Consider the following 138,702-nt stretch of genomic DNA (forward strand, 5'->3'; position numbering starts at 1 on the left):
ATTCCAACAAGGATTAACCTTGCAAAACCCATGAATGGCTGATCTCACACAGTCTGTAGCTAAAATATTGCTAATGTTAGATTCTTTTGAACCAGCCAAGAATGTCTGCCTAGTAGTAAACTAGGAGTATATATGAATTATGGCTTCTAAGCATGACCAACTTATTTTTTATAGAGTTACTAAGTAAAGAAAACAAATTTAGTTCAGAAAAATGTCTCTGTGTGATATAGTGTATGGAATTATAATTTACTCAAACATTGGAATATTTTACCCCAAATATGAAAGCGGCTGATCACTCACTACTGTACTGCATTCAGTCAGTCATTTAGTCTAAACTTAAGCAAACATCATTCTAGACCTGGGTTCAAATTCCCTACCTGACCTCAGAACTTGGGAAAGAAGGCAGTCAGGTTCCCTCAGCCCACCATACCAAGTGGTTTCTGCAGGGATAAAATTTGGGGAGACTTACACCGGAGTCCTCAAACTTGACAGCTTTAAGACTGGTGGACTTCAACTCCCAGAAATCTTCCTCCAGTCATGTCAGGAACTCTAGGAGTTGAAGTCTGCAAGTCTTAAACTTGCCAAGTTTGAAGGCTCTTGCTCTTAGAGGTCATATTAAGCACCCAAAGGACAGGTGAACCTGTTATTATTGCTTTGGGCTTTACTTCCAAGAGTTCTTTGAGATGCCCTCTTATCTTGCATGTTCAAGATGTGGTGGACCTGCCTAAAATTCCTCTCCCAGTTTCTTTGTGGAGAGCTTCTATCTTCTCTGCTCAGATCCCTCCTGGGTGTGTTTTTGGAGATTCTCAACCATCCAGGCCAAGGATCTTCAAACTTGGCCAATTTAAGACTTGTGGACTTAAGACTTGTGGACTCCCAGAATTCCTGAGCTAACATGACTGAAGGAGGAATTCTGGGAGTTGAAGTCCACAAGTCTTAAAGTTGTCAAGTTTGAAGGCCTCTGCTCTAAGCCATGGTTGTTCCAAAGGTGCATTTTCCAAAAGGCACCTGGACTTTCTTGGTTTTTCCAAATAGCAATGGAACTTTAAAAGAATAACGCGACTTGAAAGGAGACCTTGAAGATCTTCTAGTCCTACCCCCTGCTCAAACAAAACCCTATGCCACGTCAGACAGATAGTTGTCCCATCTCTTCTTGGCTTTTTTTTTCCCCTTTGAAAATATTTCATTGCTCATCTGAACTGAAGAAGCTTCTTGCATGAGAAGAGAAACATTAAAAAAAAAAACCAAGGAAGTCTGTTTGAGTTTTGGAAAAAGCACCTTTGAGATGCTCCCATGTAGTTTTAGCCAGTTGATCACACCCTCCTTGGCCCTATGTAAATCTAAGTACTTTCAGAAGACAGACTGAAACTCTTAACCTCCATTAACGTTCCTCCTCCCTCTCTCCCTCTGGCCCAGGAGAGCCTGCAGCTGAGGGGTGTAGATCCAAACTCAGGTTTTCTTGGTGCTTTGCAGAATTTGCACTGGCTGAAGCTGATTAGCTGCCTCATTATCTCAGCCAGGTGAGAGAAGGTTGGCCTTCAGGAGCCGCCTAGAATAAAAAGGATCCTGGGTAGATGCTGGTCTTTTCTGCCAGCTTCCTAGAACAGACAAGGATGGGACCCTTACAGAGTCTGGCCATTGTTTTAGCTTGTTGGCTAGTGGGAGAAGTGGCCTCCTTGGACCCCCAAGATTATGTCTGGGGGTTTTCTGGCACACCTGCTCCTATGAGGCAGCTTTATCTACCTTCTGGGGTTGAGACTTACCCTTATGCTTGGGTAGATGCTTCTCAGGCACGAGCTTTGTCCCTCCTGTCACCTGTGCTGGCCCAGTGTGAAGAGGCCTATGTCATGGTGACTGTGAAGAGAGACCTTTTTGGCACAGGAAGGCTCGTCCAGGTGGAGGACCTGAGCTTGGGTCCAGCTGGCTGCCAACCCACGATTCACAATGCTCCTGAGAACACGGTTATTTTTTATGCAGGCCTTCATGAGTGTGGGAGTGTTTTGCAGGTAAGAGGGGAAGGTGTTTTGAGAACCCAATCCTTGTCTCCTTTGGTAGGTCCTAGAATGTAACCATGATAGCCAGTTCTAGTAATTAGAACCAGAATAGAGCTGGAAGGGACCTTGAATGTCTCCTAGTCCAGCCCCCTGCTTCAAGCAACAGACCCTAATTTTCAGGACAATAAAACAACTGGCTTGTTCACAAGAACCACAATGTTTCTCTTCCCTAGATACTGTTTTTTTTTCCCCTTTCTTCCTTTCCTTTCTTCCCCTTTCAGTTCTCTTTCTGTTCTAAAAGTACCCTGTTCTCTCTGGGAGTTGTTAGAAGAATGCATTTAAACCGGCATTCTCTTGCAAGTCACAACTGGGTGGAACTAACTTTCTGAAAGAAAAAAAAAATGCAAACGTGTAGAAAAGGCTTTCGTTACTTTTGTGTCTCACTTGGGGCTTGTTTTACATTTGTTTGGCTGCTAGCTGCCTTAAACTTGAAAAAAAAAACACACACCAAGAATTAAAGAACTCAGAACAGGCTTGGTGTGAGGTTTTCTGCTATTCTATGTTTCTGCTATTCCAAGAGTTTGAAGAACTTGTGTTTTCCCCATACCAAGAATTTCCCCCTGTATTCCAAGCACCAAATTAACTTCTGGTTTATTACTGTATCTTGTATCTCTCTCTCCTTTCTCTAGATGACTCCAGACTTTCTTGTCTACAGCATTAGCCTTCATTACAAGCCAACCCCTTCTTCCCACAGTGTAATTGTAAGAACTAGCCCAGTTGATGTTCCCATTGAGTGCCACTACCCAAGGTAAGTTCAGAGGATGAAATTAATAAAAGGTGAGGTTGGCTTGACTGTTAGAGATGGTTACCTTGGGTGGGAGGTGAGAACATACTGTTGAATAAAAGAACTTATCCACCCGAGGCAGCAGAATTTCTGGAGATAGCCCTGGTGGATAAAAGTAAATGACTTGTTCTTTTGGGGAGACCTTACCTGTCTCTATTTTCAGGAGAAACAACGTAAGCAGTAATGCAATCAAGCCAACATGGATTCCGTTTGCGTCAACGATTTCTGCGGAAGAAAAACTTCGCTTCTCTCTACATTTGATGAATGGTACTTCTTTTTATGTGGTTGCTAGGAGTTGGGAAATGATTGGTGGCCTATAATCACTTCCAGAAGCCCCCTCTTCCTTCATGAGTTTCCTGAAAAAGTCCAATGAGTTTAAATCTAAATTGTGCACAAATTACATTTTTTTTCACATTGGCTTTAGTGAAACCATTTTTTAAAATTGGTTAAAAAAATTGATTCCACTTTTGCGTTGCTTTGCGCATAAGGCCAGACAATGTATGTGCATTTGTACATATGCCTTGCAAACATAGAATTGTGCACAATACACAATTTTGCACAGTTCCTGACTGGCATTTCCAGAGTTCCTAATAATTCAAATTTGGGTGGGTGGGGGAATGCAGATATTGGTGTGTACTGGTTTCTGCATATTTTGGAAGATTGCAGCAGATTCAGGGGGCACGCAAAATTTAAAAATGGTTTGTCACACCGATATAAGAATTAGGACTGGGGTGCATATTCGTTTGCAGACATGATAGATGGAAGAAAAAAAGGACTGTTTGCCCTTATTTGAATTGGGCTCATTAGGTTGAGATTTGCATCCAAGAAGTCGTCCTATGAGAGTATGATGATTTTGGTTTTCAGAGGGCTGGAGCTCAGAGAGAGCTTCCAATGGCTACCAGTTGGGAGAAGTGATGTACATTCAGGCTCAAGTAATTGCAGAAAACCACACCCCTCTCCGACTCTTTGTGGATAGCTGTATAGCCACGTTGAGCCCAGAGGCAGATTCCAGTCCCCGCTATCCCATCATCGATTACAAGGGGTAAGAGTTCCCTGACTATCATCTCTCTTCCCATTTGCACTGAACCTTCTTATGCAAGGGTCCTCAAACTTGGCAACTTTCAGACTTGTGGACTTCAATTCCCAGAATTCTCCCTATTCCTGGCCCACTGCTGGATGCAAACTTTTGGGATGAACAATTCTCCCAGATCCTATATAGGAAGGCTGCTCTATCCTTAAAAGATCAGAAAGCAACCAAGCTCATAGGGGCAGCAAGAATCCCACAAAAACTTGCTAAATTTATATTTAAATTGGGTTTTCTGTTATCTTGGCCTTCTGGTCCTTGCTTGCAAGAAAGTTCTTGTTCTATGTTTGTATCCACAAGGAAAGCCATCAACTCATCCCTGCTATCAAGGTTGGGTTGTTAAATCTCCTTCAGACCTGCTTTCTTTCTGTATTATATAAAAATTCTATTTTAACTTGAAGTGATGGTGCCAATCGCTTTGAATTCCATCTGTGCCCTTGAGTGCTTGTATTGGATGGTAATCCTGCATGTAGTGTGGTTTTTATTAGTTATTTCTGAACCAAACTGGGAACTTTGGGGCTAAAATGCAGACTCACAACTACATTAAACACAACAAGGTTAGGCCTGTTGTGTGGAGATTGCCCAAGAACACTAAAATGCACTAACTTAACCAAGTTTGTCCAAAGTTAGGAAGCATTGTTGACAAGTGTTGTGTCCTCCAGCTGCCTGGTAGATGGACGATTTGATTCCAACTCAACCTTCTCAATGCCAAGGTTCAGGGATGATGTACTCCAATTCACAGTAGATGTCTTCCGTTTTAGTAAGGACCCCCGAGATCTGGTAAGAGTCCTTCTTCTAAAGCCCAGCTCCTAACGGCCATATTTTTGAAGTTTCACCCTTGGTCATGTCATAAACCTAGGTTGAACCACCTTTTACCTTGTTTCTAGATCTACATCACTTGCCATTTGAAGGTGGCTGCAGCTACTCAGGCTCCTGATGCTGAGAACAAAGCTTGTTCCTTCCATCCAGCTACGAACAGGTAAGCAACCTGACATTCTTACAGGGTCAAGTCATCTGGCTGTTAAGCCAAGTATCACTGTAGGAGGACATTAAGTAGGCTTAGTCAACAGAAATTTGAGCTTGCAACTTAGTTCCTTTGATGTAATTTGTCTGTTTCTTTGCAGAAAAATGTTTTAGATTCATTTTATTTTGGAAAACTTGGTGATTATGTTGTTTTGAGCTACACACCAATAGCTTGGAAATCAGTATCTAACCTAACTGGCTATTGCATACTTTTTTTGACTCCAGGACAGATTAATTTATACACTGTAAGGACCTTCTCAGCTTCCTGCAGTGGTTTGAAGAACATACCTTTCCGTATTTGAACAAGTATTCCATGAATGAATGTCCTGATAGGTGAACCTGTTAGAAATCTCAACTTCCTGAATTTTCTCTTATCCCTTACCCTGTTAAACGACTTATTCAAAAATAAAACAATTTTTTATGTAGGGGTTAGCTATACTTAGTACAAATAGTATAAGGTATTTTGTACATGATAAAGAGTTCTACATAAACCACAATTGGCTGAGTTCATTCCGTACCTTAAGCAGAAACCAACCTAACAAACTTGTAAGCCCAATTGATCTTAGGCTAAGTAAATACTTGAACTTAAGACATCAACTATCAGTAACTTAGAATATAGCCAAGTATCCATCCTTTGGTCTATTAAGAGGGGAAAGTATTTGATACTGGAGGCTTTCAAGAAGACACTGGACTGCCATCTGTCAAAAATGATGTAGGGTCTACTGCCTGGGGGGTGGGGTTGGACTAGATGACCTACTCTGTTCCAATTCTGTTAATCTGACTAAATAAATATTGGTGCACCCTTACAGGAAGTGTATCTCTTTGGCTTTTTTCACCACAGTTGGGTTCCAGTTGAAGGCACCACAGATATTTGCTCTTGCTGTGAAACCAAGAATTGTGTTCGAACTACGGGTCAAGGTAGCAGCCACTTGGACCAATGGGGAAGACGACTGGGCAGAGACGTGGCTGCTAAATTGGGTATGTAATCGAGGTTTGGTAGAGGGGAAAAAGCTATTCACTTGAATGATATTCAGAAGCAGCTGTTCTACTTCTGGAAGTATTACATGAGGGACAATTGTGTCCAATTCTCAGAGATTGATTGGACAAGTCCCTGCAGTTTTCTTGGCAAGAGTTTTCAGAAGGGGTTTGCCACTGTCATCTTCCTAGGACTGAAAGAAAGTGACTGGCCCTGTCAGGATTGCCATCCTGCTACGCCATGTTTTGCTGGCTGACAGCCTGCCATACGCAACTGGGAGGAAGGAGGAACTGTAAGGTTGGGATAAGGGGGAGGTTAGCATGAAGGGAAATAAAACTACACACTATGGGAACGCAGCACCGCGAAACCAGGGATCAAGGGAAAAGTTAACCACATGCTTTTGGCATGAAAAACTCATATCAGGCTTTGGTTCTCTGTAACCACTTGGTTTTAGTAAAGAGCACTTTCCTTAACAATGGATTTGAGAGAGTTTCTTTTCTAACTGACCAAGTTTGGACAGGTCCAAGCCTCAAGGTCACATAAACTAGCTTTGTACCTAAGCCAAGTCTAGAACTCAACAGCCTCCAAGTTTCTAGCCTGATGTCTTAAGTCTTAACCACTACACCAAACTGGCGCTCTCTACATTCATGTAAATGTCTTGTGAATCTTGTTCTTGTGCAGATAAATCGAAGGAGGCCAATGTTGACGTGATGCTCGGTCCCATCCTCATTCTTGACTCGTACATGACTTCCAGAACTCCTGACAATCGAAATAAGTTGGTCTTATCAGCAAAACATGGTACAGTATCACGCTGATTATGGAGTTCAGACATTGTGTTAATCCATGATTTGTGGACTAACCATAACCGGATATATTTACATCGCTTGCTAAATCAGAGGCACACAGCTTTTGTGACCTCAGGACCACAGTAATCCCCAGAGCCTTTCCATGTGATTACAGTTCTTTAATCTGACACTCAAACCATTACTTCCATTGGCTTTAGTATTAACTGCATGAAATTCAGTGAAATATTATATAATTGTTTTACTTGGAGCCAGAAAGATGGACTCAGTGGAAGTCACCCTTTATCCTATCAACAGTAATCTTGTCCAATTATAAATCTGCAAAGAACTTTTGTTCAGACTTTTGACAGGGGCAAATTCTCAGAGCAAAAATTTGGGATAACAGTAACTGTCAACTAAAAAGAGACTTTTGCTTTGAATGAGGGGGACTTGTTGGAGCCCTGACAGTAACCTCAATGGCACTTGCTTGTCATTAAGTTCCATTCTTTGTTTGTAGGGAAGGAAAACCAGAATGTTTAGCTCTTCATTTCCTGCTGTGTATGATATTCCTTACTTTTAATTTTCAGTGCAAAAAAAGCTGTTTAAGAGAATCTGTTCTTCTTCTTTTCAGGCTTCTTCCAATTTCCTTGGATGCTGTTGGGGATCATCTTAATAGCCCTTACTACAAGCTTGGCCCTGACCACTCTAGGAATCTTTTGTACTAGGAAAAGACGTTATAATTCTTCCTAAGTTGTTATGCAGTGTGTAAGGATGTTAAAATAAACAAATCAAGCCTTAACAAAAAACTTGTTTCTTTTTATCCCCTACAACTTGTTCAATAAACAAATATATAACTCTGTTTGCATGGAAAAAATATCTGAAGCTTCAAAATAAAGGTTAGAGGATTTGTGTCTTACTAAGACTGCTCACTTCAAAAAATAATTCTGAATTCTTTTGGACTTCACAAAGCTACCACTTCTCTCTGTTGTTGAGGCAGTGCTTGGTCATCATTCCCCCAACTTCAATTGAACCTTATGTACAAGCACTTCAAAAGTTGCATTCACTTTTAAGAACTCTCATTCAGTCCTGTTTGGGTCCTCTTAAGCTTGTGGTCTAATGTTATGTTGGGATACAACTTGCTTCAAAATTGTTTGATAAATAAGGCCTTGTGTTGAGTTAGTGGCTTAAAATGTCATTTGGATTTCAAGTGCTAGGTATACTCAGCTTAAATCTTTAAGATCAACTCCTAGAATTGCCTGTAAATAAAATACTAACCAATTATCTATGCTGGAAGAATTATCCTTCTGGGTTCAGTTCAACTCTACAGACTGTCCCTAGTCCCAGGTTTGGTTGAGTCTTGCTGGATGATGATGTAATGAAAGGGCTTTGGGCAATTCCTATTATAGCTCTACCTGGAGTAGATCTTTGTTATGTAAAATAGACTGGCCTAGGCCAGAGTAATGGTCCATTAGCAAAGGTGGGGGTGAGCTTCGGCTTCTGAGGTGAGTTCCTGCTTCTGAGTTTCTACTCTTCTTAAGGGAAATATTCTGCCTTTTTTCTGCATATTTCCTAGGATGTTTCATTTTTCTAGGAGCGGGGTGGGTTCTAACTTCCTACATCTGGAAGATGGAAACTGGGTTTTTCTCAATAACAATGCATTGCCTCTCAGCTCCTAACCCCTCAAAATATCAGCTCCTCCCTCATGCCAGGATTTTAATTATTTTTTTTAAATATTGGCCAACCAGCTGCAGTGATTTCTGGGCAGCATGCAGAACTAAACATTTTTTAAAAACCAGCTTAAAATATTAAATCGGATTCATTTTGCAGATTGGGGAGGAGGAATAGAGTGAAAAGCAGAGAAGGGCTTAGACTTCAACATTCCTATGATTTCACCAATGAGGCAGGGCTATGGCAAAACGTTGCCCCTCATTTCAAACAAAAATCCAAGATATAAAAACTGAATAACTTTTGTTTTGTACTCTTATGGGCAGCCAGGCAAAGCCTTCCCAAAGTTCCTTTTATATACTGAATTGGGAACCGAGATGGAAAAGCTGAGGTCTTGAAATGAGCTTGCAAAAGAGCTGATACATGCGTTAGCTCTTTCAACACATGCGGTCCCCACGTTCAACAGAACACGTGTTGCCCCAGCAAGCAACAAGAGCCACTAACGGTCAGTTGACTTGTTCTCGGTCAGCTGATGCAAGGGAAGCTCTTCAGGGATTGGCTAGAAGGAAGGAAGCTGGAAAAACAAGGAAGCTCTTCAGGGATTGGGTAGAAAGAAGTGAAAAAACAAGGAAGCTCTTCAGGGATTGGGTAGAAAGAAGTAAAAACAAGGAAGCTCTTCAGGGATTGGGTAGAAAGAAGTAAAAACAAGGAAGCTCTTCAGGGATTGGGCAGAAAGCCGGTAGCTGGAAAAACAGAAACTTTTCAGGGATTGGCTAGAAGGAAGTCAGGTGATGCAAGGGAAGCTCTTCAGAGATTGGGTGGAAAAGAGAAGTCAGGTGACTCGCTTTGCATAGGAAGGAGGGTGTTGCTCAGATCAGGGGAAGATGGTGAGTGGGGGCGTGGCTTTATTGCTAAACCGGGGGGAAAGCGGGGTTTTATTTTTAAGGATTAGAGGAGAAAGCCCAGCTTTTTAAAAGAAAAATTGGCGCAAGTGCAGAAGGGTGCAAAGTAGTGCATTTGTCAGTGCAAAATCTCAGTAATTCTAAAATGGGTGGACTTCAATTCCCAGGATTCCTCCAGCCAGCTTGCATTTTAGGGATTGAAGTCCACCTAATGCTGGCTGGAGGAATTCTGGGAGTTGAAATCCATGCATGCTAGATAGAGAATTCTGGGAATTGGAGTCCATGCATGCTGGTTGGAGGAATTTTGGGAGCTGAAGTCCATGCATGCAAGTAGATGGGGGATTCTGGGTGTTGAAGTCCATGCATGCTGGCTGAAAGAATTCTGGGAGTTGAAGTCCACCTAATGCTGGCTGGAGGAATTCTGGGAGTTGAAATCCATGCATGCTAGATAGAGAATTCTGGGAGTTGAAGTTCATGCATGCTGGCTGGAGGAATTCTGGGAGTTGAAGTCCATGCATGCTAGTAGATGGGGGATTCTGGGAGATGAAATCCACCCATCTTAAAGTTGCTGTGGTTGAAAAGTACTCAAACTTTGTTTCTTCCTGCCAGAGGTTTCGATTCTGTGGAGATTTGGACTGTCCTGACTGGGTCTTGGCAGAAATTAGCACTTTGGCTAAAATAGTAAGTGATTTTTTGGGGGCCCTTTGAGTTCCATGAATATTTTAATTATTTTAAGATATGGCGGTATTAGCATTTTATTGCCTACTTTGTAGCTGGATTTGCCCCATTGTAAGATTTTGCCTGACAAACTATCGTTCTCCAAGGGAAGATTTTTAAAAAATCAAGAGGATGGTTATGACACATTTTGGTATTTTTTTTTCCAGTCTTCGGTGAAACTCAAGCTGATCTGTGCCCAGGTTCTGAAGGATGTGCTTGGAGAGGGCATTGATGTGAGTTCAGCTGCCCCATTCATAATTGTGTTTCCATGGCAATTGAGTGCTTAAATTGGAAACTCCCAAAAGAAAATTCTGTGATGGATTAAAAAATGTTTTGTTGTTGGGACTCCCCAGTGTTAAGTTTGAGCTGACCCAAGCTAGAAATTGTTCTTTTGTCTCTTGCAGTATGACAAAATTCTGAAATTAACATCAGATGCCAAGTTTGGTGAGTATCCTTCCCTTCTATGTCCAAGGGCTAAGTTAAGATACAGCTAAGCCAATTCCTATCCTGCCATCATTTCTCAACTGAAAATTGAGAATCAGGGTTGCATTTATTTCCTTAGTATTGGCGCTGAAAGCAAATTCGCGCATGGGGTATGCGCACAAGGTGCTGTACTTCAACTGGTATCTTTTTGCAAGAGGCTTGCAAAATTGGTCATCTCTGAGCAGCTAGCAAAAAATGACAGATCCCGTAAAGCTATCTCTACCTTACATGTTCATCTTTGAATTCCAAACTACAGAGACCAAGGCTTCTCAACCTTGCCAGCTTTAAGATGTGGTAATGAAACAAACAAAATGTAGTTACTTACCAAGCACATCTAAATTATTATTAAAATAACCAAAACATCTTTACAATCCCCAAGGCATGTCACAACTTTGAGCAGCCCTAATGTTTGGGAATTGAAAGTTGAAAAATGTAACATGCCAGTGGACTTCGACTCCCAGAATTCCCTAGTCAGCCATGACACTGACAAACTATGGTTAATTTCTTTTCCAAATAGGTAAATTTAGAACAAAATGTTTCAGCAAACCTACATACACAGTTCTGGAGCAATTCATGGCCTTGAGCTGATTATAGAGGGGTGTTTTCCCTATTCTAGCAGCAGCTTTAAGATGTGTGGACTTTGACTCCCAGAATTCCCCAGCCAGCATAAGTCATTCGTATCCTTTTCAATAAAACGTGTTGGTCTGAAGACTTGCTTCAGACAACCATTTCCTTTCTTTTTTGCTCTGTAGAATCGGGAGATGTGAAAGCCACTGTCGCTGTCCTTGCCTTCATTCTCTCAAGTGCTGCCAAATACAGCGTGGACTCTGACTCCCTGTCCAGCGAACTTCAACAGCTGGGACTGCCCAAAGGTGATTTTGGAGTTGTTGCTTTTAAAACCATAAAATATTAATGGTTCTTCAGAACTACCTCTAACCGTAAATAAAAACTTAGAGGTTGAAGGAGTACAAATCCGGAGGGAGAAATGAAATTTGGTATATGTTGTATGAAATAGAGGGGGGGAAAAATCTGAATAACTTTGGAAAATTTGCATTTGTGGGTTTTCATTTCTAACTGGTTGGATTTTTAGAGGAGGGCGGGATTAAGTAAGTTTTAAGGAACCAAAGGATTTGGGCTGGTGGCTTAATTTAGCTGATCTCTTGGTTGTAGAGCATGCCGCAGGATTGTGTCGGTCCTACGAGGAGAAGCAGAGTCTTCTGCAGGACAGCCTGAGGAAGTGCAGCCTGAGATGTAAGTTGAACTCCTTTGCTGGTTCCCAAACGAAAGGTCACTTGAGGGAAACTGTCCTCTGCTGCCTTTTCCCAGTCTGGGATGTTTTTGCTTAATTGTGGGAAGATTTCTCATCATCACAAGGGGCTTCACAGATTGATTGGAGAAACATTCTGTAAAATGCCAACAAGGCTGAACCGCCCCGTCGAGGAACACACAAAACTGCTTTTCTTAGACTGGAATATTCAGAGCACTAGGTAGTACAGGTAGTCCTTGATTTATGACTAGGCCCCTAGTGACTGTTTGAGGTTATGACAGACCCTGAAAAGGAGATTTTAACAATTCAGATTCCAAGTTCTGTCACTTAGACCCCCTCTGTGGTCACATGCAACCAGTGATCCTCTGGACAATGACATTAACCCTCTGGAGTGCTTTCCTATTTGCCACTGTGCAATTGGCAAACCATACAGAGGTTCAGTATGTGGTTTCTCCTCCTCCTCCTCCTCTCCTCCTCCTCCTCCTCCTCAGACAAATCACAAATTAAAAAATCATAGTACCAGAATATTTTGAAAGCTGCTGCAGTCTTAAGATTGGGTGAATTCCTTGGCAATGCCCCTGTCGCATTCAAGGGGACCGGTGCCTTGCACAAACCATGGCTGAAAACTTTCGATTCCCTCTGCCTGCAGTGAATTGCCTGGATTCTGTTTCGTGGAGAGTGGATTACACGCTTAGTTCCAGCGAGCTCCGGCAGGTCAACGAGCCAGTCGTTCATCTCAAGCTGAACGTGAAAAATGTCGACCAAAAAGTGACAGAGCCTGTGGCGATGACATTGTCAGCCGAAAAGTTTCGCGTCTTACTTGCTGGTGAGGAGTTAAACATTTCTACAGCTTGGAGAGGGCCAGGGGCTGCTGGTTTCTGTCAGAACCTTATTTATAGCTCTATTTAAAGAGGCAAAACGTTCCCATTCCTCGTGTAAAACCTCCAAAGGCTACAGGCATGTATCCCTCACCTTTCCATCAGCCTCTTTCTAGCCACCGAAATGGGCATCACTTTGTAGAGGAAACAGAAGCCAGAAGTCAAGGCTGCTTGATCACACAGTGTGGGAAAAATATTATACTTTAAAAAAGGGAAACAAACGTGACAGTGTGTTTGTCAACTAAAAAGTACTTCTTTGGTCTTTTTAGTTGCCAGCAGAAAGGCAGTGGGGAAAGTAGGGCATTCCTTAAATGCTTCAGATAATTGCTAGGCAGCCGAAGCTGTTGGTGCGCAAGATTATTACTGGAGGGCATGATTGATGTCTCTTGGCTATGGATGTGTCCCATTGGAGAATATACATCCAGGGGTTGGGGGGAAGACCAAGGTCAAGGGGGAAATGAATGATGTATTTTAGTGTCGGCTGCACCCAGCTAATGCCAACATGGTCACTCCTAATAAATCTTTTTTTTTAATCTGAGAGATGTGGCTAGAGATTTATGATTTGAATGGAGGTGTATTGTCAGAGCCCCGACAGTGTTCTTTAATAGTCTGAACAGGGAGGCAGCAAAATTTTGACAAAAACTGTTCAGATGCTCCATTTTAGTGGCAGAGATATCCCTGTCCCTGGCCTTGGTCTGTTTAACATCATTCCTGACAGGACATAGAACATGGCAGTAAAGGCAAAATTTATTTATCAAATTTCTGTGTTGTATCTGGGTGATTGTGAATGACTTCTGGGGGCTCTTTGGCCACTTTTCATTGGGATCCTTCTTTTTTTAACCCCTTATTTTCCCTCCTCAGAACTAAAACAGGCTCAAGCCATCATGAAAACGCTCGAGTAAGGAGCCCCGGATGCTAACCAGGACTAGTCAGAAGGAAGGAAGATTCATTTTGACTACAGGCCAAAATGTCTCCACTGAATAATGATCTTCCAGCTTATGAGATACAAGCAAAGCAGCCAGATGGGATTAATGTCCATTTCCCAGTAGGCCAGACCAGCAAAACCAGTGGGAAAGGTCTGGGGTGTGGTAATATAGGGACATGTCTCCGTCACAAACGTCCAACCTCTGCCTTAAGAGAAGTCTCTCTGTTTTTATGTTTGTTTGTTTTTTCACTTGAGCATCGGTTTTCAAGTCAAGCGTAACACAGGTTTTGCTCTAACTCCGCTATGTCAAAAATATAAAAATGTTCCCTTGTTCGTTTTTATTTCCCCTTGTATTTTGTTGAATGGCAGAAAATTAAATCCCACCTATGTGGCAAAAGCTATCTTTGTCCAGTCTGTGTATTGGGCAAGGCTGGTGTCCTCATTGCTTTGGGCTGGAAATGAAATTAAAAAACAGTTTGATGTTCGTTTGTTTGTTTCAGGATTTGAGTCCCGAGCTAGGCACATAAGCAAATTTGTCAAAATTGGTTATTTCTCCACCTTAGCAACTTTTAAGGTGTGTCAACTTCAACTCCCAGAATTCTCCAGCCAGGAGTTGAATGCACACATCCTGGCTAGGGAGTTCTGGGGATTGAAGTTCACACATCTTAAAAGATGCTGTGGTTGAGGGGGAAAAAATGCTGGTTTAAATGAAATGCCATCATACTTTTGTTCAAGCCAATCACTTTCTGGCTTAATAGTGTAAAACGTTTGAACAAGGACCAGAGAATTTCAGATTCAATTACTTCCATACCCCCAGAATCTTAACTACACCTGTAAGTTCTAGATAGTTGCTTCACAGCCCAGCCTACCTTACTGGGTTGTTGTTGGGAGGGGGGGGAGGGAAGGCTGAAGGAAGCTTCTTTGATTTCCTGACTGAAAAGATAATTGTATATCAAAAAATGAGTAAGTTTAAATGGACATTTGATTTGCTTAGTCATAAAGGCAGTACACTCACCTCTATCACACGCAGTTTTGACACCAATATCAACCCTGGGAATCTCAGGACGAGCCTGCAAAATGGTTTTATGTGTTTAAATTATGTTTGTTCTATTGTTGGGGTTTTTTTTCCACTTTTTTATATATATATTTTGTTACTGATGTTTGTTTATGATTATTTCTCCTGTCATCTTGAAGTTCTTTCAGAGTTTATTTGGTTTGTTTAGCATTATGATAATAGTTTGAATTGTTACTAGGCTTGCCAGTCACCCAGATTCTAATAAAGGTGAATATTTGCAACTCAGGGTTGAATGTGGGGTCTTTGGTACTCTCTAAGCTTAGTTTCTTGCAGACATTTCATGACCCATCTAGGTAATATCACCAGTGCTACAAGAGAGTAGGGCTTGTTGACAGGAGGAGGAAGACTGTGGGGTCTTTGGTACTCTCTGAGCGTTGTTTTCTTGCAGACATTTCATGACCCAGCTAGGTAATATCATCAGTGATGCTAAACCTGAGTCTCTTGGTTAGAAGAACCGCTCTACAATACTATAAATTAATCTGTCGGAAAGAAATACCATTGCTTTAAACCATCTTTGCCAAATCCACGCAAGAAGGTCGCTGCCCGATGCCTCCCCTCCCCTCGTTGCAAGGATTCACGACTCCCGCCCGTTGCACACACAAAAAAGTCCCAGGTTTGCAATTTGCTGCGCTGGGCTCTTATCCCAGAAGCTTGGATGTGCCTTCCTCGGAAACTACAGCTCCCAAGATGCTCAGAGGCTCCTCTCAGCCAATGGGAGCAGAGGAGAGGCGGTTCCCCTGCGTTAACCCTTCGCTGGCCGGAGCTGAGGACGGCGGACAGTGGTAGGGAGCTCGTGGCTTTTGGGCAACTGCAACAGCAACCAATTGAAGTAGTAAGCAGACCGTGGCTGGCAGCACTGCGTGGTACCCTTTCTCTGCCCTTGGCTTTTGCCAATCCCACGTTTTGGGGTTCAGGTGCGCTCTACCTGCAGAGGTGGATTTGGGAACAATTTCCTCAAATCAGAATATATAGGTAGTATTCATTACTATGTTTATACTTATATCTATTATCTTCTAATCGCTTGACAAAATAAAGTAAATAAAATAAACAAGGAAAAGGCTGACTCTTCAATCAGCCAACGGTAGTATTGTAGCTGTGTTTTAGCCTAGAACTTAAGTTTTAAGGTTTTTTGTTCATAGAATCCCTTCCTGCAGGAAAATTCCCTTCCCCGTTTTCCTACCGAGAATGTCCTCATAATTTTAAATGTTAAATGGATGTTTTATTTGTGCCAACTGAGTTTATTGATACTGAGTAATAAAGAAACAAACAATGAAAGATTGTTTGCATTGATCGACTGCATTGTGTAAAGGGACCCATGCAATACGAACATAAGTGAAAGAAGCGTGGTGAAAAACTAGGTTTTTTTTATTAAAATACCTGTCCTGAAAAAAAACCCTGTACAGGATTTTTGTAACAAATAATAATGATGAGAAGGACATTGTTTTTTATATGTTTGCAAATATCCTCCGTAGCTTGGAAATGGTTTTGATTTTGCAGACTCTTGAAGGCGGTGCGGGGTGGGCTTGGGTGCGGTGAGAGGATTTTCAGGGGTCTTCAGAGCAGGTTGGATGAGAAAGAAGTTGGTGGGTTACACTGCCCCCCTCTTCCCTTTCTCATTTTCAAGAAAGCAACAGGGTAAAAACAAGATTATGTAAACGGTTCAATCATGACTCATTGCAACACACCTGTTGATCTTTTTGTAAGTGGTTTTACCTGCCCTCAGGTCGTCTTCTTTTTCCCCCACCCTTCTTTTTTTTCCTGTTTTTTTTCAAGGATGCCTGAGGGCCCGGAGCTCTTTCAGGCCTCCAGATACATCAACACAGAATGTGCAGGAATTACCTTTACAGGGAAGGTGGAAAAATCCGAAGTCAGCAAGAATCCGGAGGTGCCCTTTGAGAGCGATGCGTACCGGATCTCGGCTGTCTCCCGGGGCAAAGAACTGAAGCTGACTCTGACCCCTCTCCAACGGGAGGACTCGAAAGGGCGACCTATGGACCTGGTGTTCCGTTTTGGCATGACTGGGAATTTCAAACTGGTCCCGGTTTCCGACATGCCCAAACATGCCCACCTGCGTTTTTACACCCAAGAGAAGCCAGCCCGGGTTCTCTGCTACGTGGACATCCGGCGTTTTGGCAAGTGGGAGGTGGACGGCACCTGGCAAGCAGACCGAGGGCCTTGCGTGATGTTGGAGTATGAACAGTTTCGGTGAGGGGCAGTTGGTGGGATTCAAAAAAAAATTTTTTTTTTTTACTACCGGTTTACTACTGGGTGTGGTTTGGTGGGTGTGGCAGGGGAAGGTTACTGCAAAACCCCCATTCTTTCCCCCCACCCCACTAACCTGCTTTCCAGCTCCGTTCTCCTGGGCAGGGCAACAAAAGGAGAGACAGCCAATCAGCTGGGACTCGGGAGGCGGAGAAGAGATGGGGGCGGGGCCAGTCAGGAGGTGGGATTTGCCAGTTCTCCCAACTACTCAAAATTTCCGCTACTGGTTCTCCAGAACCAGTCAGAGCCTGCTGAATACCACCTCTGAGGAGGGGGCTGCCTTCCAACCCACTTGCCTTCTTACCCAAGGCCTGTTTTGTTTTTTTTAATGTATATTTTGACCACTTGATGTCCTTGAGGTTAAAAATGGTTCCCCCACACCCCCACCAAAGAATCGGCATAGCGGGAAGGAAATCTTGTGCTTGGTCCTTAAGGGATGGAACACAACTCCCATCATCCACCAGCTAAGGGCTGGAGGGACAGGGATTGCAACACAAAAGATTTGGAAGCAGGCAGATTGGAGAAGGTTGCGGGTGATGTGGGATTATCTCTTACAATCCCAAGCCTGGGATTTATCGCTATCAAGTCCACTGGCTTTAAACTTGCCAAGTTTGAAAAACACTGGAGATAGAAAACAGGAGGAGGAAGACACTCATAATACAGTAAGCATCTATCACGGATGACGTTACCTAGTTTGGATAATGAAATATCTGCAAGAAAACAAACGAGCTCCGAGAGCACCAAGGATTCCGTAGTCGTCCTCCTCCTCCTCTTCCTCCTCCTCCTCTCTTCTTTCTAGCCCTGATAATGTTACCTAGCTGGGTAATGAAACATCTACAAGACAACGACCGAGCTCAGAGAGCACAAGAACCTCACAGTCCTCTTCCTCCCTCCTCCTCCTCCTCCACACTACAAATCCCACTCCCTTGTCGCACTGATGATATTACCTAGTGGGGTAATGAAACGACTGCAAGAAAACAAACAAGTCCTCCTTCTCCTCCTCTTCCTCCCTCCTCCTCCTCCACACTACAAATCCCACTCCCTCGTAGCACTGATGATATTACCTAGTTGGATAATGAAATATTACCCAAGGACTCCAAGGAGCCATTATGTCAACCCAGAGCTCTAGATATTCTCTTTTATTGGCACGCCAAATAACTCCACTTTTATTTAGTAGAGCGTGGGCAGGAAGAAACTTGGAGATGCTTTCAAGGTTGTGTTGTTATAACCTACGACAATACAGGATCGTTTCTGGAATGTCTGTTCGTTGACCGGCCTACCTCAAAGGATTATCTCATCTTGAAATTTTGTCCAGGTTTCTCTTTCTTACACTAAACGAAATCAAGGTGACATTTTGGGTGTTCTTATCACTCTGCTTTCACTCTGGTTGCTCATTTTCCAACTAACATCTTGTATTAAAAGGTTATACATTTTTCAACTAACGTGTTATATAAAAACTCTTGAAAGCTTCTGCTTTGTAGTCAAATTAGTTGGAAAAGGTACTTACCAGAATCTTTCTTTCTTTTTCTTTTTTTTTGCTAGCCTTGACTAACGCTATCCTAACAGCGCCTTTGGTCTCTGGATGGCATAATCTCTTCTCCAAGTTCCTCCTTCATGGCTCTTTCGTGTCTTTTCCCGCAAGGGCATCTCTCAATTCCTTCACAGAATCCCAAATATTCCCGGCTAACAAATCGTGACTTGTTTTCCAGGGACAATGTCCTGAGGAATCTCTCCGACAAGGCCTTCGATAAGCCCATCTGCGAGGCTCTGCTCAACCAAAAGTTTTTCAATGGCATTGGCAACTACCTCCGGGCTGAGATTCTTCACCGGTGAGTCTGAAAACTAGTTGGTGGTTTGCTGCTAGAAAGCAGAGGGAACTTTGTGGTCCTGTGTTGGAGAATCCAGAAGACCTTTTTGGACTCCATCTGGAGAAAACAACTTGGAAGTTGTGTTAGTGAAGGCTTGCAGATTGATGACAGGGACAACAGCATCTGGATTGCAAGCTGGAAACTGTTCCATGTACTTCTGGAGTAGGATGCTTGTCCGGATCTGGACCTACAGGCAGTATATGCCATGGGGTCCTTGGTGCCCTCTGAGCTTGGTTGTTTTCTTGCAGACGTTTCATTACTCAACTAGGTAACCTTATCAGTGCTAGAAAGGAGCGGAGTTTGTGGAGAGAAGGAGGACTGTGGGGTCCTTGGTGCCCTCTGAGCTTGGTTGTTTTCTTGCAGACATTTCATTACTCAACTAGGTAACCTTATCAGTGCTAGAAAGGAGTGGAGTTTGTGGAGAGAAGAAGGAGGACTGTGGGGTCCTTGGTGCTCTCTGAGCTTGGTTGTTTTCTTGAAGACGTTTCATTACCCAACTAGGTAATGCAATTATCCAGCCTGCAAACTAACATGGTGATTAGAATGCGGTATTTGCAGGCTAACTCTGCTGACTGCCGACTGCCAGCAGTTTGAATCTCACCAGGCTCAAGGTTGACTCAGCCTTCCATCCTTCCAAAGTTGGTCAAATGAGGACTCAGATTGTTGGTGGGGGGGGCAAAAGGCTAGCTCCGTAAACCGCTTAGAGAGGGGCTGGAAAGCCCCGTGAAGCCGTATGTAAGTCTAAGCGCTAATGCTATCCTTAGTTTTCATGAGAGTAAAAGTAAGGAACGGGAGAGGAACTTCCAAACTTGCAAGAAGGACCTTTTGAGGTAGTACAGACAAGAAGCGCCCGCCATGACGGTTAACACCCTCTGAGCATTGAGCCATCTTTTCTCTGACTTCTTCCAGATCAAAAATCCCTCCCTTTGAGAAGGCACGGACCGTTCTGGAAGAACTCCAGCGGGGGCTTCAGGTAAGAGGCCCAAAGGCTAGAGCGGTGCACTTTCAAGATCTTAACCAGTTGAAGGCGCTTAAGCGAATCAGTATGGCCATTCAGCGAATCCAGCTTTCTCGGTTGACTTTGCTGGTTGGACGCTGGCGGAGGAGGTTCCAGATGGTGATCCCGAGATGCAGCACTCAAATGGCAGTCACATGTCTACGGGGATGGTGTGCCGGTCGTAAGCGGGAGGAGCAGTCATAAGTCACTTTTTTCAGCGCCGTCCTAACTTTGAACAATCATTAAACCCATGGTCATCAGTCAAGGGCTATGTGTACACAGTTTTACTCAAAGAAAAAAGGCATTGTGATGACCCAAAGGGGCGTGGCACAAAGGCAACACAGTCAGATAATCAGTGAGTCCCTTTATTATCTCCAACTTTGCCTCCCAATGTCCTGGTTACCTTCTGACTGGAGAAAAACTCTCCCAGGAACAGCCTTTGGCTGCAGAAAAAATTCAGTCCAAAACAAGGTACACACAAACTGTAACTTAAAATCCAAACAAAACCAAGCTGAAGTAATTAGTTTGGCAGGGCAGGAGCAAGAATTTCAGACTTGAAAGTACGGTAAAACTCACATAGTTGGGAAGATGCCAGGAACACAGATAAGCCATGACAATACAAGATAAAGTCACCTTTGCTCCCAACAGCCTGCCTGTCTTATCAATTTTGTTCCCAGCTGCAGCTAATGAAGGGAATCAGGGCCCTTTCCTCCCCGTAAGCCAAGCAACTCATGTTGCTCCCTTCTCTGTTCCTCCCTGCCTGCCCTAGGATGAAGAGGGGGTGGGCCTGGTCTTCCTCCAAATTTCCTCTCCCTTGTTCTACCTCTCCCCTGCTCTGCCCAGCTGGATTTTGCCCTTCCCCAGTTTCCTCCACAGCCAACGGAGCCACACTCCCGCTGCCTGTCAGCTGTTCAGCTTCCTTAGATTCAGACACTGATAGGGGCATGAGAGATATCAGATCAGAATCCCTTGTTTTGCCTGTTTAGAAAGATTTCCATTCATCTGACTTCCTGTCTCCACGTTTCAGGTTTCTGGTGCAACCTTGAGCAAGAAAGTAAAATTGAAACGAGAGAATCCCGACTTCCTGGAGGCCTGTCACCTGGTGCCCATGGAGGCTGTGAATCTAGGTGAGCACTTGGTCAGGCCCACAAAGGATCCCAGAACACTGTAGCCATCATAAATGCAAACCAGTTTATGATATGAATTTTGATCACATGACCAAGGGGATGCTCCAAAGGTCCCACCTGTGAAAAATTGCCCTTTTTTTTCAGTGCTGTAGTAACTTTGAACGGTCACTAAACAAAGTGGTGAGGACTTCTGTTCTGACCAAGGCTTTCTGAGATGGTAACAATCACATGCTGTTCCCAAAAACCTTTTCTGTTTTATTTCAACAGCTGTGAATTATATGCATTCACAGCCCGTAATGAGTCCCACACAGTCTGTGAATAGTCCAACGAAAGTCAGCCACAGTCTTTCAGGGTAAGGCTGATAAGCACCCACCTTTATCTCCCTTGAAATGCTGCCAATGACTACATCACCCATTAGCTGTACAAGGCCAAAAGGAGCACAAAGTCAACACGGAGCTTCAGAGTTTAAACCGGTCAGAATGAACGAAGTTGCTTCCTGCAAAGGCTCATGTCCCTTTGCTCCTCCTTGATGTCTTATGAGAGGGGCCAATCATCTCCAAGCCTTGCTCCCGAGTCGCCCCTTTTGTCTTAACTGTTCTTGCCTTCTGGCAGCTCTGTGCAAGTGCACACTGGGAACAGGCTCCCCCTGTTCCTCTGCCTCGCTGATGTCAAATTCTGGCAGCTCCAGAGTCAGCATATAACTCAGATGGCCCTTGCCCCATTGCAGATCCCTCGTCCGAGCCCTCCTCAGATTCCTGGACTGACCCATGTTCCTCCCCACTGTCCGACTCTACTGCCAGCTCCGCAGGCCACCAGCAGAGCACAACGGACCTGGATTTATGTCTTGGTTTGTCTTCACCTAGGAGGTGGCAAGGCGTATGACCCCACCAACCGAGAGGATGCTGCAATCTTTGTAGAGTGGCTGCACTGTTACTCTGTTCCCGGGATGAAATCCCTGCGTGATGCTAACGGCAGGACCATCTGGTTCCAGGTAAGGGATACTGTCATGACCCTGTTGGAATCTGATTCTGAGTATAGCAAATCTGGCCTAACTCTATGCCAATTATTATTTTTGAATTATTTTTCTTCCATGTAGGGAGACCCAGGACCTCTGGCTCCAAAAGGTGAGTTCCATTTTTACATTTCCAGGAGTTTGAGGAAAATAGAAAATGAGAAAGTGGGTTTTTTCCCTAAATCACTATACAGCCAGCATGTAGGTTGGCATCAAAGATAGGATCTTAGTCTCAAGCAACTTCTACTTGTAGCCAGAAGATCTCAGATTCGACTGCCAGTTTTTCTGGTTAAAGGATCCAGAGATTGAAATTCCCAGCTGGAAAACAGAAAAACTAAAACTAGAAATATGACTCTGACTAAGAAGTCACCTTCTCTGTTCCTATATCATAGAATATAGATTAGTTTAGTTTACTTTATTTATTAGCCCTTTGGCCATATCAAAGTGCAGACACAAATTATTACTAAAATCTGATAAAAAAACAGTTTAAAATGGAATTGGAATGAAATACAGTTTAAAATGAACTTGGAGTAAAATACGATTTAAAATGAAATTGGATTGAAATACAGTTTAAAGTGAAATTGGAATAAAATATGATTTAAAATTAAATTGGAATGAAGTACAGTTTAAAATGAAATTGGAATAAATTACAGTTTAAAATGAAAGTGGAATGAAATACGATTTAAAATGAAATTGGAATGAAATACAGTTTAAAATGAAATTGGAATAAAATATGATTTAAAATGACATTGGAATGAAATACAGTTTAAAATGACATTGGAATGAAATATAGTTTAAAATGTAATTGGAATAAAATAAGACTTAAAATGAAATTAGAATGAAATTCAATAAGTTAATATATAAGTAAAATAAGATTATATTTGGATATCACCCCTACAATCTGTCCCAATCAGTCCCAGATGTCCTGATTCATGGAACATAGAATAACATGGTAGTTAATTAAGAAATTAAGATGGCACTGATCTAATTATATGCGTGTGATGTCTTTAATCCCAGGGGGGAAATCTCAGAAAAAGAAGATACAACCAAAGTCTAAACCAGCCGTGCAGAGTTCAAAGGTAGAAGGATGGTCTCTTTCTTCTGTTTTGGGATATTATTTACCCGAGACCCAAAGGTGCTTTTTTTTCAAGAGGCAATTGGACTTCCTTGTGTTTTCTTTGAAGAGGTTTCGCTTCTCATCCAAGAAGCTTCTTCAGTTCTTGAGAAGAAGCTTCATGGATGAGAAGTAAAATGTGTTTCAAAGGGGGAAAAAAAAACGAGAAGAGATTGGACAACCGTTTTTCTGAAATGGTATAGGATTTTCTGCTTGAAGCAGGGATTGGATTAGAAAACCTCCGAAATCCTTTCCAACGCTGTTATTCTGTTGTTGTTTTTTCTGTTAATTTAATCAGTCTTTAATCAAACCTCCTGAACTAAGTGAATCTGGCTTCCTCCTTGAGTTGGCTGGGCAGAAGGTTGCAAAAAGGGGACACCCAGGGACTCTGCAACTGTCATAAATATGAACCAGTTGCCAAGTACCCGAATTTTGACCGTGCATGTCAACTCAGGCAACATTCCTCTGCCTGTTTTCAAGTTGCCATAAACAAGTGGAGGAGGGGAGGATGGAGACTCTGAAGGCACATTATAGCAGTTTAAAACCAGAAGTACATTCTCTTCAGCCCGAAAATCCTTCATTGGAGAATGTGATTGATGACACCCAGCCCCTGAACGTGCTTCATTGGAGAATCTGATTTATGACACACCCTGGTGGGAAGGGGGAAAACAGGGTCGCAGGGGACTGTAAATTACTTATGCCACACTTGGCTTCAGTTAGGTTAATGCCAGCGTGTTGCTCCTAATAAATCTTTTGGATTTTTTTTTGAAGCTTGGCTCAAGGGTCATGATTTAATTAGGGCGATCGCCGGAACCCTGACAGCGCGACCGTGGGGAAGTGGTAATAGTCCTATCCAGGGGTGGGATTCTTCCTGTTCAGACCAGTTCTGTAGAACCGGTTGTTACCATCCTGCAGAGTTCGGAGAACCGGCAAATCGCGCCACTGACTCAGGCAGCAGATTGCAGAAAGGTAGATCTGTGAGTGACTCTGTGATTCTGGAAGCAACTCAATCTTGCTTGCTTTGCCTGATTTTGGGTAAAAGTTGCTCTTTTTAAAAAATAAAATCAATATTTACATAAATATTTATAATATTTACATATAAGCCACGCCCACTGTCACATGATCATCAAGCCACACCCACAAATTGGGCCACGCTCACAGAACCTGTTATTAAGCAATTTGAATCTCACCCCTGGTCCTATCCCTTTTGGGGTGCCGTTGTTAACTTTAAACGGTCACTAAACAAGCTGTTGGAAGTTGAGGACTGCCTATACTACGTTGGAGTTTCATTTTTGATGTCATTATGGTAATCCGAAACCTCAAAGAATATGAATTTGGGGACTAGTGAATGTCTGGCTGTTGTAACTGAGCCGTATTCAGTTACCTGCAGGTTCCTCTCTTCTGCCCCCAATCAATTCTTGAACCACCTGAGATCCAATGAGAACCCATCTCATTCAAGTGGCAGATTGCCTTTCCCCGAGATCTCATTGGTCCAATGAGAACCCATCTCATTCAAGTGGCAGATTGGCTTTCCCCGAGATCTCATTGGTCCAATGAGAATCCATCTCATTCAAGTGGTAGACTGGCTTTCCCCTGAGCACCTTTCTCCATCTCTGTAGGCTCTCAAGCCAAGGAGCGACTCAACCAGCAGTCCTGCTGAGAAAGAAGCTAAGGGAAGAAGGAAACTTAAGCCAGAGTATGGAGCTACACAAAAAAAGGAGGAGGAGGGTATGGTCAAGAGAGCCAGAGGACCGAAGACCAGATCTCAGAAATCATCTTCTGATTTGCAAGAGTCTTCGCTGCTAAGTTCTCCACCTCCGGCACGGAAGAGGCGAACACCTGCTCAGAAAAACCAAAGTGAGAAAGGGGATCTATCTGGGATTTATGGGGGCTACCAATGGAGGTGGGGGGGGAAAGGGGTTTGAAAGAGCCGTGTGACACTTGGAAATTGAAAGTGCATTCCATGAATATTTTTGCAAAGATAGTAACTAGGTGACTGAAGTTTCTGCCGTGCAAAATTCTAACTGGAGGACATGACCGGTGACTCTGAGCTATGGAGGTGTCCCATTGGAGAATATGAACGATGATACCCCCAGGGGGTGCGGGAAAACCAGGGTTAAGGGTGACAAATGAATTATGTGTCTCAGAGTTGGGTACACCCAGGCAGTGCCGGACAACTTCCAATAAATCCTTATTGTTAACTCCCAATAAATCCTTCTTAAGTTTTGGAAGTTCGCCTCGAGACTCATGATTTAATTGGGGTGACCGCCTAACCCTAACCCTGACAGCCTACCAAGTAGATCATATGACTCTTTATTAATTTTCTCTGTTTAGCTAAGGCGTCAGCCATCTCGAGATCCAAACGGGTGAAGGCTTCCTAACCCTTCTCAACACAGAAATATCTTTGCAAAAGCTTCAGGTAATTCTTCATGCTCTAGCGGAGGAGATAAATGCAGCTTTGGGATCCAAGATTAGCGACTGAAGAACGCTCGTGAGTTTCAGGCAGGAACGTCCTGCTCCAACGGAGGAGATAAAAGTGCAGCTTTGGGATCCAAGATTACCAACTTCACGCTCCAGCAGAGGGAGATAAATGCAGAGATTCTGATCCAAGACGAACAGCTGAGAACAACGTGAAACGATGTTTTCCTGCTTCCTCAATTACCAATGTTTAAACTTAGCGTTGCACAGATTTCTTGGACGTTACTTACGCTGCTTTTTAAAACCTGCACCTGGGAGGGGAAAAAAATGCCTTTGGTTTCACATCGTTCTGAGTGAGTGGAAGAGAAAGGAATCCAGCAGTTTGAATAGTTGCCACCTCTCAAAACTTTTTTATTGTGGGGAAAAAAAAAACCCAGCGGAGCACAGAGAACTTTCTGAATAAAACTTCCAGACAGAGAATGACTAAGATTTAATCTTCAACTTGCTTTGCGTTCCTTTTACAGCAATATATATATATATATCCAAGATTAGCGACTGAAGAACCCTACATATCTTTTTATATACTAATAAAAAAATATCCTGCTTTAAAAGTTGCTTTCCTAGGTCAGAAAATCACTAAGGCAGATCGTTGAAACAATGACCCCCAAACTCGACTCACTCATTCAACAATTGCTTTTAATTATTATTATTTTTTGACATATCTCTTGATCTTCCAAGCTCAGTCAACTGGGGGGAGGGGGGGAGAAGACAGATTCGCCTAATGATTACCTGGTTTGATCCACGACCACACGATTGATTTGCTTAACTATGGAAAAAACATTGTAAAGTTGACTCAATTACAGCATAGCAGTAGCACTTAAGACCTCATAGTGCTTTACAGCAGGGGGTCTCTGACCTTAGCAACTTTTAAGACTTGTGGATTTCAACTCCCACAATTCCTCAGTCAACAAAGCTAGGTGTGGAACTCTGGGAGTTGAAGTCCACAAGTTGCTAAGGTTGGAGACCCCTGCCTTACAGCACTCTCTGCACGGTTTATAGAGTCAGCCTCTTGCCCCCAACTACAATCTGGGTCCTCAATTGACCGGCCTCGGAAGGATGGAAGGCTGAGCCGACCTTGAGATGGTCAGGATCGAACTGCTGACAATGCTGCATTCTAGGCGATGTGCCCCCGCGGCTCTAAAGCTCCAGTCCCAACTGTGATCATAAATTGAGGACTACCTGTTAGCCCATCCCTGTAATCCGTCCCTGGTGCTCTTCACCTGTGTTAGGCAAACAACAGAAGCTCCAGGGGTGGAGTCCTTAGAAGGGCAGTCTGTTGCAAGCCTCAGTCCCTGCTCTGTCCCCTCAAGACCAGCAGGATAGAGAGTATTTGGAAGGGCCAAAAGGAAAGCTTCAATCGATGTTCTTCCAGAACCAAGGAGGTGTTGGGATCAGGTCTTTCAAGGAGGTCACACCTGCAGAAGACAGTCATGGTGTCAGAGAAGGGGCTTCTGGGGGAAAAAGTTCGCCATTAAGACATCCCCTTCCCACTCACATGACCGCCTCTTGAATGGGGAAGCCCATCTGGAGCCAGGTGTCAACGGTGCTGCCGTAGGACTCGTAAAGTCGGACCACCAAGGCGTCTGGCCTATCCTCAGCCTGGGGAAAGAGACCAAGAAAGATCCCCTGGTTAGCTCAGCGTGATTCTTTCCTTCCGCGTAGCTACTCCTGCCCCGCTCTTGTGAGACGCCGCTAGGGACAGAGATGAAGCTCAGAGATGAAGCTCAGAGATGAAACTTCACCTAAGAGCACAGGATTCTCCCAAAGGCTCGCCAAAAGCAGAAGAAAGGACTGTCAAGCTAAGCTGGCTTCCAAGTTGAACATGTAAGCTCATCAAATCCCATTAGTTTTGTGATACATTTGAATGGTACGTGGGAACAACCTTGGGAAACAGGAGGAAGAAACACAGACTAGACCAAGGTTTGCAAACTTGATAGCTTTAAGACTGGTGGATTTCAACTCCCAGAATTCCTCCTCCTGTCATGTTAGCTCAGGAAGTCTGGGAGTTGAAGTCCACCAGTCTTAAACTTGCCAAGTTTGAAGACCCTTGTGATAGATGATAGATAGATAGAGAGAGAGAGTTGATAGGTGATAAGTGATAGATCAGGGGTCTTCCAACTTGGCAGGTTTAAGACTGGTGGACTTCAACTCCCAGAATTCCTCCTCCAGTCATGTTAGCTCAGGAATTCTGGGAGTTTGAAGTCCACAAGTCTTAAACTTGCCAAGTTTGAAGACCCTTGTGATAGATAGATAGAGAGAGAGAGAGAGAGAGAGTTGATAGGTGATAAGTGATAGATCAGGGGTCTTCCAACTTGACAGCTTTAAGACTGGTGGACTTCAACTCCCAGAATTCCTCCTCCAGTCATGTTAGCTCAGGAATTCTGGGAGTTGAAGTCCACCAGTCTTAAACTTGCCAAGTTTGAAGACCCTTGGACTAGACTATGATCAGGACAGTGTCAGGGGTCCAAATGCTAATAGGGCTTCCAAAGCTGATAGACAGCAGCAGCTGAGCCACAGAAGGAACTGGGGGAGAGGGAAGGGCCCACAAATGTCTCAGAAGGGGACCCTCCTGTTCTGACCTAGGCTTCCTCAACAGCACGAAACCGACTCAGCGGCCCGATAAAACCCCTTTTATTTCGTTTACAGTGAATTCCTCTCCAGCAAAGTCCTGGGCAACAGTCTTTCAAGATAGTTCACAGAATTACAGAACTTTATCAGACTTGGAGAGCTGCCAGGCCGATATCTTTCAGATGCCACACTGTAGCAGACGATACTTGGCAAGAATGCAGGAACAGATTTTCACCCCAATGAACGAATTGTCGCCTGCAAAACCCCACCTCCCTTTCGCTCTTCTTTTACCCGCTAGGGGAGGGGGCCATTCACTGTCACCTGTGGCTTTACTCCCAAGTCACTCCTTGTTCCTTAGATGTTCCCTTCTTCTGGCAGTTCTGTGCATGCACACACTGGGAACAGGCTCCAGCTGTTCTTCTGCCTCACTGATCTCTGACTCCGAAGGCAGCTGATAACTGTCGGACGGTCCTGGACCCATCTCTGCCTCCGATGCAGAGCCTTCCCCAGACTCCAGGACTGGCTCATGTTCCTCCCCAACCTCCTCACTGTACAAATCTGCTGCTAGATCTACTGGCGGGCCACATCACGTCCCTCATTTCTTGGATTGAAAAAGCAAGAGGGGAGAGAAGGCTTGCAAGGCAAATATCAACCTTGCGAGGCGGTCCAGACAGGAAGCATGCCCAGATGAATTGAGTTTAATGGTTGCATTTTTCTTTGGCCCCTTACCTGCTTTATTGTTTCAAGGACAACAGCTGGAGACTGGACAGAAAAGGCACTCCAGACTGGACACGGCCCAAGAGGAGCGCCTTCCAGGACATGAAGAGGAAAATTCAAGCTGTAGGCCTGCTGGATTACGCCAGCTTCTTGGAAAGAACCTGTGGATGACAAAGCTGTACAGTCAGGGCTGTTATTTAAAGTAGGCCACCATCACTTGGGAGGTATTGTTTCCCCTCTGGTCTTCCTAATGTCTTCCCATTCCTTCTGCCAATCTTCCCATTGGCCTAACATCTGTGCAAATGGTATGATTTAGGAAAAATAAAATTAGTAACCGATTTGCAGAAACTAATAATCCAGGGATGGGTGGGTGGGAGGGAGGGAGGAGGAAGAATGAATGAAGGAAGGAAGGAAGGAAGGAAGGAAGGAAGGAAGGGGATGGGGAGGGAGAGGAAAGGAAAGGAAGGGAAGGAGAGAGGGGAGGGAGGATAAATAGAGAAGGGAGAAAGAAAAGAGGGAGAAGAAAAAGAGGAGAGACGAAGGAAGGAGATAGGAGAGAGGGAAGAAGGGAGGAAAGGAGGAAGGGAGGAAGGATAAATAGATTGGGGAGGGAAGAGGGAGGAAGAAAAAGAAGCAGATGAGAGAGGAGAAAAAAAGAGATGTGAAGAACAGAAAGGAGGGAAGAGGAGGAGGAGGAGGAGAAGAGCAGTCTGCCAAGATCAGGTTCTCAGGTGTTGCTTACCCAGGTGAGGCATCACAGCATAGGTAAACTGGTGACTTCCAATATCTGCAGTAGCATCAGGGGACTTTGGAGCACGTAACCTTCATGAGAATCAAAATTTGTCTTATCCACTCATTCACACCACATGCTTTTGTTGTTAATGATCCAAATAGCCAACGTTGACGTGAATTATATCCTATCCTTCTAATGCATTAAATGCAACTTGAAGTTGCTAGGCCCCATGAAAACTCTACAAAATATCAACCAGTCGACAGGAACACAAAGACAAAAGTTTTTTAAAAATATATAACCCAAGAAGGCAAGGCCAAAGTCATCCCCCAAATCACTTCTGCCATAACCCAGGAATTCCTGCCATCCGCCAAAACTCACAGGGAGAGGCTCATCACATTGTCGTGGACTGAGCAGCCATATTTGCAGTCGTTCAACAAGGCAACCCCAAAGCCGTGCTCGGATAAGTCTAGCCATTTGTGAGTCCACACCTAAATAAAAAAAAAGCAAAAGGAAAACCCAAGTTGAATTCAAGACAAACATCATCTAGGCCTTGGAGTGGCTATTCGGTTGGCAGGATCCATTCATGTTCATGAAAACTGGTGTGGTGATCAACGAGGCATGCCGCAAACTTATTTCGGGCTTGAGTTGTGTGGGAAAACCCTGAAGAACTGAGGAAATCCGGAAATCCAGGCAGCTCAAATGAATGAATATAAAGGTTTTATCACAAGCTTAAGCTCTCTACAAGAATCTGAACTACTAACAGTCAAGGGAAATTAGTGGGAGATAAGAAGTCAGTTGAATTCAAGGCGGGCTAGATTTAGGTCTCTTGCGGGTGTGAAGGGACTCAAGACTTAATGACACGTTTGACCCCTTCCTCAGACTCAGTCTGGTCTGTGAGATGGAGGTGTGGTCCAAAAATTCAAGATGGTGGCCACCTTGTAGCCACTGAAGAAAGAGAGAGCAAAAACTCAAGATGGCGACCACACTGAAGCCATTGACGAGCCGAATGTAAAAAAACAAACAGAAATTCAAGATGGCGGCCACCATGGAAGCATCGAAGAGCTGTATGTAAAAAAATGACAAGCAGAAATTCAAAATGGTAGCCCCCATGGAGCCACTGAAGAGTTATATGTAAAAAGACAAGCGGAAATTCAAGATGGCGGCCCCCATGGAGCCATTGAAGAGCCGAACATCAAAACCACAAGCAGGATTTTGATCACTCCATCGTAGGAACACCAGTTAGGAGAAGAACCTCACCTCAAACCGGGCCCAATCCCAGGACGTGTTCCAATGCGTCGGTCTCTGCAAGTGGCCAAACTGGATCTCGTAAGTGGCGTTCGGGCTCCGAACCTTGGCTGGAAATTCCACCTTGAGGAACTTGTGAGCTTCGTTCCAGTCAACCTGGAATGCAAGCAAGCAATTAAAAAAAAGAAGAAGAAGAAGCAATTTTTTTTTTTCCCATTGGCAGCTCTAATGAAGAAAGGGAGATCTGCAGATCGGAAGAAGAAAGACAAAGTCGAATTTTACCCGGCTGGTCAACATTTCTACGGGGAAAAGAAAAAAGAAACTCAAACCTGAGTCTGGAAGGAGATGTAAGGACTCCCTGCATCCAGGATGACCTCTTGGGTTAGGATGCTGCTCTTGCTGAGCTGCAGGGAGAAGCTCACACTGCCCCGCAGGCCGCCCGGGGTGGAAATTTCCAGGGGTTTTAGGAGATGAGTGATGGGCTTCCTGGAAGAAAAAAAAAAAGAATGGCTAGAAAATTGCTGCCTCAAAATTAGAGGTTACAGGCAGGGGTGGGATTCAAAAACCCCAACAACCAGTTCTCTACCCGGTTGCTGGGTGGGTGTGGCCATGGTGGGCGTGGCCTAGTGGGACTTCCGGGAGGGGCGTTTTTCATCTCCCCCAGATTCCGGAGGCTTCCCTCGGGCCTCTGGGAGGGCGAAAATGGCCTTCCACGGGCTCCGGAGGCCCTCCGGAAGCCAGAAATAGGCCCATTTCTGGGCTTCTGGAAGTTATAACAGTCCTTAAAAATGGACTTAGGATCCAGATTGGAAGTTCCAAAGGCTGAGCTGTTCCCCCCCCCCCGCCCCCGCGGTCATGTGATTGTATTTTGGGCCACCTAGCAACTGCCCTGCATTTACAGCTGTTTGCAGCATTTGGTAGCCACATGACAGCAACTGACAGATGTTTTTTCCCGCCGGAAACTGCCATTTACTTCGTTTCCAGCAAAAAAACGTCCTTCAGGTTTGCGTCCCAACCAGCAGTGTTTAGTTTGTGACCATTTATGGCTGCCAAAGAAACATCACATCATTGGGCCAGTCAGTCGTGAAGGGAACCTTGACACATTGGGCCAGTCAGTCGCTACTCGGAACCTTGACACATGCGCCTTACCTGGTCTCCAGGTGATAATCCATCACATCCCAGGCATCCCAATACAGAGGGACATCATCAAAGATCACGAACTGGTTGGCCTGGCAACCCTCCGGAACAGCCTCTCTGCAACGAGAAGTCCAACCCCGAGGGGTCAAAGGAGAACCTCCCTGTTTGCAGAGCTTCGTACGGAGATCGTGTAGTTACAGGAAGACGTACCTTTTGGGGTGTAGTAAAGAAAGAGACACCATCCGTCCCAAAGGATCGAGGCAGGCCTGGATGATACCATTTGCCAACATCACAGAACCATCTGCCTGGAGTAAAAACAAGGGACGGTTCTCTATGGGTCAAGTTTCCCAGATCCACCAGACAGGAAATGCGACCAGGTGAGCTATTTCGACTTTATGGCAAAGCTACATTAGCAGAATCTTGCAGGACTGAAATTACCTGCCATCTCCATTACGATCAAGAAATTAGGGAGAGTCCCTTCTGAACCTTTTTCTCCGTGTATTATGTAGCTTTCGGATATGCCTTCTCTTATCCGACCGTTCTCTAAAGCTACTGGTACATTAACTGAACGCTGCAGATCTGATGGTGCAAATCTCCCGCCATCTGTTTTACAGCCTGAGAAGCTAGGGAGGGTGCCTTCTGAGATTCTTTCTCTACCCATTATGCAGTTCTGGGCTGTGCCCTCTTTTATCGGATTGTTCTCTTCATGGGAATCAAAATTTGTCTTATCCACTCATTCACACCACATGCTTTTGTGGTTAATGATACAAATAGCCAACATTGACGTGAATTATATCCTATCCTTCTAATGCATTAAATGCAACTTGAAGTTGCTAGGCCCCCATGAAAACTCTACAAAATATCAACCAGTCGACAAGAACACAAAGACAAAAGTTTTTAAAAAATCTATAACCCAAGAAGGCAAGGCCAAAGTCATCCCTCAAATCATTTCTGCCATAACCCAGGAATTCCTACCGTCCGCCAAAACTCACAGGGAGAGACTCATCACATTGTCGTGGACTGAGCAGCCATATTTGCAGTCGTTCAACAAGGCAACCCCAACTGAACGTTGCAAATCCAACAGTACAATTCTCCCAACGTCTCATTGAAAACCCCACAAAAACTAGGAAGGATCCTTTCTAAGCCTCTTTCTCCACCCATAATGCAGCTGGGGGCTGTGTTGTCCCTTATCTGATCCTTATCTGATCCTTATCTGATCCTTATCTGATCCTTATCTGATCCCTGGGCAGTTTTGTGACCTGTTTCCCAAGGTATTTCTCACATACCCTCACAGCCTATTATCACCATCTTTAAAAACAGTGGTAACGTAGACTGAGATAACTCAAAAGGCAGTCGTTCTCTGGCTTTCGTACAGGTAGTCCTCACCTATCAGCCATTCAAAGTTACAACAGACCCTCAAAAAGGTTCACACAAGCTCACCTCTTTGTTGACGGTCACAGGATGTGGAGGAGAGATTGATTCTTGAACAGCACAGAAGCCCAGGCTGGGAACTGTCACCAAAGCTGGTTTTCAAAGGCACAGAAGGAGACAGAGAAATTAGATATTTTGAGAACTGGTTCCCAATCAATCTAAAGAAAAGTACATTTTTTTAAGGTGCCCGAGACATTGCGGGTAGGGACTCTTGCTGTGAACAAGCCTAACATTGAAGCAGGGTTGGCACCTAAAGTCTCCGATCCTTGTGGTCCAGTTCTGGAAACGACTTCGGTTCTTTCCCATGGCAAAGTGTTGACAACCAGGACGGTATCGCTGCTCTTGTCCTTGCTGGCTAACATTTGTGTGCACAATGAATGGGTGGCCTCTTTTAGAAGCTGGGCTCCAGAACTGCAGATTTCTTGAAGGAAAGAGAGAAAGGACTCCCGTCAAAGGAGTGCCCACATTCAGAATGAGTTTTGGCAATGATGTATATTAGCAAAGGAAACTGGAGCCTTAGCGTATGCTGCAGAAGAGTTTAAATCGGAGTTATAAATCTACGCCTCTTTCGTAGCTCTCGCATAGACCTTATCTGCCCTGTTACCCAGGATCTCACAATCTAGTTATCAAGGTTCTACCAAAAGGAAGAACGCTACCTTCTGCTGAGCAGAACCATGGAGGCAGATAACCACCATGGTTGTCCATCAGGACTGGCACTAAATCCCCAGAACGTCAAAACTGATCCTGGCATTTTGAGTCACAGTGTCAGGGTTCCGAGGGACGCCCTAATTAATTCACGAGCCTCGAGCCAAGTTTCAAAAGAAATCCAATTATTTATTAGGAGCAACATGTCGGCATTTCTCCCAAGTGCAGTCGGCTGTGCCCTATGTAATTTACCGCCCACCTATGACCTTGTTTCCCCACCTCCTCCCAGGGTGCGTCATAAATCACATTCTCCAACTAAGCACTTTTGCCAGTTGTAGAAAACACGCCTCTCTGGCTGGACTTGGTAACTTGAGGCACAATCTGGAGAAAGGTATGCATGGAATGTGCTTCTGGTCATAGCAACGAACTACTCCATCAGATATCCCTCCCGCCTTTCTTATGGCAACTCGAGAGCAAGACAGGAATGCTTTACGAGTTGACGCACAGTCTGCCTCTCCCAAACTAAGCCAAGCAGCACAGCCTTAGGACTGTAATGGCCATTTATGGTCCCTGAGCTTTGGCAGGGAAACAAAACCAATTCTCAAGGCTGGGTTCCTTCTCACCTGAGTAGTACCGCATGGCATCCTCTACTACAAGCTGGATACAACTGCCTGGTAAGACATCGTGGAACTGGTTCAAGAGCAGCAGCCTGCAGCCAAAAAAAGAGAGGAGTGGTCTACTTGGCTATTAGAAGAACCAGTCCTAATTCCACAAGCATTCTATATTCTACAAAAGACCAAAATTTTGCATTTTGAAGTTTATACCTCCAAAGGTGCTGAAGCCGAGCGGAAGGATACTGGAAGGAACGTTTCTGCACCAGAGCCAAACTACTCAGGATCTCGACATCATGGAGTAAACGCTCACATTCCCTGTTTCCCTTTTTAATCTGAATCCAGGGGGAAAATAGGATTTTGTACAAAATGTCCAGCGATTTAGAAATAAAAATGAAAAAAAGAGGCATTAGGGAAGGAAAGTAGGTTAGAAATCCTACTGCACATTGACAAAAGTCACCATCAGTCAATTGCAAAAGGCAGCTCACTTGGGAGGGAATTGACAAAAGTCACCACCAGTCAATTGCAAAAGGCAGCTTCCCTCAGAACAGCTTACATCCTGCAACCATTCCTTTAACGCCATCAAACAGCACCTGTCTATCACAGGTCTTTGAGAAGGACTTGACAGGCGCATAAAAACGCCAAAACCAGTCTAACCCTCTGACTAATTGTGTGATGAACCATAATATTAATAGACACATTCAGGATGTATCATTTTGAATCCTGGAGCCTGCAGTGAAGCATTAACAGGAATTTCTAAAAAAAACTTCCTATGAAGTCTTGTGTTCTCTCACCTGCCCGTGAGTTGTGTAGGTACCATTATGCAGTTCCAAAAACAGCTCTCCAACCCAAGTACAGAACTGAGCCTTTTCCTTCTCCAGGGCAGAGAAAAATTGATCTGGGACAGACATTTGGACCCTGCGTGAAAGAAAATCACCACGGCAGAAAATACCCAACCGTGACAAACTTGGTCTTGCATTCTTGCATTCATTTAAGGAGCTTATAAGCTCTCTAAGGCATATTTTCTCAACTTTAAGATGGACTTCAACTCCCAGAATTCCCCACCCAGCATGGGTTAAGGTTGAGAAGCAGTGCTCTACGGCAGGAACCTCTCCGCGTTTGAAGTCCACAAGCCTTAAAAGTTGCCAAGCTTGGTGATCCCTGTTCTAAGGCATGAGTAACCAAGTGCAGAATTGTATTTTCTTGGCTTTGTTTCTGGTTTGTTTCTAGAGTTTAGCCAAGTGGAACCAACCTGGGTAGGCCATCTGTATCCTTCATTCTCTGTAGCCTGTCCAGCATCTTCTGTGTGGGGCCCCCTCCCCCATCTCCAAACCCAAACAGAGCGACACTGTGATTCACACGGCCCTTGTCCTTATTATTCTTCACCGTTCTCAACATCTAGGAGAGAGGGATCGTAAGGATGAGGGCAGATCTCCCCTTCACCCGATATTTTGACATTTCCTACCTTCAAAGAAAGCGGTAATTCACTGGGCCTGTTTCTTCCGCTGTGAAGACGGAAAATCGATTTTCCTGGGTTTACTCACCTCATCCACATGACCGGACAATCCATAGGAATCTGCAGGAGGGAAGTGAACCAAAACTTGGGATCCATCCACGCCTTCCCAGAAAAAGGTGTTGTGCTGTGAGAGAAGATCATAGCAAAAGGTCAATAAACAGCCTAGCCCTCAAAGAGTTTAATGGGATTTGTCCTGAAATAAATACTGGACTAATATCAAGGCAAGACCTACCACTGATCAGCAGGTCCCGGCATCCAGGTTTATGTGAATTAAAACGTAAATCTTACCGGGAAAGTGTTCACCAGATTCCAACTCAGCTTCTGAGTTAAGAAACGACGTATCCCACAGCCACGCATGATTTGTGGCAGTTGTGCTGAATAGCCAAATGTGTCAGGCAGCCAGAACTGGTTTGGGGAAGGCAAAAAAATTGACATTGTCTGCGAAGCGCTGGCAGTTAATCTATAGAATAAGCTGAGAATAAAATGTGAATCGTAGGAAAAACAGGATTCACTGCAGAATTGACATTCGGCAGTGCAGAATGATGAGGAAATTCAGTTTAGCTTATATAATTATGGAGAGAGATAGTAGGAGTTAAGGCCTTAGGCTAGAAACCCAAAGAGGTGAGTTCCAGTCCTGCCTTAGGCATGAAGCCAGCTGGATGACCTTGGGCCAGTCACTCTCTGTCAGCCCTAGGAATAAGGCAATGGCAAACCACTTTTGAAAAAAAACCTTGCCAAGAAAACTCAGGGACTTATCCAGACAGTCACTAAGAATCTAAACAAAAAATTGTATATAATTATGGAAAAGCGTGATGCTTTGGTCTGTCCTACCAAAGAGCGTAGGGTGAATTTAAATATCCTTCAATCTCCAGCTTGCCAATTTAGTTCACTGGTTGCTACAGGATTTATGCAGAGGGTGAGCTGAATCCCCTGGGACCAGGCATCGTAGTTCTTTACGGTCCCTACTGCTATCCACAACGTTTTAAGTTAATGGACAGCACTGGTTCTGATTTGGGATTTGAGGCTACAGAAATTCCACCAGGAGCGAAGAGAATTAGGGAAACACAAGGAAGTCAGGAAAGAAGGAGTATACATAGATATGCACCTCTAAGCACAGCTTCCCAAATTCCTGCTGGAAGAAACGCTGTCCTTGCAGGAACTGACGAACCATGGATTCTCCACTCAGAAGGTTTCCATCCTGGGAGGGAATAAAACACCAGGAGTGGGGTGGGGTGGGGAACGATGGTCCTTTTACAATCTGGGAAGGCTCAGGAATTCTGGGAGTTGAAGTTCACAGACCATAAAAGGGGCAGAAGTTCCCCATTGCTCTTCTAGACCGAGAACTAAATCCCCACATCAGCAGCAAACCTCAGCTCACCAATGACCTTCCACCCAATGTTGCTACAACTAGCATTAGCCTAAACCTGCCATTTGTGGTTCTTGAGATCTTGAATATCGCAAGGGTTTGGCAATATCACTCTTCTATGTTTTATAGAACCCGCTTTCTTTCCATATCTGACCTCACATGCTGCATCCGGGCTAAAGAACAGACAAGGCCGAAGAACAGCTGGGGGAGGCAAGGAGGGATGGCCATAAAAGCAGGCCGGTCCAAATTGTGTCCAGGTTATTCTGACTGTGCTGTGACGGCAGGATTTCATGTGTCCCTTTCTTCAGCATAGTCATAATTTCAAGCCGTCGCTGAATGAGAAGTCAGTAAGGAAGGACCATCCGTAATGCGGCCTTACATAATGCAGCCATGGTGGCGCAGTGGTTAGAGTGCAGTACTGCAGGCTACTTCTGCTGACTGCTGGCTGCCTGCAATTTGGCAGTTCGATCCTCACCAGGCTCAAGGTTGGGTCAGTCTTCCATCCTTCCAAGGTGGGTAAAATGAGGAGCCAGATTGTTGGGGGCAAGAGGATGACTCTCTAAACCATTTAGAGAAGGCTGGAAAGGACTATAAAGCGGTATATAAGTCTAAGGGCTATTGCTATTCCTTCCTTCCTTCTTTCCTTTCCTTTCCTTTCCTTTCCTTTCCTTCCTTCTTTCCTTCCTTCCATAACTCTGCCCACTGCCAGGAGTTCAACCCTGACTGGTTCAGGGCTGACTCAGCTTTCCATCCTTCCGAGGTCGGTAAAATGAGGAGCCAGATTGTTGGGGGTGAGAGGATGACTCTGTAAACCACTTAGAGAGGGCTGTAAAAGCCCTGTGAAGTGGTATATAAGCCTAAGTGCCATTGCTGTAGCCCTTCCTTCCTTCCTTCCTTCCTTCCTTCCTTCCTTCCTTCCTTCCTTCCTTCCTTCCTTCCCTCCCTCCCTCCCTCTGGTTAGAATGCATTATTGTAGGCTAGGCTAATTATGCCCACAGTCAGGAGTTCAATTCTGACCGACTCAAGGTTGACTCAGCCTTCCATCCTTCTGAGGTCGGTAAAATGAGGACCCATATTATTGTTGGGGGCAACATGCTGACTCTGTAAACCGCTTAGAGAGGGCTGTGAAGCCATGTAAAGCGGTAGATAAGTCTAAGTGCTATTGCTTACCATTTCCACCCAGGTTCCCCCGACCGGTATGAAGCGTCCTCTTCTTGCGAATTCTTGAATTGTAGCATACAAACCAGGGTAATAGGTCTTCACCCATTCAAACTGCTGGGCCTGCAGATGAAAAAAGCAATAGAAACGTCATATACATGATGTCTTTTCACCCTAGCTGCAGTTTACACACCAAAAAGTGGCTAGTTCGTATAGTTTTTCGTTGATCTATACCTGGGATCTTTAAACTTGGCAACTTGAAGACTTATGGACTTCAATTCCTAGAATTCCTCAGCTGTTTTAAAGTTGCCACAACTTTTAAAGTTGCCAAGTTTAGAGTCCCCTGATCTAAGAAAGCAAATTAGAAGATTATAGGGGATTTAAAACATGGTTACGTGTTTCACTGAATAAACCACACGCATATTCTCAGCCAAAACCCAAGCCCACAATAATAGGATTCATACCCAATCCAAACCCAAAAGAAACCACATTACGGTTCACATGCATGAACACATTTAAAAATGGGCACATATATATACATCAATTACCTGCGAACAGACAAATTTGAAGTCTGGATTCTTCTCCATCAGGCGTATGACAGTTACCCAACTGCGGGCACATTTACGGACCGTCTCTTCGTAAGGCCACAACCAAGCTAAGATGACAATTGCAGGCAAAACGGTTCACAAGGACATTTGCTTCACTTTTATAGAAGATTGCTCTGGGCTGATCTATGACCATAATAAAGTTTTTTATTGATTGACAAGAAGATGGCTTTTAATTTAATTTAATTTAATTTTTAGTTCATAGTTGCTTTAGCCATGTGTAGGATTGCGCAATGCCTGGAAATCATTCTTAGGAATCAAGTTAAGTGCTTTGCAATGCATACACACACACACACACACACACATCCATAGTCCTCAACTTACAATAGTTCATTTAGCGACCGTTCAAAGTTACAACAGCACTGAAGAAAGTGACCTATGGTCGTTTTTCATACTGACCTTTGTGGAAAATGGTTGTAAGTCACTTTTTTCAGTGCCATATAAGATTGAACAGTCACTAAGCAAACTGTTCTAAGTTGAGGACTACCTGTATTAGAAGACCTGGTAGAAGCGCTCCCATCCTTCTGGGAGATCTTTCCTAGACTGGAATATATATACCCCGCGCACGGTTCCTACCAGTATCAATGTGGCAGTGGCCCATTGCATGGATGATGTGCTGGCTGTCTCCGTTTTTCTGGCAGAAAACAGAGCGGGCCATTTCCCGCACCGCAGGGAAGGTTGCCGGGTTGTTGATGTCACACAGGTTCACCATCTGGTTCGCTGCGTAAAGCGCTTGGAAGCTCCGCTGGTTTTCCTCTCCGAGGAGCTAAGCAGGAAAGGAAATATACATTTTACGCTGGCTCAAATCAACCTCAAGGAATAAGAGTGTACCTGGAACTCAAATTCCAAAATCTAAACAGTGGCGGGGCTTTAACAAATCCTGTTTGGAGCACTCTGCAAATGAATTCTTCACTGAGTCAACAATGCATTGTTATGAATTAGAATCAAAGAGATTTGCATCCAGGGTGGCGCAGTGGTTAGAGTGCAGTATTGAAGGCTACTTCTGCCGACTGCTGGCTGCCTGAAATTTGGCAGTTTGAATCCCACCAGGCTCAAGGTTGACTCAGCCTTCCATCCTTCTGAGGTGGGTAAAATGAGGACCCAGATTGTTGGGGGCAAGAGGCTGGCTCTGTAAACCACTTAGAGAAGGCTGTGAAGCACTGTAAAGCGGTATATAAGTTTACGTCAAGGGTCTTCAAACCTGACAAGTTTAAGACTGGTGGATTGTAGGCCAGACAAGGAACAATGGATGGAAACTGAACAAGGAGAGATTTAACCTGGAAATAAGGAGAAACTTTCTGACAGTGAGAACAGTCCACTCATGGAACAGAAGTTGCCCTTGGAAGTTGTGGGAGAGCCATCACTTGAGACTTTCAAGGAGAGATTGGACTGCCATTTGTCAGAAATGGTGTAGGGTCTCCTGCTTGGGCTGGGGGTTGGACTAGATGACCTACAAGGTCCCTTCCAACTCTGATTATCTGTTATCTGTTATCTGAATTCCTCCTCCAGTCATGTAAGCTCAGGAATTCTGGGAGTTGAAGTCCACCAGTCTTACAGCTATCAAGTTGGAAGACCCCTGGGTTAAGTGCTATTGCTATCCATGCAGACCTACAAGGATAGCCATATCGTAACTGCAGGCAGTCCTTGACTTATGACTGTTTGTTTGGTGACTGTTCAAAATTACGATGGCACTGAACAAAGGGAACGAGAAGACAGCTGAGACAGGACCTTACACATACATTAAAATGGCAAAAAATGAGACATCCCACCTTGGCCATGTCCAAGAGGATTTCAAAGTCCACCAGAAGCTCATGGACATCCCGGTTGTAAACCACCAACTCTGCTCTATTCAAGGAGAACGTTTTGTCCGGATCCGGGGGTGCGATCATGCTGCCCTTCCCTGCTCCGAAGAGACCATTGCAGGCAACTTCCAGATAGAGGGTCAAGCTGCAGAAGGGAAATAGGTGCGTGATACTTTTCTGTTTTATAATCCACGGGCCTGGATTAGGTTCCCAGTGACTACCCTGACACTGCAAAATTTTCCACCCCAAATCATCTGTCCATCACCCTGGCAAATAATTTTCCTTTCCATTAGAATTTTGACAACTTGCATTGTTTTATGTTAGCTGATTTATGAATTGCAGGCTATATGCATTTTTCAACACCTGGCATTTCCAGGAAAGGATGGTTATCCCAAGTCAAAATACTGACAGGTTCATCTCAACTGAATTGCTAGAGCAGTACAGTATTATTTCCGTAATGCAGCCCAAAAGACTGGCTCACCCATGAGGTTCGGTCTCCTTTAGACTGTCTGTCAGCATGTAACTGGTCTTCTCACCTTCTCGCGTCAAACTCTGATAATGCAAAAAATATATAGTTGGACGGGGGGTGGGATAGGAAGACTGCATTGCCAATAAAGGTGGTGCTCAAATTATTACGTCCATCACATACTTTTATAAAGTAAATTATTTCTCTCCAGCATTTTCCCCAAAGACTAACATTCTATTTATCATGTACTTGCCTTTTTAGTATGGGGTGATTTTTTTTTGTTTACGTGAAAAGCAAACGAATCTGAAAGATGATCCAGTGATGGTGACAATTTTATGACCGTCACTTACCTGAATGGGCTGAGCATCCCTCCAAATCATTCCTTCTCCATCGCTTTCCCAAAGAAGATGCACTTCCTTTCCGGTCCATTTCTTGGGAATGCTGAGTTCTACTTTAAACCAGCAGGTGTGCCACCTTAGAAAAGTGACACTGAAACTGTCAGGAGGCCACAAATTCCATTAACTAAAAAGTACAGGAGTACCCTTTAAACATTGGCAACCTGAAGCCTTATTTTTACAAATAACTTCCATCTATTTTCCCAGCAACATGGATTGAGCTGAGAGAGATCCAAAATTCACTCAGCTGGCTTCCATAGCTAAAGTGGGACTTGAACTCATGATCTCCTTTCTATCCTGGAGCCTTAACCACTAGGCAAAAGTGGTTCTAAACCAGGGGTGTCAAACTCATGGCCCGAGGGCTGGTTGCATCACGTGCTGGCCACGCCCATCGCTGTTTTAGCGAAGGGGAAAAAAGTTGCAATACATCACGTAACGACAATGTGTCATTGCACGTTTGACACCTCTGTTCTAAACTAAAGCACAAACCCTTCATTTTGTTCCCTTAGGAAATGAGATGGGAAATTCAACTCTGAATAAGGAAATACTTACGTCTGTCCAAAACTATCTCCAACTTTAATAGGGCTGAATTCTTCTCTGATAGCTTCACTGTATGGAATTCGTTTAGAAGTTTCAAAGTAAGACAGAGAGGCCAATGCGCATGTGTCACCAAACAGTCTGGTAAAAGACACACAATGTTTTATGTCTTTGAAACAGCACGCCAAAGGATAATACATTCTCAGAGACAACCACTATATATTCTCAGAGACAACATACTCCTCCTTGATAAACTTGTCATGCTCTTCCAGGGTAGCACCCCAGTTTTTCAACCTGGCATGACTTAAATCTGCACATGCCTTTTTAAGACTAGATTCATGAAGTGAAGATATTGATCCACAACTGCAACTTTTCCCAAACAAGTGTTAAAATGGGTTGAATTCCAACCTTTATAATCCACTAGTGACAGGGGAAACTTCTATAAATTAATTAAAATGGGATTGAATAGTTTCTGGGTAAGTTGGGCAAAGGTTAGTGTTGTGTTGTGAATTTCAACAATTCAGTTAGTCATCAATGGTTAAAATTAACCACTGATTAGCAGACAATGCAAATTCCTTGGTCTTTATAATGCTTGATCAGTTGCTTTTAAAAGTATTTAAGGATTTTTCTCTCCTTCCTTCCATCTTTTTCGGCTTTTTGTCCTTTGAGAATAAGCAATAGATTAAAATTAGTGTTTTCAAACTTGGAAACTTTAAGATAAGTGGATTTCAACTACCAGAATTCCTCAGCCAACATGGGGAATTTTGGCAGGATGTCTACACAGCTCAGTGTTAGTAAGGTTGAAAAACACCACTGTAGAGCATGAAAGGCGCTACTACGGCACACATTAAAATTGCCAAATTTGAAAAACGCTGCTTTATATGTCGCCTGAACAACAAAAATCTTCGAGTGTTGCTTTCCATAGGCAGCAACTAATTAAAATTTTCAACTAAATTGCTGCAGTTAAAACTCTTTGCAAAGGGAGACAAGCAAATAAAGGTTGCTCCCAGCCAACATCTTCCTTCTAATTCAATGCAGATGATTCAATGCAGATGATTCAATGCAGATGATTCAAGTGGTTCAAAGCCAGCACCTTTGTGGCCCAAGATCTAAAATCACCTTTAATTAAAAATAAACAAAAGTCAGCCACAGAGGACAACTCAACCTTTTGCAACCACACTGGGGCTTCTGTGCTTCTTCTTAATTGTAAAACACAGAGAGTTCAATTAAATCCTGGATTTGCCCTTCTGCTTAAACCTTTAAATTTGACTCATTTTCCTCCTTTTTTCTTTGAAACAAAACAATCGCAGCGTTTTGGTAACAGTAGAGGCAGACCTCGAGGTACATCCACAATTGCGCCCCAAATTTATGCTGCTAAGTGAAACATTTGTTCAGTGAATTTTGCCCCAATTTACAACTTTTCTTGCCACAGTTAAGCGAATCATTGCATTTGTTAAGTTAGTCACACAGTTGTTAAGTGAATCTGGCTCCCCCATTGATTTTGCTTGGCAAAAGGTCGCAAAAGCGGATCACGTAACCCTGGGATACTGCAACCGTCATACAGATAACAGCTAATCAGAGTTGGAAGGGACCTTGTAGGTCATCTAGTCTAACCAAATGTGAACCAGTTGCCAAGGCCGTGTGAAAAACGATCATAAGTCCCTTTGTTCAGTGCCAACTTCAAACGGTCACTAAAGGAACCGTTGTAAATCGAGGACTACCTGTACTTGGGGAAAAGATGGGGAAGGATTTAGCAGACGGACCAGCCCCAACCCACCTTCCCCGGAGGTTGCAATCCACAAAATAATCCTGCGAAATAAACTTCTCCACCCGTTCGAGGGTCGTGCGCCGGTGCTTCAGCACCGGGGACTTTAAATCGGGTCCCGCTCCTGCCATGCCTTCTTCAGCACCAAAGTTGGTCCTTGTGGTCCTGCTTCCAAATCCTTCCGTCCGACCCTCAGAGGGAGTTACAAAGATTCCGCCCCTTGCAGCAGTGCAAGAGGCCGGAAAGACGACGCATGCTCAGAGGAAAGACAGGGTCCCAGCCTCTTAGTCGGCGAAGTTGCCCCTAGCGGCCAAGGAAAGGGCGCAACTCTCGCGAGATCCGAACCCTGACGTCTCGCTCCCTTGAGCCGCTATCCCTGACCGGAGGACAGAGGAGGAGGAGGAGAAGGAGGAGAGAAGGAGGAGGAGGAGGGGGCGGGCACTGACGCACGCGCACCGCCCCTCGCGCCGAGGCCGAAAGCCTTCTCGCGAGAGTTCGCGCCGCTTTCCTTTCTTGCGGGCGGCGGAGCTCTCGCGAGAACCGGGGGGAATCCCAATGAGGGAGCGGGGAGGGCCGGGCGGAGCCGCTGAGGGGGCCCGCCGGTTGTCTCCCTCCCTCGCTTCTCTCGCGGACTTTGAGGGAGGGCTCTGCCCCTCCCCCCGCAAGGCTCTTCTTTCCTCCCCCTCACAACTCCCGTGGCATCCTTCTCCGAGAGAGGAACATGGAGGCGGCCCGGGCAGGTCAGTGGCGATGAGGGGAAGGGGGCGGGGAGGGTGGCAAAATGGCCCCTTTCCCTTTGTGGCAGCCCCGACCGGCCTCTCCGCCCACTCTTCCCTCCCCCCCCGATAAAAGGGAGGGGAGGGCTGTCAGCCATCTTTCTCGCTGGCTTCCCTTCCCCTCCCCTCCTCAATTTGGGCTTTCCAACCTGGTGAGACACCCCCCCGCTTTCAAGATACAACGTGTGTGGGGACTACAGTTCCCATTATCCCCTTTCTGGGCTTTGGGCTCCAGTTCCTGCTTCCCTTGGGGTGCAGTTCCCATCATCCCCCTTCCATTGCAGGGCTGGGTACAACCACTCCCATCATCCCTGTCCATTCGCCTCGGGGTATAGCACCCTCCTGTCAGGACTAGGAAACCATCATCCTCTTCTGTGCATCTCGGCATCCCCCTGCCACCTCTGAAACAACCGTCACCCTCTTCTATGGGCCTTGGATTACAGTTCCCATCGCCCCCATCCCAGGTTTATCGAGCAGTAGTTCCCATCATCCCTGACCCATTTCTCTTGGGGTACTGTTCCTGTCAGGACTGCTAAAGCACAGTTCCCATCATCCCCTTCCATACATTTCAGCATCCCTGTTACAGCTCTGAAACAACCGTTTCCATCCTCCCCTTCATTGGATTGGATTACAATTCCCATCACCCCCATCCCAGGGTTATCAAATAGGAGTTCCCATCATCTCTGTCCATTTCTCTCAATTCTTGTCATTGCTGTTCCAGGACTGTAGGCAACAGTTCCCATCATCCTCTTCCATAGGCCTTGGGCTGTTCTCATCATCCCCATTTGAGGTCTGTTAAAACAGTTCCCATCATCCCCTTCCATGAACCTTTGACTACAGTTCCCATCGCCCCCATCTAAGATCTGTTCAACAGTGGTTCCCGTCATCCTTCTCCTTTTGGCTATAATTCATTCCATTTCCAGAACTGTTAAACAACAGTTCCCATCGTCCCCTTCCATGTCTCTTGGCTACATGTCCCATCATCTGCAGGCCTTCTGCATTCTTCCCACTTTCATGCTTCCTCTCCATGTTGGCTTGGTTCAGTTCTGCGTTTTCGGTGCTCCAACAAATGAGAATATTGGAGACTGGACAAAAAAACCCTTATTGATTGAGAGATTAGCAGAAATAAGAGACTGGCTTCTTTCTCCTGTTAATCTTTGGCTGCAATACATTCCTCCATCCCTTCATCCCGTAGCAAAGATCCCAGCTCTGTCTCCTGTCAGAAGAGGTGTGTGTGAGTGTTCTTGCATAGCAGAAAAAGTGAAGATGGGGTGGGTGTGTGCTTTTTTCTGTGTCAATTTAAAAGCAAAATAGTCTCCAGCAGGTCACAATCTTTATCTATCTAGGATTTAGGGATATATTCACATATTAAAGGCAAGACTTCCTTCTGAAGGTTTTAACATTAAACCTTGGGTACCATTGGAGCATTTGTGAATAATGGCATTGCTGATAGACACAAACACAATTGTATGATCCTTCCCAAAACCACGTTTATTAAGTAAAGTTCTCTCCGTGTTGTGGAGATAACGACAACTTTATAATTCCTCAAGTACTAGTTATGCATAAAGAATATATGTTTTGCTCTTTAACATTTTATTTTTAAAAAGTTGAGATTTTGTCTCTAGAATATTAAATATAATTTATCATGAAGGCAATGAGTGGAATCTTAAGTTTAATTGTACTGAGAGTGGCTCAACATCAGTGGGATTTGTTACTTAAGATTTAAGCTCTATTGTTTTCAGCCTCCAAGTATGACTAAACCTGGATGTGGCCCAATTTACCAAAATGGAATTAGACCTGTATAAAAAAAATTAATGTTATATATAGAATCTATTATGAGGCATCTCAGTTCTATTTAAATTAGAATAAAAGTATTTAATACATATAAAGTAACATTCTACTGCAAATTATTGATAGGAAAAATACAGGAAACATTTAGTCTTGCAATCTATTACTGTTTTTTTATATATAGCAAATTCCAGTGGATTTAATGGGTATTATTCAAAGTAAAAATGGATAGAATTGCAGCCTTCCTACCCAACTACATATACAAACATATATCAAATAACTAATAATTTGACTTGTTTTTCAGGACACCTGTTCCAGCACTTAATTGAAACACTGAGTGACAATGCAGACAAAAAGTTCTACAACATTGCTAAACTAGGAGGCACCAAATATGGTAAACTACTTTTCAGTTGTGTTGTTCTAATATAAACCTAATCTAACCTCCTTAAGATTTCTTAAGTAGTCTTAAAATGAATTTGGGGATTGGTGGCCTTGTTACTGAACCACTCTTGGGATTATGCTGCTGAGTTGTAATCCTAAATGCTTTCTCTGTTAAAACTGCTTGAGTAAATGTGCCTAAAGTTGTTATTAATTTTCTTCTTCCTGGATATTCAAATTCCAGTTAGAAGTAGACACAGCCTCCTTTAAAGTAACTGCAGTGAGCCATTAATGTGTTTTTTATGCTAACTTCTGGTGGTTCTTTGTTGGTTCTGTGAGGAAGCCCTTCTATAACATGGTGTGGCAAAATAAAATTAACCCCTCTGGTGACTAGACATTCAGAAATTATCTTCCTTAGTCCAAGTATATCCCTTTCTTTCTGCTTAAAAGTGGTGCATTTTCAAATTAATGGAACTTATTTAACGAATTTCAGAGAGGACTGTGGAAAAAGCTTACTCAGAATTATAAAACCTTTGTTTTATCAGTTGCTTCAGCTGGGTGTTGTCATGCTGCTGTCGTCCTTATCTTTTAGAAAAAGAAATTCTGCTTGCTATACGTACTTTTCAAGATGCAGATAGTTGACCATGCAAAACTATCTCTAAAAAGTATGACGGGTCTGTTAATTGCTCACCTTACACTAAACAAATTTGTAAGGAGTCTTCTGGAAGAGGAGCCGAATTGTTCATCTGGTCTTTTAAATTGTGCCTATTTCATTTCTATCCTGCTTTCCTTCCCTAATGAAAGTGCATTGAACCATGAATTCGATTCCTTGATACATGTGAAATCTCCCCATACAAATATTGAAAGTGGAGATCAAAGCCTTTTAAGTTATTGATGAACTGTTTGTGGTTCTCTGTCACACTGAAAACTTTGAAGGTAGTTGTAAAATTATTTGTTAGTCACCTGAGTATGCTTTGTATCGTTCCAATTTTAGTATATGTGCTGCGGAAGCGAGCCCAACCTGAGTGTATGTTTTGGAATAAGAAACCACATTGGGGAATGTCTCTTTCTTACTCAACAGCCTGAACTGCAAATATTCTTGTCAGTTCCTTCTTCTATATGGTTAGCCTTTGAAGAATCGCTTAATGAGGGAGAAATTATCTTGTCTGCCTTAGAAAACTCAGTTAATTTAAATGAAGCTAGCGAAGCCTGCAGCAATAGTTTGCAACCTTCAGAGCTGAAAAATTATTATGTGGCTGTACTAACACAGGCTTGCTTTATGCTTATTAAAAAGAATAATTGCTTTTTCTTTCTGAGGTGGTGGTTGCAAGCTTTTTTACGTGTCACAGACTTGCAGAAATTTCCAGTGCCCTTAGACAAATGTTCTCATAATTCATTGCTGCAGAGTGATTGCTTTACCTCTTTGGCAATTGCTCTCACCTGGACCGCAATCCTTAATAAAGTTAGCAATCTAATTTTGAAGGATTCTCTAATTAACAGCTGTCCCTACTGTTGGCAATAAGTCATGTGTTTTCAGTAAGCAACATTAAATAGATTTATTGGAATATGTGGTTGCCAGATTCAAATATCCGAGAGCAGGACACGTGGACTCTTAACTCCTGGCCCATACTTAGCGGTAAGAAAACTAATGCCAAGTATACCAGCAAATGCTTATTAATGTTTTGCATATTTCCAAATAATGCTTAAAGGAAACGCAATTCAATTACCGGTTGTTTACAATGCAGTGCCATTTTAACTTTGAACAGTCACTAAACAAACTGTACAGATTGTGTTGCACCACTGCTCTTTATCTCCTCAGACAGAAATCCCTGTACTCCAGGGGTCTCCAAACTTGAAAACTTTGGGACTTGTGGAGTTGAACTCTCTAAATTCCACACTCTTCAAGTTGCCATGTTTGGGGATCCCTGCTCTGTTCGATGCCTTCCCCACATTTTCTGCTTACAAAAGTTTCCTGATTTAGAAGAAAGCCTAGAGCAGGAATGACCAGCACCAGGGTTTACCCTCGAGCCATGTAGCTACTCTGTCCATTTGCAGATCTCCTGCCTTACACCATACGGGTAATGTTGGAAACGGCTGTCCGCAACTGGGATGGTTTCCTAGTGAAAGAAGGAGATGTGATGAATATCCTGGACTGGCAAGCCAAACAGAACAATGTTGAAGTGCCCTTTTGTCCTGCCAGAGTCCTGCTCCAAGATTTCACGTAAGACCCACTTTCCCCCTTGAGTTCGTCTATTTTAGTTAGAACCTGATGAGTTTTTCTAAATGTCCTGGGTGGGTCTTTCTGAGTATTTAGATGAGCAGAAATCCAGATTGCATGAGTTTATCCTGGCAGTGACTCCAGCAAAAGTCTGTTAGGATTGAAATAGTGGGAGATCATAGCAGAAGGTTGGATGTTTCAGGATAGCTTCATGCAGGCATTCAGACAGGACTTTTTCCCAGTGTGTCAAACTGATAGATTTGTAATCCGCTATACCACTGAGCTTGTTGTCTTCTTGGTCAACGTATGATGGGACTCGCTTGTTAAATACAGTCATAATGTAGCTGCGTAGTTTAAGCTTTGCATGATGCTTAAACTACACAGATCCCATCCATTATTGTTTGTATGGCTTAAAGCAGAGGTCCCCAAACTTGGCAATTTTAAAACTTGTGGACTTCAACTCCCAGAATTGAAGTCTGGTTGAGGAATTCTGGAAGTTGAAGTCCACCAGTCTTAAATTTGCCAAGTTTGGAGACCTCTGGCTTAAACCATAGTTAAGATCACTGTTAATCCTCTTGATGAGATGGATTGAATCTACAGTGCTGACTTTGTGGATGTACTAAGTAGAAAACATTGTTCCTGTTATGTCAGAGGAATTCCTGCAATGGTTGATTTTGCTGCCATGAGGGAAGCGGTGAAGAACCTCGGAGGAGATCCTACGCGAGTCCATCCTGTCTGCCCAACAGATCTGACTGTGGACCATTCTTTGCAGATTGACTTCAGCAAATGGTATCCGTCAAATTATCAGCTTCCCTTATATTTTATTGGGGACGGGTGGATGAGGCCCTGTCTTGATAGTGGAGCGTTTGTCCTTAAGCGGGCAGAATCGAAAATGGGGTTATATTTTAGATGCTAAGTTGATCTAATTTAGGTACATTGAATCCCCTTTTATTTGAAGCAGGAATAGGGAATGTGTCTGTCTGTCTGTCTGTCTCTCTCTCTCTCTCTCTCTCTCTCTCTCCCTCTCTCTCTTTACCTCCCTCCCTCTCTTGAATTGTTCCTATCAAATATGTATATATTCTACCTTAGCCATGATGAGGATTTGAAAGATTGCAACGAACAAAGCATTCTTTCCATTTCATTTTTGCCTAGTGCAATACAAAACACTCCGAATCCCGGAGGCGGCGACCCCCCACGGCCCACTTCCTCCAAGCTCTCCCCGCTTAAAGCCCCTCGGAAGCTCCCGTGCCGAGACCAGTCCAGCTGCAAAGGACCGTGCGATGGAGAATCCAAGCGGAACCCTGGGCAGTTTTCTGTGCAGATTGAGAATACGCCCCTCTTGTGTCCTTTCCATCTTCAGCCAGTGCCTGAGTAAGCTTCCCTTTTTAAATTCCCCTCCTGGCTTTGGAGGGCCAATCCCATTCTGGGGTCAAAATCTGACAGCAAGATTGGCTCCTACCCAGATCCAAACCACAAACGTGTATTAAGTTTGCTTTAGAGCCAATATCAAGCCACCTTTGGGGCAAAGGATTTTCACTGATGGGAAGTTTTATATATCTGTTGGTAAAATTTATTGGCCGCTCATCTTACCATAGGCTAACTCTGTGTAGTATCTAGTCATCAAAATACGTCTATATGTATACAGTTAAATAAGTAAAATCAAACAAGGACGCGTGGGAAATATCCCTTTAACCCCATAATGTTCTATTTTTGTCTTTGTGCAATGTTTTCTGAAACGTTAGCAAGAAAAAATGTTTCTTGGGGTTTTTCTAAGCACTGCAAATAACGGTTTTAATATGGTTTTTTTCCCCCCCTCTTTCATCTCCTTAGGCCTGAAACAGTATTGAAGAATCAAGAGATAGAATTTGGGAGAAATAAAGAGAGACTCCAATTTTTTAAGGTATGTCGCTTCGAAGGTAGCATGGCCCAGGAGAAGTTGAAAGAAAGGCAGTAAGGAAGTGATTTGCAAAGATCAGAACTGATCTCCCCTCTCCTTTCTTACTATAAAGAGGGGGAATTTCAGTATTAGCAGGCATGGCAAATTCTGATATTGATCCCCACTTGCTACAAGAAGCCTGAGGGAAGTAGCCAGCCTCTCTTGGCACTGCAGTGCTCAGAATTTGCAGGGCCATTTATTGGGGGAGTGTCAGAGAGGGAATGGCTGATTTAGAAAGTGTGAAACTAACCCTCTTTGTCTATCTGTCTCTCTTTTTATGAATTAAACTAGTGGGGTTCCAAAGTGTTCAGAAATGTCTCGGTAATTCCTCCTGGGACAGGAATGGCCCATCAGATGAATCTGGAACACCTGTCAAGAGTAGTTTTTGATGTCAAAAACTTCCTCTATCCCGACAGTGTTATTGGCACAGATTCTCATACAACCATGGTGAATGGCTTAGGAATCCTGGGTTGGGGTAAGTAGCTCGGAGAGGCTTTTGAATGTCTTCTGGCTCAAATACTTGTTCAGCGTCTTTCTAAAGAGGTTCATTGAGATGATATTGGTGCAAAGATTATTTGTTATTTTAAAGAGTGGGCTGGATGGCCACCAAGTTATTTTTAAATGTCCATACCATGATGGTCTCTGTTATTTAAATTGTAACACTTTTAGATTACAGTTCAAAAGACAGGATATGCAGTGTTCAGGCAGGATTGTAGGCAAACATATTTCGTTACACTGCACAGAGTTGCTCCCTTTGTCTTCAAGGGAAGTGGGGGTTGTTTTTTTTTTTTTCTTTTGGCATAAACAGGTTTGCAGTTGTGCCCTCTTCTTTGGATCCGTTTCATTAGGACGTTCTTATAAGTATTGCGGCCCTATATTTACAATTAAATAACTGCCTGCAAAACGTAACTTAAGAAGAAATGGATATAAAGAAGGTATCAAGGGTTGTCATTTCAGTGTTCCTTCAATACCATACCAGATGCAGGGCAATTTTCTACTGAAATATGCGAAGAAGTGGTGGGAAGATATACCTGTTTATGTCATGAGGGGGAAGAACTGTAAAAATGTATCTTTGATATAAGTGCAACCTCAACTCATACAATCCTTGGGATGATGTATACAGTATAGCTAAAAGCCACATGCAGACAGAAAATAATGTTCAGATGCAATTTCTTTTCCTGAAGATAAAAAATGTTACGTTTACCCACCTAAAGCTCCACTCTGTTTCTGCTTCATCTAAGGCAAATGTCTCCCAGACATGAATTTAGAACAAACACTGAATTTTCAGCTCAGCCTATTTTAAACATCAGACAAAAGAGGGCTTAGATAAAGATTTCAACACAGTTGTAAGACCTCCGTCTTTCAATAAGCTGTTCAATGCTCTTTTTGCCCCATCTAGGTATGGGTGGAATTGAAACAGAAGCGGTCATGCTGGGCCTCCCCATCACCCTCACTTTGCCCGAGGTGGTTGGGTGTGAACTGACCGGGTTGGCCAGCTCACTTGCTACATCCATCGACATAGTCCTGAGCATTACCAAGGTATGTCAGAACCCTCTTTGGAGCCAAACGGGCAGGGTAGAATTAAAATAGAACAGAACAGAATTGGCCAAGTGTGGTTGGACACACAAGGAATTTGTCTTTGGTGCAAATGCTCTCAGTGTACATAAAAGATACATTTGTCAAGAATCAAGAATCATCCAATGTGTGTACGAAAGCAGCCATTCTTGCCAAATGTTCAGCATTCTTCCCACACTTATTACTGCTTAGCTGGATAAAGGAGCAGTTGGCTCTGGGAAGTTGTAGAACAGCAACTTTTGGTAAGCAGAAATTGTCACTGGAGTAAGATTTAATCTTAATCTGTTAGGGAGGAAATAAGAGGTTTCTGCCTCCAGGTGCCCTTGTATTGACTATGGTTATCAGATGAGTGTTAACTCTGTAATTACAATTGGGTTATGTAATGGTCAGTCTGTTGTTTGTATCTTGAGTAAGGACATTTTTTTGCCAGAAATTGTCAAAAAAGATTGCAAATCCCAATTGTGTGACTGTAACACACAAATGTGTGGTGTAACTACTGTGTCTCTTGCTGGTTAGAAGGGGGATAAGTCTGATGGATTCTCCTTTTTGTTAAAAAAAAATAAGGCTGTAACATTTTCCTTTGGCCTACATATGATACTGGAGCTTTTTTTTTTTCCTGTCTCCATAGCAACTAAGACAAGCAGGGGTATCTGGAAAATTTGTGGAATTCTTTGGCCCCGGCGTTTCTCAACTCTCCATTGGAGACCGAAGCACCATCGCAAACATGTGTCCTGAATATGGTGCAATTCTGAGCTTTTTCCCTGTAGATGATGTAACATTAAAGCACCTAAAGCATACAGGTAAGATTGACAGCGTAGGAGGAGATTTGGTTGGCTAAAGGAGCCTAATGAGTTTCTCCGTCTTTGGAGATAGGATCAAGCTTTCGAATTTTTCTCATAGGCTTTGATGACGCCAAACTCAAGTCCATGGAGACGTATCTTAAAACAGTGAAACTGTTTAGAAATCACCAGTATTCTGCTAAGGAACCTGAATATTCTCAAGTAAGTACAAAACGGGCCAGTCTTTTTTAAAGTTGTTGTGTTTGCTGTGCTTTTTCCTTAAAAAATGCCTTTTTATTCAAAGGAATTTAAAAAAAAAAATCCTCTCCCCCAAGGGATTTTACTTTCTTTTTTTTCAAACTAGTGTGCTCTTTGTTGGAAAATTGTTGGAAAGGGAATATATGTTGATCCTGCAAAGACTTGAGCTGTCTTAGTATAGAATACCACTTGGAATTTTAAATAAATGCCAGTATTTAAGTAATTGATCTAAAGCATGTGTTTTCCAATAATATACAAACCATCATTCTATGGAATTCAAGATGCTTCCTTTTTTTATGCCAGTTCCTGTCCTCAGAACTGTTTGTCGGTATATACTAATTATCCTTGCTTTTGGCTTGCTTGTTTTAAAAGCCCAACATCAGTGCACAAAATCAGTTGTGAAGTTACAACTAACTAAACGGTTTTTCCCTCCATCAGATAATATCTATAAGCCTGGATTCTATAACACCGTATGTAAGCGGTCCCAAAAGGGCCCAAGATAGAGTGGCTGTAACCAATATGAAGACCGATTTTCAAGCATGCTTACGTGAAAAGGTAGGTACAGTTTGAAAGTCCATCTGGCTGTTTTTAAATCTTGGCAGGAGAATCCCCTTCTACTTATTGAAAGCTGTTTCCTATCAGTTGGGAAGTTTTGAAGATTATAAGGACTGAGTAGAGAACTATTTCTCAACCTTGGACTCTTGAAGATAGGTGGATTTCAAGTCCCAGAATTCTGGAAGTAGAAGTCTGCCTATCTTAAAGTGGCCAAGGATTCTGGGAGTTGAAGTCCACCTATCTTAAAGTGGCCCAAGGTTGAGAAACACTGCTCCAAATGCAGCTTTTCAGATTTGAGTACAATAGATGTAGGGAGTGTGTTCTTCTTAATGTAGCCCTTCTATTTATGACCGAATGTTGAGAATCGTCCATTATTAACTGCTTCTCCAAAACCCATCGTAACCGAAGTAGGTGGTGCAGATTTTCCAATCCAAATTAAACCATTTGTGGCCTTTTCAATTTTTGCTTAAGGGTTTGACTGTGCAACATCAACACCCGTACGTGTCCCAAGCGTTCTGGTGTCTCCCTTCTAAACTTCCCAACAGTTAGGAACATGTGGTTGACTCTGCAACCACTATTTGATCCCGTAGGTTGGCTTCAGAGGCTTTCAGATTCCCACCGAGAAGCAGGGCCGCATCGTTCCTGTCGAATATGAAGGCAACGAGTACCAGCTGGCTCACGGGTCAGTCGTCATTGCTGCTGTCATCAGCTGCACCAACAACTGCAATCCCTCCGCGATGCTAGGAGCAGGTACGGGATCTTGAACATTCTACATCCGCCATGGCGAACCTAGGGCACACATGCCACAGGCAGAATTACCTCACTGCGCATGCGCGCGCCTCCCAGCTGATTTTCGACTTCCCAGAGGCTTGAGGAAAGCCTTTGCAGGCCAAAAAAAATAGGCCCGTTTCGTCACTTCCTGTATTTCCGGAAATACCGGAAGTGATGAAATGGGCCCATTTTTCAGCCTGCAAAGGCTGCAGAAGCTTTCCTCAAGCCTCTGGAAGGCTGAAAAAGGCCTCAAATGGGCTGAAAATCAGCTGGGAGGCGCAGTGCAGGTAAGGGGGCGGCGGGGGGATTGCGCACGCAGAGGGCAGGGGGGGCACGTGCATTGCCTTCTGGGTGCTGGCATGTGCAAATGCGCACATAATTTTTGGAACAGGAGCCCAAAAAGGTTAGCCACCACTGTTCTACATCATATTGTGGGGCAGATAGTCCTCAACATACGACTGCAATCGGGAGCAGAATTTCCATTGCTAAGCACTGCGGTGGTTGAAGGAAGTTCCGCCTGAATTTATGACCTTCATGGCCACAGCGGTTGAGCGAATCAGTGCCCGTTGCGAAGCAAATTGTGTCCGCTGTTAAGCAAATCTTGGCTACCTCCGTGGCTGACTGGGGACGGTCACAAATGGCGATTCCGTGACCCTGGGACAAACACGTGCCAATTGTCCAGCGTTAAACGTGATCGTGGGGATGCCATGATGGTTGTAAATGCGAGGGTTGGCCACAAGTGCGAGGACCCATCATTTGGGAAAAGCAAAAAAAAAAAAAAAAAGACAGTCAATGACCTTATTGTAACAGTGTCTTCCTTTTTCCCATTAGGTTTATTGGCTAAAAAAGCCACTGAAGCCGGCCTGGCTGTGAAACCGTACATAAGAACCAGCCTGTCGCCAGGAAGTGGAATGGTCACCCATTATCTCAGTTCCAGCGGTGTATTACCATACCTCAATAAGCTTGGGTACTACTTTCTTTGCTCTTCATATTTTCCCAAAACAAAGAATAGCTTTCTTCAGAGCCAGAATTAATATTCTCCCCTCAGCATTCCTTCAGGGCAGGTATAAGAAAACACCAATAGCAGAACGGGTATATATATATGTGGTAAAGGGCAAATTGAAGATACCTCACATGTTTTATTGTACTGCAAGTTATACACAGAGTTTATTGGTCGTTGTATATTCTCCCCTTCCTAGAGAGATTGCCAGGGAGGGTAGGCAATTTTTATGTAGACTTTCTCCTCCAGGACTCAAACCCGGCTATTACGCATGCCGTGGCAAAATTCTGTGTTGCTGCCATGTCTACAAGAAAAAAAATGGTTACAGAATTATAGCCGTCTATTTGTGCCAATTTTGGGAGATAGAAGAATCTTTGAAAAATGATATTTACACATATACTTATTAGCTCTCCACTCATATAAACCAGGGAGTGACCCTAGCTGTTTGAGAACATGTATTTTCTTAAAAGGGATGTTTTTATCCACTATTAATGTATTATAATGTGTCAGTACCGTTTTTTTATATATTGTAAATAGTGATGTCTGTTGCTGGTCTAAGACCATAATAAAGTTCTATTCTATTCTTGCTCTTAATATTTATGTTGCTTTTTCACATGCTTTGCCTCACCCTTTGTTAGCCTTAGCAGAGAAGATTCCACCTGCTCCTTTTTTGTTTAATTTAAAATGAAGAAGAGGGGTTGTCTTACCACTGAGCAGAATCTCTTTCCTTCGGAGTAGTTTTTTCCCAATTCCATGTAAGTGGACTTTGACTCCCAGAATTCTTGGGAGTGGCCACGCTAGCTGGGCCATTCTGGGAGTTGAAGTCCACCCATCTTAAAAGTGGCCAGGGCTGAAAATCACTGCCTTAGTGATTCCCACCTGGAAGCCCCAGATGTGCAGAGCAGCCCTTCCCTAGATTTGACCAATGCTTTGTTTATTGAAAATGTGAATGATCCCAGAACTACAATTTCCTGCTTTTCCCTCTAGGTTTGAGGTCATCGGCTACGGCTGTTCCACCTGTGTGGGGAACACTGCCCCTTTGCCGGAAGCCATTCAGAACGCAATTGTACAGGTGAGCTTTACTTCATGATATACCCAAATAGACTTTCGCATTTTGGAAACGCCGTCCTTTGATAGGTGGGTGTTTATTGTAAAGAAGGAGTGCAGATGTTGTCCTTGCTCATTAACCTGGTAGGGGTGGCGTGGGGAGAGCAGATCTTGTTTAACTGGGACACCAATGACCTTAAAACTAGAAAGGATTGTTTTAGCAATCCCCTGGTTAACCCACCAGGCTAGAAACCATGTGACGGTGAGTTCTAATCCTGCCATAGTCAACCAACCAATAAATACATAAAACTAAAATTTGCCAGCATTTAATAGTTTTGGGCTTAGTAACGAGTTCTGTGGCTTGAATAATAAGGAAGTTTAGAAGAGATTTGAGAATATCGAGAGAGAAAATCCCATTTTGTTCTCTTTCCATTTGTCATGTTCAGGGTGAGTTGGTTGCGTGTGGTGTCGTGTCCGGAAGCAAAAACTTTGAAGGCCGCCTCTGCAGCTGTATCCGTGCCAATTACCTGGCTTCTCCATCTCTGGTTGTTGCTTATGCAATTGCAGGAACTGTGAATATTGATTTCCAGACCGAACCACTAGGTAATCGTTTGCATTCATCTAGCAATAGAACTTAGACTTATATACCACTTCCCAGTGCATTACAGCCCTCTCCAAGCGGTTTACAGGGTCAGGATGTTGCCCCCAATAATCTGGGTCTAGCTTGTATTTGTTATCAAAGTGATGTCGTTATAGGGCTCTCTTATATAAGAGAGAAAGCCCTGTTCTTTAGGGCTCTTTGGGCGATTAAATACAGGAATCTGGTTTGTTAGCAGTTGCTGTGCCATCAAATCTGTATCCCAACATCATCTGATACAAAAGCTCTCCGTGGAAGAGAATATCTGTAGTTCAGGGTGGAACTATGGAGTCTTTAATGCTGTCTGGTGGTTTTCTTGCAGACATTTCATTACCCAACTAGGTAATATGATCAGTGCTTGATGATCACCATTAAGGGACCATCAACACCACCAGAGCACTGATAATGTTATCTAGTCGGGTAAAGAAATGTCTTCATGCAAACAGCCCCACTCAGAGAGCACCAAGGACTTCACAAAAACTCTCAAAAGGGCCATCTATGACAGCGGCCCCCAACTTTGTGGGCACCAAGGACTGGATCCATTGAGAGGTTTTTCCACAGACTGGAAGGGGCATGGTTTCATGTGCTGCCTGCATCCCACAGGTGGGGCTTTGCTCATTTGCACGGCCCGATTTCTGGCATGCCACGGACCAATGCTGGTGTGATGACCCAGAGTGTAACACAAACATAACAAAATAAATGTCCTTTAATGCCTCCAACTTGTCCCCACTGTTCAATAATACTCAGTTGGAGATAAAACGTACTCAAAAATAGTCTTCAAAAGAAAGCAATACAGTCCGAACTTAATGAGCAGATAGCGGTGAAATAAAAAAACCAAACAAACTACAATGAAGAAATTTCCACAACGGACCAGGATAAGTAATTACCAAATTCCAGGAGGCACAATCTGTTGGAAGGACGCCAACCAAGTTAACTTCAGACCAAAATAAAACACACTTTGCTTCTGGCAAAGCTGTGTTTTAACCGTCTCTCTTATATACTATTCTCCCCAGCTGCAACCAATGAGAGGGATCATGGCCGCTTCCTCTCTCATAAGCCAAGTTGTTTCCTTCTCTGTTCCTCCCTGCGTGCCCTAGGATGAAGAGGGCTTGGGCCTGGTTCTCCCTCTGACTGCCCAGCCGGACTTGTGCCCTTCCCCAGCCTCCTCCACAACCTCCAGAGCCACACCTCCACTCAGAGTCCGCCTCTACCAAGGGCATGACAGCTGGTCCACAGCCAGAGAGTTGGGGACCCCTGATTCCCTGTGTTCCCTGACCATTATCTCCCCCGTTATCCAATTTCTTACAGGGCTTAATCCGGATGGCAGAAATATCTTCCTGCACGATATTTGGCCTTCTCGGGAAGAACTTCAGCAGATCGAAGAGGAGTTTGTGATAGCGTCCATGTTTAAAGAACTGAAAATAAAAATGGAGGTAGCCTTATCACTTCCTTTAATTAGAGACAGGCGTTATACCGTTTGGGGAAACACTGACGAAAACGGTTCCTTCTCGTTTCCCCAGAAAGGAAATAAGCGCTGGAACTCCCTGGAAGCCCCCGAGTCTACTCTGTTCACCTGGGATTTGAAGTCGACCTACATCCGATGCCCTTCCTTTTTTGATAAGCTTGTAAGTGGGCTGGCCCTAGGCGGGAACGTCCATTCGGAGCACGCCAGGTGCTCAGTCTTGTCTCTTTTCAGGCCAGAAACCCGCCTCCCCTCCAGTGCATCGAAAACGCCCACGTCTTGTTGAATTTGGGAGACTCGGTCACCACCGATCACGTCTCACCCGCCGGAAGCATTGCCAGGGGAAGTGCTGCGGCGAGATATTTGATGAATAAGGGGTAAGGCCCTCCGGGAGTGGGGGAGGGGGGAGTCTTAAAAGGAGGAGGAAGAAGAGCAGGATTTTTAGTTCATGGTCAGCAATTTCTTTTTTCTGACAGCAGTGAAGACAGAGTAGGCCTCCTTAATTGCTAAATAGGATTAGCCAAATGCGCTTCAGCTTTACAGGCCAGAATTCGCCATAAATTTTCCCTTTATGAGGTTCTTCTACGACTAGGTCCGAATTCTGTAACAGCTAGTCCTTGACTTATGACCAGAATTGTAGTTCTGAGCGGCGGTCATTAAACAGGTCACTGTGTGCCTGGGCCTGATTTTATGGCCTTTTTTTGAGGTGGCTTTTAAGTGAACGCCACAGTTGTTAAGTGAGTCCAGAGGTGGGGGGAGGACATCAGAACTTAGAAATTGAGTTGGAAGTTGTCTTTCGGAACTTCTAATGGTGGTTAAACAACCGGTCAATAAGCAAGGACAGCCTGTATTGTATAATTAATACAGAGCAACAGACGAAAACTTAATTAGGGAGAAAGGCTGGGGACAGATATTTATGCACAGAACTGAGATGGCGTCTTCACTTTCTACTCATAACTAGCATTCATGAGTATGCAAGAAACCCTCTTTTAAACAACGCGAATGCAGAAACTCTTTTCCACATTCCACACTGAATATCCTCAGTGGTCTCTCTCTCTCTCTCTCTTTTAGCCTCACGCCCCGCGAGTTCAATTCCTATGGGGCCCGTCGGGGCAACGACGCTGTGATGACACGAGGCACCTTTGCCAACGTCAAGCTTTTGAATAAATTCATCGGCAAGCCGGCTCCTAAAACAATCCACTTCCCAACAGGACAGACGGTGAGGATGTAGCTTGAAAGGAAGTCCTTATCGGTTACCTAACCACCATGAGTATCTCTTGACCTGGCTCTTTTGTCTTCATTGCAGCTGGACGTGTTTGATGCTGCTGAGTTATATCGGAAAGAAAACATCCCTCTGATTATCTTAGCCGGCAAGAAGTATGGATTGGGCAGCTCAAGGGACTGGGCTGCCAAAGGGCCCTTTCTGATGGTATTCCATTTTTATTTAAAATCCTCATCATCATGTCCCGGAAGTCTTCATTACTTCGCCCTGCTAGATTTCTTCGGGGAAACTGCCGCCTTTCATTTTGCAGAACACAAATTGTTCCTCTGTTTCTCTTTCTCTCTCTCTCTTTCTCTCTCTCTCTCTCTCTCTCTCTCTCTTGAAAATGTACAAACTCGTCTTGAGCAACAGTCTATGACTGATCACTGTAAAATGGACAGATCTATTTATATATCAAATTTAGAGACTGATAACTGTAAAATGGGCAAATCTGTGTATAACAGATTTAGAGACGGCCCATTTTATAAAGCGACTCTAAGCAAGCTCCACTTAAGAAAATATAGTCTGAATTCATGGTTTAAATGTAAATATTGTAAATAATGGTTTATGGGACAGATAATCCCAGTGGGTTAGGCTGTAATAATTGCTGCATTTATAATTTATTGCAATAGGAGGAGTATATGTAATTATAAGTATATGTTTCCTCTGTTTCTTTTAAACATGGTTGCTTATATTTTGGAGTCTAGTACAGTGCCAGGAGGCACCGCTATTCCTGGAGACGGGTTCTCTTAATCCTTAATATTGCAAATAGGCTCAAACTAGATAAAAGTCCCAACGTTTCTATTTTTCCTCCTCTCTATTAGCTCTTCCAGAAAACTCAGATTCTTCATCTTAAAACTTAGACTCCCGGATTTAGAGAAATAACTGCTGAATGAACAGAGAGCATCTGAATTTTTTTTCCCCCACAGGGAGTGAAAGCAGTGATTGCCGAAAGCTATGAAAAGATCCACAAAGGTCACTTGATTGGCATGGGCATCGCCCCTCTTCAGTTCCTTCCTGGGGAGAGCGCGCAGTCTTTGGGCCTGACTGGCAAAGAACAGTTTTCAATCTTCTTCCCTCAAGAGTTATCGCCTGGAATCACCCTGCGTGTAAAGGTATCCGCTTTTTACTTCACTGTGTGGTTCCATGCAATATTTGATATTTGGGGATGTTTGCTTTCATTATATTTCATTATATTAAGACTTTTTGATAAGAAAGTGGGGGAAAGAGTGAGAAAAGGAAAAATAAAATGAGACACAAAGTAAATAAGCAGGTTGTTGACAAGCTTTATTTTATATTTATTAAGTTTAGAGACTGCCCATCTCACTTTCAGAGCAAGTGAGTGTATAGTTAATCGATCGATAGAAGATAGATAGATAGATAGATAGATAGATAGATAGATAGACAGACAGACAGACAGACAGACAGACAGACAGACATTCTTCATCAGCCAAGTGTGATTAGACACACAAGGAATTTGTCTTCGGTGCATAAGCTCTCAGTGTACATACAACAATAGTGATAGAGCGTTATCATAGCCATTGTAAAATTTATGAAATTAGATGAGAATTTTCAACATTTCCTTCATTGAATGTATTATTATTGTTTTGGAAGCAACAGGTTATTCGCAGAATCCATGTAGTCTAGTCAGCAGCAACTGGTGGGAATCCAGTTCCAAATTTTAGAATCCCTGGAAAAGACAAAAGTCTTGCACTGACCTGTGAGTTTATCTTTCTGTTTCTTTGTTCCTTCTTCCGAAGACGAGTACCGGCAAAGCATTCCACGTGGCTGCCTCGTTTGACAGTGATGTGGAAATCACCTTGTACAAACACGGTGGCATGCTGAACTACATGGTCCGAAGGCTGTTGTAAAGCTATTGTAAAGCCCTTTTCCCCACCACGGAGGACTGCCGGCCCCGCCAGCCTCTGGAGACCTCGGCGCGAGCCTTCCTCTCCCGTTGGAACTGCTGACAAGCCCCATTGTGCTCAGATAACTGTCCATGGATGTAAAAGATTGTGAAATTGTTGTAGTGGCCGCAGCGAGGTCCTCCTGGATTTTAAAATACTCCGAATGGTGCTATTGACATTGTTAGACGTTGACGTGTCTGTGTGTTGTGAAAAGAGACCTGTAAGTATGAGGGAAGGGTTGGGAGGGTTTCATCTTAGACCATTTTTGTATATAAATTATGTGAAATCCGAAAATGAATTGTGAAGATTTGAAGCCAGATTCCCTGCAGTTCTTTCCTCCCTTCATTACTTTTTCTTTCCCCCTTTTCACTTCCTACCGCTGTTTCTTGATTTGAGCATAGCACATGGCTTAATGATATATGATTACTTATTTTAAAATTCGGAGGATCCCCGATTCTGAAAATGAAGGGAAAAAAACCCCCACCACCCTTAGATCTAGTTCATGGTATTGGCCACCCGCTAGAAAGTTTAAGGAAGGCTTAATAGCCAGTATGAGTTTTTTTAACCCGCATCCCCCTATTTCAGGACTGAGCAACTATGGGAGCTTTATGGCCTGTGGACTTCAACTCCCAGAATTCCTGGCTCAGGAATTCTGGGAGTTGAAGTCCGCCACTCGTAATAGTTGCCCATCCCTGTCCTATTTGGTGCCTTCCAGAAAAGTGGAACGGTGCAGTGGCCTCAGCAGGTAGAAATTTCTGGGAGTCTGGATACTCTCCCAGGCAAAAATCTTGGTTTGAAAAATTCCAAAACTGAAATGCAATTGGGGGAAATTGATGTTTTCCAAACAGAAGCTGGCAGTGATCTCTCCAGCTCTCTAGCTGTCCTGACAAATAGCTATCATGGAATTTAATTGGATTTATTTTGTCCAAACATCACCCTGTTATCCTCAATTGGGCTTTGGCTGTTAAAAGAAGTTGAGCAGTTTTCTCTGCTCCTTATGAGAACAGAGAAGAATTCCTGCTTCTTCTCTTCGGTTTGTGCAGTGAACAAAACCTGTTGGGTTTATAAAATGAGTCTTCTTCAGTTTTCTTCTAATCATTCTGTTCTTTCCAAAATGATTTTATTTGGGATAGCGGTAATGACTTTATTCTGAGGAGCAAGAATTTCTTAAGTTCCCCAGATGTTTACAGTAATTTTTGGTTTATTATTCACAAGAAATTCTGTAGTGGAAATATCCCAAGCTCATTTAAAAAAATCTTTTCTACTTAAGTTGTTTATAGACCTGGGTTTTTGATTAAACCAAACAGACCCCATGTAATAGAATAAGTACTTCTAGTAAATTCTATCTGGCTAAAAGTATCCTGAAGTTCTGAAAAACAAATTCATTTTCACACTTACTAGATTTTCTTTTGAGGCCAAATGATTAGAAATATGGAGTACAGAGGCAGCAATAAAAGTCTGTGGAACCTTCTTTCTGTTCAGTCCTTTTGAACCTTTGGTGTTTTTCCAACAAGCTCTCTTTAATCTATAATCATAGACATTTTTTTTTGGAGCCCATATTTTTTCTACCATATCAGCTGTGCTTATGTTTGCCACTTTATAGTTTTACTACTGGTATCTTTCCTTTATTATTGAATGATTTTTCTCCGATTTCAATGAAATGCTGGAAGTTCTGTCTTGACTATCACAAATGGCAAAAAAATAATATCTCACTTTTGGTATCTAAATTATTTTTTTTCAGCTTCCAGGCATCTTCTGTATTTAGGTTCAAGGCACTGTTCTCCTCTCCTCTCAAGTAAAATGCATGTCCTCAAAGCCAGGGTGCCTTATAGATACACCCCACGGTCCTCTAACCCAAACTTGGCAACTTTAAGACTTGTGGACTTCAAATCCCAGAATTCCTCAGCCAGTCCTGCTGGGAGTTGAAGTCCACAAGTCTTAAAGGTGCCAAGTTTGGAATCCCCCAAACGGCACTTCCAATTTCACTTTTCTTTCAAAGCTTCTAACTGGGGAGACACTGTTGACCTTTTTAGTAATCTGACAGTAATGTGAAGCCAAGCATCATCTACGAATGACCTCCATCCGTTATCTAGGTGCTGATATCTGACATTCTTTCAAATTGGTGGGTTCAGATAACCAACTTCCCCTCCCTCCAACCCAGGTGACTGTTCTTGTTACATGATACGTGTGACCCCACCTGTCTAATGATTCTGGTCTATAGATGTTAGAAAATCTGTCCGATTGCAGGACTCCAGATGTCAAGTCCAGATTATGATCTATATTTTAGGTCAAACCTGGATAGGTGCAATTCTGGGAACTGTATGAACTTCCAACTCCCAGAATTCCTCAGCCATGTTGGCTCAGGAATTCTGGGAGATGAAGTCCACAGGTCATAAAGTAGCCATAGTTGTCCACCTTTGGTCAAACTCACTGACATGGCTTCGCTTTTTCCTCTTACATTCAAAAGATAATATTTTGGAGGTTGCAATGCTATCCTTAGAAGAAAAAAGCTTTAATCTCCTAGGAACACCTGGGGAGAACTGACTATAAATAGATTGAATGGGAGATGGACATAACGTGTGAACCACCATAGAGCTTGGCAGCGAGTCTTTATAACCCTCCTGACTCACGTTGGTAAATTTTCATTTATTTAAAAAGCAGAAAGCCTTGAGCTGACCAAATCTCAAAGAAGATTTCAGACAGCTTTGGACGAGAATGGGGTGGCTTCTAAAACTTGAAAATCCAGGCTTACATGGATTAAATCCCTTTCTAAACCTAGAAAAGCATAATGATTTAGATACTGACAGTAGATCTGTGTATATTGGAAGCAAAACCAGCTATCCAAATTATTTTTCATATTGGCAGTGCACAAAAAACTTGGAAACATGTTTGGTTCTTCTCATCCTTTCTTCGGTTCGACTTCTGAAAAAGAACCATAACTTGAGCCGTTGATTAGATTGTTACCAAGGAGAGGGAGGTTTTTTAATCTATTACACACAGCAAAATAATACCTGCATTCTATTATTCTCACACGAGCCACTGCACCTTCTAATTCAAGCCAATGTCAAAAGGTCTACGATGGTTTTCAATTCACTCAAGTATTGTATAGACCTCTGAAAAGACAAAAGTTGACTTTGCTGACAATTGTGCATAAAATGTTAAACTGATGTAAATTATTTTTAATAAAGAAAAGTTGTACCATGTCTCAGGTGGCAGCCTTTTTTAAAAAAAGAAAACACCTACTTTTTGGCAAATATTCAAGGGGACTCTAGGTCAGCGAAAGCGATCGCCATGGTTATGGAAAGATGACCTAACGACATTCGTCGCCTCCTAAAAAGTTTGTGATGTTGAAAAGGTGTCATGAACCAGGACTGGCAAACATCACTTTGTATGAATTGACAAATTTTAAACTGCCTCCATGCAAAGAGATACAAACAATCGTGTCTGTTCAGATTCATTGAAAGAGAAGGGACTACCTAGGGATCAAGCCGCTGGAAATTTCCAATCTTTCACTCACTCCAAATAAGGAAGACAAGATTCTTCCTTGAAATTCTTCAAAATTAGATTTGGTCTTGGCGTTCAAATAACCCAGTTAATCATTTCTGAACAGAGAACGTACATGCATCATTACAATGGTCTGGAGCCTCCCTATAATGTTCAGTTGAATCTTGACAGCAAATCTCTCGCCTGAAATCTCAATTGGCTTTTCTTTACATTCATTTCATCTGCTGATTATAGAAGTTTAAATCTCTTGTAATATTCAGAATATTATCTTGATAATCTCTCCTCTTGAGAGTTTGAAAAGGAAGTGTAAAGTTGGGATCCTCCCTCATGACTTTGCTTAACCGCGATTTACTGAATTTCTTAATTGGCTCTGGATTTGCCCAGCAACCAAAGTCACACATCTTAATTTAGTGAATCAGTTGGCTTTACGCAATACTTCAAAATCAAATCGTGTTAATAGCCTGTGCAAACCCATCTACTGTCCTGGATTACAAGGTTGTGAAAAGGTCAGCTTTTCACAAAGCATCCGTGCAGCATTTGAGCACCCACTAAAATCATAACCATCTAGAAAAAGTTGGGTTTATTTGTTGCCCTTAACCTTGGGAACTCTTAAGAAGTGTGGACTCCCAACTCCCAGAATTCCACACTTTCTTGAAGTTCCTAAAAGCACTGCCGTAAAACTTTAAACAGACTTTGCAATTCTGCAGAAATTGCAGACCGATGAAAAAAGGAGAAAAAAGAGCAGAACTGCTAAAAAATAGGAAGAGCAATGCAAGCTTCAGACTTAACTCTTCAGGTGTAAAGTTCCCTTTTAAAAGTCGTGGATGGGAAAAAGATATTTACGCTCCAGATGAAAGCCTGTTCAATTTGGGCTTTTTAATGTGATTTGAATAAAAATCATAACTGGCATCAATAAATACACGGAGAGAGGAATATAATCATCAGCCTCGGGATCAGAAAACAAAAGAAGGCGGGGGGGAATTTCCTTACAGCCAATTGGAAGCCTCCTTACAAACGGTCCCAGGCGACGCGAAACCAACTTCTAAGCCTTCCTTTGATTGGACGGCAGCGGATGTCCACGCGGACTGTGGCTTGGAAGGACGGATTTCTCGTAACTCGTGAATGCAGTTGAATTTTTTTAGGATTATTTTACTCCTGGCACTGTACGTCCGGCTGCCGTACTGCTCCACCTGGGAAGAAAATATTGCATGCTGCTTTGATTTAGATTGCACGCACGCCTGAAAAACATTTCAGCAGCTCCCTGCGGACTTTGACAAAGGGACGACCCTCCTTTCCTTGCACAACTGGCTTAAGGTGGAGAAGTTTAAACACCTATATTGCCCAGGTAAGGGACCAGATTTGAGCTTCAAACAGAAATTCTGGCCTTCCAGGAGCGAACTATTTGCTTCCAACAGACCTTTAAAAGGCTACATTCGAGATAGATAGATAGATGGACGGATGGATGGATGGATGTTAGATTTATTAGAGAGAGGAGATAGATTAGAGAGAGATAGAAGAAAAAGAGATGAGATAGATTAGAGAAGAAAGATGTGATAGATTGATAGATTAGAGAGAGAGAAGAAAGATGTGATAGATTAGATTGATAGATTAGAGAGAGAGAGAGAAAAGAGATGTGATAGATTAGAGAGAGAGAAGATAGATAGATAGATAGATAGATAGATAGATAGATAGATAGATAGATAGATAGATAGATAGATGATAGATAATATGACTTTTTAAAGAAGAGAATATACCTTTATTGTCATTGCATTCTACAAATACAATGAAATTTGAAAGCTACTCCAGCACAGTGTCCCAAACACCACATCACAATCACACTACAGAGTATTTAAAAAATTAAAATAATTAAAATAATAATTAAAAACCTAGTCTAAAACCTATAGTAAGTTAGATAGTTTAAAAATGCCACTCTATACATAAGGCTAAATCACATATGACTTGCCTCTCTTAATAAAGGACTAATCAAGGAGCCTATTTGCATAGCTTGTGTTTTTGGAACAACAAATAGCAACCGTGATTCTCATCAGTGTATTTGTCAATTTAGCACCTTTCTGATGGGTAGACTTCAACTCCCAGAATTCTGCAGACCCCAACTTTGGACTTTGGCTTTGCAATTTTGCAGTTGCAGCTCCTGACAAGTACGGGGAAAGAAACTCAGCTGTTCTCTTGCTCCTCTTTAGATGCGCCATGTCTTCTGGAGAACAGCAGCCACTGCCGCCACAGCCTCGCCCCCTGATTAAGCCAACGTTCACCGAAAAGCAAGCCACCGAACTGGTCCGAAGGATATTTGGACTGGAAGTCTCCCGGCTCAGACCGCTGCCAAGCTACGATGATCAGAACTTCCACGTGGCCGCCGCTTCGTTCCCAGGGACAGGAGAAAGCTCTGGGGACTTTGTCCTCAAAATTATAAATGCTGAAGACAGCCAGAATTCAGATCTTGTTGAGGTTCAGACCCAGATCATGATGTTTCTGAGTGGTGAGGGTTTTCCTCTGCCCACGCCCCATCTCACCCAAGACGGCAAGGTGATGTCTCTGGAAACAGTAGGTGAGGAACTGGGTGTATTGTTGGCCTTCAAATGTTGCCTTTTGTCTGTGGAAATTCTCCCTCATACAAGTCAGGTTTGTCCCAAACATGACTTATTACTTATTACTATTTCCAAAAGGAACTTGAACTTTCTTAGTTTTTTTCCTTGAGAAATTGAAGAAAGCGAAACATTTTGAAGGGAAAAAAAAACTAAGAAAGTCCAGTAGTTTTTTGAAAAGGAATGAAAGTGCCCTTTGCTGCTTCTTATCTTGTTGTATTTTTCAAAACAACAGCTGTTTGCATCAAGAATGCATAACTACACATTACATAACTATTATGTAATCCTAACTAACTTCTCTCTGGAAGTTATTTTCCTTCCTTAATATAATTTGTCCCATGAGTTCCTTGGTGTTCTCTGAGTTTGGTTGTTTCCCTCTAGACGTTTTATTACCCAACTAGGGAATACCATCCGTGCTTAATTGGGGATAGGGTTTGCTCTGTGTTTATATACAGTGCCTTTGTCTCTCAGTGTGGCTTGGGGTGGTCTTGGTGCTTCCTTGATTAGGCTGTTGTGTTCTGTGGGACTCTTGGTACTCTCTGAGCTTGGTTGGGGCTTTTTTTTTTTGCAAACATTTCATTACCCAACTAGGGAACATCATCAGCGCTAGGGTTTGTTCTTATAGATTGGTTGGTACGTCTTTTAATCTTTCAGCTTTTCACAAACCTGATAAATCCTCCTTTGATTCTGTTTTGGCTGCTTCAGGGTCCAATTAGAGAAAGAAGATAACTAGCAAACAGCCAAAGGGCACTTCTAGTTTTGGGCAAAACTGTGCCTATAGTAAACCATTGGTTTGCTTAATGACGACCGCATAGATGTCATAAAATAAATCGGTCATGTGACTAACCCATTTTACAAGCATTATGATTTACAACCATAATAGACTGATTCCCTTATGATCATCACTCAAGGAATTGCCTGGATAGGATCGTGTAATATTCCATGTGTGCTTTTTAATGGTAAATATTTACCAAGAAGTTTTTCCCCCCATAGAGAATGCATCTCAGTTGGGCAATAGCTGTGAAGTGACTAGTAATCTAAAGTCTCTTTTTGCCTCTTAAGATACTGGATTCTGCACCCAGACGTTTGTGGTGAGGTTGTTGAGCTATTTGCCAGGCAAAACTGTAGCCACTCTCCCCGTGACTCCTCCAGTTCTCTACGACATTGGACAGATGGCAGCCAAGCTTGATAAAACGCTGGCAGAGGTGAGGATGTACGAGGGGGCTTTAAAGAAGAAAAGAAATGGGAATTTATTTCCATGTTAGACCATTGGTAGAATTTGATTTGGGAGACTTTGCGGCTTTTTATAGAGAAGGTGTATGGGAAATTTAATACAAGAAGCTTGCTGTTGTAACCCATACTTTTATATTAGGGGTGTCTAACGTTGGCCACTTTAAGCCCTGTGGACTTCAACTCCCAGAATTTTCCAGTCAACATAGCTGTATGAGGAATTCTGGGAGCTGAAGTCCACAGTTCTTAAAATGGCAACACTGGATACTCCTGCAATATATATATTTCAGTTAGTTATTCAATAATTACAACAGTCTGACTCTAGCCAGACAAATAAGGAATAGAGAACCCAAGATATTAGGGCTTCGTTGATGTTTTAATACTGTCTTGATAAAATATGTATAACTTGGGATTTATCAGTGGGATTCAGGAACAAGAGTATCCATACTAACTGCTGCATTAGGACAATAAAACTCTGCAGTTAATCCCTCTGAAATGATGTTATCAGTCCAAAGATATGTCCATTATCCTAGCAAAAAATGATTTATTTATTGCGTTTTCTTTTCACTTCAAAGAAATTCCAGCATCCGTTGATAAAAAGCTTACACAGGGGTGAATTTATCTGGAATCTGTCAAATGTTCCTCTTCTGAAAAAATACCTGTATGCTCTTGGCAAGAGCGAATATCTGGATGCAGTGAAACAGGTGATTGAGCAGTTCCAAGTTAACGTCATTCCAAAACTGAGCTTATTTCGATCCTGTAAGTATTTTTATTTAGTTATGATGAGATCACTCTTGATTTTCCTTTAGCCATGGCAAGCTGGAGAAACAACCTGCTTCTGTTTTAATTATTGTGAGGCTCTTTATTTCTTCTTTCTTTCTTTCTTTCTTTCTTTCTTTCTTTCTTTCTTTCTTTCTTTCTTTCTTTCTTTCTTCCTTCCTTCCTTCCTTCCTTCCTTCCTTCCTTCCTTCTTTCTTTCTTTCTCTCTCTCTCTCTTTCTCTCTCTCTCTTTCTCTCCTTTCATTTTCTTTCTGTCCTTTCCTTCTTTATTTTATTTATTTATTTATTAACCACAAGGTGACTCTGTGTGGCTTACAGTTTAAAAACAATACAATATGTGTACAAGAAGAGCAAAACATTCTAAAATACAAATTATCAGCTATAAATAAAACTAAAAGATGGGGGGAAGGAATAGGCTGAACAGAAGAGGAGGTGGTGAGATCTGTTATTAATCTACCAACCACCTCCAGCGTGATGTTTCCCTACTGTGCGATGGGCAGCTATGCAAATTAGATGGGAGGATAGTTAGATATAGAAACAGAGACATAGGTAGGTAGGTAGGTAGATATAGATAGTTGCAGTAGATAGATACAGTAGACAGACAGACAGATCACTTCTCAAGCAAGGGCCACTGCCAAGTGACCCTTCCTTTCCAGAAGATGCTTCCAAGGCTGAATTAAATTAATTTAAATCTCTTTGAGGAAGATGGGCAGTTAAGAAATACAAACTATAAATCAATCAATCTCCTTCTCTGCTGTTTTTTCCCCACAACTGATTGTAGCCTTAATCACCAGAATAGGTGAGAAAAGGTCCATGCCTCACTAAGCCCTCCCTAAACTGCCTTGTGACATGAGAGAAGCACAGACATCCCTCAACTTCACAATCCAAGGTAGCCTCGAGTGACCTTCTCTTTCCACCGTTTAGGTATCAATCACGGGGACTTCAATGACCACAACATTCTAGTTGACGTGGTTTCCGCCTCCCCTCCCAATCCGCAGTACAGAATCTCTGGGATTTTGGACTTCAGCGACATGAGTTACGGCTACTACGTGTTTGAGGTCGCCATCGCCATCATGTACATGATGATCGAAAGCAAAGACCCTCTTTCGGTGGGCGGCCACATCCTGGCAGGGTTTGAAAGCGTGGTTCCTTTGATCCCGGAAGAGCGAGCCAGCCTGTTTCTTCTGGTGTGTGGGAGATACGCCCAGTCGCTCGTGGTTGCCGCTCACACCACCCTCCTGTACCCCGAGAATGAGGAGTATTTAATGATCACAGCCAAAACCGGGTGGAAGCATTTGATGATGCTGGTTGAGATGGGCCAAGAGACGGTGGAACACATCTGGTTCCAGACGGCAGAATCCTATCGGAAATGATCCGCCACCGTCTGTCAGATGGTGCTGTATTCAAAATCCAAGAAGAAATACTTGGACTCCATTAATTAGAGAAAAGGTATCTTTTACTGGAAGTCAAGTGGTAGCAACAAAAGAATTCTGGATCTGAGAAAATGAGTGCATAAATCACATATACGAAGTGATGGCAACGTTCCCACCCCCAATAATTCAATTGGCTCATCCAATTAAAAGTTGTGTATAGCATCATGTGGGCATCTCCAGGTGGTGATAAGGCCTCTGTCCATTGACCTTGACATATTTTGATAAAGAATTGCGGCTGTGCATAGCATAGGATAGAAGCCTAAGCAAGAACCTTCCCCTCAACAACTTATACAGTTCTGTTTTGTAACACCTCCAGCCCGCATCCCATAACCATGTCCCCGCTCCTCCCCCCCGTACTTATGACAGCTGAAAGATGCAAAGCAAAGGAAGAAAATCTTGAGGACTGACACCATGTCTGAGAACACCATTACCGATATTATCAAGGTGGAAGTCGGCAAAAAAAAAAATGTATAAAACCACAACTGGGAAAGTTTATGTTGCTACTGAAGAATTCTTTTCAGGCTCAGTCCGGTTATACGTGTAAAATATGATTTGGTTTTATTTTGGCGCTTATGCCAGAAGAAAGAAAGAAAATGTCAAACTGTCTGTTTTTGAGTTCCGATGTTCAGCTGGGGATTGGCAGCAATAATTAATCTTCCGACAGAATGGAAACTTGTTTATAATCTTCATTAGCACATTCTGCATTTTGGGGGGTGATGTTTCTTTGTAGTTTTTGTCAGAGGGTTGGTGCAAAGTCCTCTCAGCTTTTGCCCATCTGGTGTGTACAGAATCCACACAAAAATGGTTGTAAATCTTACTCTGAACATTCAGTAAAGTGGTTTTATTAAAATACTAGCTTGGATACCCGTGCTTCGCTATGAAGCTATGTGATCAGGCTTAGCTTTTGGGGAGGAAAATAAGAAGGAAAAAATTCTGCCTCTGCCTACCAGCACCCATCAGTATTCATCTGGCTAGTGTCCCGTTGATGTGTGATAAGAGTTAAAGGCTGTTGGGAAACTGAAACAGTATTTGCTGTGTGAGCAAGAAGTAGACAGCAAGGAGCCTGGGCGTGGCTTAGCTCAACTGTTCAATACTAAAGCTGTTTGGTGCTCTGAAACTGAAACTCCTCTGCTTGTGTTTTGCATCTGGAACAGATTTCTTTTCAATTGGGGAGGGGGAGTAGAACTCCTTAGCATCAGAGCGTGTTAATAATAATAATATAGGAAATGCTAATGCTCTGATGGTCGTTTCGAAAAACTCTTTGTTAGTGAGCCCCTAGAAGCCCAAGAGGAACATAATGTGCCCAATTTCAAGTTTGTAGGCTTTACGGTTCTAGAGATTTTGTGACGATGTGTGAGTGGGATTTCGCTTTTATATAGATAGAAGAAGGAGATATACATCTCTGCATAGCACAAAAGCCTCATGTGCCTTATAGAACTTGACATCGATTTTAAAAATGGGAAATCCAAGGCTAATAGGCTATGTTGTGAAACTTTATTTCCACTTTAACCTAGCTCCTCCTTTGGACTACAACAGACTACAATGCCCCACGTATTAGAAACCCCATTGAGGCTCAGTTCCTCTGTCAGTCCTGCAATAAAGACCAGATTGCTCTTGGATTTCAGTAAAATATACAGATGAGACCTGTTTCAAAGTACAGTGTAATGTGTTTACATATTTACTTTTAAAAGACAAAACACAATACCAGTTTTTCCTCTCTACGCACCGTTTGGAGCCCTGAGTGTGAAAGAGTATGATTATTTATTATTAGATATTACTATTATTTGAGCTCCTTTAATCTCCATGCAAGTTTCCTTGGCCATACAGAACATGGCTTGCTACCTCTTAAAATGCTCGTTCCTGTCTAACCTATGAGGTGCATTACCTGGTGGCCTCCCATCCAAGTCCAACCCTATTTATCCTTTCAAGACTTATTATCCTTATGTTTATATAAATTATAAATTTTATTTCTATGCCTACCTAGCTAAGACCTGCCCTCTGCTGAAATAGGAGGCATCCTCTATTTACGTACCCCGACCCGTTTAAATTCCCTGCCTGCCCACAACAAACATGGCGCTCGAGGCCACGCTCCGGAATTCCGGCTCGAAAAGGGACCCGTCTAGGAAGCGAATTTTACACCTCGCGCCCGGCAGGCTCTCTGAGCGGGTCGCGACTGCGCAGGCGCGAGGCGACCATTTTGGAAGGCGGCGGAGAGCGGCCGGAGGTGAGGGGCCGAGCGGGGTTTCTCCGTTCGGGGAGCCGCCGGGTCGGAGCCTCTTGCAGGGCAGGGTGGTGGGACGGGGGCGGCCCCGGTCGCCGGTGGGGTGTTCCTCTGCCGGCTGTCTCCCCGGGACTGTCGCCTTTCTCCTGGCCCCGGCTGGGTAGGATGACTGTGCAGGGAATAGGGAAAAATGGCTCTCATCATATGGATTGATTGATTGTCAGGCAGGTGTATTGATAGGTAGACAAGGGAGGGAGGGAGGGGACGTAAGTAGGGGAGAAGATCAATAGGCACCACAATAGGTAGGTGGGTCGGTGGACAGGTGAGTGGTAGGTAATTGGACAGGTGGACGGGCTGGCCAGTGAAGCTATTCCACAAAAAGTGTAAAAATTACAGGGGCTGGATGGGTGAGTAGGTGGGTAGACGAATATTTATTTATTCATTCAGGTAGGAAGGTGGCTGGAGGGGTGGCCCAAAAGAAGAAGAGGGTGGATGGGGGATTAGGGTAGATAGGGGGATGGAGGGTGGGTGGGTGAGTATGTAGGTAGATAGGTAGGGGGATAGTTAGGGAGACGGAGGATGGATGGATGATAGGTAAATACTGTAGGTAGGTAGGGGGATAGGAAGATGGAAGGGTGTGTGGGTAGGTATATAAGTTCAAGGTTGACTCATCCTTCCATCCTTCGGAGGTTGGGTAAAAGGAGGACCCAGATTGTTGGGGGCAAATTGGCCGACTCTGTAGAGAGGGCTGGAAAAGCACTGTGAAGCCGTATATAAGTCTAAGTGCTATTGCTAAGTACATGGATGGTTAGGGTGATGGATGCTGAGTAGGTAGATAGGTAAGTAGTAGGTGGATAGGGAAATGGGAGATAGGGGGATGTGGGAGGGACTGTGGGTGAGGGGTTAGGTAGGTACCTTAAGTAGGTGGACAGGGAGACGGAAGGTGGCTAGGTAGATAGGTAAATAGATGGACAGGGAGATGGAGGGAGGGTAGGGAGGTGGGGTAAGGAGATGGATAGGTGGATTGTAGGTAAGTAGGTAGGTAGGGAGGTGGCTAGTTAGGTGGATGGATGGATGCAATAGTGTAATAGATGGGTGGTAGGTGGGTAGATGGACAGATAAGTAGAAAGGAAAGTAGACAGGTAAAACGTCTAGTATGTATTGGAATCCTTGGTTCGCTAATGTGGATTTAAATTTCAGTTAAGCTCTGCTTTTTTGTCTGCCCCTTAGAGTAAAATCTCAGTTTCTGATAACTGCTTGGAGAAGTCCGTGCAATTTTCTTGAGCACCTTTTCAAAAGCGGTTTGCCCTGGCCTCCTCCTTAGGGCTGAGAGAGAAGGGACAGCTCATGGATATCCAGTGAGCTACTAGAACTCATGGTCTCCTGGTTTCTAGCCTGGTGTTACTTTGGACCAAGAATATTCTGTCTTCTTCTGAATGCAAGACCCGATTGCTTTCTATCCTGATTTGTGGGATATCCTGGAGTTGAATGCATGGGAAATTGGACGAGGTCACCCAACTGGTTTTGTGTCTAAGACGGGACTTGAATTCATGGTCACCCAGTTTCTAGTTCCAGTCACTTTTTATCAAGGGCCTAGTCTCATCCTGTATTTCTAGCCATTTGCTGATGATTGCAACACTCCCCAAAACATTGAGAAACTGCTTTTAGTTTCGCTTTCACAATTCACAACTTCAGCTAGTTAGAGGCGACAGCAGAAGCTTTTAAGCAAAATGAAGTTATCTTTTATAGAACTAGTTCAGTAGCATTTGCAGGCAAAGGATAAATCTTTGCTCTTCTTTTAACATCCTTTCTTCCAGAGGCCAGCTTTTCTTATTATCTCAGCAGTTATGTTGGAAATTTGGAATGTTTTGATTTTGACACATGTGCATAATTGGATTTTTCTTCTCTTTTTCCCTCTTTTACAGCTAAGTCCAACCCAGAAGCACCATGGTGAGTTTTTGTGTCCCAGTTTCAGAAAGATTTGTGTTGTGTAGATCATAAATGTTAGGCTGTATGTATCAGAGCAGCTATGCAGTCTTGCCCATTCATTTTCAGAAATCCAGTTTATAATGAAATTATTAAACATGATTTCCCCCTTTTATAACAATTCCACCTGCCTAGAGCAGTGTTCCCCAACCTTGGCAACTTGAAGATGTATGGACTTCAACTCCCAGAATTCCCCTGCCTTGCGAATAGGATTCCATACATCATATTACCAAGGATAATTGTCGTTCCCTTTTTCAGGGAAAAAGTAAACACTTCGGTGCTTCTTAATCACTTCTTTGGGGGGTCCCAATGAATATTTATTTATTCATTAAATTTATATGCTGCCTATCTTCCTGAGAAGGCAACTCTGAGCAGCCTATTCAAATTTGGGCTAATTTCATATGGAACAGAGTGGTGCAGAGCCATCCCTGACAGGGAGCTTGATGGCTGCCTTGAATCACTATTCCAAAGATGCTCCTTACTGTACTAGTGATTGGGAGCATTAAGATCGCCCTTTTGTCATTGAGTGCTTTATTCATTAACAAAACAAACTTTTTCCTTGCAGTCTCGAAGATATGATTCTCGAACGACCATCTTTTCCCCTGAAGGTAACTACCTCGCAAAGAGAGAGAGAAGCCGTGAGAACCAGAAAGCCACGTAATCTAAATTGAATTCCAACTCTGCGATCCCATATCTAGGGTTATATTATAAGCAGCGAACATTTGGTTCTTCATTACCAAAGCAATAAGTATTGCATTGTTACCGCAATATTATTTTGCATTAACGTTGCTTTTAAAAAGGAGAGTTGTAAATGTATAATTTCATTCCCTTTTTTTCAGTTGAGAGAGCTAGGTATTGAAGAATTAGGGGACATGATAACTGTTTTTCATTACTTGAAAAGCTGTCACAGAGAAGGAGGGGTATCAACCTATTCTCCAAGGAAGCTGAAAGCAGAAGTAGTGGTGGGTGGAAGCTTGTTAAAGAGATTTAAAGAGAAATTTTCTGACATTGAGAGGAATCAATAAATGGAACTACTTACCTCCCAGAGTTATGGGTTGCTACATCGCTGGAGCTTGTCAAAAGTACACTGGACAATTATTTGACCAAAATGGGACGTGTCCTGTCATGAGCAGGGAGGGGATTGGATTAAAAAACCTTCAAGTTCCTATCCAGCCCTATGATTCTATGTTATTTGGAGGGTATGTTTTGTTCTTCTAGCGTAACCATTGTACAGAAGATTGGCTTCAGTGTCCTGATACTTCAACGCGAGGTGGTGGCCTCAGATTTGACCCCGTAGTAACACCGCTCTTCATGGTCTTCTCCTAGGTCGTCTGTATCAAGTGGAATATGCAATGGAAGCCATAGGCCATGCTGGGACCTGCTTGGGAATTCTTGCCAACAATGGAGTGCTGTTAGCAGCAGAAAGACGGAACATCCACAAGCTTCTGGATGAAGTCTTTTTTTCAGAGAAAATATATAAACTCAACGAGTGAGTGAGGTTCTGGAGGATTTTTTTTTTTTAATCTGCATGCTTCACAGGTGATCTCCTTGAAGTCAGGTTCTTGGATTTCTGCTTGAATTTGAGATAGTTAAAAATGTTCTGGGAATGGTTTCTTCAGATAGAAGGGAATATTTGTAGCTTGGGTGTGAAGTGTGAGGTCCTTGGTGGTCTCTGAGCTTGGTGCTTTTCTTGCAGACATTTCATGACCCAACTAGGTAATACCAGTGCTAAAAGAGAGTGGGGCTTGTGAAGGAGAAGAGGAGGAAGAGGATAAGGATGGTGGGGTCCTTACTGCTCTGTGAACTTGGTTGTCGTCTTGTAGATAGTTCATTACACAAACTAAGTCACATCAGCATGGATGATGTTAACTAGCTTGGTAGTGAAACATCTGCAAGGAAACCACCGATCACCAGGGACCCCACAATATTTTTCGGGCCAAGACCCACATTGAGGCTGAAGATCGAATGCCTAGGGAATGAAGTGGGGTGTCATGTCAAAGTACGGAACCCTCGACTTAAAATAAAACCAACTCCAGTTTTAACTTTGCGTAAATGTTTACAGTGTTTATAGGATATTTACAGTTGCATAGAGTTAATAAGATTCCATTTCTTTAATGTAGCGTTTCTAACCTTGGCAATTTAAAAAAAATGTGTGGATTTCAACTCCCAGAATTCTCCAGCCAACCTTTTCCCCAGTGTAACGCCTGCCAGATGTGTTGGCTTGCAAGTCCAACCATTCCACCAGCCTCACCACTGGCATGTGTAGTTTATTGCTATTACTACGAGGACCCAGATTGCTGGAGGCAACAGGCTGACTTTGTAAACCGCTTAGAGAGGGCTGTAAAGCACCATGAGGCAGTATATATGTCTAAGGGCGATTGCTATTACTGTAACGCCTTTTATAGTTGGCATGGCTGGCAAGAACCGATGGTTGAAGAACAGACCACAGAGCTCCTGGTCTCATTCAGATCATTTTGTATGTTTCAGAGATATGGCCTGCAGCGTGGCCGGCATTACTTCAGATGCCAACGTGCTCACCAACGAACTGCGGTTGATTGCACAAAGGTACTGATTTTCTCAGTTCGTTAACAAGTCATCACAAATGTACTTGGAAACTAAGGTTTATCAGGTTGGCAAAACAGCTAGAATTATTACTGTGTTATTAATGTGTTTCAACATGCAAAGTGTGGGAATATATTCACAATTGTGCAGGCTCTCCAGCACCTTCCACGTTTAGGGTCCACCAAAACATTATTCAGAAATCCAGAGTACTGCCTCCCCCAGCCCCCAAAAAAGAAACACCCAGATGATTATTTGAAGGGGAGTTGGGTGACTTCTCTGAATTTCATCTGGCCTTTAAAAGGCAACTTTTTGGATTTTGTGTCACTCCTTTGCCAAGGCTTGATCCTTGTATGCTGTGTAACTGTCCAAATTTAGCTCATATAATATCCTGATTGCAGCCGAACTGTCCATATTGCTAGAGAAAAAAAGCAGAGATTGCAGTGGGAAAATGAAACAGAGTAGAGACTATCCTTATTTTGAAGAAAAAGCTTTAAAGCTTTATTTTATTTGCTATAAAGCTTAATGGCAGGGCTGTTTCTATCCCCATTAAAAATAAGATTCTCTTTTGTTCCACGGCCTTATATTCAATCTAAGAGTTCTCCAAGAAGGGTTTCTTTCTTAGTTACAGCTTCTTCATCCTCGGCATATGTTTGTATTTTCGTGTTTCAGATATCTGTTGCAGTATCAAGAGCCAATTCCTTGCGAGCAATTAGTAACAGCCCTGTGTGATATCAAACAAGCCTATACACAATTTGGAGGTAACTTTTATAATTTGTCAGATGAAGTTAAGTGTGGAAGAAATGTCTGGCTCATGTAAGGAACACCTGTCATATTCTTAGGGTGTGTTGATGGATGCTTTATTTGAATCTAGAAAGCTAACAAAGAATGACAGCTCCATTTCAGTCTGATGAAATTAAATCGCTCCAGGGAACAGATTTAATTTCCTTTAGGTCTGCCTCAAAAGTCCGCTTGGAAGTTTAAAAAAACACAGCTTATTTTTAAATTTTGGCTCTCTTTTTTTATGAAGAAGTTGATTCACAGATTTGGGTATCGTCGGTTTGTAAATAAATAAACCACCTTCCTCCTCATCTGTACAGGTAGTTCTTGACTTATGGCCACTTAGGGCCAATTGAGCCCAAATTTTCTGTAAGACAGCTGTTAAGTGAGCTTTGCCCCATTTTACAACCTTTTTTGCCACATTTAAGTGAATCACTGCAGCAGTTAAGTAATACGGTTATTAAGTGAATCTGGCTACCCCTTGGACCACACAATCCCAGGACTCTGCAACCGTCATAAGTACATGCCAGTTGCCAAGCACCGAATTTTGATCACATGACCAAGGTTCATTGTAATTTGGACCAGTCACTAAATGAACTGTCGTAAGTCAAGGACTATCTGTAGTATAATTTTACACTTGGAAGGAATGTGTTACAATTTATCTCACAGAGCGGTAAATGCAAAGCAATTTGTTAAGTCTTCCTTCTTGGCAAGCACAATGTTTTTTCCCTTGGTATAAATCTCAGCGCTTAATTTAAATTATTCGTGTCCTTAACAGGAAAACGTCCTTTTGGTGTTTCGCTGCTTTACATTGGCTGGGATAAACACTATGGTTTCCAGTTATATCAAAGTGATCCTAGTGGGAATTACGGTGGGTGGAAAGCCACCTGCATTGGAAACAACAACGCGGTAAGTTTATTTATTTACCTGTGTATCTACCTATCAAATTTTGAAACTGCCCATTACCCCCCAAACAGATTTTTTTTTTAGCGCTTTGGGTGTTTATGTTTTCTTCTCCATGTTTGAAAGCTTGGAGAATTCTTGCAAAAGACATGTTGCAAGAATTAACACTGATCTTAGCAGCTAGGAAAATAATCCTGCGGAAGGGGAAAAACACTTATGTGTGCAAAAGGAGCCTTGGAAAGTATTCAGAGACTTTTGACTGGTGAAAAACACAGCAGCCAAGACTACCAGAGATTTGGGGATCTGTAGATCCGGATTGTTGGATTTGGGCAGGATTCGGGCATTTTCCAGTTAGGAATTTTTTTCCAAAGAGAAGTCCATTAACTTTGGGTATGAAGCAAAGTCAATACTCTTTCATTGAACCTTCGGTAATTTCTAATGGAGTTTAATATTGCTGTGACTTGCTCTATAGAATTCCTCGTTCTTTCTATATTCTTGTGTTGGTTTTATTTTTAACTGATCCTTTGGGGGATCCTGGTGGATAATTAGGAGATTTATGTTCATTTTGATGAATGGAAGTATTGTAGTTTTGACTACCAGGCTTTGCTATTTTAATGTAATTTTAGGGTTGTAAGTTGCCCCAAATCCCTTGGCTGAAATAGACAGTTTTAAAAATTGAATTAATGGACGAATGAGTGAATGAATGAATGAGCAAGAATCAACTGCAGTGCTTTTCTGTTGTTTTAACAGGCAGCTGTATCAATGCTAAAACAAGATTACAAAGAGGGAGAAATGACTTTGCAATCTGCACTTGCTTTAGCTGTCAAAGTCCTGAACAAAACTATGGACGTTAGTAAACTGTCAGCAGAGAAAGGTAAGCCTTGGATATGATTTGAGATCTTGGGGGTATGAGTTTTGCTTTCCTTAAAGAGGTGCTATTCCAATTGTCAGAGTGCTGCTAGTTCCTGATTTATTGTACTTACTTTTTTAAAAGCTGTTGAATTTTAGGATGCTGTAGTTAAAACAGTCATGTCACCCCAGTCTTTGGTAATTAGGAGTTTTGAATTACCTTGAGTTAGATTTTGAGATATTGATTGTACCTTTATAACTTCTTTTAATCAGCACTGCTGACTTTAGTAGGCAATTAAATTGTTTTATAAGAATAATAATAGTTTTAAGTAATATATTGCACTGCTGACTTTAGTAGGCAATTAAATTGTTTTATAAGAATAATAATAGTTTTAAGTAATATATTGCTCTGTAAAGCTCTTGAAATCTTCATGGTAGAAAAGTTTGCAATAAATCTGTTGGGCTATATCACCTCTCATAATGCCAAAAATAGTTCTCTGCAATATTCTGGGTGCTGTGAAAAATTGCTTTTAAAATGTTGATTAGAAAACTAGCACAAGAAATAAGCTTAATAAGTTCTCTGAGGCCCATTTGGTTGTTATATATTTTGATGCAGTCAGACCTAATTCAGACATTAAACTTCCTTCCTTCCTAATTTTCTTTTTCATCCCTTACGTTTCAGTTGAAATTGCAACCCTGACGCGAGAGAATGGAAAGACGATAATAAGAGTTTTGAAGCAAAAAGAGGTGGAAGTATTGATAAAGAAGCACGAAGAAGAAGAAGCCAAAGCAGAGCGTGAAAAGAAAGAAAAAGAGCAGAAAGAAAAAGATAAATAGACCAAGTACCTCGAAGAAGGGACTGTTTCCATAAACTGGCCCAATTTTTGAAGGGCTGTTTGTTGAATCCGTTCCTTTATATCACTGAAACACATCATCTCTTTCTTCAGTGAACAGAAATCTCTTTGTCATTGTATTTTTCTTTTATATTACACAATAAAGTGAACAGTATTGTCACAGTACTAAGTATATCCAAGTATAGTTATTTCTTCCTCTGCATTTCCTTTGGGATTGTCTTGCTGAAAAGACAGGTCGCTGCCACATACCAGACCTTGCTGATAGAAACATTTTCACGTTTTGTTTTATCTTGCTACTTGGGGTACTGAGTGTAAATGAGGATGTATACTTAGAAATGTGCACGATGGCTTAAGGAGTTTTCTGTCATTGCTGGAATGTTTTTAATTACAGCGTTCAGGAAAGCTTGCTTACATGCAAAAAGAGGGAAAAAAGCCTTCGCGAAATAATACAATTTAGCACTTTGCCAACAGTTTTTCAAGGCCAGCTGCTACACAATTGCAGCCGTGTCTGGATTGATAGCAAGACAGCGTCCTGGGAAAACAGTGCTTCACTGTTTATTAATTTTTCAACTGCTTTTGGCAGAGCATAGCTCAACACTATGCTGGTTAAAACTTTGGATTTTACCAGGGTGAAAAGTAGAAAAAAGGAAGCAAGGTACAGGGAATCCTGGACTTAAACGACCATTTGCAACCACAATTGTATTGCTAAGCGAAGTGACTTTTAAGTGAGTAACATCCAGTTTCACAACTTTTTTTTTGCCGTGGTCAGTAAACAGATTGCTACAGTTGCTAAGCACATGGTCATTAAGTGAATCTGTCCCCATTGACTGCTTATCCAGAGTTGGCTGGGAAGATTTCAAATGGCAATCACACAACTCTGGAATGTTGCAACCATGATGTGATTGTAGGGATGCTGTAAGGTCGTAAGTCCAAGGATGGAACCAGTCGTAAACTGCTTTTTTCAGTGCCACTGTTACTAAATGGGAAACATTTCTTGCATTCTACAAAAGGCAACCCACCTAAAAGCCATCAGTAATCCGGGAAGACGGTTTTATTTCTTTATTTAAAATACAGTTTTATTTATTTCATTTATTTGTGTCCCGCCTTTATCATTTTTGTGGATAACTGAGCTATTGTGTCCTAGCTTTCTTTGACACCCTTCACAACAACCCCGTGAGGTAGGCCAATGGGTTTTTTTTGACAGCATGGAGCAAAGTTTTCAGTTCCCTCAAACTCGGCCCTTCCTACTTCAGGGCCAGCACCTTCGCCCCTCCGAGGGAGGGGAGCCTACAACTCCCATGAGCCCCTCAGCTGAGAACGGAGCTGAGAGGCTGCCGGGAGTCGTAGGCCAATCCCAGCTGTGGGGGGGGAGTGGCCTCGCGGCTTTCCCGCCCTTTCTTAGCCATGGGGAGGGCGGAGCTTCGGCAGCTAAGCGGCAACCCGGCGGGCTTTCCCGGCTGAGGCGCGTCTGAGGAGAAGCTCCGTTCCTTCCTCCTCCTCCTCCTCCTCCTCCAGCGGCCGCTTTCCCCGCGCGGGGGCCATGGCCAGGGCTCCCCTCCTGCTGCTCCTGCTGCTCCTCCTCTCCGCCGGCCACGGAGCCTCCGGCGCCCGTTTTCTGGGTAACCGCGGAAACACGCGTCAAGCCCGCGCTCGTGGGAATGCCCCGGGACCCGCGTCACGCGCCTGGCCCGCTGAGTCCAAGAAGAGCGCGCGAGGAAGGCGGTTATCGGGGAGCGGGGGGGGGGTGGAAATCCACCCAGCCAACCTGAGAAACCCGGGGTCCCCCCCAGTCCTAATAAATAGGAATTAACTGTCACGGAGGCTGAGGGGGGGCGAATACGGTCCAACTTTTGCTGAGTTTTGCTGCATGAAATAGAAACTCTAAAAGGGAGTCTGTCTGTTGGCTGTTGGGGGCGGGTGTTGTACCTGGGGGAGCGATGTTGGATTTATTTATTAAAAGTATTTATAAACTGCTTCCCCTCACAAAGTAGCCCTGAGGTTGATTTGGGGGGGGGGGTGTTGAGGAGGCAGGTGTGCATGAGCATGCAAATGCATCCCTGCAGGGAGGGGTTGGAGGGGAGAGTGCATGAGTGTGCAAATCCATAGGTTTGTATGTGCACAGGGGGGAGAGACTTATATTCGTTATGAATCGTTTGCAGGTGTATGTATATCTATCTATATATCTATATATCTATATCTATATATATCTATATATATATATATATATATATATATATATATATATATATATATATATATATCTACACACACACACACACACACACCTGCAAACGATTCATAACGAATAACCTATGGATATATCATATGTACTTGCTTTATACATAGCATAACTGTTACAGATGGAATATTACTAATGAATTCAGTTATGTATGTCATGCCTCCCAAAATAACAATAGCAGAGTTATAAAGTAGTTAATAATCTATGTATCATCTAAATATCATATATGTACAACTATTATTATATCATTTATCTCCATTATCTATCTGTCTCATCTCCCTCCCTCCCTCTCTCTTTCTCTCTTTCTCTCTATATATCTGTCCATTTATCTATCATCTATCTATGTATCTATATCTATCTATATATATATATCGATTGCTGTCTTTGTCCATGTGTCCATCCATACTTACATACACACTATATCCATAGCTGTTGACTATGAGAGGGGTGGCAAATAAACTTCATCATAAATCAATAAAATAAAAATATGTGTGTCTAGTATTATATACAGGCTGCTTTTTCCTACTTCCATTCTGGACTTCTCTATTCGGAAAGCAACTTCCATTGTATTTCTCTGGGATTGCTGCCTCTGTTAAGTGGGTTAGGATGGGGGTGGGGGGGTGTATTATTACAGCCTTATTGTGCTGTCATATTGCAGGATTACTGTCCTTATCCTGATGACAAAAAAATTGCAACCTGATCTGTCCAGCCTCTTCCCTAAGAGACACTGTAATCTGTTTTTGTAAGACTTTGCGTCTGCATCTGGAAGACTTTGTCTAGAAGTGCAGGTTCAAACATTAATAACTGCAGTGGTTAACTGAAGGGCAGGGAGGGGACTTGCTACACTCCATTGTGCTGCATTGGTGAGAAGGAATGGGGGGAAAAAACCCACATACGGAAGGCAGGATGTAGCAAAGTATGTATTCATTCGTGCAGTAATCTGGTTTGCACAGGATAAACAAAAAAAAAATTAACCAAAAAAGGTTCTGATTCTCCCAACCTATCTTTAAATAGATATCTGCCAGCTGCTGCTCTTTACAGTTGTTCAAGAGCCCTCAAAAGAGTTCATCTCAACTTCATCTTTTCTAGCTTATTTTGCTCTGGCCGAAATAGACAAGCAGCAAAGGACGGTTTCTGTTTTTAACCAAGAGTCGTCACTGGATAAATAGTTTTTGTAGTGGAGATTTGAATGGTTAAGACTGCAGGGACATATTTTTGTCTTGGGGAGACATATTTTCAGCCTGACTTGAAGGAGAACTAAAGGTTTAGACATTATTTTTGTAACTCTGGGTGTGTAAAAGAGAAGCACAAGTTAGCAGAATGTCTTTAAGAGCTTTCCTCTTTATGTAATGAAAAGGGTTTTTGATAGATCCAGGTTGAACACATTTGCAGTTTGTTCTTTTTGTTTTTCAGAAGAAACTGAAAACGTTAAGGCAGTGCTTTTTTCCTGAATGTATATTATTCATACACACTTGGTTATTAGCTATCCAGTTCTGGATAGCTGCAATTTCATTGCCCTCTTCTAGTATCCTATGGCTATTGTTTTTCTCTCTAAAATTGGTTGTTCCTTCATATTTTGATATGCGAAAATATTGATTTAGTTATTCTAGGGGAAAACAGCTCTGGAAACACAACTTGGCATAAGATACCTAGTATGGATTATGTGACAAATTAGCATAAGATACCTGGTATGTATTATGTGGCAGTGTACAAAGGTGGTAGGATCACAGTTGAAGGTAATGAACAATTTTCTTCAGATAAGAACGTTTCCGGATGTATTGTTTGTGTTTGAACTGCCTGTTGTATCTGGTTAGTGGATAGACGTTTAATAAAAATAGAAAGTGGCATAGGTTTTTTTTAGTCCTAATGGCTGCAAAGGGGATTTTTCAGTCATCTTCCTTCTATGACAGATGGCATAGAAAAAAACTGCCTTGAACCATTTCTTTTAGATTTAGCTATTGTGAAGTGAAATGAAAAAACAATATGTGATACAGCTGGAGAACATCCAAGTTTATTGGCATAAAGTTAAACTAATGACTCAATTACTGCCATAATAGGTACACCATTGGAAGACCTGAAGGACCAAGTTGGGGACAGATTCTCCCAGAGAAAATCCATCTCTTGTCCTCGCTAAGAGCCAATCCCGACCCAATGGCACATAATCAGTTTTTAAAAATACAACCTAAGCAAAGGGCGAATTGTAATAGAATTGTTTCTAAATGCAATAATCAAGAAACATATTTGTGAACAGGACAGCCATCTTCTGTAATCAGAACAAGTTTTATTCTTTTAAACAGTTTGAATCACTATTTCAACGTTGAGATTAAAAAATAGTTTTATATTACTACAATTGAACCTTTCATCAGCTGAAAGCATAGTCTTAAGTGACAGGGCCCAAGTCCCTGTTTAGCCATAGGAAAGGTATGGCAGGATTTTCTCTGCTTCAGTAGCTGGAAAATAGGGCTGTGCATATAGAGTTCTCCACTCCTCTACTCATTGCAGAATACCTTATGCCACCAGACTCGACATTTTAAACCTAGAAAACCTACAACTACACCGCCTTCGGTCCAGTCTAAGTATAGTATATAAAATCATACATTGCAATGTCCTACCTGTCAATGAATACTTCAGCTTCAACCATAACAACACAAGAGCACACAATAGATACAAACTCAAGATAAACCGCACCAAACTCGATTGCAGGAAATACGACTTCAGCAACAGAGGGGTCAATGTCTGGAATACTCTACCTGACTCTGTGGTTTCTTCCCCAAACCCCAAAAACTTTAACCTTAGACTGTCTACTGTTGACCTCACCCCTTTCCTAAGAGGTCTGTAGGGAGCGTGCATAAGCGCACCAATGTGCCTACCTATTGTTTCTTTTCTTTTATTTTCTGATATGTATCCATGTATTCATAACTATGTTTTTACTTATACCTATTATCTTGTAAGCAATTGACAAAAATAAATAAATATAAATAAAAAAATAAAATATCTCCCAAAAGAAGTGCTCTGCAATGCATGAACCATCTCTTTTCACAGAGTTGCGGCTTCAGAATTGCTGCTAGCTATCTTCTGCAAGTGTATAGGCATTTTATTTCTTTTTTTTTTTCTTTGCAGCAAAAAAAGTTGACTGGGCAGTTGCAAATGATTTGCATAGCCCTATAAGTTAATTATCAATGCACATCATCTAATGAGTCTGAGAATAGCGTTTTACATTAAAGTGCCAGAATAAGTATTTAAGTAAAATATAGGCGATTCAGCATGCTAGTAAATCCGAAATGGTTTCTTTGTTCTTCATTAAACAATTTTAAAATGACTTTGAATTGTTCTATTTTAAAATATGAGTTCACAGGCTGTTTCATGATATTTAAGGTACAAAAATACAGTACTCTGTAATGAAAGTAACAATATTTTATATTCCTCTCACAAAATGTTAAACAATACAGTTTATTAACTTTGGGAGCACTTGTATACATAAATATCTCTTTTCCATTCCTTGTAATATTTTCAATAGGATAGAGAGAGCAATGAATATGTCACTTTTAGTTCTCCAGAAATGAACTTCAGTACAATACGTGAAATATGTTGGCAATTGCTGTGAAAGCAAATATTGAGTTTTTTAAATGGAAGAAGGGTAATGCAGTGTTACCGATACTGAAAATTATTCTTGCATAAGTTCAATACCATCACAAATGAAATCTAATAGCCTACGATACTTACAGCATGGAGCCTGGAGGCTTGATTTACATATCTATTTACATAAATTGTCAATTTGTATTCATGCCAATAAATCTATAGACTAATCAAACTATAAATAAGTAGAAATGCATGGTTCCATATTTTCTACTTTTTTCGTCCTCAATTCTTCATCTTCAATTTACCACTAGATTCTGGGATTGGTTACTTAAATATAACATTCATTCCCCCACTGTGAAACTTAACTTTGAGATACCTCTCCCAATTATGTTTTACATTTTCAGTGGTCATTACCATCCAATTTAACTTGGTTGACAATGTCAGAAGCTAAATCTGCAGAGTAAGAGGGTTACTTGACCTGTTCTTTTATTCCCTCTGGGTTTAAACAGAAGGAAACTGTAGCTTTCCGTGATGCTTAACTTTATGGCAAACTTCCTCTGTTGTGACATGGGCAATTACACAAGTTAAATATTAAATATTTTTCTAGATTTTTTGAAAAAGTAAAATGTCATTGTCATCTTTTGTGCAGGTACATCTGAACCTTCTTTCCTTGCTAAAAGTGAAGACCATTTATTTAAATATTTATTTGAAGACTATGAACGATGGGTTCGTCCAGTCGAGCACTTCAATGATACCATCAAAGTGAAATTTGGTCTTGCAATTTCCCAGTTGGTGGATGTGGTATGTTAGGAAACTGATACATTTTAAAATTCAAATGACCTGAAGTCATACAGCATGTTGCCTGGTTTGTAGAATTTCTGCCATATTTCTGAAATATAATTTGGCCTTAATAATTATAAGTATACTTTGTACTCAAGATATAGGAGAAATTACTTGCAAGTAATAATAGTAGTATGATTCCAGGGTAGGTGGAGACTGGAATTCCTCTCTGACCCTAAATAACCGCTTTGTTTAATCAGAGGACACGTTAAGTGAAAGTGTGATAGACTACCAATATGTTTTACAACATCAGGTGAATTTTTTTTTAAAAAAACCTTGTACCTCTGAGTCTGCAAGACACAAAAAAGAGTCTGTCTTTTCTTTTAACTAACATAAAAAGTTTCTCTGCTATTCCTACTAGCAATAGCAATGATAACATTTTTGGTGCTCTTGAGTATTTGGTGCCTTACAGCCATCGGATTGTTCCACTATTGTTGGGCAGCAGTCGTCCTAGTGGGGAGGAGATCTCAAGTGGGAAATTAGGCGGGACCCTAAATAAGCACAATAGGGCAAGGTATGACACCTCCTCCCTCCCAACGCCTTTGAGCCTTATCTAGTCTTTCACGGGCAAACGCTGTTAGTTTGGGGAGATTCTGTGAAATAGGCATAGAACAATAAAGTAGCCTGTTTGAACCCTAAAGTAACCTGTTTGAACCCTGGGTCTGGTTGTTCATGTCTGACAGTTATTAGGTAAATGAAATTCAAGTGTCAGCTGTTTCGTTACGTCTTCAAGGGGCACATTGGAAAGCATCTATTTAGGAGGGGGAAGTTACCAGAAGTCTTGCCAAAGTCCAGTTCAGATGCTGAAGCACTGCCTGGCTCTCACTTTCTAAAACCTTTGATTATATCTAATATACTTTTCCTCCAATAGGATGAAAAAAATCAGTTGATGACCACAAATGTTTGGCTGAAGCAGGTGAGTCCTGGTTGAAAAATCTTTTGAGTGGCACTCTTCATAATATTGGGGGATTGATGATTCATGCCCTTGGGTTGCATCTCCAGGGAAGACACAGAGAAAAGAGAGAGATCAGGATTCTCTATCGATCCTAAATGATTTACAGTAAATTGGCAAGGGATTCGAAGTAGCGAGATAGTTTTCCAGAAATATTAGAATCAGAAAACATTCCTGTGCAAGTGAACATGAGTCCAGTCAGTTTATCAAAAGTAAGAAGCAAAAAATACAAAACAAATATGTTTTGAAGCAAGGTAGCAACTTTAATAGTAACATACTAAACATTTCAGTTGTTGCTTTCTGGCTGTTTCAAGTTCAAGATAAAATTGAAGAAAAGTCTGTATTCCTTTGCAGGAATGGGTTGATGCAAAGCTGAAGTGGGATCCCAAGGACTATGCAGGAATAACATCTATCCGTGTCCCTTCAGCTTCACTATGGATTCCAGACATTGTCCTATATGACAAGTAAGCGTTTCAGTTTTTAACTTATATTAAACGGCCATATAGACTTGAAGAGAATGTGAAAAAAAAACAGGCTGAAAAGGCCTGGAGAGGTAGTGAAATAAAAGGGTTTGGTGCCCCCTTCAATCTCCCAATTTCCCAAGCAAGAAGACCCACATGATTGCAGAGAGTTCTTACCCAGAAGGAATTAAGAACCAGGAGCATTCATGCCCCTTAATATCATATCTTCACTCGTAGACTCTAGAAAAAAATGAACAAGAAGGAGCAGAAAAGATGCTCTGCACATTCCTCAGAGATTGCATTCAGAGCAGTGGTAGAAGATAATTGGGTCCTCATTTGAGGATCTCATCTTGTTAAGAAGTGCAGTGCCTCATTAAGTTATACTCTGTTTTATTTTTTTACTTGTCGGAGAAGAAAGTTTTTATAGAAGGGTGGGCATGTCTGCAAAAAAAAATTCCAGCTATTTTCTAAGAGCATCGTGTAGCCATCATTCAAAATCCTGATTTTACTCATTCATTAGCTCCTTATCCCTTTGTTCAAAATTGAATTCATAATTTGAATTGCGGATGGACCACGCCCTTCAGGGGACATCTAACTCTTTCTTCTTCTTTTTTTTGTCTGTAAAGGATTACACAATTTCAAAATAATTTTACGCTGGAAAAAGTTCATAACACTTAGCTTTTTGTGGAAAAACCATACCTTGCACCTTTCGTAACCCTTTGCTGATATTCTTTCAGTGCAGATGGTCATTTTGAAGGAACCTCCACAAAGGCCATAGTGAAGCACGATGGCACTGTTGTTTGGACCCCACCTGCGAACTATAAAAGCTCTTGCACCATTGACGTCACTTATTTTCCATTTGACCTCCAGAACTGCTCCATGAAGTTTGGCTCGTGGACATACGATGGTTCTCAGGTGGATATAATCCTTGTGGATGAAGAAGTAGACAAAAGAGATTTCTTTGATAATGGAGAATGGGAAATAGTAACGGCAACAGGTATCAGAAGGAACAGAACGGATGGAAGCTGCTGGTACCCCTTTATTACCTACTCATTTATCATTAGGCGCTTGCCTCTCTTTTATACACTCTTCCTCATTATTCCATGCATCGGGCTGTCTTTCTTAACCATCCTTGTCTTCTATCTTCCCGCCTACGAAGGTGAGAAAATCTGTCTCTGCACTTCCGTTCTGGTCTCGCTCACCGTCTTCCTTCTAGTCATAGAAGAAATTATTCCCTCTTCTTCTAAAGTCATACCTCTGATTGGCGAGTACTTGGTCTTCACCATGATTTTTGTGACGTTATCTATAGTAATCACGGTCTTTGCTATTAACGTTCATCATCGATCCTTGTCGACGCACAACGTGATGGCGCCCTGGGTCCGCAAAATATTTCTTCACAAGCTTCCCAAACTGCTTTGTATGAGAAGTCACATCGATAGGTACTCGGTACCAAAGGAAGAAGAGACCACGGGCACGCAGGGATCCAAGGAATCTAGGAATACTTTGGAAGCAGCCTTAAATTCTGTCCGGTACATTATAAGACACATTGTCAAAGAGAATGAAGTTCATGAGGTGTGTGTTCTGGTCGTGTTGCACTCAATGGCTGAGTTGAACATAATAGACAAGGTTATGCAGTAGAACCTCCGTCTGGAGCCTTTGGTGCTTTATGAGCTTGGTTGTTTGTTTGCGGACATTTCATTACCCAACTAGATAGCATCATCAGTGCTCTGACGATGTTAACAGTGATGATCTCATAGTGATGGTATAACCTAGTTGGCTCATGAAATGTCTACAAGAAAACAACCAAACTCTCAGAGCATCAAAGACTCCATAGTTCAACCCCAAGCTACAGGAAGAAAGAGCCTTAATTATTTGGTTGATTTCAGATGCTGTACTGTTTTTTTAATGTCTCTGAGAGAAAGGGAAGTCTTAGTTGTGTTGATGGAAACAATCCCTTCAGTAGCAACCTAGCAATATCTAAACCACTGAATAGTTTTTGTCATATCTTACTATCGTTTGAGTGATGGGTATTATATGAAGAACTTGATCTCTTGTTTTGGATCAAGATAGTGAAAATTTTGGATCAATAGCATGCTAAAAAATAGAGAATCGTTTTCTATCTCCTACAGTGACTCATGTTTGTCTGTGACCCACTTTTTCCCTAGTTTGTATAAAAAGTATGATTCAAGCCTTAACAAGCACACATATTTTTAAATAGACTGGGAATTTTTAATTCCGTGATAAAATTCCGTTTCAGTAATTATTACTATTCAGTTTAATAAGTAAAATCTACAGTAGGGAATACCTATAATAACAATGGTTTATTTAGTTCCAGTTTGTATCCTTTCTATTTATTATGCTGTGGCTTTTGTGTATATTCGTTGTTGCCTCTGACTGCTTTGTTGTTTTCTAGGGACTAAACTTAGAACCAAATGCTTAAGGAAAGTTACTGACTTTTTTTTTCCCCTTCTTTTTTTTTAGGTTGTGGATGACTGGAAATTTATAGCTCAGGTGCTTGACCGTGTGTTCCTGTGGCTGTTCTTTCTGGTTGCAGTTACTGGATCCCTGACCCTATTTCTTCCTGTAATTCATAAATGGGCAAGCAAAATAGTACCAGTCCATGCTGGGATTGTTAATAAATAAGTTAATACATCATAAATAAGATTGTTAATAACTAAGTGTGTGAGCAGGGGCAGAGTTCTAACAGTGTTTCTAAGGAATACTGATTCCTATATATATATATTAGTACTTTCAAAACTAAATGAAATGTCTGAGAATGCAATTGGGAGGGGAAAAAATTAACCAGGAAAATTGTAAGATAGATTTTCCTCCCCCTTAATTATAGCCTACTTGGATGCCATCAGCATTCTAAGATTATTTGCAGATTATTATAGCAAAAAGCATTAACATTACTTTAACATTTAAGGTGTCTAGGATGCCCATCACAAAAACGGCTGCAGCCGTGGATGAGAAGTTTTGTCAAGGGTCAGATGCCCAGGCAGTTGGTTCTTCTGGATCCAGAGACAATGAGCACACCAACAAATAAAGAGATTTTTTTAAAGTTTTTATTATTAAGCAAACAAATTTTAAAACCTAACGTAAAAAGCATACCTACCAAGCAAGGTGATACCGAAATCTCTTGCAAGCTGTCAGGACCTCCTTAATAACGATAGCACAGATGCCCCACAGAGCCCATGCCAGGGTCTCCGTAGAAGCTCTCAACTTAAAAGACAGTACTAGGGTTTTTATTAAAAGTTGGCACCATGACTTCATGGCTCCGTTTCTGTAGTCACAAGGCTGCAAGAGCTGACTCTGGCTAGGTGGCACATCACTCAAAACTCTTGAGATTTTCACAGATTAAAAAAAAGAAAAAAACCTTTGTACTATGAAGATTCAACAGCCCCCTTTTGCCTTCATGCAATAAACAAAAGGGTTTGTTTTTTTAAGCACATTAGCTCAGAATGAGCTCTGAACTTTTAGACCAGGGATGTCCAACTTTGGCAACTTTAAGACTGAACTTCAATTTCTGGCATTCCCCATCCAGCTGGCTGGACTTCTGGGAGTTGCATTCCATGGGGTCTTAAATTTGCCAAGCTTGGACACCCCTTAGACTTTTCTTAATGTGACGGAATCTCTTATTGAATCTCTTACACCTTACAAAATTGTCCACAAATCTCCATCTTATGCGTAAAATATTATTATGTGTTCTTTCCATACATCTTTACGGCTGGTGTCCATGTATTTATGCCATACGCTAAACAGATGTGAAGGAGAAATCAAAATATGCCGCTAAACTCCTCAAAGTACAACGGTCTTGTGCAAGGCCACTACCAAGGAATACAGAACGTTTTAGATTTTTTTAGTCTGTTCATGTGACATGTAAGTAATCCTTGTAGCAGGTGAGGGCTCTGTCTCTCACTCTTATGATTCCCAGACTGTCACTCAGAATTAAGCTCCATTTGCCAAGGAACCAGATAGAGTGCGAAGGGTGAAAAGTATAAGGCAGCACAGAAAGTAATAAAATATGCAAGTACACCATGGAGTGTTCTGGACTTCCTAATGCAATTTCCCTTCTAAATAATCCCAATTTTTATTGTGCTGTGATAACACAATAACAGCGAGGACAATTAACCAGTGGAACAACTTGCCACCAGAAGTTGTGGGTGCTTCATCACTGGAGGTTTTTAAGAAGAGACTGGACAATCTCTTGTCTGAAATGTATAGGGCCTCCTGCTTGAGCAGAGGGCTGGACTAGAAGACCTCCAAGGCACCTCCCAGTTGATTCTAACCAAAGAATCTGAAGTCTGCTAGGAATTTCTGAGATTGTAAGAAAGTAAAGGCACCTTCCAATCCGTCTCAACTCTCACGCAGTTTTCTTCTGAGCCTTAGCGGAGCAATTCATTATTCTTTTCTTAGAAGATTTTGTTTGACTTCACAGTCTAATCCACTTGTTGAAAAAGATGGGCTGATTATAGAAGTTGCATATGAAGTATCTGGGGCATGCTCCTTCATACATTTTTCATTAGGCACAAATGCCTTCCATGTTCTGTGAAGAAAATCTGTGCTATATATATGTGTAGCCCTCAAATTAGAATCCACAGTCGAATCATGGAATGAAAAATATGCTACAGCAAAGGTAGAATCAGTAGAGATGATTTTAATATTATCTAAACACACTTTTAGAGAGATGGTAGACAGTTGGAAACCTTTTGGGTCAATTACACAATAGTGCAGAAACGGATGTTTACGATGATATGAGCTGGAGTACTTCATCGTTCTAGTTGTATTTTGCGTATAGCTGGGAATTTTTTTAAAAAAAAAATTTAAATCAGATTTTTAGATTTTAGAAGTGTACGCTGAATGCGCTTTAAGGTTGATAATTATAGACAAATTAAACTTTGCATTTGATACTTGCTGTTTGTTATTTAGTTTGTAAATCTGAGGGAAATTTTTAAATTATATAATGTATTTCATTAGAAAGCCATCATTTGGAAAGTGGGTTAATTAAAGATTTCTTAATATTTATCTGCATTGCTTAGGGGGTTTTGTGTCTTCCTCTCAGCCTTTTCAATATAAGTAGTCGAGATTTGTTGGCTTTAGTGGAAAAATCATTCCTGGTCTTTTCATTTGATTTAGCTTCCTTGAGACTGGAAGCTGAAAACCAATGCTTACTATCATTTTATTTTCATTTGTCTGCTGCAATATCCCACGTTAATAAACAATTCTCCAAATCCTTATAAATATTCCCTTTTCCTTCTAATTTCCTTCTCAAAGATTTATTTGAAGCCCTTGGCCAAATCCCTCAGTTTGACTTGGTACTGTTAAAATGGACAGGCATATTGATGAAAGAGAATATTTATAGTTCAGGATTGAAATGTGGGGTCAGGGCTGGCATATAGTAATCCAATATATTTTATATACTAGTGGCAACTTGCCCTGTCAGTGTTGGTGGGAGCAGTCTTGATGATTCCTTAATTAGGCTGTCATTTTTTTCTGAGTTAACTACCCAACTAAAATGAGAGCAAACTCCGTAAGGATGATGTTACCTTGTTTGGTAATGAAACGTCTGCAAGAAAACAACCCAGCTCAGGAAGCCCCAAGAACCCTATGGATGTACATATGCTTCCTCTGGTTTCTTCTGTTTCTCTCCCACACAAAGAGAGACTTTTTTCTGCTTTATCTCCATTTTAAAAAATAAACTCGTGGATTTCTGGGTGAGCAGGGAATCCGTGGTGGGTTGCAGCTAACCCTTCATTGTTAAGAAATGGCCTTTTCAAACGCAGCTTCTTAGAATCTGCATAAGTTCCTTTTAATTGTTCTCCTTGGCATAGCTGCGGCAGTTTGGTTTGCAAGTCTTGAAAGGCCACTTCAAGAGAACATTTTAAATTTGTGCAAATGCTTTTGTATAACAAAGATGATCTGTGGTGAGCAACCTCGGAGTTCGGCTTGTTCTAATCCATTATGCCTCAGATTCCAGTCATGCTAAATATTTCCAGCTTAGGCACTCAAGAAACTGATAGGTCTGTAGTTAGCTGGATCTGCTTGGTTTTCTCCCTTACATATTGGTACTGCTGCTGTCATCCTCTAGTAGTCCTTATAATATATTTGTTATCTGATTTTCATATTTGCCTCATTAAAATTGCAGGGAACTGCATTTCTGTATTAATGAGATGGTCTTGACTCTCCTTGTCCAAACTTCTGCAGAATAAATTAATGCTATTTTAAGGCTTAATCTGACAACCATAAAAATTCTCTCCCACTCTCAAAAAAAGGAAAAACCTAGACATAAAAATCCTTCAGTCTTATACAGTACCTCAAAATAATACATCAGTTGTTTTCTTTATCTTCTTCGGTATCTTTATTTTGGTACTCAGAGAAGTAGAAATAAGTAGTTCAACATCAGCGTAATGTGTTTAGACACCAAGAAGGGAAAAAAAGTCATTTTTTTGCGGTGTCACCTTGTTTAAACTTCATCTCTGATCAGCAGCGTTTGCAGGAACAATCCTGCTGTCCCCAAAATACACACGAGAGTAAATACCCACAGGAAAATACGATCAATTACCATGGCAACGTATTTCCAGTCATCTTGAGTCTGGAAGAAATAAGCAGAAAATTACATCAATTTTTGAATAATCTATTTTGTGGGCCTACTTTGTATATTTCAAAGCCATTGGTATAGTTGTCTTTGCAGAGAGTACAATAAATAGTTTCAAAACTAATACTTGTGGGGGTAGGGAGGAAAACTTAAGTGAAAAATAAACAAGTTTTTGTCTCCTGACTTTCTTCCTTGCTTAATTTTGGTTATCTTTGTAAGCCTGAAGGTGCACTTGATAAATATGGGAAGGTGAACTATTCCATGGAAATTGAACAGCGTTGAAATTACAGATGAGCTTGTAATTGTGGAAGATAGTTTGCAAAAATATTCTTCTTTGGTTCCAAATAAATATTCAGATCACTGTAAACTAACTTGATCTCTTTTTCACAAGGTTTGGTGAATAGATTACTCCCCTATTTCCCCTTGTAAAAAAAATAATCTGCCTTTCCTATTGTTTAAAAAAATGTGTATTTTTTATATTGGTTTCTGTGTCTTAAGCACTGTGACCTTTCCATCTTGCAAATCACAAATGCTCATCTTTATTGCCTTCAGAAGATCTAACAAGCTGTTCTGTTCTTGGATGCTTCCACAGGCACCTGGTAGAAAGTAGACATAGCACAAGACCTTGGTCAATCTGAGCAGATGTTACTTCGGTCTGGTCAGAAAATGACCAAAATGTGGATGTTGCAGAGCTATTAATTAACACCAAAGTTGTCCAATCTTGGCCACTTTAAGACTTGTGGACTTCAACTCCCAGAATTGGCTGAGGAATTCTGAGAGAAGTCCATAGGTCTTAAAGTGGCCATGGTTGGACACCCCTGGTTTACAGTACCAGGCACGTACCAGGCATGCTGGCAAGGCACCCCTGCCTTGCCAGCATGAGGCCACATCAAGTATGTTGTGTAACGTGGAAATTAAAATATATCCATACCTCCTTGGCTTTATTCTGCAGTTTCATGTTTTCGGCGATGTATTTGATGCTGTCCATCACATCTCTCATTTCTGGTGATATAAACGAAGATGGAAACAACGCTTCCATGGACTCAGAACTGGAGCTCTGCGTCAAGTTGCCAGGGGCAGCCTTCGAGTATGTTTTGTGTTCGTGCAGGCAACACGCGTGTGTAAACCCTTGGCATGAGAAGCAGTCTTGACAGTACCTGCTGTCAGGCATATGGATGAAGTTCAAAGGCGTCAGCTCTGCATGGGAAGAAGGCTTCGCTTTCTCGGGTCTGCCCTCCTCTTTGTTGCTGGGAGGCTGTGTCATGAACATGATGCGGGGGAGAAATTTGAGGAAAACCACCCTCACCCACTCCGGCATGGTGTGCGTCCTGGGAGTTCTGTAGTGGACGTTGAGCACAAAGACGGTGATGACGATGGAAAGAGTGACAAACAACATGGTGAAGAGGAGGTACTCTCCAATCAACGGAATCACCAGTGACGTGGACGGAATGGTCTCCGTTATGACCAGGAGGAAAACGGTCAAGGATAAGAGGACTGATATGCATAGAGTTATTTTCTCGCCGCAGTCCGACGGAAGGTAGAACACCAGCACAGTCAAGAAGGAAATCAGAAGGCACGGGATGATCATGTTGATGGTATAAAACAAGGGCAGACGCCTCATGTACAAAGAGTAGGTGATAGATGGATAGATGGCATCGCAGCAGTTGTAGCTGATGTCTTGCTTAAGGCCGGGGGCTTTGATAATGGCCCACTCTCCACTTTCCCAGTAATCCCTGAGGTTCATGGTGGAACTAACGAGCACTAAGTCGATATGAGTTTTATCGTGGGTCCAAGAGCCAAACTTCAAGGTGCAGTTCTGGTAGTCAAAGGGGAAGTAGGTCACGTCTATTTTACACGAGCTCTTAAATATGGCCGGAGGCATCCATGTGACGTTTCCAGTGTAATTGAGCACGGCTTTCGTTTTGTCGTCCACCTGGAAGTCTCCAATCGCACTGTCAAAAGACATTTTGAGATAACGGGTTGAGTATAGAATAGGTTCTGGCAGTTGGAATCGGTTATCAAAGTGACTGAGCAACTTATCCTGGGAAACTGTAGATGGAGAAGAAGAATCCTCAACAATAGCTCAGGCCTCAACTCAATGATGGGCACGTCTCCAGAGGGTCTCAGTCACCCAGGTCATGGTGACCCTCCCATACTACCACCTCTTAAAATACTAGACAACACAGTATCAACAGTAGAGACCTTCAAATTTCTAGGTTCTACTGTATCACATGACCTAAAATGGACACCTAATATCAAAAAAGCACAACAAAGAATGTTCTTTCAGCACCAACTCAGGAAGCTCAAACTGCCCAAGAAGCTGCTGATCCAGTTCTACAGATGAATGATTGAGTCTGTCATCTGCACCTCTAGAACGGTCTGGTTTGGTTCTGCCACCCAACAGGACAGACACAGGCTCCAGAGGATAATTAGGACTGTAGAAAAAATAATTACTATCCACCTGCCTTCAGTTGAGGACCTGTATACTGCACGAGTCAGAAAGAGGGCTGTGAAAATATCTACAGACCCGCTCACATCCCAGACATAAACTGTTTCAACTCCCACCCTCAAAACGACGCTATAGAGCCCTGCGCACCAGAACAACTAGACACAAGAACAGTTTTTTCCCGAAAGCCATCACTCTGCTAAACAAATAATTCCCTCAACACTCTTCAACTATTTACAAAGTGTACACTACTATTACTGTTAATCTTCTCATCACTCCTTATCACCCATCTCCTCCCACTTGTGACTGTAGGACTGTAATTTTGTCACTTGTATCCTTACAATTTATATTGACTGTTTCCTAATATGATTTGATTGTTGATTGTACCCTATGACTATCATTAAGTGTCGTACGTTATGATTCTTGATTCTTAACGAATGTACCTTTTCTTTTATGTATACTGAGAGTATTTACACCGACAAATTCCTTGTGTGTCCAATCCCACTTGGCCAATAAAGTATTCTACATTATACATTCTACACGGGTGTCCCAAAGGTGCAATTCGACTTTGTTTTTCCTTGAAGACGTTTCGCTTCTCATCCAAGAAGCTTCTTCGGTTCTGGCAGCACTTTTGGGTCAATACTGGGCAGCACAGAACAGGGCTCTCAAAAGTTGGTTGGCTGCAGCAGTCATATTTATCACTCCCTATTTGGTGATCGGGAACATGCTACTCATATAATTAAGTCATGCCTCCCCCACCCCCCCACACACAAAACACTCATGAAATAGCAGTTATTTCTTGGAAAATAATTCACGAAGACTTCCCCAAATAGTGAGATTTGATCAAGTACTGGGGCGTATTTTCCTTGGGAATTTTTGCAATAATCTCTCTGGGATAGTAACTAATTAGGGCTAGGTACGTTACAGGAAGAAAATTTAAGAAGAGGTCTAATTCCATAATCTTACTTGTTATATAACATGATATCGGGCTTCCAGATCCTATTTGATGGCACTCGGACATATTGCACGCCACCATACTTCTCTGGATCCCACCTGAGTTTGTAATCATTCCAAATCTGGTCAAAGAAAAAAAATTGAGATATTTCAGGTGGACCTGTTTCATTCAAAGGCTAACCCTTAAGCGAGAAGAGTCTTTTACAGCACCTTAAAAACAAGCAAGCATTCTACAGGTAGTTTTTGGACTTACGACCATTCATTTAACAATGGTTTGAAGTCACAACTTGACCTGGAAAAACTGCCTTACAACCTATCCTCCAAGTTAACAATGGTTCACTAATCCCAACACTCACATGATTATAATTCGGGTACTTGATAACCAAAGACATGGCTGGCTGGGGAATTCTGGGAGTTGAAATCCACATGTCTGCAAAGGGTCGAGAAACGTTGAGCTAGCTAGACACATTTCAAGAAGTGTGGACTTCAACTCCCAGAATTCCCCAGCCCCAGTTTATGACTCTAAAAGCTGAGCTGGCAAAAAGCCAGGCAGTAGACTTTTTTTAAAAAAAAAAACCATAATTTTCCCCAGGCTAATGGCAGATAGCGTGTTTGTTGCTTTTTACAGGCAGTAGCATTTCTGCAAGTTGCTGCAGAGAAAAAGTGGGCCAACCACACTGGGATTTGCTCCTTGCAAACGATATCCACCCCCTGTCCTGGATACCTCTTCAGACTGCAGCGTTCATCTGTTTCCGAAAAAAAGAAAAGAAGGGAAAAAAAAGCTTGCAGCAATGCATTAAGCAGTTCAGGAAGAGAATCGGTACAACTACAGTAGGGACCAGGTGGGCCTTTGAAAGAAGTGCATCCAATTATGAACACCTCTCTTTTTCTCTCTCTCTCCCTTTTAGTCTTTCTGAGAGGCCAGAAGACGCATGTTTGATAGAGAGAGGGGGGCTGTCTCTTGAACCCCAAACAGCTCTTCTGCAACCTTCCTTTCCTACTGCCTGCTGAAAAACCAAGACCGTCTCAACCTCCCAAGCAAAGGTGAGTGTGTTGTGATTTCTCTCTCCAAAAAATGTAACGCAAGCAGCCTCTTGTCTTACTTATCGCTTTAGAGCAGGGATGTCCAAACTTGGCCACTTTAAGACTTCAAACCCCAGAATTCTCCAGCCTGCTAGGGAATTCTGGAAATTGAAGTCCACAATTCTTAAAAGTTTCTAGCGGGTGTGTGTAAACTTGGCAAATTTAAGACCTGCAGATTTCAACTCCCCAAATTCCCCAGCCAGCCAGGTCATAAAAGCGGGTGTGTGACATGTCTCACTTAATGACTTATGACTGCTTAATGACAAATTTTCTGCCCCCTATTGTAGTCCTAAAACTAAGTGGAGGACTACTCTGTAGTTGTTAAATACAAAAAAAAAAAATCAATCTTGACCACTAGATGTCAGCAGTGTATTAAAAGCATGTTTTCTGAACTCTTGAATTTTCATTCCGAAACCATCAATTTCAGGTAAATAACTCTTATTTTTTTTATTTTAAAAATAAAAATACGTGTATCTGAATAAGTGATTGTGTGTTGTCAAAAAAACCCAGTTAAGAATCCTAAGTCTTGAAAAGTTGAAATGTCTTTCTAACACCACATTTCACTTTCTTCTTCTCCCCCAAATTCTTTTTAAACAAAATCTTTTGTTGTTGTTGTTGTTGTTGTTGTTGACTTACATGCTTCAGCCATAAATTAGTCTCCATAATCTGATTCACTTCATCCTGAGCAGGGGGGGAAAAAAAACAGGAACTGTATTTAAAACCTGAATTTAATAAAGCTCAGCTGAGCATCTGATCTGTTATCTGTTAAACTGTCATCTGTCATCTGTTATCGATTAAACTGGGGGTGGGGAAATGAAACAAAATACTGAGGATGCTCACCCAGATAAGAGATTTGAGATAAAGAAAAAGAGAAGGTTCTCCAGTTACTCACCACTTTGATCAGCTGAGATAAAGACACTTCAAACCAAACCATGACAGGGTCAGACACATTTTCAACAGGCCGGATGATTTTGTTATAACTGGCAAACAATTCCTTATAAAGCCGGTGTTCGTCATCGAAACAAAACATACCTGGAAAAAATATACTATAATTTTCCCTTGTATGGATCTGAGTACTAAGCCTGCTGAGAACTGGAACTGACCACTAAGGCCGGCTAGTGAATTCTGCTGTTAAAGCCTTAGTAAGGCCACGCCTAGAGTCCTGCATCCAGTTTTGGTCACCACACTATAAAAAAGGATGTTGAGACTCTAGAAAGAGTGCAGAGAAGAGCAACCAGGATGATGAGGGGACTGAAGACTCAAACATATGAAGAATGGTTGCAGAAACTGGGCATGAAGGATCAGGGGAGACAAGATAGCAGTCTCCCAATATTTGAGGGGCTGCCACAGAGAGGAGGAAGGGGGTCAAGCTATTTTCCAAGGCACACGAAGGCCAGACAAGGAATAATGGATGGAAACTGACCAAGGAGAGATTCAACCTGGAAATAAAGAGAATTTTTCTGACAGGGAGAACAATCAACCAGTGGAACAGAAGTTGCTTTCCGAAGTTGTGGGAGCTTCATCCCTGGAGGCTTTCAAGAAGAGACTGGACCAGAAATGGGGTAGGGTCTCCTGCTTGGGCGGGGGGTTGGACTAGATGACCTAAAAGGTCCCTTCCATCTCTGTTAATCTGTTTAATCTTTGTTGCTGTCTGAAAAGCAATTCTGTAGATTTTGGTCTTGTTTCTACACCACCTATGAACCATACCTGGTGTGCATGATGAGGGGTTTGAAAATACAGTACGGTACTTACAACAGTTCATTTAGTGACCGTTTCAAGTTACAATGGCACTGGAAGAAGTGATTTATGACCATTTTTCACACTTTATGACCATTGCATCATCCCCATGGTCACGTGATCAAAATTCGGCCATTTGGCCACTGACTCATAATTACGACGATTGCAGTGTCCTGGGGTCATGTGATCCCCTTTTGCGACCTTCCCACAAGCAAAGGTCACTAGGGGAACCCAGAGCCACTTAACGACCGCATGGCTAACTTCACCACCACGGCGATTCCCTTAACAACCGTGGCAAGAAAGGTCGTAAAATGGGGCAAAACTCACTTAACCAATATTTCACTTAGCAACAGAAATTTGGGGCTGGGTTATGGTCATAAGTCAAGGACTCGCCTTTTAAAGCCAGTGGCCCAGATTTTGGGTCATCCCTGGACTGTCCTGTGCATACAAGCAATTATTTTTGTCTTCTGCTATGCAGAAAAATCTGAATCAATTTGCCACCCCAGCTTTTCTTGGGGTTCCCTAAAACCATCCCTATCCCCATTACCAAAATATATCAGAGAGCAGATTGAGATCTAAAACAATAGTTGAGAGGTTTGTTTGAATTTTTTTAGTTATAAAAACCTAAAAGTAAAAGGGCCAATGTTAGCTTGGGCCAAAAATTTTGGACACAATATTGAGTTAGAAGATTGGGAAAAAAATGTGGAACAAAAATTATACTTTAACAAAATCCGCCCCACATAAAGAAAACCAATACTAGATGTTTTACCGCTGGCATTTAGCCCCAACAAGGCTTGCAGAGATGCATCCCAATCTAAACCCTAACTGTTGGAAAAGCAAACAAGCACAAGGTACTTTTTTCCATGTCTGGGTGGCTGGGCCCAGAAATTTTAAAATATTGGATTAAAATACAAAAATGCCTAAACGTAATCACCCACTGTCGAATAGAATTGAAGCCTGAATTATTTCTCCTGGGAATCATTAAGGGTAAATACCCCCAAAAGATTAAATATTTAACTATACATATTATTACGGCAGCAAGAATTGCACTAGGACAAGCTTGGAAAATGTCTAACATACCATCAGATTGTTTAATAATCCGAAAAAGTTTTTGAATATGCAGAAGCGGATAGACTCACCATAGATCTGAATAACAAGGAAGACCCGGAGTATTATGCAACTTGGAACAATTGGTATCAATGGATAGACAGTAGAAAAATGAAAGGTATAGGTTAAAAATAAGTTTACAAATGTTGTACTGTCAGAGAACGACGGAAAATTGTACCAACTTATTTTCTTTTTATAGATATATTCGTATTTTAGTATTTTAATTTCAATTGTTGAGAGATTATTATCTTGAAGGAATCTGGTAGCCTCTTTTAAAGACTAATAGATTTTATCCAACTTCGGGGACCTACATCGCCATCAGATGTACGGAATGACTGAAGTGAGGCGTGATTCCCCCAAAGTTGCTGCCTTTTAATAAATTGTGTGTGCCTGAAAAAGTGCTATGGATCGTCTCCTGATTTGGGGCTATTGTAGACTAACACAGCTGGCTTCCTCCCATTATCCAGAAGGAGGGAGTGATCCAATTTAATTTCCTTAATGTCGATGTGGCAGGCACAGAAATTTGCAATGTGTGTTTGAGAGATGGAATTAATGTGGACCTGCTGTCGTGGGCTGAGAAGTGTGGCGTTTGTGGGTTTTATTTTTGCTCTCCCTGGTAAATTGTAACCTTGGGGAAAAAAGCAATCTAATTAAAAAACAAACAAACCTTGGCAAAAACAGGCTAATTCGGCAAAATGGCATTTGTTTTGTGTTAGGTAAATGGCCTCGGTTTGGAATGGTACAACTCTATATTTGATCAATTTTATATCTAGCATTAGATTTTTTTTCTCTCGCATGAATGGGGCTCGCTTTATTGTTTCAAAAAATAAATTCATAATAATAAATAATACAACATTTTGCACTGTGCATCCTTGTATCAGTAGAAGGCCCTTATCATATGTGGAGCATAAACAGAAATGAAATGGTAGCTTGCCAATAGATAAAACGCCTTATGTAGATTTTCTCAAGCGGATGATAATCCATGAAACGATTCAAAGACCTCAATACTACAGACAGATATAGAGAAGTGATAAAGATGAGAGAGAAAGATGATATAATAAAGAGAGAGAGAGCGATCTGATAAAATGTGCATTAATACATACAGTATTAAAATATTTAACAGTTGTCCCTATACCACACCCAAACGGAAGTCCGAATCAAAATCCTCTTGCAAGCTGAGTTTGGAGTTATAACTGGAAGAAATTCGCTGAGGGGCGGGGAATGAGAAATCTAGGGCAGAAAGAAGGAAAAAAACGCACCAAAGAAGCAGGAAATATTCTTCATTTATACCACTGTCAAGATGGGAAGCTGTGGCATCGTTTTGATTATATACACCAAGCCCTGTATGTTGAATAAGGTGCCATTCTGGAAGGGAGAGAAAGAAGCTGCTTTTGGAAAGCAGGAAATGAAAAGGTCTTATACATGACCTCAGCTCTTTCGTGCTTCAAAAGATTCTGGAGAAAACTGGCCCAGACCAATCTGAAATTCCAAAGAATTTGAGTTGGTGGACTGATGGGAATTTATCTTCATCTCAAGATAATCATCTTCCTCTGTTCCTCGGAGGACGTTGGCACGAGCAAATAAGTCATTCAGGTTCAGGATAGAGCCTGGAAAGGGACCTTGGAGGTCTTCTAGTCCAGCCCCCTGCTCAATCAAGCAACCTTGTTCTTTTCCAGACAAGGGATTGTCCAGTCTTTGAAAAGAAAAAACTTCCAGCGAAGGAAGAATGCACAACTTCTGTTCCACCAGTTAATTGTTCTCACTTGTTTGGAAGTTTCTCCTTAATTCCAGGTTGCTTCTCTCCTCGGTTAGTTTCAAGGAGAGACTAATTATAATTACAATAATTGAAGACTTGGAAGTTATGACTGAAGATTTGACGGCTGGCATTTCTGAAACTTGGCTTTTGTTGAGGTTTTGCCATTTTTTGTTAAATGGCAGGACGCTGCACAGTCTTAGAAGCATTCGGTTGTTTCCAGGAGTTGAAACAAACTTAACAGCTATTATTAAGTCCTTTCATCAGGTGCTAAGAAATATTTGCATCCCAGTTTGGGCGAAGGAAAGAGGATTCTCATATCTCAAGGATCAAATGGAAGTATTAATCTTTGGATTAATATCATCCTAAATATTACATTGTTTTAGCCTTTAAGATTATTATTTTTATTCCACCCTTCTGATGCTGGTCTATGACCATAATAGATTTGATTTTTTTTGAATTTGAGCCTGCATTCGGCTATGCTTATTGGGCTTCTAATAGCACATTCTGTCTGGTCCACAATAATTTAAGAAGCAAAAGACAGTTTTATTAGACACTTCTATGCATTCTGTGTATAGCAGTGTTGAGCTTTCTCAGCTAAGCCAGACTACAAAAGAATTGTTTCGGGCGAATGGAATTTTCAGAGACTTTAAGGAGCTCAGTTTTTAATTCAAAAAGCTGTGTTAGGAAAATTTGAAGCAGCTCTTTCTCAGTAACTAATGCTTAAATTATAAACATAAAAATAGCCACATATTCATTTGGATAAAGTTGAACACCTAATACTGGCTAAGATGGAAGGGGGGAAAAGAAATAACCATTATTTAAAACTGCTTTAAAAATAAATGTATTTAACTTATCCTTAATGTTATATGCTACTGATAACTGACCCATATATTCTTCAAAGACAACCCTTTTAAGGGACTAAATAATCTATTTTCTTAAATAGAATTTTAACTTAAAAGTATCTTTACTAATAATCTTCAGGGACTCGTGAATATTAAACATTGTCTTTGACATAAAATGCTTTTTCATATTTGTCTTGTTTTTTCATACCTTTATTACTTTACCCATTGGATGGAGCTGAGCATTTACCGGCCAGATGTAAACTCTCAGCTCCATCAAGTGGGTAGAGAAATTCAAATATGATATTTCAAAAAAAATACAAACTACCGGATTACAGTGTTATAAAAAGGCAGAATTTCTATACCCAGCCAGTTTACCTGTGGAGTTTATTTGAAAGCTCTCCGTTCACTGCAATTACTTTATTGACTGGACTTCCTAACCAACATATTGTTGCTGAAATTTAAAGGTTAGCCATTTCAACGTCCAAAGCCAGTCCCTAAACATTTGCAAGAACTGTAAACTCTGATTTTTTCTTCAAGACAATAGGCAAAAGGGAAGAGAGAAACCCTGAACCACACACTACACCGATGCAAACCCTGTGCTTATTTCAATTAAAAGCTACCTCTAAGCTCTTGCGAACATCGTCCCCATCACCCAAACCACACAAAGAAGGCAAAGCCAGAAACCCTCCTCACCTTTCAAGAAGAAGAAGCAAAGCAATGCCATCAGCATGCCCGCCCGCCTCGCCATGGCGTTCTGAATTTGCCACTCAGCCGTAAACCTTCTGGAAACGAAGTCGGTGGGTGGCATTTTACCCGCCGGGGGGACTTTAAAGAGGGAAGGAAGGCTGAACTCGGCGGGAGGCACTCATTAGAAACGGGCAAAGCATCAGCAGTGGGAACAAGGTTAGCCGGCTCCTTCTTTCCTGTTTCTCTCTAACAGCCCTGCCCCTTTGCTCACAGCCCCAGCGATGGGTGGGCGCTGGTTATCCACATGGCTGCATGGTCAGAAAAGGAGAGGCAGACCCTGGGTGGCAGGGCAGGATTAAACCCATCCTCAGAATTCCATGCCAAAGTTTCCCCTCTTCTTCTTCCAATCCTCTCCACATCCCTCCCCTCAAAAAAAAAAAAAAAAAACGGTCTGATGAAATGAAAACAGCGCAATGGGATTGTGGTTGCCGAGCTGGCTGGCCTTCAAATAAGATTTTTGGAGCAGATGTGGCTGGCAAAAGCCTGTTAATGAATTAGCTTGGACCCTTGATGATGATGATGATGAGTTATGGCTGGAACTTGGCGCTTGGACCAGCCTGTCCTGCCCAGGAGCCAAACAGCCCCCATGGGAGTCAGCCATTCCCATACATTCCCTTTGTGGGAATCATTAATGGCTGGGGACTTGTGTGGGCAGGTGTGCGGAAAACAGAGAAGTCAATCCCCAAATTTTCTCTTGGGTGAGATTGGACAGCCCTTTGTCTGAAACGGTGCAAGGGGTTGGACTAGAAGACCTCCAAGGTCCCTTACAACTCTGTTATGCTGTTAATTGCAATCCCCACCCCACCCTCGAATGTCCGGGAATAGGTGATTCTATGGATCAGGTCTCTCCACATCTTTCTATGCTCGCTCTGTCCGGTGTCCGTTTTGATGGTATCTGGCCGCCGTGTTCGTTGGCTTCCGGGTTTCCTTTTACTGCTTATTCTTCCAAATAGAATTGCTTTCTCCAGTGAATTTACACACACACACACACACACACACACACACCACCACCACCACCACCACCAAAATTAAATGAAACACAGTTTGGTGATTTTGACCACAGTAATACGTGTGCCCTGTTGTCCTGTCCAATGAATCGATCAAATACATAGGATAAGAAACGTGGACTTAGTTTACCTTTACGCGTTCCTTGTTCCATTTATTTTATTTTATTTTTGGAAGCGTGGCTCCTTCTAGGTCAGCAAAATTGTAGCGTGGTCTTTGGCCTTTAAAAAAATGCTGACCCTCTTTTCTGAATGACCATCTCCGGTATTCTTAGTAACCTGGCTTAAAAGGCCGATCAATCTCTTTGTGTTTCTGACATTTACAGACAAATCCAACCATTAACGAGGAATTTGACGGACTGTAGTTCTAGATGTAGGAAAGGTGCTGTGCTCCTTTGTGCGTTGTGGGATGGACCGAAAAGAGTTGGGCTGATTTTGGAGAATGAGAGTTGGGGATTTGCAGAATGTGCTTTACTTCCAACCTCATCTCTTTTCTTTTTTAGCAAATGAGTATTTTTGTCTAACTGTGCCAACCGGGCAGGTGAAATCTTCCATCGCCACCCATGTTTTTCAAAAACAGCATGTCTCCCATTATTGTAGTTATTGATTTTCTCTTCTTGCTTTTGCAGATGTTGGTAATTGATTTACCTGGAGGAAAGTTCATGAACTCATGGTGCTTTTTATGTATTTGTTTCTGGAGGGCCTCATATCCCATGGCTTTTGCTCCTACAAATCAGAGCTCAGCACCTGCTTTTAGGAAAAGGTACGGAGAGAACTTACCACAGATTTAAGTCACCTCGTGGTAGACCTTGAGCTAGAAGGGAATGTAAAGTTTGTGATTTGATTCTCCTGCTACGCTAAGCCACAAGATAGCTTACTAGTGCCTTAGAACCTACCTATTGTGGTTTATAAGTCATGGTGCTTAGATGATGGACGTGACACAGCTTTGTCAAGCCACGAGTAAAAAATGCTTTTGGTTTAAGACAATATATAAGTCAAGCCTGAACGTGGAGGGAACTGATTTACAGATAGTCCTCAACTTATGGCTATGGTTGGGATCAGAACTTCAGTCACTGAAGCTAGCTGGGAAGGTTGCAAATGCTGGACACATGATCCTGGGACACGCAGCAATCGTCATAAGTATATATTGTTTGCCAATCACCCATATTTCGATCGCTCAGGGGACATTGTGTTGGTTGTAAGTACGAAGATCAGTCATGTCACTTTTTTCCAGTGCTGTCCTTATGTTGAACAGTCACTAAACGAGTGGTCTTAAGTCAAGGACTTCTCACTGAGTTCATATACTGTATTGCAAAGTGGTTGATACATTGGCCAACAAAGTAAATATTAGAAATGCCCCTGAGATAGTGCTAATTTCCGGGCCTTCCTTATTCTGGAGCAATTAATTTTGCACCCTTTAATTTGCTTTTACACTTGCCAGCCTGTAGCCCGATTCGTTTAACGGCCCCATAATCCCTTGCAGGGTGGAGTCAGAGCAACTGTTTACTGGCTGGATGCCCTTCCTGTTGCCAGTGCGGAGTTTTGTTTCAGTAGATAATATTCTCATTGTGCCCAGAGAGAGAAATATCTGCTTCCGCTTAGGGTCAAACTCACAACCTCCTGATTGTAAGGTGAGAGTTCTACCTCTAGGCCATGGCACCACTCCCAAATCTTGAATACGTGGTACTACTTAAACCTTGGGGAAGGAGGAAGTATGTATCTGTAGCACGAAGGACGTGCCAGTTTTCAAAAGGGAAAGGGGGGAAAAAATGGAATGTCAGAAAGCGACGTGACCACAACAAAACCTCTCCCACGCAAAGTACTTAAATAAAATACTCTTTTAATACATGATCTTGGGCATTTAATGCCATACCATGACATGTTACCTCCTTCCATGGCTACAACTGACCCCAGCGAAACCTGTTAACGTGGTTTCAAACATTTCAGAAGTAGATTCATCCTCACAGTCACGTTGTTCCCCGCTGGGCTTCATTTCCCTGCGTGAATGCTTTAGCCCAAACTCTTCGGTCATTATTCTGAACATGCATAGAATAAGAGTGTGTGAACACGTCTGCAGCTCTCTCCCATAATGCTCGATCATGGTTTAGTGTTACTAGGATGAGCTACTGTAGGTTTAATCTTTCGGACCTTCATCTTTGCAATATCTGCAGACAACAAAGCCCCGGCTGCCGATCATCTCTTTTAGGGAAGAACCTCATAAAACTTTTTATATCTCCTTAATCTAAAGAGACAGCCTTTATATAACCCTCCGAAATCTCAGGGGATGGATTCCCATCATTTGCCCAGACTCTCAATTTTTCAGGAGGACTTAAAACGGTCTTCAAAACCAGAGAAACAAGTGGAATTGCCAAAACATCAGTTTGGTTGTCTGCAAACGTTTGCGGGGAGCAGCAGTGAAAGAGGGGGAAAAAAAATCTATTTTAGATGGTTACTTCAGGTCTTTGATGAGCAAGATTCTTGGTTCTGCAAAAAAAAGGATTTTCCTTCATGTTTTTCAGGGTCTTCTGGAATGAGTGGAGGTTGGGAGGCTGACCCTCTTTAGATGTCTGGATCAGATCATACCAGGATCCTACAGTAAGGAAAATCATCTTGCCTGAAAATAATTCTTTTCCTTGTCTTTCCCACTTTGAAGTTGTCCACAAAACTAAATTAAAACCAGGGTTGTGTCCCTTGCAACAACCTACATTTCGGCCAGCCCATCACAACTCCCTAGCAGAACCCTGCAGAACCAGCTGAAGAAGAGTGCTTTCATAAAATAAAAATTTAACAGCGATACAATTTTTTTTCCCCTGGAAAAGCCAAACCAAAACAGTTAATTTAAGAGTTCCGGCTAAACAGGAATCCTAGAAGTCCTTTCAAACTACTCTTGTGTAGAAGGTCTTCTCATGTTGCACGGATTATTCACTTTTTTTTAACTGGGAAGGGGCAGTAAACAAACAAACCAACCAAGATCTGGATAAAGAATCTTGAAATTGAAATTGTGGAACTCGGGACTTCCAACCCTGCGAACAAGCAGTCTTTGGCCTTAGATTCAGCTCAGCTTACGGGCTCATGGCAGGCTGGTGGTTTTGAAAAAGGGGCTGCAGGAATAATCCAGTGGTTCCCAGCACACACATGAAGACAAATATCCAGAGGAAGAGCCTGTCCACCACCATGGCCACGTATTTCCAGTCTTCAATGACCTGGAAAAACAAACCAATTGAATATCTTTAATAAACCGTCCATTGCGACACAATCCCTCCCTCCCAGGCCAGCTTGCGTTTTTTTCAACAGTCTTCCGTGTCTTTCTCTTTGCAATTCAAGAATCCCGCGCACACAGTAATGAACTGGGAAGATGAAGGCTTAAAAAAATGGGCAGAAACAAATGCTTCAAATACACACACACACAGACACACACACACACACGGTGGAGGATGGGGCAGAGAGAATAGGGAAAAAAAGAAGAAAAACCCACCGTCGCTCCCGCAACCCCTCAAAATAATAATAATAAGGACTGAGCTTGGTAATTGTGGAATTTTGTGTTTTAGTTTTAAAAAATGCTAAAACCCTGAATTCTTGGCAATTTCTTCCTGCAGGAATGTTTGTCAACCTTTTACAGTGAGAAGCTACCTTAAAAAAAAATTAAGTTGACAAGATAATAATGCGTCTGTTCTTACTAGAGATCTGGGCTGGTTGGGGTTTTTTTTTTCCCCAACGGGTGTTAATTAGGAGTAATTAAAAACTAAGGAGAAATTTCCTAACAGTTGAGGACAATTAACCAGTGGGAGAGCTTGCCTCCAGAAATTGCGGGTGCTCCGTCACTGGAGGCCTTGAAGAAGAAACTGGATGGCCACTTGCCTGAAATGGTATATATATAGGGTCTCCTGCTAAATTTAGCAGGGGGTTGGGCTAGAGGACCTCCAAGGTCCCTTCCAAACCTGTTATTCTACATTCCAAGAGTAAGCCACCCCTGCCTCCCAAGTGGGCATGTTTGACAAGTATTCAGAAGAGTTGATTTACAGCCACATTTTGTCAGAGATGCCCCTTGAATTCATCTCCGTGGTAGCTGATCGGTCCAACAAGCAACCCAATACTCATCTCTCAAGACGAGCGAACATGTCCTTACTTTCGGTCTGTGCGAGAGAACAAACATCTCAAGCTCCAGGGAAAAGAAATTCTAGGACTTCTGGAGGTGGAGGAATGCTTTGTGTCACTTACACTCTCGTTGTTGTCCTCGTTCCTCATGTGGTCCGCTATGAAGCTGACTCCCTCAATTGCTTCTTGGACATCGGGAGAAAACTTCACGGAGGACCGTAACCTCAGGTCTTGATGGCTGTGGACATGGTCGGGGTTGTCTGTGAGTTTCACGTTGTATCTTTGGCCTGCCGCTGTGTTCACAAAGTAAGTACAATCCTTGTATGTGCTGGAGAGATCTGAAGGCGAGGACTCCACTTTGTTCTTCTTGCGGTTGGTCAACCGTTGGCTCGCCGACTGGTTCTGTGGCCTCCTCATGAAGAGGAAGCTTGGCAGCCTCTGAAGGAAGACCACCTTAACCCAGGGAGGCATTGCATGAGTGCTGGGAGACCTGTGGTGGACATTCAGCACACAGACACTGGTCACAATCGAGAAGGTCACCAACACCATGGTGAACATCAGGTACTTCCCAATCAGTGGGACATCCAGAGAAGTTGGAGGGACGATTTTGGAAATCAGAAGCAGGAAAACGGTCAAAGCCAGCAGGACGGAGATGCACAAGGTTATCTTCTCTCCACAATCCGAGGGCAGGTAGAATACCAAGATGGCCAAGGACGTGATCAAGACACAAGGTATGATGAGGTTGATGGTATAAAACAGGGGCTTCCTTTTGATGATGAAGTCGTATGTCACGTCCACGTAGTTTGGATCTAAAGGGTTTTCAGTTCTTCGTCCCGGGAGGGCCACAATGTCCCACTCTCCGCTGGGAGTGAAGTCATCCGTGCTGGCCGAGTCTGTTTTCAAAATCATATCGATTTCAGAGTGGTCATAAGTCCAAGAGCGGAATTTGAGGGTGCAGTTCTGTTGGTCGAAGGGAAAATGCTTCACTTCAATCTTGCAGGCGCTTTTGTAAATGGCTGGCGGCATCCACAACATGCTTCCATTGTGCTGAACAATCACATTTGTGTAGACAGAGACTTCGTAGGTACCGTCGGCACTAACGAAACCCCAAAAGCAAAAGCATCAAAAAGAAAAATAACTAGTTTTAGTTATTTGTTTAACAAGAAGATGGGCTGCCACAATCCATATTGACTCGACGCCACGGAATATCTATCTATCTATCTATCTATCTATCTATCTATCTATCTATCTATCTATCTATCTATCTATCAAGGCTCTCCAAACTTGGCAACTGTTAAGACTTGTGGACTTCAACTCCCAGAATTCCCTAAGCCAGCCATCCTCAGCCAGGCTGGGGACTTCTGGGAATTGAAATCCACAAGTCTTAACAGTTGCCAAATTTGGAGAGCCCTAGACTATATCATGGATGTTAATGCGAGTTTACAGCTAGTATCAACCTTTTAATGCTATGAATGCCCTCCTGCGGGGAACATCCATTTATAATTAAATAACTAAAGCAATTTAGGGCTGAACACTTTCTCCCAGACCAACAATTCTTCAATCGACAAAATGTATTCCATTAGGAAGCAAAAAAAATACCTAGTTTGGTCCTAAAAATGGTTGTCTTGGATATTGATTGCAAACAGCATCCTTTTTTAATTTTAACCTCTCGTAGCATCAAGCAGGAAGAGGCCACCCCATGCACAATCTTATGTAGCGATTCTGACTTACTTATTGTACAGCACAATGTCTGGGAGCCACACTTTCTTAGCCGGTATCCTTAGTTTGTTGATGCCTTCATATTCCGATGGTTCCCAGGCCAAGCGATAGTCGGTCCATTCCTTAAAAGCAGCGCATAACAACATTTTCAAGGACTGCCCCTGCTTTGCACAAAATTCAGAAAGGATCTGGTTGCACCTGCTGACAAGTTCAGGAAAGACATCAGCTGTCAGGAAGCGCAGCCCCCTTCTCTCAAACACCGCATGCAGCATGACTGATGTGGGGTTTAAGACAGGGTTAAATGCCTCGCCCTCCTGTTGTTAAATTCCATATCAACTCGAGGAATTTCATGGATGGATTGAGTCACAGCACTTCATGAAAGCTGAAGCCTTCCATTAAATCGTCAGGTTTAAAAGGTGCTATCAAAGGCCTTCTTTCTATAATATTGCAGCTTTTCCTAGCGGAGGCACAAATTGCCAACCATTTGAGGATGAGTTTTTGGGGTTTTTTTGGTTTTTTGCGGTTGATGCTGCTGGTTTGTTTTAATCATACCTACAGTACAAAACATAAAAGTTATGTTTGGCAAAAGCTGACTCTTGATTAAAACCATGAATTCGATACACGGCCGCAGAACTTCCCAGCTTACATCTAGTATTCTCACGTGGGATTGTCCGCTCCCAGAGAAGTGGCAAAAAAAAGGTCTACCACCACTTCCAGTTTGGAAGGTCTGTGGCATCCATTGAAACCTCTGAGAGCAAACGTTTCAGGTCTGCTGTAGAAGTTCAAGTGAACAGCAGCCAGAAGGTACACAGTTCAAATTTCTAATAAGCAATCTTGGAGATACTCGTAGACATTTACCTGGTTGAGCCAGACATTGGTGGTCATGATTTGTTCCCGTTCATTCTGAAGGAGAAAAGAGACAGAGATCACAACGTCAATCCTGGGTCCTGAAGGCTGAAGCTTAATTCTAGGGGATTTGGTTGAGCAGAGCAGGAAAGGAAACATCCATTTAAAAAGATTTATCCGATGCTGGAAGAGGGAGTTATCACAGAGTCAGGATTTCTCCACTTTGGCAATGTTAAGATGTGTGAACATCAACTCCCAGAATTCCCCAGCTAGGGAATTCTGGGAGTTGACAGCCACACATTTCAAAGCTGCTAAGGTTAGAAACACTATTCTAGACTTACGGTTTGGGAGACGTGCACTAGCGTCTCATTTTACCCCACAAGGCATGTGTAGTAGGCACACCACACTAAAGCTCTTTTACAGCTATATTTAAGTATGCAGAACTAAAAGTTGTGATGTGTATTCTCTGGAATTTAAAAGCAATACAGCAAATTGACAAACGGAGGAAAGTGGGGGGCTTAAGTGACCATTTTATTGACGCATCCATCCTTTTGTTTGCATCCCTTCAGTTCCTTGAAATTGAACCTTTTTGTTGTTGTTTTATGATAGAAAAAAATGTGTGTATACACACACACACACACACACACACACACTGCTCTATGACTGTAATAAACTCCTGCTACTACGACTTTATAGTTTGAAAGCAGAGAGGGTTCTTCACACCCACCACATTGATAAGCTGGGACAGAATAACCCGCAATTCTATCACAACTAACTGTGAAGAGTTGAAGGCTGGGCGAATTAAGTTGTTGTAGCGTGAAGCGTTGAGGAGATGGTTCATTAACTTCTCTTCAGCGTCAGCCGTCTCACTTCCTGTAAAGGAGGAAAGAAAGAACTGGGTCACAGAAGGGAGGCAGAATCCTGTCCTTGATAAACCCACCGTGGCGAGAGATGATGACCTTCAACCCATGAGAGTCCTACGGAAAGTTGGCCAACTCTTCGTTGGCCAAAGACGATAACCAACAAACAATGCAATGACTATTTCCGGAAGTAACTCATAAATCTTCTTTCTTGCTTCTCCTTAGCATTAGAAATGTATTCCAGAACTCCAGGAGGCTATTATTTCCTTTCCAGGTTGGCGTCTAAACTCTGCAACTTAGTTATAGAATATCAGAGTTGGAAGGGACCTTGGAGGTCTTCTAGTCTAACCCCCTGCTCAGGCAGGAGACCTTATACCATTCTGGATGGCTGTCCAATCTCTTTTTGAGGTAGGTATTTTTTTTCTGGTTTGGCCTTGATCTGTGGGCTAATGGTTCCATTCATTGTATGAGCTCTTTTCATTGGGGTTAACAGACTGAGGGCAAATGATGGCTTGTGTCAGAAATACACCTGAAAAGACCTGGTGGGCCTAAGAAAGTTTAATTGAAAAGTTGGTTTGGAAATCTCTTTGAACACTTTCTTTAGCCTCCTCTTCTCTTCCCCGCTCTGTCCACTTAAAAGCGCTTCAAATTAATGAGCTCAGATCCTAAATGAGCAATGACCCATCCTATTCTAGTGTGTGGGTGCGGTAGCTTTGCCCTTATTTGCGATCCACTAGGTGTCAGCAGATGGTCTGCACAAATCCATTTGTGAGGCTCAACGTGTTTGTGAGCAGAAAACCAATCCTTCTGTGTTTTCAAAAACTCACCCTTTCCCATCAATGTTAAGAATCATTGTTCCTAACCGAACTAAATACGGAACACACGATGCATTCAACAGTCAGGTTCACAACTCTGTCATCCTTTTTACGTGTTATTCCTAAAGGTCAGTGTGCACACAGTAAAAAAATACGGTGATAAAATTATCTTATTGCTTTTCCCTCCCTCTTGTCTCCGTGAAGAGATGTGACCAGTACAGTTTTTCATCTTGCCCATTAAATTATTTTACATTGGATCAAGAGTACATGCTGTCTGTGAAACCCCTGGAGAATGGAAGTGGTAGCTGGCTTAAAAGAGACAGAGAGGGAGGGAGGGAGAGAGGGAGAGAGAGAGAGAGAGAAAAGAGAAGAAAGAGGGAGAGAGAGCAGGGGGAGGAAGAGAAAGAGAGGGAGGGGAGAGAGGAAAGGAGAGAGAGGGGATGGGAGGAGAAGAATCCAAGTGGCTGATTTAAAAAGAGAAAGAGAGAGAGAGAGAGAGAGAGAGGAGGGAGGAAGAAAAAGAGAGGGAGTGGGAGAGAGAGGAAAAGAGAGAGGGGGGGATGGAAGGAGAAGAATCCAAGTGGCTGATTTAAAAAAGAGAGAGAGAGAGGGAGAGAGAGAGGGAGGGAGGAAGAGAAAGAGGGAGGGGGAGAAAGAGGAAAGGAGAGAGAGGGGAATGGAAGGAGAGGACTCAAATTCTGAGTGAACGATATGGGCAACTTATGTGCTGTGACTCCAACAGCTGGCTTATTTTCTGCAGCAGTCCCACAGCCAGCATGCTCCTCTAATAATTCAAGCGGGGTGTCATGCGTCGCGCGTCGGGGAGAGCACTTTAAAGCGAGCACCACTTTGGAAATGGGATTGATTTCTTTGCAGGGAAGCTGGCAAACGAACTTGCAGAGCTTTGCAATCCTCGCTCAGCTCGGAGGGAGCCCATTCTTCTCTGTCGTCCAGGACTGGTGAATGCCAGGTTCCTGCAGATAATCAGATGGATTGCATCACTCTTCCTCAAGCCGGAAGCCATCGGGATGGTCTGGGAGCACAAACCCCATCATCCCCAGGCAGCAGGGCACCACGTCAGCTGGAAGGGATGGGAGCTGTAGTCCAAACGTATCTGGAAGCCTCCCAGGGCGAGCAGGCACGGCCTCTCCCTCTCTGCCTAGTAGCTCCCCGGGTTGTCCAAACGCTTTGCGTCGATTCTGCATTCTGTCCCACAAAAATCTATCTTGAAATTTCCATAGAGTTGCACAATTGGGGGACTGAAACGTTTGGTTTAATTCTGGACATTTTTGGATTCTTTCCAGTCCCCGACTTTCTTTCCCCTTCTGGGTAGCTTCTCTCTGAAACACCGTTTCGGAGACACCCTGCACACCCATTGGGATTATTTTTTTCCCCAGCTACTCCTAATAAAAACATTTGCCTACTTGCAGATTTCGGGATTTTGCCTTGAAGAACTGACATAGGAACGGCCGTCTCTTCTGTTCCCACCCCATCTCAGAAGCCTGTGTATCATTTCAGTTTTTCTAACCCCAGTAATTAAAAGGAAGAAAGGCTGAAAATATTGCGGGCGCAGCTTTCTCCTCTGTGATTGAATGTGAACAGTCCCGACTTCTCGAAATCCTCCGGAATATGTGACCTGCTCCTGACACCAAAGCAAATTCTACACTTTAGGGCGCTCTAGACCTACAGCAAAAATGCAGCATTGGAAAGGAGTGAGTTCTAAAGGGGAAACCATCCTGAGAATCCTGCCTTAACGTAACCCGAGAGAGAGAGAAAGGGGAAAAACAAACCAACTTTAAACTCAAAGGTCCCATTTTTAAATCTGGCCTCTGACCTTGTTCCTTCCACTCATTCCTCTTGAAATGCTCCTTGTGCATCTCCAAAAATGGCCAGCGGTGTTAGAAACCTTGGAAAATGGGATTAACCCCAGTAGAAAGAGTTCTTGTGAAACAGACGCGGCGGACTTAAAACTGAGCACCCTTCCGTTTCAAGCCCATCTGGAATGATTTCAGATAACGGTTATGAAATCTCATTCCCCAACTAATCAGTCTTTATTTGCCGGATGGGCTGCCAATTAGTGCCAGGCTAAGCAATGTCTACGATGGTACCAGCAGGAGATAGAGAGAGAAGGAAGGGCGTTTTTATGCCTCGGTCTCTCTTCCCGTGCCCGCCGGCCTTTCTAAACCACTTTTTAAAGCATCCGTGGAAAGTCCAAAGAAAGGACAAGCCAGAATTTCCTCCCAGTAAACCTTCCAAGCAGACAAAACCCAAAGAGTTACCTTGCAAAGAGTTACCTTGCAACATAAACATCCCATCCTGGATCTGTTCTCTGCTCTCCTTGATCAAAGGAAGCATCTGCATCAAGAACCAGTTATGCCTGCTCAAGGATTGACAGCAAATCGATCTTGCTTGAAACCCCCAAAGATGCCCCCACAACACAGACTTCCTTCAACTTTCACACCTTGCTAAAGCACTGTGGTCCCCGTCCCCCCACCCAACTTTCCTCAAGGAATAATTTTCCTAGCAAGGCTTTTCGTTTCTTTGCTTTTTGAACGAGGCTGAGGGGGATATGCTTTTTTTCTGGCTAAAAGTCTGCTTCCCAGCTGCAAACCGAAGGAGAAAGGCTACTCACCGTTCATAGAAAAGAAAAGCACAGCCAAGACAAAAAATTGGTTGGTATTCCTCATGGCAGTGAGAAAAAAAAACCCCCACCCCCACCCCCAGAGTTAAAACACTGTTGATTCCAAAACACCACAATTGTGTGCAGAAGAAGAAGGAGGAGAAGAAGAAGAAGAAGAGAACAGGAGTTGTGAGGGCAGGACAGGCGTGGAGGAATCAAAGCGAAACAGAGCTGGGAAGCAGCTGGGAGCTTCAAAACGTTTCTGTGTAGGACCCAGCAGGTCTTCCAAGAAGGGGGCGGTGCTTCCTCTGGAGGCCCCTCCCCCTTTGCAGCTGTTTAAAGACGAGGCAATGGGGAAGGAGTAACAGAGGAACAGAGTTGGAACCTTACACACACCCCTCTGGATCAGTTCAGGATCAAAGGACCTCTCTTTAGAGGGGCACCCAGCAAAATTTCCCAGGGACTCACAGGCTGTCTTCTAAAAGTGGCTGCAACAACACAGATTTTTAGCAATGCTGACAGAGCGGGGCGGGGGATGCAATACACCTTTTGCAATTCAGATGGAGGAGGGAAGGACGGCAGGGCAGCTGAGAGAGAACTTCACTGGAAAAGCATCGGCTAAAAGCGTCAGCCAATCAAGCGTTTACGGTCAACGCACAACGTGTGTACAATGAATCGGAGTTCTGCTGGTTATCTCTCCTTGAATCCACAAATAGAACAGTGGCCAGGAGGACAGAAAAGGTCCATCTTACGTTGGCCATGAAGGAAGAGGAGTCAAGAATTTGCCGTTCAGGAGGAGATCCCAGGTTTATCTCTACTTTTCCTTGAAGACTTCCCCAAAACCACCCAAGGGAACTCCTGATGGTTCCCCCTCTGATGTTCCTTGGTGTGCACCTTCCACAGTTCTTCTGAAAATTTCTCAGACTTGTAGTCCCTGTGGGAGAGGCCGTGTTGAGTAAGGAAGATCTTTTCCCACCGCTTTGTTTCCTGAGTAAACCCAACAAAGGTGGAAAAAGTGCCCCTATTGTGACTGAGAACGGGAAATAGTGGGCCCAACCAGGCCTTCATAGTAACACTGGAGTTGTTCAGTTGGGTCAAAGGAAAAGAAATTCAAATCTAGGGTTGGTTTCTCTCTTCAGAGGCCACCGCTGAGAAGCTCCTGAGAAACTCATTGTCCAGATTCAAAAGACTCCATTGATTTTGGCTCTCAGGAACAAGATGAGTCAAATGTCCAACTTTTAAGCTTTGGTTGGTGATTGACTCTCTTCTTGCAATTCCAAATATACTTCCCTGGGAATAAAGTCCCTTGGATCACACAACCTTAGCAACGTGAAGGTGGGTGGACTTCAACTCCCAGAGTTCCCCAGCCCCAAAAGAGAGAGAGAAAAGGTTGGGCCAAAACAGCAACCTCCTGCCCCTTAACCAGGTAAACTGGTTAAACTCATTTAGCTCAAACTGAAAAAGCCAACTCAGAAAGCTCAAACTGCCCAGGCAGCGGCCTATCCAGTTCTACAGAGGAATGATGGAGTCTGTCATCTGCAACTCTATAACTGTCTGGTTTGATTCTGCAACCCAACAGGACAGACAAGACTCCAGAGAGTAATTAGGACTGCAGAAAAAAACATGGCTACCAACCTGCCTTCAATCGAGGAAGTGTATCCTGCACGAGTCAAAAAGAGGGCTGTGAAAATATCTGCAGACCCCTCACAACCCAGATATAAACTGTTTCAACTCTCTCCCTCAAAACAACACTACAGAGCATTGCACACCAGAACAACTAGACGCAAGGACAATTTTTTCCCAAATGCCATCACTCTGCTAAACAAATAATTCCCTCAACACTATCCAACAATTTACTCAGTCTGCACTACTCTTACTATTAATCTTCTCATCACTCCTTATTGCCCATCCCTTCCCACTTGTGACTGCATGATTGTAACTTTGTCTCTTGTATCCTTAGGATTTACATTGACTGTTTCCTTGTATGATTTGATTGCTTATTGTACCCTATAACTATCATTAAGTGTTGGACCTGATGATTCTTGACTCTTGATGAATGTATCTTTTCTTTGATGTACACTGTGAGCATTTGCACCAAGACAAATTCCTTGTGTGTCCAATCACACTTGGCCAATAAAGAATTCTATTCTATTCTATTCTATTCTATTCTATTCTATTCTATCCTATCCTAACCTATCCTATTCCATTCCATTCCATTCCATTCCATTCCATTCCATTCTCTCATTGGATGTCGGGGTGGTGGTGGGGAAAATAGCGATAATATTAATCCAAAATTGGTTCTGGGAATCTCAGCCAAATTTAGCGGAGTGTTTCCTGCCCCGTCTCCTTTAAGATTAGACTTCTCGCTGCAGATCCAGCCATGGCAGCCTACTTCCTTGGTCTGGATCTGGATCGGATCCTTCCTTGGACTTTTGCCTATAACTAGTTCAGCAGAAGATTTTTATTTTATTTTTTGCTTAGAGCGCTTTGGATCCCAGCCCATTTCCGATGCACCGGTTTTGGCACTGCAGACAAATCCAGTGGGGAGGGGACAGGACACCTTCCGTGGTCTGGAAAGCAGGGGACACGGCACTCTGCAGGATCCTGCCCTTCCCATAAGGGCAGAGAGGATGGGAAATAGCCTGGGGCAGTGGGAATTGTCGTCTTCCGGCCGGATCCACAGCCCCAAGGTAATGCTACCTTATCGGATGGAGGCCTTGATGCAGCTTCCCTATCAAAACGTATTTCATACACTGCCTGTCTCTGTATTTTCAGGATACACGTTGTATAAGAAACATAAGGGAGAAAAAAAGTCTTTTAGCTATACAATTTGGGACGAACAGCCTCTAAATGCTGTGGGAGTAGGAATGGATTTCCAGAGGGGGAAAAAATCACAGTCTACAGGAGCCGTCAGCATCGCTCAGGTGACCCCGAGGACACAGATAAACCTCCAAGTGCTTCAGTGACCTGCTAAAAGGATGCAAATGACCAGCTGGGTCTGCAAGGAGTATAAATCCTCCCATTCCCCACCATCCAGTCCGAGATGAAGAAGCGAAACATCTTCAAAGATAAAAACAAGAAAGTCCAGTTGCCTCTTGGGGCGACCAAAGGTGGATGTGACTGAGAATCTCTACAGACTATAAGGGGAAAAAAAGTTGTTTTCTACACACAACAGCTGGGGTGCCACTTTTCATTCCCACAGAGCTACAGGAAACCTTCTGTCGCTCCACTAGACAACTGACTGATTCAGTAGAGCAAGAAACATAGATATGAAAACTTCAGTGACCAGAGCTGAGATGGGGGTTTCCACCTTCTCCCCCACCCCACCCCCCAAAGATGAAGTCGAGATAAGGAAGCTGAGCTGTCTCTGCCATTAGCTCTTTCTGTAACTTTGGAAAGATGTCAGTTCCACACAACTGGAGCCCTTCTTTTTTTTCCCCTTTACTTAGCAAACCATACAAACAACCATTGTGCTTAAATTACTTGGTCATGATAGCTTGATCAAGCCACCACGATTGGCGAAGGAGAACTCAGGCAAGTGGATAGTTACTGTCGAAAACCAGCTCCTATAAATAGAAGGAGAAAGAGAAGTAACCACTCCAAGTAATGCCAACATAATATAGCATTTCGAGAGGAAGAGTTGGTCAGTTGGCTTAAGTGTCTCCTAAGAAGACTATTGATTAAAAGTGGGAAGCAAACATTGCCAAAAAAAATATATGTGCACCTCGCTTTTATGCAACCTCGCTATTGATTAGATTTTAAAACCAAAATAGCACAAAGTAGAGGTATGGCCATTAAGCAGTCAACGTGACTTTTAGAACCAAGATAATTTTCCTTTGTTTCGTAAATAGATCCATCATGAGTCTGTAGTCTCGGGGCAAAGTTATAGCAACAACCTCATCTGTAAAGCAACTGCCCCCTAATTCTAGATGGGTGGGACCTCAACTGCCCTAATGTCCTAGCTGGCTGAGAGGGATTATGAAAAGGCCAGCTCTATGCAGGTATTTGCAAAATTTCTTCACGCTTTGATACCACGGGAGAAACCTGTGATGGCAAAGGTACTGGAAACCAATTTCCTGCTCAACTGAAGTTGAAAGGGCTGTGAAATTGATATTGCTTCATGCAGATGCTTTAAGATGTTGAAGCGCCCTAGCATGGGTGGATATGGCCCATTTCCCACTGGTGAGAACTTGATTGGTGGAGGAGAAACAGCTTGAAACAGTGGTTAAGGTGCTGGTCTAGAAATCAGGAGACAATGAGTTCTAGTTCAGCCTTAGGCATGAAATCTGGCCGGGTGGCTTAAGAGTCGATCACCAGGAGATGGTGAGTTCTAGTCCCACCTTAGGCATGAAAGACAGCTAGGTGACTTTGGGACAATCACCAGGAGATGGTGAGTTCTAGTTCTGCCTTAGGCATGAAAGACAGCTGGGTGACGTTGGGACAATCACCAGCAGACGATGAGTTCTAGTTCTGCCTTAGGCATGAAAGACAGCTGGGTGACGTTGGGACAATCACCAGAAGACAGTGAGTTCTAGTTCTGCCTTAGGCATGAAAGACAGCTGGGTGACGTTGGGACGATCACCAGAAGACGGTGAGTTCTAGTTCTGCCTTAGGCATGAAAGACAGCTGGGTGACGTTGGGACAATCACCAGCAGACGATGAGTTCTAGTTCTGCCTTAGGCATGAAAGACAGCTGGGTGACGTTGGGACGATCACCAGCAGATGGTGAGTTCTACTCCCACCTTAAGCAGGAAAGCCGACTCGGTGAATTTGGCCAAGTCCCTCTCCCTCAGCCCAACCCAACTCATGAGGTTGTTGATGTAGGGAAAATAGGAAGGGAGGATTAAGTATGCCTGCTGCCTTGAATTACCTATAAAACAATAAAGGCAGGATAATAATCTAGTACATTTCTCAGCTTTTGGCCTCACTAAGCGATCCTTTTCTGCTAAAAGTAATAAAAGAGCTAGCAGCTTCACTAATCTTTTTTTTTTTTTCCCAGGCAATGCACCAACACATAAAACCTGAGGCCATGGCATAATTGAGACTGGAAGTCTGACTGTAGCTTAATTCGTGAATATGAGATGCATTTTTAACAAAAAGTATTTTTTACAGCTGCCACGGTTGGTGGCAATTTTTTTTTTTTAAAGTTTTTAATGACCCTTCCTTGAAATGCCTCTGTCCAAGGTTCTGGAAGCCCAGACTCAGTTGCCCACCTAGCAAAATAAGCTACAAAGCATCGCAGGATTTACACGGTGGGTTAAGTTCCCATTTGCTGAACCATCATTTACGGCTTCCATCAACTGGGCTGACCCCACCTGCCAACTCATAGGCTGTGGTTTCCAACTCCATAATCAGGGTTCACACCTCTTGCCAAGGAAGAGGCAAGGAAAAATCTGGCAGCTGGCAGCTGAACATTTGGGAAAGAAAAAATGAAGCGTATCAGAGGATGGTGGGCATCGTTAGTTGCAAAATACCCATTTCTTTGAGAGAGAGAAAAGACTGGTCAATGTAAAAAAAATTTTACAGCTCTGGGAGTTTAAGGTAAGTTACAAATATGGGGTGACCTGACTTGTCAGGCCCACTTTTTTCTGCCTGAATACCCACTTCTTATGGGGCCCAGGGGATTCCTTGAAAGAAAGGTAGAGCTTTGTTAGCCTTTGTGTGTGTGTGTGTGTGTGTGTGTGTGTGTGTGTGTGCTTTTATTGCTCCTTTTTGAGAGAGACAGAGACAGACAGAGACACAGACAGAGTGAGAGAGAGAGAGACAGACAGGGACACAGAGAGACAGAGAGACAGAGACACAGAGAGAGACACAGAGACAGACAGAGACAGAGAGAGAGAGACAGAGAGACAGAGAGAGAGACAGAGACAGACAGAGAGAGACAGAGAGAGAGAGAGAGACAGAGAGAGAGAGAGAGACAGACAGACAAAGACAGACAGGGACACAGAGACAGAGACACAGAGAGAGGCAGAGAGGCACAGAGAGAGAGAGAGAGAGAGAAAGAGACAGAGAGAGAGAGAGACAGAGAGAGACACACACAGAGAGACAGAGAGAGAGAGAGACAGAGAGAGAGAGAAACAGACACACAGAGAAAGAAACAGAGAGAGGCACAGAGAGAGAGAGAGACAGAAAGAGTCAGAGAGAGACAGAGAGACAGAGAGAGACACACACAGAGAGACAGAGACAGACAGAGAGAGACAGAGAGACAGAGACAGACAGAGAGAGACAGAGAGACAGAGACAGACAGAGAGAGACAGAGAGAGACAGAGAGAGAGACAGACAGACAAAGACAGACAGGGACACAGAGAGAGGCAGAGAGGCACAGAGAGAGAGAGAGAGAGAGAAAGAGACAGAGAGAGACAGAGAGAGAGACAGAGAGAGACACACACAGAGAGACAGAGAGAGAGAGAGACAGACACACAGAGAAAGAAACAGAGAGAGGCACAGAGAGAGAGAGAGACAGAAAGAGTCAGAGAGAGACAGAGAGACAGAGAGAGACACACACAGAGAGACAGAGAGAGAGAGAGAGAGACAGAGAGAGACAGAGAGAGAGACAGACAGACAAAGACAGACAGGGACACAGAGACAGAGACACAGAGAGAGGCAGAGAGAGACAGAGAGAGAGAGAGACAGAGAGAGAGACAGACAGACAAAGACAGACAGGGACACAGAGAGACAGAGAGACAGAGACAGACAGAGAGAGACAGAGAGAGACAGAGAGAGAGACAGACAGACAAAGACAGACAGGGACACAGAGACAGAGACACAGAGAGAGGCAGAGAGGCACAGAGAGAGAGAGAGAGAAAGAGACAGAGAGAGAGAGAGAGAGAGACAGAGAGAGACACACACAGAGAGACAGAGAGAGAGAGACAGAGAGAGAGAGAAAAACAGACACACAGAGAAAGAAACAGAGAGACACACAGAGAGACAGACAGACAGACAGACAGACAGACAGACATGGGCTCTACTCCAGATGGTGCAAATCTCAAATGCACAACAGAGAGTTGTGAAGCAATGAAAAGAGACTTAATGGTTTTACTGATGGCCAGGATCAATCTAAGTTGACCTTGACTTACGACAGTTTATTTAGTGACCATTCAAAGTTATGATGGCACTGAAAAAAAGGGACTTATGAATGTTTTTCACAGTTACGCCCTTTGTAGCATTCCCACGGTCACGTGATCAAAATTCAACCGCTTGGCAACTGGCTCATACTTATGACCGTTCCTGTGTCCCGAGGTCACATGGATCCCCTTTTGCGACAAGAAAATTCGAGGGGGAAGCCAGATTGACTTAACAACCAGGTTACTAACTTATCGACTGCGATGATTCACTCAGCCGCTGTGGCAAGGAAAATCGTAAAATGAGGCAAAATTCGCTTAACAAAGCTTGCTGGGTTCAATCGTGGTCATAAGTCATAGGAAGAATTAAGTGTTACTTTCTTCCTTTCGTTCTACCCTGTTTCTCTTCTCCTTCTTCATCCAATTATTTAGACTCTGGACGTTCCTGTCATTAAGACAAAGACTTTTTTTGGGAATAATGGATTGCACCGGTGATCTTTTTTTTAAATGATCCAGTTCTCCAGCCCTCGTTTTTTTTCCTGGATGGTGACAGGTTCTTAATAAGTCCATGCATCACCGAAATGGAACGGCCATCCTTTGTGAAAATGAAGTAACCTCCCCAGCAGCCTCGTTGTATGTTTTGTTTTCAAAGATGGCCTGCCCCGTTTCCCTAGAGCATTTTGCTTGTGGGGGGAAACCTCTGAATTCGCTTGGGGAAAAAACCCTCACCGAATCCAACCTAGTTCCGGCATGGTATTCCTCGCTGATTCAGCAAACCACGGACAGATTTGTGCAATCTCGCCTTCTTAACACAGAGCGCACTTATATATCCTGTGGCTAAAATACAAAGATTTCAGCAAAATGCATTTGAGAGCAGCGTTCAGCCTCCAAGGTCACGCTTTAATTTTAGCCAAGGATCTCTGCGCTTTCTCTGGAAGCATCAGAAGTGAGGAGGAACATGACTTGGCTAAAATTGGGAGGTGTTGTTGCGGGCTAGACTGAAACAAATCTCCAGGGCAGAAGTCCCCAAACTTGGCAACTTTTAAGACTTGTGGACTTCAACTCCCAGAATTCCTCAGCCAGGTTTGCCAAGTTTGGAGACCTCTGCTCTAGGACACCAATCAGCCATGGCGTTTCTCAACTTCATCCCCTCGAAAGCTCTGCTGGCTGAGGGATTCTGGGAGTTGAATTCTATCCAGTTGCCAAGGTTGAGAAACATGGCTGGAGAGAATGAGGTGGGAATCCTCTAACTCAGCAGTCCCCAACTTTTGTGGTTTAGTGGTCCAGCGTGGAGGGGAGGGGAACGTGTTGGCTCGGTGGCTAAGACGCTGAGCTTGTCAATCAGAAAGGCCGGCAGTTCGGTGGTTCGAATCCCTAGCGCCGCGTCACGGAGTGAGCTCCCGTTCCTTGTCCCAGCAGCTTCTGCCAACCATTCAAAAAAATCTCAGACTGTGCAGAAATGGACAAACTAACTTTAGCCCTAAAAAACAAAGATTCTTCAATATATTATAACAATTGGAATTGCTGGTATAAATGGTTAAATCAAAGATAGACCTTATATCATAAGATAAAAAAAGAGTGGGACAAACTTATATGAGTGTAATATAAACATCTATATGGATAAGATGTGCATATATGGTACAAAATAAGAAGAGTAAAGACCTTACAAACTGTCAAAAATGAGAATGTTTTTAAGTGTTCATTCTTTCTTTTTCTTTCTTTCTCCTTTCTTTTTGCTTTTCTTTTTTTTTTCTTCGCTCTTTTCCCGTTTTTCTATTCGTGTATGTGTTGTTGATTTGTTTTTAATTGTAAAATTAATAAAATTTGTGTTTTTTTTTTAAAAAAAAAAGAAAAATAGGGACCCCTTTGGTGGGAAGGTAACAGCATTCCGTGCACCTTCAAAGGCGTTTAATCCTGCTGGCCACATGACCACAGAGACGTCTTCGGACAGCGATGGCTCTTCGGCTTTGTAACGGAAATGAGCGCTGCCCCCTAGAACCGCAAATGACTAGCACATAGATGTGAGGGGAACCTTTACTTTTACCTTTTTAGGGGCGGGGAGAGGGGAAACTGGGCTGTGCCAGCCTGCCATTCATGTAAGTTGAACTACACATGCATGTTCCTGCCCGTAGAGTTGTAATTGCAGGAATGTTCCTATCTCGGATGGCAAACCTCAGATAAAGAATGTTTACAAGCAAATACAACTCAGGCAAACAAAGTCACTAATCTAAAGGAGGATTAGAGAGAGGAAGTAAACCTATGTTAGACTTTAACTAGAGATAATTAATTGTGTTAATTACTATTATGCTAAACAGCAACGAAAGTTAAGCAGTAACCAAAGTTAACCAATGTCGGAGGATTACTAAAAAATGTGTATAAATGCAAGACTAGACTCCAATAAAGTTCATGATGATTCAGTTGATCATGATCAAACAACTCGACTGCCTCGTCATTACGACACCTGCCTCTCGTGCAACCCAGTTACAAATAGGCTAGGGCCTGGGAAGTGGCTGTCCAGCCTGTTCTCACGACAATTGTGGCCATAAGTTGAGGATGATCTGTAAATACATTTGATAAATCATCCTACCTAAAACATCCCAACCGATAATAATGCAGAGGAAGGCATTAGTTCCAACGAAAGGAAAAGAAAAACTCCTTACGGTGGAGATGTACTACAAGTTTTTAACTCTTTTGTCTTTCCCCACTCGGGGCTCCTTGCAAGAAAGTCACTTCCGAGATCTATTTTGCCTTGTTTTCTCATTTAGCTTCTTCGAAGGCTCTGGAATCATCATTTGTGCTGGATGGAAAGCAATCATTCGTAGTGACATCATCTAAGAGGCCTGCAGGCAAAAGGCAGAGGGAGTTGGGGGAAGGGTGTGTGAATCTTTACACATTAGCAAAGGAAAGAAGAGAGAAAAGCAGACAGGAGAAGAAGGAGGGGGAAAAAAATGAAAATCTATCTGCAGCTCAGAGCAATAAAGCAGTTTAATTCTAAAAGCTTTACAGCCTCCTCGAAAACCAAGAGGATCCGTCTTCATTAGGAAATCCAGAGGCTGAAAAGCGGCCGAGCGTTGTGACAGGAAGGAAAACATGATAGGGACGATGTCAGGTTTTATAACCCTGGAGGCCACCTTCGATTTTCGTGGCTTTAAAAGGCAGAAAAGGGAGGTCTTTGCTTTTCCAGGAAAAAAAGGAAAACTGAGAAGACACAAACGTGCCCCTCAGAACCAGTTTGGAGTGAAGGTGTCAGTGATCAATAAATTAAATCAACAACATGTTCTTCAGGTGGGGTTAACAGAGGGGTGTGAGTGTAGCTCTTCGGAGATGTGGTCCCTAACTCTGACCTCAGGTAATCAATCTCAACAGATTAGCCATATTATCCTATGGATAAATACTAACATTGGGGTCAGTATGTGATGAATGGAAAACATACATCATTGCTGGAGATTGGGGTGTGTATATATATATATATTTTCTTAAGTTTTCACGGGTACTTACATGTATGGTATTCAGCTTTGTTCAGGTATTTTCCCACGTCATTGTAGTTGTGCTTTTAAAGTTGTAGCAACATTTCGGCAGAATCTCATCTGCCATCATCAGGCTTCTGTATTGTGTTCATCTGTGAGTCAGATGAACACAATATATATATATTTCATATATATATATGAAAACCTCATGAAAACTTCACGGTACATATTGTACTTTCAGGAATCCAGCCATTATGCCCATTTCACAGGCCAGGAAAGACGGATGAGGCAAAGGAAAGATTATGACTTTGACCAACCCTACCCAAGTCAACCACTGGAATGTCTACAGAGACTCTCAGCCATCCAGGTCATCGTGGTTGTCCTAAAGGTGCTTTTTCAAAAGGCAACTGGACTTTCTGGTTTTGCTGGAAGACGTTTCACTCCTTATCTAAGAAGCTTCTTCAGTTCTGACTGAATGTGGAGAATGGAAGGATTTGCTTAAAGCACAGATGACTGCAAGGGATATAAATCCTTCCATTCCCCGTTGTTCAATCAGAACTGAAGAAGTTTCTTGGATGAGAGGCGAAACTTCTTCAAGGAAAAACAAAGCAAGTCCAGTTGTCTTTTGAATGATGGAATAGCTAAGCTTCTAGAACAGGGGTATCCAACCTTGGCCACCCCATCCCGCTCTAGAGATTCAGGCTGGATTTCATTAAACAGAGTGAGAAGAGAGGAGTTGGAGATCCTATCTACGGTACTGCGATCATTCTCCATGTGACTTTCGCATGTCTTACGCTCCTTTCTCTCCCTTCTTGTTAAGCTGAGCTTGAAAATGGAAGGAACTGACCCGAAAACAAGTACAACTCTTTAATGCGCAGAGAACATCTTGAAAAGTGGACTCGGGGCTGCCTGCACTGAAAAACACCGCCGTTCAGTCCAGGTAAGTGATTTCTCTCCAAACCTTCCTGAAAATGCAGACTAAAAATTTTTTTTTAAAAAAAGATGCAGAGACCTTGTTCAAGGTCTCAGATTCGAACCTCAGTTGTTCAGGGCAAACGTCAAATGGTCAGTAAAGAAATAGTTGCAAGTTGAGAGTTACCTGTAATTGGAAGGAGCCAATTAGGGCCTCAGAGACCACTGGAGATACAGATGGGTGTCTACTTATCATGTTTGAAAAACAGGAGGATCCAGGTACATGAGAAAACTATTAGCAAATTGCTCAGGAGCGTAAAATTTTTAGAGGCTCTCTCTCTCTCTCTCAAAAAAAAACTCCCCCAAAACACACAACCAACTTCAAGGCAAGGATTCTGGAAAAAAAAGATATCAAACAACGTTCCTCGCTACCATATTTAATCCCAGGTTCCTCTTTTCTTTCTTCTCTCTCTCCTCTTTTTTTTTCCTTCCCTAACCGTGCATTCACACACACACACGTTTATTTGTACATTTTATTTTTTTTTATCTTTTTTTTAACCCAAGCTAGGGACAGCTTTTTTTCCCCCCCTTCAAAAACGAGACGCTTATCAGCATGGCTTCCCTTCTATGCAATCCAATTAAACCTTGCGCCCAGCTTTCTGCTATTCTATTTTAGTATACCGAAAACTCTGCAGCTCTCGGCTGGCGAAAGGAAAGAGGGGGAAAAAAAAGAAAAACAGGAAAAAAAAAACCCATCCAGCAAAGCTGAGTCAGCTACATGAAACCAGCAATGCAATTTCAGGATTTCTAGTCTGATCTACCAGGATTTCTCAGTCGTATGACTCAAACGCAGTTTTAAGCACCTTCCCTTTCCGTGTCCCCACCTGAGCAATCTCAGGCGACCAAACCTTAACAGCACAGCTTTAGGCACTGATGATGTAGTTACATAAAACATGTTTTCGTTTGCCGAACAGAATCTTATCTGTTATCTCTTATCATCCAGTCTAGAGGCTCTTCCAATGTCTACAGACTGCCACCTGCCGCTCAAACTGGAAAATGTCACCCGTTCCCTTGCGGTGCTAGTCTTGCGTTATTTACAGAGTTTACAGAGTTGGAAGGGGCCTTGTAGGTCATCTAGTCCAACCCCCACCCGCCCACCCAAGTAGGAGACCCTACACCATTTCTGACAGATGGCAGTCCAGTAAGTTTAGTTATTAAGAAAGAGAGGAGAAAATAAAAAAAATATCTAGCGTCCAAGGAACAAGCGATCAGATATGAATATTTAAATGCGGATGCCTCTCCTGTTTTCGTGCCGCTAAAAATAATAATAATACAAAGTGGGTTTAGTCATCCCGAGAGGCTGGAGAAAATAAATGTTCTCTCCTAGGTTGACTTCTATTAGGTTCTTATTCTGCTTTTTGCACCAGATTTGTCCATTAGCAGGTTTTTTTTTTTGGTTTTTTTTTACAAAGCACCATGTAAGCGAACTGCTTTCTAGTCAAAGGCATCCTTAGTGTTACCAAGAACCTGAAAATCAAGCCTTTGGGAATACGGGGGGGTTTCAGAGAGAGAGTTTAAAAGCCAAAGTGCTGATGGAGAAGCTCAACCTCTGTCTCAAAGGAGGGGCTTCCCCCCCCCCCCGCAAACACAACTTTGGGAGCAGCAAACAACTGGGCAGGGTGATTTAAACCATTTTAATTGTAATCGATTTCCCACTGGTCCTCAGAGTAGAAAAAATTGCATCCTGCTGCTCCATAATAAAAGTCCAGTGAATTGATATCCCCCCCTACACACACAAAAAAAATGATGCAGATAACATTTTGATCTTCTGCTCCGTCGTCCTTCCGAAGGAAGCTTTGCAAGAAAACACAAGCCCTGAACATGTTTTTCTAAATCCCCCAAAGGTTGCAGCTGCAAAGCTCCTGATTTTTCACCGGCAGCTCCATATATATATTTTTTTTAAAACAAGCATGTTGCTTCAAGCAACTACGTCCATTTAGGCTTCAGACTCATTCAAACGCAGGGTTCCTGCTGTGTTGCTTGGTTCTTGGCTAGATGGAGTCGTGGTAGTTGCCTCCTGGTCATTGTCTAAAGCAGGGGTCACCAACCAGTGGGCCAGGGACCACTGGTGGTCCATGAGAAAATTTTGGTGCTCCACAGAGAAATGTCACCCCCCCCCAAAGCAATTAAACCAGGCTGTGTGGGAACACACGGCTACGCCGCCCACATGGGCTGCGGGAACAGAAAAGTTCAGACTGCTTTCAGCTAAACCTTTAAACTAGGAGGAAGATGATGATGAAGAGGAAGATGAGGAGGAGGAGGAGGAGGGGGAGGAGGAGGAGGAGGAGGAGGAGGAGGAGGAGGAGGAAGAAGAAGAAGAAGAAGAAGAAGAAGAAGAAGAAGAAGAAGAAGAAGAAGAAGAAGAAGAAGAAGAAGAAGAAGAAGAAGAAGAAGAAGAAGAAGAAGAAGAGGAGGAGGAGGAGGAGGAGGAGGAGGAGGAGGAGGAGGAGGAGGGAGGAGGAGGAGGAGGAGGAGGAGGAGGAGGAGGAGAAGAAGAAGAAGAAGAAGAAGAAGAAGAAGAAGAAGAAGAAGAAGAAGAAGAAGAAGAAGAAGAAGAAGAAGAAGAAGAAGAAGAAGAAGAAGAAGAAAGAGGAGAGCTATCACACCCATTTCCTTCTACTCTACGAGGGAGAATCAATTTTTGCGGCATAAAAAATAACAGTCTTCTTGAGATGGGACTTTATTAACAACCATGATAGCTGCTTGATTACTCCACTGTCCACTTAACAACACAAAACGTTGGGTCCATCATATGGGTGGCTTGCTACATGACTTACAAGCGTAATGGACAGGCTCCAGTATGGTGATAAGTCGAGGTCTACCTGTTACTCCAGGTTGCTAATTTTCATGGAGATACCATGGTTGGACCAGTGATGTTGAGGAAGCCACACACCTTCCTTCGCTGACCATCCTGGAGGCTTTTTGAGCCATCCCCACCCAGATTGAACCAAGAGAGACCTCCGGTAAAAGCCAACAACCCAACACGCTCCTCCTCCCACACGGAGCAGGAGCATCGGTTAGTCATTCAAGCCTTCCAGGATGGAGCTGAGCCACCTTCCCGGGCTCTCTAATGATGAAGAGCCATGGTCTCCGTCACGTCCAACTGAGCAGCTCACAAGAAATGATTCTGCTGGTAAAACGAGAGATTGATCCAGTCGGCGATTCAATTATGCGCCCGGAGATTCAATTTGATGAGCAACGAATGTCCTCTCGGGCCGAGAAGAACACCCAACGCAGCAGGCAAATTCATGCTCTGACAGCCTAAATTAAGATGAGAATTTGCCAGATGTCCATTATTTTCCCCCACAGATAATTGAATTCAAGCCCTATCAAATGGGGCCTCCAGAGGCCGGGCATGAGTCATGCTTGTTTTGAGAAGTTGTTTGAAAGCTGGAAGGGAAGAACAAAAGCTCAGCATAGAGCATCAGTCGTATCTAGAATCCTAGCCCCCCCTAGGGCTGGAAGGGACCTTGGAGGTCTTCTAGTCCAGCCCCCCTGACCAAGGAAGGATACCTTATGTCATCCAACATTGTTGTGGTTTACTGCCAGCAGGTACGGATGGCTGAGGTCTCGGAGAGCGAGGACTCAGATGTGGGGCCTGCGTGTGATGAAAGGATGGGGCCAGGGCCATCAGGGAGTGGAGTGAGGCCTTTGGAGCTTGTGCGGGCTGGCAGCAATGATGAAGAGGTTCCTGAGGAGCCTATGCCCAGTGCATGTGTGCGCAGGGCTGCTTGAAGAAAAGAGCAGCTGCAGCAGCACAGGCGGCTCGGGAATAAGGCTGCAAGGTGCTGTCTCCTCCCTTAAGGGATAAAAGCCAGCTGAGAATCTGGAGTTCTTTGCAGGAAGCAAAAATGTTTTTGCACTCAAGCCTTGTGGATGTTCGGAGTACGTTGGTTGGTGTTTGGAGACTCTTTGTGTTTGAAATATTTCTTAGTAACTTTACCTAGTGTTCTTGGCCGCCTTGCACAACCTTGGCAAGGTTCGTACAATTAGTTTGAAACAGCCTTTTAACCGGGAAGGAACGGTATTCCTCAAGAATAATTAAAAGGTTTTGCTGTTACCTCTGTTTTGTGTTTGTTTCTCTGGAACAAGTCTGGGTCAGGACACACATAAAGGTTTGTCTAATCTTTCCCTTGAAGACCTCCAGCGATGAACCACCTTGAAGTTTTAGAGGCAAAAACCATTCCATGGATGAATTCCTCCCCACAGCTCTCCTTGGAAGTGAATTTGCTCACTTAATTGCTCCAACACCCATCCCTTGGAAGTGAAAACACGTTTTCCCCTGGAAGTCAAGGGACGTCTCTTTCATAAAAGTAAATATTTGCATAGGGAGCTAAAGAGAAGGGGATTCTTCAAATGTGAAGCCAAACGGGCATTAGATCAAGGGAGAAAGTGATTCACACTCAGTACCCTTGCTATGTCCACCCCGTAGAGAAGACAGGTAGGGCTAATCTTACCTTTAGATTAAAAACTAATGGATGGAAATATAATCAAGGAGAGAAGCAACCTAGAACTAAGGAGAAATTTCCTGACAATTAGAACAATTAATCAGTAGAACCACTTGCCTCCAGGAATTGTGAATGTTCCAACACTGGAAGTTTTTAAGAAGAGATTGGACAACCATTGGTATGAAATGGTATAGGGTTTCCTGCCTAAGCTGGACTAGAAGACCTCCAAAGGTCCCTCACAACTCTGTTATTCTGTTATCCTGAATGGCTTGCTTTCAGAAGTTGTGGGTTTTCCATCACTGGAGCAGTGGTGGGATTACAAATTTTTTACTATCAGTTCTGTGGGCGTGGCTTGGTGGGGGTGGCTTGGTGGGGGGTGGCGCGAGAAGGATATACTGCAAAATCTCCATCCCCTCCCCACCCCAGTAACCTGCTTTCCAGCTCCGTTCTCCTGTGCGGGGCAACCAAAGAAGACCCAGCTGATCAGCAGGTATTCAGCAGGTTCTGACCAGTTCTGGAGAACTGGTAGCAGAAATTTTGAGTAGTTTGGGGAACCAGAAAATACTACCTCTGACTGGAGATTTTACAGTATATCAATGCAACGAAAACCGAACAGAAATTCAAATTCAAAGGAGAACGAGGAGCTGAAGAAGGCCAATGTCTTTTTTTTTTTTTTAAAAGAATAAGGTTTAAGTCATGCCAGAAATATTCAGCACAGTCTCTGCCTGGGGAAGTTTATTTCCTAGCACGGATCATCACCATCCATGCTACGTCTGGGCTGTCACCGAGCAGTGAACCACAAGCCCCAATGTGGAGAATCGATGTTCCCCTGAAGAGCATAGCTGCCCCAGAATTTAAAATGATCTTTAAAATATCGCAGACGAAAGTTGTAGGCCTCCTGTCCACCTGTGCCATTTAAGCCCATGTTTTCCTTTCAGATATAAAGTTTTTCAGAAAGAGGGCGAGAAGCAAAAAAGGTAACTGTAAAGTCCTTTCGAAGAGGTCATCCTTGTGGATTTTGTAGAGACCGTGGAGAAGAAATAAATTGCGGCTCATTTGCCAGAGAAGCCAAACCTCCTCTTCCTTAGCTTCCTTAATCTAATCTGTTTTCCTAGTAATACGGTTTTATTCCGCGGAACAATTCGCCTTTATCATATATAGCACTGCTAAAATGGACTATAATTTCTTCCCCACTTCCAGCAGGGATGCTTCTCTTAAAATGGGTAGTTTGTTACTTACTTACTTGATTTGATTTTAATTTGATTGCTGCCTGTGTCACCAGCAGGTGACTCTGGCCGGCTTGCTAAAATTTTAAAAAGCCAATTAAACTAGGGACTGTTGCCATTGCTCTATAACAAGAGTCTTCAAATTTGGCAAGTTTAAGACGGGTGGACTTCCCAACTCCCAGAATTCCCGAGTTAACATGACTGGAGGAGGAATTCTGGGAGTTGATGTCCACAAGTCTTAAAGCAATCAAGTTGGAAGACCCCTGCTCTGTAACAAGCATCCCGCTTTCACCTGTATGCGATGTGAGGTTTTTGAGGCTTATCCACACAGCCCATTGATCCATGCCCGGAGTGGTGGGATTTACCCATGGTGCTAAGCTGCGATTCACTTAATCCTTGTTTCTTGAATAAACCCTGATCCAAATAAGGCCGAATTCAAAATAAGCTGGTTAACCGCTACGCCGATCCCTCCATCTTTCTCCTTGTCTCGCCCAGCGTGACTTTTCAGCAATTTGACCTTGGAAATGCAGCTGCAGAGGATCAAAGAGACAGGCAGCTGCTGTGTTTATTCCAAATTAAAATCAACGGCCTTGATGCAAAATGCGACAGCGGATCCCGTTCATCGGGTGATTGCAGCAAAAGGCTCAGTGGGGATTTTCAGCCATAAATGTTTCAGTCCCAGCAAGGCTAGGGATTTGCGTCATTCTTCCTCTTCCTTCCAGTTCTGAGCACTTGCTGTGCTTAACTTAATAATTGTAAATAATGCATGGGGGGGGGGGGCAGGGGGCTATATGGCAACCTCTCTCCAGCTGCACATCTGTACTAACCAGCATTTGCGACCATTCAGTGCAGAGCTTTCAAATGCATTTCAGATCCTCTATGTTTGAGACCCGAGCGCCACACGACAGGGTGAGTTCCCATCCTCGCCTCAGCTCCTGGTGGGAACCCTAACAACCGGTTCTGTAGAACTGGGTTGAACCGGTAGAATCACACCCCTGGCTCCTGTCCACCTAGCCATTCAAAATATGCAAGCGTGAGTAAATAAATAAGTAGCACTTGGGTAGGAAGGTAACAGTATTTCATGCACCTTTTCCATATAGCCACGCTGGCCACATGACTACGGGAACTGCCTTCATACAACGCTGGCTCCCTCGGCCAACAAACAGAGACAGGTACTCATCTCTGTTTGTTGGCCAAGGGAGCCAGCATTGTCTGAAGACTGTTCCTAACTCGGTGCTTCCTCTTAGAGTCGGACACGACTGGACAGAGGAAACCTGTACCTTTACGTACATTTCCAGGTGGCCTTGACTATATTTGTCCTGCAAAGAACGACAGGACTTCTGTATCTCCTGACCTCGCTGTAAATTCAGCGCTTCCTATGCATGCTGGATTAATCTTTAAAACTGAGACGGCTGAGTGGATAAGGGTGAGGTGAGCATTTATGTGAAATAGATGTCCTGCGATGGTAGCACTGAATCATAACATGCTAAATGATTTATAGGGAGAACGGTCTAATTCCGGTGATGTAGAAATCCAAGAAAGCATTAAATAATGAAGACAGAACAAGCAGTTTATCGGGTATGAATTAGTTGACTATTAGGCCACCGGAAGCGGGTGAAAAGTGCCGAGATGGACTCAGCATCTTGTTAGTGTCTTTGCTTCCAAAAATATAGATGTCAAAAATGTGTTCTTGGAAACCCAACAGTGCTTTTCCCAAAGGCGACTGGACTTTCTTAATTTTTTTTTTTTTTTACCCCTTGAAAATATTTCACCTCTCTCCTAAGAAGCTTCTCCAGTTCTTCTCGGATGAGAAAGGAGACATTTTCAAAGAGAGAGAGAGAGAAAAAAAACAAGAAAGGGTTTTGGGTTAACACAAGGGCTGCAAACTTTCAAATTACCAAAGAATGGAAGCAGAAACTGTGGTTCTTGCAAGGAGAAATCTCAGATCCAGATGAACAAGGGATAGAATATTCTTTATTGGCCAAGTGTGATTGGACACACAAGGAATTTG

At 42.8% G+C, this 138,702-nt stretch overlaps 10 protein-coding genes and 1 long non-coding RNA gene across 22 annotated transcripts; 7 read left to right on the top strand and 4 right to left on the bottom strand.

Annotated features, from left to right (window-relative positions):
• Positions 1-1,424: 1,424 nt before the first annotated feature.
• ZP3 (zona pellucida glycoprotein 3) lies at positions 1,425-7,575 on the top strand. The gene is made up of 9 exons (XM_026709701.2): positions 1,425-2,006; positions 2,684-2,802; positions 3,002-3,105; positions 3,703-3,880; positions 4,585-4,702; positions 4,810-4,901; positions 5,787-5,923; positions 6,603-6,719; positions 7,335-7,575. The coding sequence occupies exons 1-9, from the start codon at positions 1,575-1,577 to the stop codon at positions 7,451-7,453; spliced, it is 1,416 nt and encodes a 471-aa protein (XP_026565486.2). The 5' UTR covers positions 1,425-1,574; the 3' UTR covers positions 7,454-7,575.
• A 1,598-nt stretch (positions 7,576-9,173) lies between these two features.
• Positions 9,174-14,836, top strand: COMMD4 (COMM domain containing 4). The gene is made up of 8 exons (XM_026709616.2): positions 9,174-9,255; positions 9,880-9,951; positions 10,155-10,220; positions 10,392-10,431; positions 11,223-11,342; positions 11,641-11,721; positions 12,387-12,563; positions 13,477-14,836. The coding sequence occupies exons 1-8, from the start codon at positions 9,253-9,255 to the stop codon at positions 13,515-13,517; spliced, it is 600 nt and encodes a 199-aa protein (XP_026565401.1). The 5' UTR covers positions 9,174-9,252; the 3' UTR covers positions 13,518-14,836.
• Positions 14,346-16,537, bottom strand: LOC148124738 (uncharacterized). The gene is made up of 3 exons (XR_015745129.1): positions 16,455-16,537; positions 14,556-14,610; positions 14,346-14,473 (listed from the first exon to the last, which is right to left on the bottom strand). It is a non-coding gene; the product is annotated as an uncharacterized LOC148124738 (long non-coding RNA).
• On the top strand, positions 15,337-26,024 carry NEIL1 (nei like DNA glycosylase 1). 3 transcript variants are annotated; one of them, XM_087941588.1, is made up of 10 exons: positions 15,337-15,587; positions 16,389-16,820; positions 18,587-18,706; positions 19,655-19,718; positions 20,770-20,865; positions 21,729-21,860; positions 21,966-21,993; positions 22,899-22,960; positions 24,615-24,852; positions 25,330-26,024. In XM_087941588.1, the coding sequence occupies exons 2-10, from the start codon at positions 16,390-16,392 to the stop codon at positions 25,374-25,376; spliced, it is 1,218 nt and encodes a 405-aa protein (XP_087797714.1). In that variant the 5' UTR covers positions 15,337-15,587; position 16,389; the 3' UTR covers positions 25,377-26,024. The 3 variants fall into 3 exon arrangements, with proteins under 3 accessions (XP_087797714.1, XP_087797715.1, XP_087797716.1); XM_087941589.1 differs by having other exon boundaries at positions 15,341-15,397; XM_087941590.1 differs by having other exon boundaries at positions 15,364-15,447.
• Positions 25,804-44,478, bottom strand: MAN2C1 (mannosidase alpha class 2C member 1). Its single transcript, XM_026709613.2, has 26 exons — positions 44,183-44,478; positions 42,421-42,546; positions 41,824-41,947; positions 41,489-41,559; positions 40,975-41,152; positions 39,782-39,971; positions 39,149-39,255; positions 38,613-38,723; positions 37,182-37,274; positions 36,365-36,481; positions 36,105-36,200; positions 35,813-35,958; positions 35,355-35,478; positions 34,774-34,895; positions 34,573-34,658; positions 33,555-33,725; positions 33,314-33,396; positions 32,084-32,178; positions 31,886-31,990; positions 31,066-31,222; positions 30,749-30,892; positions 29,870-29,979; positions 29,501-29,580; positions 28,771-28,919; positions 26,969-27,072; positions 25,804-26,888 (listed from the first exon to the last, which is right to left on the bottom strand). The coding sequence occupies exons 1-26, from the start codon at positions 44,299-44,301 to the stop codon at positions 26,759-26,761; spliced, it is 3,138 nt and encodes a 1,045-aa protein (XP_026565398.2). The 5' UTR covers positions 44,302-44,478; the 3' UTR covers positions 25,804-26,758.
• Positions 44,479-44,703: 225 nt separating this feature from the next.
• IREB2 (iron responsive element binding protein 2) lies at positions 44,704-65,721 on the top strand. The gene is made up of 22 exons (XM_026709611.2): positions 44,704-44,910; positions 47,039-47,128; positions 49,168-49,333; positions 49,982-50,119; positions 50,483-50,701; positions 51,161-51,230; positions 51,558-51,741; positions 52,666-52,805; positions 53,470-53,641; positions 53,742-53,842; positions 54,317-54,433; positions 55,024-55,183; positions 56,036-56,171; positions 57,192-57,276; positions 57,698-57,854; positions 59,197-59,321; positions 59,409-59,513; positions 59,585-59,727; positions 60,422-60,569; positions 60,657-60,779; positions 61,541-61,726; positions 62,372-65,721. Exons 1-22 carry the CDS (start codon positions 44,892-44,894, stop codon positions 62,480-62,482), a joined length of 2,895 nt encoding a protein of 964 aa, XP_026565396.1. The 5' UTR covers positions 44,704-44,891; the 3' UTR covers positions 62,483-65,721.
• A 1,347-nt stretch (positions 65,722-67,068) lies between these two features.
• On the top strand, positions 67,069-72,930 carry HYKK (hydroxylysine kinase). 3 transcript variants are annotated; one of them, XM_087941593.1, is made up of 6 exons: positions 67,076-67,367; positions 68,224-68,588; positions 69,688-69,830; positions 70,431-70,614; positions 71,560-72,021; positions 72,054-72,117. In XM_087941593.1, the coding sequence occupies exons 2-5, from the start codon at positions 68,231-68,233 to the stop codon at positions 72,006-72,008; spliced, it is 1,134 nt and encodes a 377-aa protein (XP_087797719.1). In that variant the 5' UTR covers positions 67,076-67,367; positions 68,224-68,230; the 3' UTR covers positions 72,009-72,021; positions 72,054-72,117. The 3 variants fall into 3 exon arrangements, with proteins under 3 accessions (XP_087797717.1, XP_087797719.1, XP_087797718.1); XM_087941591.1 differs by having other exon boundaries at positions 67,069-67,367; positions 71,560-72,930; XM_087941592.1 differs by having other exon boundaries at positions 67,093-67,367; positions 68,088-68,588; positions 71,560-72,930.
• A 1,271-nt stretch (positions 72,931-74,201) lies between these two features.
• PSMA4 (proteasome 20S subunit alpha 4) lies at positions 74,202-82,385 on the top strand. Of its 5 annotated transcripts, none has more exons than XM_026709629.2 (9): positions 74,202-74,292; positions 76,215-76,239; positions 76,841-76,883; positions 77,602-77,764; positions 78,763-78,840; positions 79,507-79,595; positions 80,393-80,523; positions 81,268-81,391; positions 82,049-82,385. In XM_026709629.2, exons 2-9 carry the CDS (start codon positions 76,237-76,239, stop codon positions 82,201-82,203), a joined length of 786 nt encoding a protein of 261 aa, XP_026565414.2. In that variant the 5' UTR covers positions 74,202-74,292; positions 76,215-76,236; the 3' UTR covers positions 82,204-82,385. The 5 variants fall into 5 exon arrangements, with proteins under 5 accessions (XP_026565414.2, XP_087797704.1, XP_087797705.1 ...); XM_087941578.1 differs by lacking the exon at positions 74,202-74,292 and adding an exon at positions 74,294-74,591; XM_087941579.1 differs by lacking the exon at positions 74,202-74,292 and adding an exon at positions 74,298-74,387.
• A 1,235-nt stretch (positions 82,386-83,620) lies between these two features.
• On the top strand, positions 83,621-101,356 carry CHRNA5 (cholinergic receptor nicotinic alpha 5 subunit). 3 transcript variants are annotated; one of them, XM_087941575.1, is made up of 8 exons: positions 83,717-83,839; positions 88,688-88,839; positions 89,750-89,794; positions 90,185-90,294; positions 91,029-91,863; positions 92,773-92,802; positions 100,915-101,106; positions 101,195-101,356. In XM_087941575.1, exons 1-8 carry the CDS (start codon positions 83,761-83,763, stop codon positions 101,201-101,203), a joined length of 1,452 nt encoding a protein of 483 aa, XP_087797701.1. In that variant the 5' UTR covers positions 83,717-83,760; the 3' UTR covers positions 101,204-101,356. The 3 variants fall into 3 exon arrangements, with proteins under 3 accessions (XP_026565413.2, XP_087797701.1, XP_087797700.1); XM_087941574.1 differs by having other exon boundaries at positions 100,915-101,356; XM_026709628.2 differs by lacking the exons at positions 100,915-101,106; positions 101,195-101,356 and having other exon boundaries at positions 83,621-83,839; positions 92,773-95,316.
• CHRNA3 (cholinergic receptor nicotinic alpha 3 subunit) lies at positions 96,689-107,868 on the bottom strand. The gene is made up of 6 exons (XM_087941573.1): positions 107,505-107,868; positions 102,262-102,401; positions 102,006-102,050; positions 100,299-100,408; positions 97,818-98,838; positions 96,689-96,883 (listed from the first exon to the last, which is right to left on the bottom strand). The coding sequence occupies exons 1-6, from the start codon at positions 107,617-107,619 to the stop codon at positions 96,755-96,757; spliced, it is 1,560 nt and encodes a 519-aa protein (XP_087797699.1). The 5' UTR covers positions 107,620-107,868; the 3' UTR covers positions 96,689-96,754.
• A 2,517-nt stretch (positions 107,869-110,385) lies between these two features.
• Positions 110,386-119,799, bottom strand: CHRNB4 (cholinergic receptor nicotinic beta 4 subunit). 2 transcript variants are annotated; one of them, XM_026709826.2, is made up of 6 exons: positions 119,530-119,799; positions 115,950-116,095; positions 115,235-115,279; positions 114,389-114,498; positions 112,781-113,753; positions 110,386-111,765 (listed from the first exon to the last, which is right to left on the bottom strand). In XM_026709826.2, exons 1-6 carry the CDS (start codon positions 119,582-119,584, stop codon positions 111,625-111,627), a joined length of 1,470 nt encoding a protein of 489 aa, XP_026565611.1. In that variant the 5' UTR covers positions 119,585-119,799; the 3' UTR covers positions 110,386-111,624. The 2 variants fall into 2 exon arrangements, with proteins under 2 accessions (XP_026565611.1, XP_087797706.1); XM_087941580.1 differs by lacking the exon at positions 119,530-119,799 and adding an exon at positions 118,322-118,637 and having other exon boundaries at positions 115,950-116,091.
• Positions 119,800-138,702: the final 18,903 nt, after the last annotated feature.

The sequence above is a fragment of the Pseudonaja textilis genome, chromosome 13, assembly GCF_049901715.1.
Source record: "Pseudonaja textilis isolate UNSWEBS1 chromosome 13, rPseTex1.2, whole genome shotgun sequence".
Lineage (NCBI taxonomy): Eukaryota > Metazoa > Chordata > Lepidosauria > Squamata > Elapidae > Pseudonaja > Pseudonaja textilis.

Bases quoted from the DNA above. Each gene is read 5' to 3' on its own strand.
- HYKK (XM_087941591.1), top strand. From the start codon at position 68,231: ATGTCTTCTGGAGAACAGCAGCCACTGCCGCCACAGCCTCGCCCCCTG. The intron at 68,589-69,687 runs GTGAGGAACTGG...TTGCCTCTTAAG, and splicing joins GATGTCTCTGGAAACAGTAG to ATACTGGATTCTGCACCCAG. The intron at 70,615-71,559 runs GTAAGTATTTTT...TCCACCGTTTAG, and splicing joins ACTGAGCTTATTTCGATCCT to GTATCAATCACGGGGACTTC.
- COMMD4 (XM_026709616.2), top strand. The intron at 11,343-11,640 runs GTGATTTTGGAG...TCTTGGTTGTAG, and splicing joins ACAGCTGGGACTGCCCAAAG to AGCATGCCGCAGGATTGTGT. The intron at 11,722-12,386 runs GTAAGTTGAACT...CTCTGCCTGCAG, and splicing joins GAGGAAGTGCAGCCTGAGAT to TGAATTGCCTGGATTCTGTT.
- NEIL1 (XM_087941588.1), top strand. From the start codon at position 16,390: ATGCCTGAGGGCCCGGAGCTCTTTCAGGCCTCCAGATACATCAACACA. The intron at 21,994-22,898 runs GTGAGTTCCATT...CTTTAATCCCAG, and splicing joins AGGACCTCTGGCTCCAAAAG to GGGGGAAATCTCAGAAAAAG. The intron at 22,961-24,614 runs GTAGAAGGATGG...CCATCTCTGTAG, and splicing joins CAGCCGTGCAGAGTTCAAAG to GCTCTCAAGCCAAGGAGCGA.
- IREB2 (XM_026709611.2), top strand. The intron at 59,514-59,584 runs GTAAGTGGGCTG...GTCTCTTTTCAG, and splicing joins CTTCCTTTTTTGATAAGCTT to GCCAGAAACCCGCCTCCCCT. The intron at 60,780-61,540 runs GTATTCCATTTT...TTTCCCCCACAG, and splicing joins CCAAAGGGCCCTTTCTGATG to GGAGTGAAAGCAGTGATTGC.
- ZP3 (XM_026709701.2), top strand. From the start codon at position 1,575: ATGCTGGTCTTTTCTGCCAGCTTCCTAGAACAGACAAGGATGGGACCC. The intron at 3,106-3,702 runs GTACTTCTTTTT...TTTGGTTTTCAG, and splicing joins CTCTCTACATTTGATGAATG to AGGGCTGGAGCTCAGAGAGA. The intron at 4,902-5,786 runs GTAAGCAACCTG...TTTTCACCACAG, and splicing joins TTCCATCCAGCTACGAACAG to TTGGGTTCCAGTTGAAGGCA.
- CHRNA5 (XM_087941574.1), top strand. From the start codon at position 83,761: ATGGCCAGGGCTCCCCTCCTGCTGCTCCTGCTGCTCCTCCTCTCCGCC. The intron at 89,795-90,184 runs GTGAGTCCTGGT...ATTCCTTTGCAG, and splicing joins CAAATGTTTGGCTGAAGCAG to GAATGGGTTGATGCAAAGCT. The intron at 92,803-100,914 runs GTGCTTGACCGT...TGCTTTTTACAG, and splicing joins ACTGGAAATTTATAGCTCAG to GCAGTAGCATTTCTGCAAGT.
- CHRNB4 (XM_087941580.1), bottom strand. From the start codon at position 118,410: ATGATACACAGGCTTCTGAGATGGGGTGGGAACAGAAGAGACGGCCGT. The intron at 113,754-114,388 runs GTAAGTCAGAAT...GGGTTTCGTTAG, and splicing joins GACATTGTGCTGTACAATAA to TGCCGACGGTACCTACGAAG. The intron at 111,766-112,780 runs GTAAGTGACACA...TTGTTTTTCCAG, and splicing joins ACGAGGACAACAACGAGAGT to GTCATTGAAGACTGGAAATA.
- MAN2C1 (XM_026709613.2), bottom strand. From the start codon at position 44,301: ATGGCAGGAGCGGGACCCGATTTAAAGTCCCCGGTGCTGAAGCACCGG. The intron at 42,547-44,182 runs GTGGGTTGGGGC...GTCTTTTACCAG, and splicing joins GATTGCAACCTCCGGGGAAG to ACTGTTTGGTGACACATGCG. The intron at 34,659-34,773 runs GTATAAACTTCA...TTTTGGCTGCAG, and splicing joins CGGCTTCAGCACCTTTGGAG to GCTGCTGCTCTTGAACCAGT.
- PSMA4 (XM_026709629.2), top strand. The intron at 77,765-78,762 runs GTGAGTGAGGTT...TGTATGTTTCAG, and splicing joins AAAATATATAAACTCAACGA to AGATATGGCCTGCAGCGTGG. The intron at 80,524-81,267 runs GTAAGTTTATTT...TTGTTTTAACAG, and splicing joins GCATTGGAAACAACAACGCG to GCAGCTGTATCAATGCTAAA.
- CHRNA3 (XM_087941573.1), bottom strand. From the start codon at position 107,619: ATGCCACCCACCGACTTCGTTTCCAGAAGGTTTACGGCTGAGTGGCAA. The intron at 102,402-107,504 runs GTGAGGAGGGTT...TATTTTTTCCAG, and splicing joins TTGCTTCTTCTTCTTGAAAG to GTATGTTTTGTTTCGATGAC. The intron at 96,884-97,817 runs GTATGGATATAT...TATTTCTTCCAG, and splicing joins TGCAGAATAAAGCCAAGGAG to ACTCAAGATGACTGGAAATA.